This window comes from Armigeres subalbatus, chromosome 3, assembly GCF_024139115.2.
Source record: "Armigeres subalbatus isolate Guangzhou_Male chromosome 3, GZ_Asu_2, whole genome shotgun sequence".
NCBI classification, from domain to species: Eukaryota; Metazoa; Arthropoda; class Insecta; order Diptera; family Culicidae; genus Armigeres; species Armigeres subalbatus.
In genome coordinates this window covers 244,081,109-244,225,287 of record NC_085141.1, presented here as the reverse complement: position 1 = coordinate 244,225,287, position 144,179 = coordinate 244,081,109, and the positions used below count along the sequence as shown (strand labels likewise).

Sequence of the window (144,179 nt, the reverse complement as noted above, 5' to 3'; positions counted from 1 at the left end):
CATTGAGCCTCCGGAGCGACGCTTTGTATGTGAAAGAAATCTTGGAGGCTGTTTTGAGTGTGAGTGTAAGTGAATGACGCACCACAAGATGGTGTTTCGAGGTACCTTGGAGCTATTCCAACCCATAAAACTAGTGAGGACATCGAGCATCTTCATTTTGATCGATTCGAATATTAAGATCTATACTCAAGGACAGTTTGGAGTGTCGTAGATATTAAACGAATTCTGTGGTGTGTCTGTAATTGTGTAACGAAGTCCTGTGGAGCTATTCCAACTCATAAAACTAGTAGGGACATCGAAGATTTTCATGTTGATCGATTCAAATATTAAGATCTATACTCAAGGACAGTTTGGAGTGTCGTAGATATTGAACGAATTTTGTGATGTGTCTGTAATGGTGTTACGAGGTATCGTGGAGCAATTCCATCTCATAAAAATAGTGGAGACATCAAAGATCTTCTTGTTGATCGTTTTGAATATAAGGATCTGAGCTCGAAAACAGTTTGGAGTGTCGTAGAAGTTCAACGAATTCTGTAATGTGTATATAGTTGTGTAATGAAGTCCCGTGGGGCTATTTCACATCATAAAAATAGTTGAGAGATCGAAGATCTTCATGTTGATCGTTTTAAATATTAAAATCTGTACTCAAGGACATTTTGGAATGTCGTAGATTTTTTTGTCGCAGGATTTTGAACATTTTTGCTGTAGAAAGCAAGACTCTACCTCGTAAAACTGATTTTTGACAGCTGATTTTCGTCTTGGGTCATATATGACCCATCCGTATTGAATCGGTTTTAGATTCAAAAAAGCTCGTTGCTATGAACAACGACAACAAAACAAATGTCAATTCTTGTTGTTGATGTCTTTGTTATTGTCTAAAGATGGTCTAGTATATACTTCCTATACTTCAATACCAAATTTTCTAAACGACTTATCTGCTTTTGTAAATTTAAAATATCAACGAACGAAAAATCAGTACGTTTTGACAAAAGATATTAGTTACAAGATAAAGATTGTCGCTTCGGTTTATTAGCTTTTTGATATGGGGTCATTCACACTTAATCACGGCTTTCCTGTTCGGTAATTTTTTTTACGGTCTTCGAACCGTAAAACGTAAAAAAAACCGAAAACTCAGTAATTTGACAAAATATTACCCTGACCATCGGTAATATGTTTCTTGAATTACTGAATTCAGTAATGATTAATACCGACTTTACTTTAATACATGATTGTTTACTAGTTGTTTACTGAATTCATTAGGTGGTATAATGAAGTAGGGGGAATGACGGCTTTGGCAGGTTTTGTTCTATTATTGGCAGGGGGGTTTTTTATGACTGACTATGCTCAAATTTGGCCTAAGCATTCTTTGCATATCAAAGAATATTGTGGCCAAATTTCATAAAATTTGGTCGACAAAAACCCCCCTGCCAATAATAGAACAAAACCTGCCAAAGCCGTCTTTCCCCCTATATTAGTATGGACTTAACCACGAGCGTCTTCTTTTCCCACGATTCTTCTTCTTTTCGCTCGAAAAAATGACATCCGCTGCGGGCCGATGAACATTTGAGTGAATTCGAAGCTTTTAGTTCACCGGATGTTCACGTTGATGTTCATTTTTTGTAAACTTTGCCCTCAGATGAGGTTTTCTTCTTACTGAAAATCGACGCGTGACGTCATCGTGGTTTAGTCCATAGGGCACTGCACGGAAAGATCTCTTTCTCTTTCGTTCTTCATAAGTTTTGACGTTTACTGGCCTTGTTGTTTTCTAATTCCTTTGCAGCGAAAAAGAGACAAAGCAGTCCGTGCAGTGCCCTATTTCCGAATATGTTTTTGCCATAACTTTTATGGTTTTGACTACGTCTAAGGGGAAGACTCGGATACAGGGTGACAAATGAAAATTTCCAAACTCGAGACCGTCACGAAATCATGTAAGATTTTGCACTTTAATAGCGCCTTTATCTTCCGATGAATTTTTGAGATTTATATATCAATCGACTTGGAAATTCTCTACCAATATTGAAACTTTGGGTTATGAACGTTAACATAGGGTATCGGATCATTTTGGCAGCACCCTCTTTTCTTGCCCGCAAGAGTCTCGTTTCGGCCGTCGCCGTTCAGTGCGGTTGGCTTTTGGACTCTGCTTTTTGTGCGGTGTTTCGCACAAAAAGTAGAACAATGGAGCCGGACCAGTGACCGCGGTCGAAACAAATGTAACAAAAATGCGTAATGTAAATAGTGCATGCTGTATAAAAAGTGATGCAGATAGGGGCATGTTTGTGCAGGCATGAGACGATCAATTCTCGCGTGGTCGTAAGTCCAAAAAAGAGGCTCTCTTTGAGTACTTTCTTTTTCGATTATTACAAAGCCATACTAACATTCACATTAGATTTTCCTGCACCGATCTGAAGAAAATAGCTTTGTCTAGTGTGCTGAGGTGAAAATATTGCAACAAATTTTAAACTAGCCTAGATATTAGCAAAAGAGAGCGTAATGCAAGAGAGTCTCTCATTTGGACTTACGACGTTTTCAAAAATCACGCGAGAATTGTTATCAATGCCAATGCCCTTGCTAGTAATGCAATCATCGCAATGTAATTGCACAAACATGTTTATATTAAAAAACGACTTTGGAAAAATGTTGCGCATTTTTTTGCAAACTGAAAACTCATAAGGCCGTTACACATATTTATTAAAAATTATGGTCTACGCAAAGTCAAGGGGGAGGGGGTAATCTTCTTCTTCTTCTACTGAATCGAGCGGCGTGAAAATTTGAATGCAGAGGTTTTTGGGGCCGGGGAGGTTCTTAAGATAGTTCGAGACCCCTCTCCTCTTTGAAACCTGGCTCCTATACAAATGAAACACCAATTTCATCATAACTCGAGATCAAGCAAATGGTTCCAAATCTGGCGTGTGGAGGGAAGATATGTTTCTATGATGGTTTGCAACGCCTCCCCCTTCTGGAAAGAGGGGCTCCCATGCAAATAAAAAAAAATCTGCATAACCCGAGAACTAATCAGAGAATAAATCAATTTTAGGCGAAACAAAGTTCGTCGGGTCTGCACGTAAAAAATAAATATCAAAATGGAAAACAAAAATAAAAAAATACTTTTCGGATTTGTTAAAGAATGTTTTGAAAGTTCTCAAAATTTAACGTAATTTTTTTTTTGCCCCTCAAATTGTTATTTTTTAGCAAAACAATACGAAGGGGGGTGGGGGGCGGCGGTAGGCATATTTAAAAAAAACATATTTATATCGGCCTAATAATATTTTGGCCAATTGAATGCGCGTCTAATCAGAAGGATTTAACCACAGACAAACAGACATAACACATTGAACATTCGCTCACCAAATTCATCGTTGTTCAAACACTAACGACATCTGTTGATTTCAGTTAGTTGGGCAAATCACGAACCAGATGGCGGTAGTGAGCAAACGTCAAACTAGAGCAAATCCGACGCACGCGCCACGAGTGATCGATTGGCGAACTAATGATTATTTTAATTGACCAGTAAATCAGTGAACGATGGAGATTTGACGAGTGTTATGTCTGTTTGTCTGTGATTTAACTTTGATTCAGGAAGTGTGAATGCACTTAAGATATTTTTATATTACGTGGGTGCAATCATGCGGTATTTATTGTATACGACAAAAGCTTCGGAACGCATACGTTCATGAAACGGGCTATATGAGTTACAATAGAGCTATCACCTTCTTGCTCCCTGATTCAAAAGTCTTGCAATGATATTAATAACATGGTTGCACGAATATTTTATCCATAGTGACACTCAGTGTTGGTAGAACCATACTCAAATCTGAATCATCGAGGTTTCAGCCACGAGCTAACTCACCTGCGATTCTGTAGGGGAAGCATCGCGCTTGAGTTTCTCGGCCAGAATCGCATCGCTTCGCTCACTCACCGAAAAATGATTTCGTTCTAAAAAGCGTCAAAACGCAATCGAGGCGTATGTTTTGTTTATATGTGCAATTATTAGCCATTTTTTTAGACGAAAAACAGTTAATTCAATGCATTCAACAATGAAGAACACGTAAATATCATGCAATGATGCAAATTGCGATTCGAATCATGAGCAAATCTCTGGCCCATGATTCTGATGGGATTTGACTCACGCATGGTTTGAATCGACGATGAGATTTGAGATTTTGAGATTTTACCAACACTGGTGACACTGTCAGACAGTGGGAGTTAGATTGTAATAACACACACACCCTCTTTTACCGTCCGCAACGTTTACTACTCGCGGTTTTAGTACATGATTGACATTTTATGATTTCTAGTGAAGCACGAAAAACAAGATATGCATATGATTGGAATGTTTCTGAATAATAAATGTTGCAAACGGAAAAGAGGATGCTCCCCTAGGGCTTCTTCTATTGAAATATTTCATCAAATGCTTCAAAACCCAAATACATAACCCTTCTGATTTTTTCGTTACGTACAGCGACAATCGTTGATTACCTCTATTGCCTCATCTAACACAGATATTTTTAATTTGACGCTGGGTTGTTTAGCAGAGAAAAATATGGGATTTTTTATAGTTTAACATAAAGAGCATGCTTTTCTGATCTCCAACATATTTTTATTTTGTTTGTAAACCTTTTATTTACATTTTTGTATAGCAAACAAAAAGCCATTTCAATCGATAGAATGACACTAACATTCATAGAATGACATTTGACCCATGCAGCATAAGAACAAATTTTTAGTCCCATATAAATTTAAAATGCAAATTAAAAATAGTTCCGGGTCTCCAAAAATTCTGAAAAATTGGGGTTAGGCTCAGTTTTCTATGCAGATTCAGAATATGTAAAAACATATATACCCCTAAACAACCCAATTGAAAGCGGTAATTATTATTATTATTATTATTATTATAGAGTTTTGGCACTTCCTCAGCAAGCGTGCTGGGAATTTTCACCTACCCCGGGCAATCTGAATGCCAAAGGGGATTAGGCTCTGTGGATCTCATTCGCCGGTTGACTTAAAATCCTATAATAAACGTTTGCACCGGATGTATTAGTTATGGTGGTTCAGGAATCTTCTTACGATGCTGCAAGTTCCAAGAACCACTGTCTTTTGGATGCTATGGAGGTTATGAGATAGTTCCAGCTCTCCTAAGGATCTCAGAAGAGATTTCGGGACGATTCCGGTTGCTGAGATAACAACCGGAATTATACGCACGTCCTCCAGGTGCCACATCTGCTTCAACTCCTCCGCCAAGTCGTGGTACTTCGTTATCTTGTTGGAGAATGTTGTTTGTACATTATGGTCTAGCGGTACAGCAATGTCGATGAGGGTTACCCGCTTCATCCTTTTGTCGTAGACCACAATATCGGGCCGATTGGCACGAATGAGGACATCCGTTATGATCTCGCGATCCCAGTACAGCTTCACGAAACTATTTTCCAGAACCGGGACAGGCACATATTTGTAATAGGCGACAAACTGGTTAACCAAGTTGTGCTTTAAAGCAAGCTGTTGGTGCACAATCTTGGCTACTTCGTTATGACGACCGAGATAGGCTGAATCAGCTAAGGCTGAACACCCGGACACGATATGTTCGATCGTCTCTCCTACTGAATTGCACTTCCTGCAGCGGTCCTCCACGTTTTCGTGCAATATATAGTGCCGATAGTTCTTCGTCGCAATTACCCGGTCCTGGATGGCTACCATGAATCCTTCTGTTTCCGAGAAGAGTTCACCCCGCACCAGCCACGTATTCGACGCCGCTTTGTCGATATATTCCAGCTCCAGTTGATGGGGGTGCGTCCCATGTAACTCCTTCTGCTTCCACGATGCGATCATCTCGTCGACAGATTTGATGTCGCAATTCAGCTGATAGTCCTCCTGCGCCAGATGCAGGGCACTGAATCCGTGGTCAGCTTCACACACAGCGCGATAGATTTCGTGGCGGTTCTGGCTTTCCACGAAGTATCTTCGCAACTGCTGGATCTGGGAAACACATAGTGTTTGTATATCGGTGACGCCTCTTCCTCCTACTGTACGTGGCAGGGTGACTCTCTCAATGGACGATTTTGGATGGCGCATGCGATGCTTAGTGAACGCCACTCGTACTGCTCGTTCTAACGCCTGCAGTCTTGGTCCACTTCACCACCCCGAAACTGTATGTCAACAAGGGCACAGCAAACGTGTTTATCGCCTTCACCTTGTTGCCGGCCGACAAGAGGCTCTTCAAAATACCGTTGACACGATGCAAGAACTTTTCCTGCAGCTCTTTCTTGATCGTCGTATGGCGAATTCCTTTCAGTTGCAGGAAACCTAGGAACTTGTACGTTTCGCCTTCAACCATGTTTCGAATCTCCTCCTGTTCGTTGACGCGGAAACTGTCGGCATCCACCAGGTGACCCCGGTGTAGATGTATAGATCGACATTTATCGATACCAAACTCCATCCGGATGTCGTTGCTGAATACCGTTACAAGCCGCAGAAATTGGTGAAGCTTCTCCACAGATTCCGCAAACAGCTTCAAGTCGTCCATAAAGAAGGTGTGGGTAATGTTTGTACTCCTTTCCCCACCCTTCAAATGATAGCCATAGTTGTGTTGGTTGAGTGCTCTGCTAAGAGGGTTCATGGCAAGGCAAAACCATAGAGGACTAAAGGTATCGCCTTGGAATATGCCCCTCCTGATGCTGAGAGTCCTGGACCGTAACACCCTTTCTCCGTCGGTAATGTGTAGGGATGTGCTCCACATCCCCATAGCGTGCTGCATTAGCCTGATGACGTTACCGTCTATCTTATACAACTGCAGTACCTTAAGAAGGTACGAGTGAGGTACTGAGTCGTATGCCTTTTTATAGTCGGTATACGCCATGCTCAGGTTTCTTTGCTTGTGGGTGGCCTGCCCAACAACGACTGCATCAATGATGACCTGATCCTTGCAGCCTCGTGTGTTACGTCGACAACCTTTTTGTTCCTCGGTCATCAGGTTGTTGACGTCGCAATGGTTCTGCACCCTCCTCGCTGTTACCGATGACAGCACTTTGTACAGACTCGAAAGCCACGTTATTGGTCTGTACTTGGCTGGGTTCAAAGTGTTCCGATCCTTCGGCAGAAGATAAGTGACACCCCTAGTGATGAATTCCGGTAGCTGCTCGGGGTTAGCTAGTACCGCGTTGAAGCATTCCGCCATCCGCCCGTGGACCGTTGTGAGTTTTTTATACCAGAAATTATGCACAAAATCGGGTCCTGGTGCAGCCCAATTCCTGGTTTACCGAGTAGCCTCACGTATGTCTTGGGCGGTCACGTTGATAGCGGTCATGTCTCCAATTCCACCACAATATTGCTCTTCTTCTGCCATCCACACCCCATCGCCGTTGTGTATGACGGGGTTCTCCCATAGATTGAACCAAAACTGCGTGACTTCTCCAATCTCCGGAAGGCCCTCGCCAAAGTCGGCTTTGTCGTTTCGGATGTGGTTGTAGAACTCCCTTTCGTTGATGTTGAACATTCGATTTTGCTCCTTCCTCTTCGAACATTCTCCATAACGTCGCAGTCGTTTAGCAAGAGCACTCAACCGCTGTACATGGGTGTCGAGGATCTCAGTTATGTTCGCCTCGGTGAGATCACGGAGTTCTGTGGGTTTCACAATTTCAGCAACATTCCGAACTAGCCTGGTTGATCGATTCCCCTGCTTGTACTGTGTTAATCGACCAACCTTTGACCGCAGTGTGGCGATGCGGGTCTCCAGACGTCGCATCCACGCGGGTTTTCGTGCTTTGGGGCGTGCGCGTCCATCACTCTCACCTTGTGGGCGCGTTCGCAATCCCAACGTTCTTACAACAGCCACTGCAGCCGAATACACGATAAATTGCAGCTCCTCAAGGTTCTCCACGGTTTCCAAGTACTGTGGCAAAATATCCTGGTTAAGGATGCTTACTGTACTCGTCAACCGATAGGAGTACTGCAACTTGGGTATCCGGTGTCGGGACATGGGGTCTGTCCCACGGAACTGTGTAACTACTGTGCCCATATGATTAGCTAGTTCGTCCTTCAATTGCTGTCGTTGCAATTCCACTGTTGGTCCTGGAGCGGCGGGTGCAATCGAATCGCGACGGTTACTTGCGATTGATGCATCCAACCCAACAGAACTCCTTCTCGACGTATCGCTCGATCTTGCCTCCTCCTCCTCTCCTAATTCCCTCTGCACTTCCCGCTTGATGTACTCTACGTCTTCTGGAGTCAGCATATTATGTGACATAATAGCTCTCTGGCGTGTGTACAACTTGTTCTGGTCAAGCTGGGGTGCAAACCGAGGGAACCTCTCATTGAACATCTCCAGCATCGCCGATCTGCCGGACATATCCGTCTCCATCCTGGTGCAAACGTAGTAGCAACGGATCACGTACTATTCATCTCCCTTGTCCACATGATCCGTTGCCGTCGGCGGCCCGCTAACGTGAGTGATTGACGTCGATCAACCACAGCAACATCAGCAGGTGCAGCATTGCCTTGGTGATTTCTTCTGCTGCCGTTTCGGTTTTGCCTTGTCGGCACGGGATGAGCCAGATGACTAGAGAGTCGCTGTTGCACCTCTCCTTCCTCTAGCCGCTGGCTGCTCGCTCTGACCCAGCTCCAGTAAGGGCTCCCTCCTCGGGCAATCGCATGGGTGGTATTGTTCTTGAGCGTAACTCCATATTTGGGTGTGCTTTCATTCCCGGAAGCTACGGGTTCTGTAAAGTTATTTAATTCTTTACAGTGCTAAATAGCTAGGTTCAAGCGCCAGTGCTCGCCCGAGGGTGGTTTTTCATTGGTGCTTAGGAATTGGGCCTTCAGCTCCCACCTACTCGAAATGGTGGTTTTTCATGGACGCCCAGGGTATTTCACCTGAGCTCCCACCTATTTATTATTATTATAGAGTTTTGGCACTTCCTCAGCAAGCGTGCTGGGAATTTTCACCTACCCCGGGCAATCTGAATGCCAAAGGGGATTAGGCTCTGTGGATCTCATTCGCCGGTTGACTTAAAATCCTATAATAAACGTTTGCACCGGATGTATTAGTTATGGTGGTTCAGGAATCTTCTTACGATGCTGCAAGTTCCAAGAACCACTGTCTTTTGGATGCTATGGAGGTTATGAGATAGTTCCAGCTCTCCTAAGGATCTCAGAAGAGATTTCAGGACGATTCCGGTTGCTGAGATAACAACCGGAATTATACGCACGTCCTCCAGGTGCCACATCTGCTTCAACTCCTCCGCCAAGTCGTGGTACTTCGTTATCTTGTTGGAGAATGTTGTTTGGACATTATGGTCTAGCGGTACAGCAATATCGATGAGGGTTACCTGCTTCATCCTCTTGTCGTAGACCACAATATCGGGCCGATTGGCACGAATGAGGACATCCGTTATGATCTCGCGATCCCAGTACAGCTTCACGAAACTATTTTCCAGAACCGGGACAGGCACATATTTGTAGTAGGCGACAAACTGATTAACCAAGTTGTGCTTTAAAGCAAGCTGTTGGTGCACAATCTTGGCTACTTCGTTATGACGACCGAGATAGGCTGAATCAGCTAAGGCTGAACACCCGGACACGATATGTTCGATCGTCTCTCCTACTGAATTGCACTTCCTGCAGCGGTCCTCCACGTTTTCGTGCAATATATAGTGCCGATAGTTCTTCGTCGCAATTACCCGGTCCTGGATGGCTACCATGAATCCTTCTGTTTCCGAGAAGAGTTCACCCCGCACCAGCCACGTATTCGACGCCGCTTTGTCGATATATTCCAGCTCCAGTTGGTGGGGGGTGCGTCCCATGTAACTCCTTCTGCTTCCACGATGCGATCATCTCGTCGACAGATTTGATGTCGCAATTCAGCTGATAGTCCTCCTGCGCCAGATGCAGGGCACTGAATCCGTGGTCAGCTTCACACACAGCGCGATAGATTTCGTGGCGGTTCTGGCTTTCCACGAAGTATCTTCGCAACTGCTGGATCTGGGAAACACATAGTGTTTGTATATCGGTGACGCCTCTTCCTCCTACTGTACGTGGCAGGGTGACTCTCTCAATGGACGATTTTGGATGGCGCATGCGATGCTTAGTGAACGCCACTCGTACTGCTCGTTCTAACGCCTCCAAGTCAGTCTTGGTCCACTTCACCACCCCGAAACTGTATGTCAACAAGGGCACAGCAAACGTGTTTATCGCCTTCACCTTGTTGCCGGCCGACAAGAGGCTCTTCAAAATACCGTTGACACGATGCAAGAACTTTTCCTGCAGCTCTTTCTTGATCGTTGTATGGCGAATTCCTTTCAGTTGCAGGAAACCTAGGAACTTGTACGTTTCGCCTTCAACCATGTTTCGAATCTCCTCCTGTTCGTTGACGCGGAAACTGTCGGCATCCACCAGGTGACCCCGGTGTAGATGTATGGATCGACATTTATCGATACCAAACTCCATCCGGATGTCGTTGCTGAATACCGTTACAAGCCGCAGAAATTGGTGCAGCTTCTCCACAGATTCCGCAAACAGCTTCAAGTCGTCCATAAAGAAGGTGTGGGTAATGTTTGTACTCCTTTCCCCACTCTTCAAATGATAGCCATAGTTGTGTTGGTTGAGTGCTCTGCTAAGAGGGTTCATGGCAAGGCAAAACCATAGAGGACTAAAGGTATCGCCTTGGAATATGCCCCTCCTGATGCTGAGAGTCCTGGACCGTAACACCTTTTCTCCGTCGGTAATGTGTAGGGATGTGCTCCACATCCCCATAGCGTGCTGCATTAGCCTGATGACGTTACCGTCTATCTTATACAACTGCAGTACCTTAAGAAGGTACGAGTGAGGTACTGAGTCGTATGCCTTTTTATAGTCGATATACGCCATGCTCAGGTTTCTTTGCTTGTGGGTGGCCTGCCCAACAACGACTGCATCAATGATGACCTGATCCTTGCAGCCTCGTGTGTTACGTCGACAACCTTTTGTTCCTCGGTCATCAGGTTGTTGACGTCGCAATGGTTCTGCACCCTCCTCGCTATTACCGATGACAGCACTTTGTACAGACTCGAAAGGCACGTTATTGGTCTGTACTTGGCTGAGTTCAAAGTGTTCCGATCCTTCGGCAGAAGATAAGTGACACCCCTAGTGATGAATTCCGGTAGCTGCCCGGGGTTATCTAGTACCGTGTTGAAGCATTCCGCCATCCGCCCGTGGACCGTTGTGAGTTTTTTATACCAGAAATTATGCACAAAATCGGGTCCTGGTGCAGCCCAATTCCTGGTATACCGAGTAGCCTCACGTATGTCTTGGGCGGTCACGTTGATAGCGGTCATGTCTCCAATTCCACCACAATATTCCTCTTCTTCTGCCATCCACACCCCATCGCCGTTGTGTATGACGGGGTTCTCCCATAGATTGGACCAAAATTGCGTGACTTCTCCAATCTCCGGAAGGCCCTCGCCAAAGTCGGCTTTGTCATTTCGGATGTGGTTGTAGAACTCCCTTTCGTTGATGTTGAACATTCGATTTTGCTCCTTCCTCTTCGAACATTCTCCATAACGTCGCAGTCGTTTAGCAAGAGCACTCAACCGCTGTACATGGGTGTCGAGGATCTCAGTTATGTTCGCCTCGGTGAGATCACGGAGTTCTGTGGGTTTCACAATTTCAGCAACATTCCGAACTAGCCTGGTTGATCGATTCCCCTGCTTGTACTGTGTTAATCGACCAACCTTTGACCGCAGTATGGCGATGCGGTTCTCCAGACGTCGCATCCACGCGGGTTTTCGTGCTTTGGGGCGTGCGCGTCCATCACTCTCACCTTGTGGGCGCGTTCGCAATCCCAACGTTCTTACAACAGCCACTGCAGCCGAATACACGATAAATTGCAGCTCCTCAAGGTTCTCCACGGTTTCCAAGTACTGTGGCAAAATATCCTGGTTAAGGATGCTTACTGTACTCGTCAACCGATAGGAGTACTGCAACTTGGGTATCCTGTGTCGGGACATGGGGTCTGTCCCACGGAACTGTGTAACTGCTGTGCCCATATGATTAGCTAGTTCGTCCTTCAATTGCTGTCGTTGCAATTCCACTGTTGGTCCTGGAGCGGCGGGTGCAATCGAATCGCGACGGTTACTTGCGATTGATGCATCCAACCCAACAGAACTCCTTCTCGACGTATCGCTCGATCTTGCCTCCTCCTCCTCTCCTAATTCCCTCTGCACTTCCCGCTTGATGTACTCTCTACGTCTTCTGGAGTCAGCATATTATGTGACATAATAGCTCTCTGGCGTGTGTACAATTTGTTCTGGTCAAGCTGGGGTGCAAACCGAGGAACCTCTCATTGAACATCTCCAGCATCGCCGGTCTGCCGGACATATCCGTCTCCATCCTGGTGCAAACGTAGTAGCAACGGATCACGTACTGATTCATCTCCCTTGTCCACATGATCCGTTGCCGTCGGCGGCCCGCTAACGTGAGTGATTGACGTCGATCAACCACAGCAACATCAGCAGGTGCAGCATTGCCTTGGTGATTTCTTCTGCTGCCGTTTCTGTTTTGCCTTGTCGGCACGGGCTGAGCCCGATGACTAGAGGGTCGCTGTTGCACCTCTCCTTCCTCTAGCTGCTGGCCGCTCGCTCTGTCCCCCGTTCCAGGACCAGCTCCAGTAGGGGCTCCCTCCTCGGGCAATCGCATGGGTGGTATTGTTCTTGAGCGTAACTCCATATTTGGGTGTGCTTTCATTCCCGGAAGCTACGGGTTCTGTAAAGTTATTTAATTCTTTACAGTGCTAAATAGCTAGGTTCAAGCGCCAGTGCTCGCCCGAGGGTGGTTTTTCATTGGTGCTTAGGAATTGGGCCTTCAGCTCCCACCTACTCGAAATGGTGGTTTTTCATGGACGCCCAGGGTATTTCACCTGAGCTCCCACCTATGTTTATTATTATTATGTATATTATATTATTATGTATATTATATATATTATTATTATGTATATATAATAACTAATAACTGCGCTTGTTGCTTTGTACGGTATGAAATAACAAGATTATAGATTTTTTAACGCGGCATTTGATATTGATTTGTTTGTGTACGTTTATTCTTTATAAGTAATTAGCTTTTTTACGTCATATATGCAAAGCAGGAGAGCAAATAAAGCCATCTAGCTAGATTCTTCGATATATTTTTGGTTAAAGAAAGTTTTATGAATGATTTGATACAAAAGTGCGCCAAGTTTTGACCTGCGTCAAATATGGTGCTTTCGCTGGTTAGAACATTTTTTTCTCGGAGTGCGTGATAATGTGCAACATCAGTCATGTTTCACGTCACAATCAAAAATGTAGCAACCGAATGTCACACGCGTCTTTTTTGATAAGGCTGCTGTCATGGATAATCATCGTCATTATTTTGAACAAAAATAAAACTAATAAAAGCAACTGTTTATGAGGAACAATCATACTAATCCTTACGTTTTGTGCGAGTCAATTTTGAAATTTTACAACAATGTCTATGCTATTGCGTAATATCCAGCATCCCAGAGCCGTGCTACACCGCCATATGAGTGTAGTTGCCTCAGTTCTAAGGTACGGTGAATTCGGTGACCCGGCGAAGGTGCTTCAAGTTCAGCAAGAGACCGTCCCCGACCCATCCAATGGAGAGGTGCTTGTTAAAACTCTGGGAGCACCAATCAATCCTGCCGATATCAATACGATTCAAGGTAAGTAGTATAGCGTTATCCTTATTATATATTTAAATTATTATTTTGTATCACAAATAAAGCATTTAGTTAATTAAATATGTTACTTCAATTTATTTAAAGTATTACTACAAATGTTAGTTATAATTATTCAAAACAACGCTAAAATTTGAATCATGCACATTATCATATGCCAAAAAGGATTTTTTTCCCCAGAGATGCATGCTTCAAGGATTATGCAACAGTAATAAATATTCAATCATATTATTTTAATGCGCTTCTATTTCACTTTCAATGAGTCACTGGTCAAAGGTTTTTCAAGTGGAACTGTTAGCATGCAATTGTAGAATATGTAAACGTTTGTCTTAAAACCAGTCGACATTCAAATGTGTATTCAATTTTTTTGACAGTCACTCTGCGCGGAAAGCATTACCTTCAAATGTAAAATTCAAAAGTTATCTGAAAATGTAATCTTTACTCAGCTGTTTGAACTCGGTATATATGTATTAAGTTTCTTGACACAAAACCTATAACTAAAAACAGTTAGATCTGGACAGAAGAGATCTTTTTACAAACATTTACAAGCATTGAAAAGCCTTAAACACAAATTAGTGGAGTGATTTATTCAAATAAACAAGCTAAAGTTTTTTTTTTGTCAAAAGGCTTAACTGATCCTGCTTAGGTAATTGACTGTCATTTATGCATTTTAGGCAAATATCCCGTGAAACCCAAGTTTCCAGCAGTGGGAGGAAATGAGTGCGTCAGCGAAGTGGTCGCAGTCGGTAGCCAAGTTGGCGGATTGAAGGTCGGTGATCGTGTGGTGCCATTTGCCAGCGGACTGGGGACGTGGCGATCATATGCCTTGTACAAGGAATCCAATCTCATGCGGGTGCCAGGTTCGATCGGAATCGCTGAGGCCGCAACAATCACCGTGAACCCTTGCACCGCCTATCGGATGCTAAAGGATTTCGTGTCCCTGAAAGCGGGAGATACTGTGATTCAAAATGGAGCCAATTCGGCTTGTGGTCAAGCGGTTATCCAATTGTGCCGGGCGTGGGGAGTTGACTGTGTGGGGATTGTCCGTGATAGACCAGAGTTTAGCAAACTGCGGGATCACTTGAAGGACATGGGTGCAGCAGAGATCCTTACTGAGGAAGAGCTACGGACTACAAAAATATTCAAGGACGGATTGTTCAAGAAACCGAAGCTAGCACTTAACTGTGTTGGTGGTAAAAATGCTTTGGAGGTGTCGCGTCATTTGGACAATCATGGCATCATGGTTACATACGGTGGAATGTCACGGGAGCCGGTTAGCGTACCGACAGCATCACTTATCTTCAAAGATCTACAATTCAGTGGCTTTTGGATGACGCGTTGGTCTGAAATAAACGCACAAAGTCCGAAGCGGGCGGAAATGTTCACAGAGCTGTTCCAACTGATTGAGAAAGGTGCCCTAAAAGCACCGGCCCATGAGATGATTGCATTTACAGATTACAAGTTGGGAGTGACCAATGCACTTAGTATTCAAGGCTTTGTGGGTAAAAAATATATTTTTACTTTCTAATGATTGTTTATAACATTAATAATTATCTCTTAATTATTGCAATAAAATTGTTAATATAAATAAATAATTCAGATTCATTTAAAGAGAGCACATGTTCTTATATTTAATGTTTCGAGATTGTTTGGCGAAAACGATCTCATAGCACCTCAGTAAAGCTTCCTGTACAGAGCTTAGCCCGTAGTTGGGATACTGAGAATCAAACTGGTTCAGAAAGCGACAATACTCCGGGATTTTACGCAGCGCTGTTTCCATGTCATGCTCACCCAGTCGACTAATTTCGTCATAGTCTATGGGATTCTTTGTTTTGGGTGGCAACTTCGCTTGTGGCAAGTTTAAATACAGTGGATAGTTCTGTATGCAAGCCTCGCATTGACAACGGAATAGGTACTGCCCAAGAAGGCCACTTTGACGATCGTCCAACGAATCCAAGCAGTGATGGTATCTGAAAGCATAATAATTATGGTAGTGTAGTCACATAAAGATGTTCCTTCATATGAATATTTAATGGCAGAAAAAATCTGGGTAATAAATTGTAAGCGCACTTATATTGATTCACATCAGAAAAAAGAATCTCGAGCAAAACTCACCCATAGTTATCAAACAGCTGGCCTCCTTTCTTTATCGGTCGATTTAGCAGAGCGATAACATTTCCATTCGGCAAAGTTATTCGTACGAGATTTGGAGCGCATGAGTGGTTGATTTTGCTCAGAATGGGGAATGAACCGCAGCCCAAGAATAATTGCGAATATTTCTCATTCCCCTGCGGTGTGTACTCCGTAAACATCAATGAATGCATGTTGGCCGGAGAAGTTTGCGCGTGCCGGAAAAGCAACGAGCGGATTAAATCGTGGGATTCATTGTTATCGCATAGTGTTCCAAACTCAGTTTTCCGGAAAAGCATTTCACTCATAATGATAGAATAAACGGACCGCTGAACGATATCACTGGGAGTTCGTAGGTTCTGGTTTGTGGCCAAACAGTGGATAGCACTGTACACCTGTTTCGCCTCCATGGCAGTCCAATCCAATTTCAATGGGTTGAAAGTTCTCTCGTCAATAGATTCGATATGGATTTTAAGTTCCTCGAGATTATAATCAAATGTGCTGATAGCTGTCGTCGTCGTTCGCAATGCCATCAGAATAACTTTGGTGAACATAGATCGCATGTTCTTGATAACGGAACACTCAATTCGGTGGTATTTTTCCATTGCCTTTTGTTGACAATCCGTGGAGCAGAACATCGTAACTGTGCATCCTGTGCATGGTATGAGTATGAGGAACTTATCGTCGTGACAATAATCACAGTTTAAGTATCGTCGATCACTGACTAGTAAGGTAGAAAAGGGTTTCTCTTCAATGATTATGTCTCCGGCATTCAAGTTGCGATTTGTAATCAAGTATTGTCCAAACTGATCGTCCTCCTTTAGCTCGATGCAGTCTGATATGTGAGGAATTTTGGGATTGGGTTTGTAGCTTAGTTTTGGTACACGTCGTTCACTTTCTTCATGTAGTTGTTTACCTTCTGCTTCAGCTACTTGCTTCAAACAGTCCTTTTCTCTGTTATCTAATTTGAAAAGCAAATGTTCAGGGTATGAGTTTTCTCGTGCCAGACGAATATTAACCAGGCAGGCAGCATATTCCTTTAGCTCATAGCAAACAGCCGAACGGTTTGCATAAGCAATAGCCAGAGATTCTGATCCATTTTCGCTCAACGCTATACTTTCATTGTAATAAGAAACTGCCTTCACATACTGCCGAATTTTGGGATGAAATTTTTCATTTCCCAACTTACGACAGTCAACAGCTTTCATTTCATCCTTGCAGTCATTTTCCAGTCCCAAAGCAAGAGGGTCTGTGATACCCTGGTCAATAATCCTACGAACGTAAGCAATGATTTCGCTGTCTGACTTGCAGTCCTTTAGCGTTTCTTTGACATGCTTTTCCTGGCCGCTGATTACGATATATTTCCACAGGCCCGAATAAATATCGTAGGCGTCAATGGGCATTTTGAAGATTCCTAAAATGTTGTCAAGTTTATTATGGTACGATTGATTATTTACCATGCAGTTAGATATATTTACTATAATTTTGTGCTATAATGTTAAATTAATATTGGGCATGCGAATTGATCTATTCAGTTATCGTTTCCTAAATCGACGCTAAGCGTTAAATAAAGATGAGGTAAGTTCATGAGCTTGTTCAATCTATGTAGGTATGTCTAGCATAAAGGAAGATTGCTAAACAAAATCGCTCTCGGACCACTATGCCAAACAAAACATTGAACCCCACCCACATATTTTTTGTTCCGCTCATCAGCTGATTGATAGGAATATACAAATGGAAATATCCGAGCATTGCGCTTGTTCCGATTGCCATGGCCACCGTTGCCATCAACAAACGGTTCTACATCGGTTCGGATTCAACTCCATCGACCGTGTTTTAGTCGAGTGGTCGTCATCTACCGGATAGGCATTCGCTAGGTCAGTGTCTCCGAGATCTGTCCTCGGTTTACCCAAGTAGAAGTTCCGCACTCAAAAACCAAAATCATGACCATTACTAACCTGTTTATAATTCTGAATCTCGGGTGTGAGATGCTGTACGTGATTGATCAGCGTCTGAAGGCTCAGGCAATTCCACTGGATAAATCGGCACAAGGTACGTATCGACTCGACGCAACAAAATAAGTTCCCCTGCCTGGCTAATGCCTGCAAAAGAATATAGAATGAATAGGCAAAGGTATGAAAATTGCCGGTTTGATTGACGGGCGTTTTATAAATTGAAAATAATCGATTAATATGCACCTGAAAATATGTACCACCGCGGGACCAGTTCCTATTTTAGAATAATTGGAAAAAGCAAGGAAAATATCCAAATGGATCATGCAACAATTTGTGAAAACGAAATATTTAGAAAATAAAAACAAAGTGACAGTTCGATAGGGTAAAACACCATATAGTGGATCCCTTAGGGTAAAATCAGCAGTGATTCAAATCGTTCGGGGCTGTCAGTTTGAATATGAATCTGAAACATTCATTTTCCCCTCGGTATTTACTTCTTCAATCAATCGCACTGGCGGTCTCCCTTTGTTTGGTCGCTTTGATCGCCGCAGCAATTCTGTCTCTTCAAATCCCTCGAAGTTCGACTCAGCACTGTCATACTCAAGCGTACTATCCAAAGCAGGGATTTCCACGTCACAGTAAGTTGGGGTTTCGTGGTCTTCCGTAATATCTTCAATTTCCAAAACTGGCTCGATATGTGTAGATTTTAAGTTCGTTCGGCTGACACTAACGGAACTCACAGGTATTACATTGTGGATCGTTTCCTGACCGGTAGTTTCTTCGCAAAACTTTGCATCCCTGCTTATAACCACTGTGTCTGTTTGGGGATTGAGAAAACGGTAAGCTTTCCTGCCCTCAGCATAGCCGACAAAGATCAGTCGTGCACTCTTGTCGTCCAATTTACGACGTCGCTCTTTCGGGACATGTACGTAGGCAGTAGAGTGGGGCGTCATGGTCATTTTTTCAAATAAATGGTTTTTCGAAGCCATTCTGGGTCCTGAACAACTGTGCAGAATTTGGGACCGATTGGTTGCTTCCTCGATTTCCGCATCGCGTTTGAAGTTTGTATGGAAATTAGTATGGGAGAACGTATATTTTTACATTTATACTACTAGAGGTTCCAGTCCAACGTAAACCAGGTGGCACATTGCGTTAAAGTATAACCCAAAGGATGCCGAAAAACTTTGCTGAAGAAGGCACGTTGCTGGAACGTCTACGAAAAAAAGTTATAACGTTTCGAAGATTGAATGTTCAAAACATATGCAAAAAATCGTTTATTCTACCAGCACTGCCGAACTACGTAGACCAATAATTTAACTGAGTGTTATTTCAAAATAATTGTTCTTATTGGGTTTTAGAGCTCATGGGAGCTATCCTGAATCATCTCACAAAGAAAAAAACCGACAAGAAGGAAAATGGGTTTTGCCTTTCGATAACCATAGGTCGTCCGGTAGTGCTGGCAGAAACATTGATTTCTTGCATATGGTTTGAACAATCAATTTTCGAAACGTGATAACATTTTTTGTAGACCTTCCAGCTACGTACCTTCTTCGGCAAAGTCTTCCGGCATCTTTCAGACTATATGCTAACGTATTGAGTCACGTGATTGATGATAAATTGAAGCCGCTAATAGCAAAAATGTGAAAAAGTAAGTTTTCCCATACTAATCTCCATGTAAATTCAAAACACGATGCGGCATGCGAGGTCGCAACCAATCGAGCCCATATTTTGCACAGTTGATAGGGGTCCCAAAACGATTCAGAAAAAACCTAGATCTCACTTGATCGGACGAAGTTTGCGTTTTTCCATACAAATGCTCCATATATACGGCTTACGTCATTAGCACTGAGATGGCAACCAAAGACATATCCTGTCGTGGTGGTATCACATGTTGACTATTTTTGTTTGGTGCCGCGTTACATATCTGGCATTGACGCACTAATTTACGGCATTTGCATGTGATCCAACGGACATCGTGTCTTGGAGCCTTGAATGGTAGTGCAGTCAGACAGAGGCCTTGTCATCAGTGATAATGATGTGAGTTCTCTTCTTTTCGGCAATACTTTTCTGATGCGTTCCCTGTGACGCTGAGTCGTAGCCACGCTTACATTTAGCTAGATAGGCATTTATTGAAAAACAAAGTATTCAAGATATTCGTAGGGAATCGACTGCTGGATTCACTGAGTAGAAGTTTTTCAAAACTAGGAACGTGGTGCCAGTTTTATTTTGTTATGCCTCACTTCGAAGAGCAATAATAAAAAATACCACACATTATAATGATGGTATATGAACAATCTTATAACGGCTTCATTCTCGATAATTTTTACAAACAGATAGGCAATAGGCGTGATGAAGCTTTAGCTTGCCACCGAAAAGTGAATCCTATACCTGACCTTGATTAGAACTTAATAGATAATCACCGTAATTAATCAACGATAAAGCTACTTGTTAACAGTTTAAAGCTTTGGCAACCTTGACAAAAAAAATATAATGGAACAAACTAAGTTCTTTAGCAGTTTCCACTTTTACACAGCAATGACACGAAACAATGACTTAGGTAAACAAAGTGATTTGACGAACGCATATCCTACACTCAGAGCAAACAAAGTCAATTAATTTTCATTCTGCAGAAATAAAAGTTAAAAAATAGAACACTAATTCGCAATATTTTTTTTATATTTTCAATGTGGTCACAAAAAGCTAACACATTAAATAACTTATAATTGTACTATATGACTAAGTGGCCTTCAAACCACATCAGATGCTTCTAAGGCAAAAAAGAAGACATTGCATTTTAAACATTGCTTTTAACTAGAAAAACGTTGTACTAGAAATCTTGAAATTATCATTTTAGCCATTGATCATTGACTAGTTTGCATTCAATTACATTTTGCATTAGTGTCGAGTCGATTCCAAATCCGAACCTCACTTCACCCCATCCTTATCCTACCCCATGGCGTTCAAGTGGTCTGCACGGACTCTTCTGCCATTACCCTCTCTATTATCGGCTTTGGATTGACTTGCGCTCTCATTGCCCCACCAAACGCTGCAAAATGAAAATATTCACGAAAAGTAGAAAAGAACAGCTCTCTCTGCCAACAGCACAAATTTAAAAATTGTCAGCATAATGTGTTTAAATGGGTGTTGATACTTTTTATTCCCGAAAATTCTGAATTACCAAGATCCAGATCGTTTAAAAAACAGAATTGTGTAATAATTAATAATAAAAAAATAATTATTATAATTAGGATTATTCCGTAGTTATAGTTAACCCGGCAGACGTTTTCCTTCATAACTTTTCCATTTAACTTTAGTGACTTTGCATGATAAAAATATTCTATAAAAAAGAGGGCTCTAATATAAACCCGTTTTCAACTATAACGAACGTATCTGCTGAAGGAATGAAGAAAATCCATTCACCCGTTTTCGAGTAATGCGGATACGAACAAAGACCATTTCAGACCAGAAATTACAAACTTTTGCGAATTTCATTTTATTTCTTAACCATTTAGTATTTTACAATTAACTGACCCTGTGACCAACCGCTCAGTGAACCACCGGTTCGAGTGGCGTTCCTCGTATCGTTGAGAAATCCAATTTACTATCTATGCTCTCGTCGAGCTGCCCAATAACGGCCACATTGTCCCCGCGGATGATGTGCAGGCCCAAGACAACCTGTTCGATTCCGGCATTCATCGAGTAGACACGCTCGTGCGATTCGTCCAGGATTATGTTGATGGTTTGGTCGAATCCTTTGAGGGTGCCAACAAAGTTTCGTCCGTCAGCTGTTATGATCGATACGGTGGTGTTTACGTATGACTCCAAGCCGGACATGGTCCTGGAATAAATTAAAAACTTTAGTTAAATTGCTGTAAATTGTATTAATTAGATAAATGCCTATTTTATTATGTTGAATATAACTAATATTCGAATACAAAAAACCGAAAAAGGATTCAGGAGTGAGACTGTTTGTATACAAATTCAAACGTTTGTCCGCGGACCGCGGTTTGTTGATATTTTGACAGACGTTGAATCAGTCGTTTTAGTACAAAATTAAGCACAGCTCTACACGCTTAGATAAGATTACCCTGATGGGACTTGCCAACACGGAGATTTCCGTTTACCCATTAATGGGTACTTTTTTGTGTTATCTCCTCTCTGCAGAAAAAAATTACCCATAATGAGTTATAGAGCTTGCTGACGTTTACTCACCCTTCTCTTTCAATCGCATGGGGAGGATAGGATTTTTGTTCATCGGGAAACGCTTCGGAAGCGTTTCCCGATGAAAACAAATTCTATCTACTCTGTGCGCGTGCAAGAGAAAGATGATTAAACGTCAGCAAGCCTTATGCCGCCGAACTTCAAAAACTGGGTAAATTTTTCTGCAGGCAGAAAGAGATCCCGAATAAAAAATACAGTAGAATAACAATAAATTTTTTTGTAACACTACTATTAATAACATTAAATTGGCAATAGATTATATTGTAAAAGAAACCATAGAAATACATTAGAATGCATTGTTATGAACCATTTACTCAAATGTAAATGAAGTTTTCGCAATAGAATGTACGGGTTGTTAAGTATCTTAACTATACAAAATCTGAGATTTTTCCATACATTTTTTTCGTCACACAATAGAGTGTATGGTTAATATATTGTTGAAATATCCGAACAAAACTTTTCAAAATACAATGGATTGTATTGTATTTGTATAGTAAAACTATACGATTCTTAATTTTTCAGTTGTGACAGCTTTACTGTTCAACAATGCAATTTAAAGAGAAAAAATGCATATTTGGCGCTATGAGGCAAATATTGTTATATAATTTACAGGCAATGTATAGAAACGTTTCAGAAGTTATATTTATGTGTATGAATCTTATGTACGAAAACGTTTCAGAAACAATTGCAAGTATTGTTACATTAGAGAAATATGTGGATGTATTGTATCCTCAGTGTTGATACAAACTGTGCAACCATCAAGAAACAGTGTATCCTATTGTATACCGTACATTGTATGGTAATTCAATTGTTTACACTATTGAACCGATAGTACATTTTTATCCGGGATAGCATACAAAAGTACCCATTAATGGATGAATTGATTTTCTGAATGTAACTTCACCTGCTGCCAGTCAACTGCTGTCACGAATTGCCAGATGCAGCCAGCAGCTTTTTGTGTGAAAGTATTGTTATCCCAAATAAAATATTACGCATTATTTTTGTTTTAAGTAGACTTTAACTTTAACACTTTAAGGCTACCTTGCACCTCGGGAAAATTTTCCGCCGGATTTTGGTCCCCGTGCATTTTAAATGGGGCCGGGATTTTGATTTTCTGTGCCCAAATACCGAATCGCATATGTAAAAATACATGGGGGAAAATTCCGCTGACCAAAATCCCGAGGTGTGAGACTACCTTTAAGGTGGCCTTAATGGCCACCAGATTTCCGCATAAATCCAAACGATAGCTGAACCATTGTTAAAACGTTCCACGTTGTACCATAATAATAATGGTACTGGACCATAATCGTACTGTAGTCTGATAACATTTTGACCATAGTGACTACGGTTTTCGTAGACCGGACTGTATGAGCAACGGGTTGTTAAGAATGTTGACCGTACGAAAAAGCGATTTTCTTCATATAGTTTTGGAGAAAACGTTTTATAGATTTTAGATTATATTGATTATGGTTCGTAGACTGTAAACCTCATTGATTAAGTTTGAGGTAATTGTTTTAGCATATATGTGTATTGTTCGAAGAACTTAATGTTAATGGGTGACGTTCCACCATTCCGAGCATTACGACCAATGTGTTACCTCTCTAACTTTCCAGTTCATGTTCCTCACTAGTGACGGACAACTGAATGTGACGCCGATGATGGACTCCCTGCTTTCTCTGCGAAATGTACTAACGGTACCTTCGTTGCACAATCTGGCGTCCAGCTTCGCCAACGCCTCCAGCAAATTGTAACCACAACAGTTGCTGTGCGGTGTCACAATGATTGTCCTTCTTCGCCACATTTTTTACATAGACCGGATCTGTCCGGGCCTTTGCAGTTTCGCGCCTGGTGGCCAAACGCCGTGTAAAAAAATATTGGGTTTATTTGGGTCCTCAAATTGCAATAATTTATGTGTATGACTAATATCTTCTTCTTCTTCTTCTTGGCATTACATCCCCACACTGGGACAGAGCCGCCTCACAGCTTAGTGTTTATTAAGCACTTCCACAGTTATTAACTGCGAGGTTTCTAAGCCAAGTTACCATTTTTGCATTCGTATATCATGAGGCTAACACGATGATACTTTTATGCCCAGGGAAGTCGAGACAATTTCCAATCCGAAAATTGTCTAGACCGGCACCGGGAATCGAACCCAGCCACCCTCAGCATGGTCTTGCTTTGTAGCCGCGTTTTACCGCACGGCCAAGGAGGACCCCGACTAATATATTCAATATGAAGAATGCGTTTTATTGCACGCTTCTACGCTTAGGCCGTCACTCTTGACTCTCTCCCGAGGAGAACGACGTTTTTCTTTTTTTTTTGTGTGTGAGTGTGTGTGTACACGAAAACCGAAAAACCGAAATGTGTAGGGGTCCAAATCAAGTTGGTTACCCTATTTATAAAAATATTGTAACTGTTTGTTCTGGTTATACTTGATGACCCTAAATCATTTTTTTTGCCATTATCTGCTTTTTTGAATTCTGAGTATCAGACAAGTTTGACTGATCTGATATTTGATTTAATAATTTCTCAACAATTAAATAAATATTTCATCGCCTACATGAACACTTCTCAAGTGTTTTGTATTTGATTATCGATCAAAAAGATGTTAGAAGGTTTATTTGTGTAAGTAATACTCAACAGCATAGATATCTCTATCAATCCTTTTACTAATTTTAACATAAAGTGTCCAGTCTCGGATTATGCAGTACAGTCCCGTATTCAGCCTGCTTGATCCGATTTTCCCGGAAAATGTCCCGCAATACCACATGATAAATCTGTAAATTCTGGATAAGCTATGGAATTCATAAGAAATTGGATTCAAAAAAATGGTCCAGATCCGAAAAACCATCTGAAATCTTGGACACTCTAGAGGGTCTACTGAACTTGGAGAATGGAGGTTTAAATAATTTTGAGAATCTAGGCAATTTCCGTATATGTACTGAAAAATCAACAAAAGTTGAAATAATTTATCAAACTCTGAATAACGGCAGGAATCTAAAGAATCTGAAGCATTTGATTTGCCGGGAGAGTTCAAAGAATGTGGGAATATTATGAATGTGTATGATTTACGGAGTTGAACGTGTCTGAAGATATTCTGTAAAGTTAAAATCATGACAATGATCCAATCGAAGCTCTAAAGAAAATGGGATATCAGAAAATGTGAGAAATCCTTTTGGAGTATCCTTAAATCTGCAAAGATCTACAGTTCTACGAAGTCAGAAAAACGCCTTCAAAATCTGAAGAATGAAAAATTGACAGTGATTGTTCAGACTGAACACTTACATATTTTGTAAGACAACAGATAATTTTGCATATCGAAAAGTTTCCACGATTGGAGCGGGAATCGAACCCCTTGCAAAATTTATGTGTGCCACACATAATGGATATGATTGGATTTTTGTGAGTGTATGCATTCCCACCATTCTTGAAAATTTTTTTTTCGATTTTGAATTTTTTCTCCAAGGGAGGACCCTTGGGAAAAAACAATGATTTCTCAATAATTTTGAAATGCAATGTCCGATCGGGCCAATTTTTACAATAGCAAACAATGTGACCGCATTCCCCGTCGAAAGCAACTTGTTACGAGTAAATCGGGTAATTCTAAGTTCCAAAAAGAGTGTCTACAAAATTTGTACACATACACACATACACATTAGAGTGGGGCGCAATTGTATGGGAAAACACAAACTTCGTCCGATCTATTGAGATCAAGGTTCTTCTGAATCGTTTTGGGACCCCATTCAACTGTGCAAAATATGGGCTCGATTGGTTGCGACCTCGCATGCCGCATCGCGTTTTAATTTTACATGGAGATTAGTATGGGAAAACGTACATTTTTACAATTTTGCTCTAAACGGTTTCAATTTATCATCAATCACGTGACACAATACGTTAGCATATAGTCTGGAAGATGCCGAAAAACTTTGCCGAAGAAGGTACGTAGCTGGAAGGTCTACAAAAAATGTTATTACGTTTCGAAAATTGATTGTTCAAACCATATGCAAGAAATCAATATTTCTGCCAGCACTACCGGACAACCTATGGTTATCGAAGGGCAAAACCCATCTTCCTTCCTGTCGGATGTTTTTCTTTTTGAAATGATTCCGAATAGCTCCCATTAGCTCCAAAGCCCTATAAGATCAATTATTTTGAAATAACACTCTGTAAAATTATTGGTCTACGTAGTTCGGCAGTGTTGGCAGAATAAACGATTTTTTGCATATGGTTTGAACACTCAATCTTCGAAGCGTTATAACTTTTTTCGTGGACGTTCCAGCAACGTGCCGTCTTCAGCAAAGTTTTTCGGCATCCTTTGGGTTATACTTTAACGCAATGTGCCACTTGGTTTACGATGAACTGAAACCTCTAGTAGTAGAAATACAAAAATATACATTCTCCCATACTAATTTCCATACAAACTTCAAACGCGATGCGGAAAGCAAAGAAGCAAGCAATCGGTTCCAAATTCAGCACAGTTGTTCAGGACCCAGAATGGCTTCGAAAAACCACTGATTTGAAAAAATGACCATGACGCCCCACTCTAATACACACACACATACATACGCACATACAGACGTCATCTCGATTCGTCGAACTGAGTCGATCGGTATACAACACTATGAGATCATCACTTTTCAAATCGTAACAGAAAAAGTATCTTTGTTTCTGAATATTATTGCAAAATGTGAAAATCAGAATGTGAAAATTAATTTTGTTGTTTTATTCTACAGTTTTGCGTGAAATCACCGAGGTACTATTGGATCCTAAATTTCTTCATTACATTTCAACTGCCTATCAACACAACATGTTAACGGTACAGCAAACACGGATTCTCCTCACTGACATTGCATGCTGTTCATTGATGCGTCTCGATGTTAATTCTATGGACAAGTTGTGGGATTTGATGATTATGATCTTCAAATGGCAAATGAATCTTACAAATAAAAGTGCACAAATCCTAATGGATCTCACATTTCGTCATCTAGATGGAATTGGTAGACTGATTCCTGAAATGCGCAAACAAATATTGATTGATAATGTCAAAAAATCGCTTATCGAAATGTGGGAACCCTTATGTGAGGATGATCAAACAATTGTTCATCGTCGTGTTTACAAATGGCTGAAACCTTACACTACTAAGATATCAATATTGATCCGAATGGGCCTACAAAAGTCAGATGGTGAGTTTGAAACATCTGTGCAGAATAATATATTCTATAATTATTACATTCATAATATTGGCGAAAACATATACTCAAAAACAGCAAACCTTCAAGACTTGAAAAATCAAATCGAACAAACTGAAAGCGAATGTAAATCAGTAGATTTAGCAGCAAAAAGTAATGAAATAGAAACACTCGTAGAACAACTAAATGTATGCCATACTTGTGGGGAAATAGATGAATCAGAAAACAGCACAGCAAATGCTGAATCAGTAGGACCTTTACATGGAGGTTTGAACGAAATAGTAATTGAGCATAACTCGGATTCTGTTACTGAAAACGAAAAAAATAAAGATGGTAATGAGTTACTAGGTTCATCAAGTGAAGAATCTAATTTGACAAAATTCATGAAAAAAATTAAGATTGAAGACAGTGATTTTGTAGTAAAACAAGTAGTTGAAACAAACCCACACGCGGAATTGCTCAAAATGTTCGATCAGAATATTGATTTGTAAGGTGCTGGGCACTTGGTACATCACCACCGGCAAACCGACGGGCCTGTCTGATTTCAAAATTGGCAAAAAATTTCAACGCCGTTTTACTCGCATTGTAGTAACTCGTTCTGTCACTTTTGACATAATCGTTCATTTCGCAAAAGAAGTCATGATAAGCGGGAAAGGAAAAATGCGCGAGAATCGACCATCTGTTCGGTGTAAACATCATATGCACGTTTTGAGTGATCTACACAGCGATGTAAATAAAAATAAACCTTAATCGAAAATCTCTTCAAAATGCTATAATCGACAGTAAAAACCTCACTATCACCGTAAAAAGTGTTTTTAACAAAACATATTAATCAGATGAACAAATTATAGCATAAACATATTGATACTATTACTGAAAACGAAAACCCGAATGTAAACGGTAAACTCGAACCCGAATGTATAGTTAATTATGATTTGAAAGCTGATGAAATTAATTGAAGAGTGCATGCTCGAGTTTGCCTGCGCACTTTAACACCTGTTGTGTAAACTAATTATAGACACTATAGGTTCCATAGACGACCGGAGGCGAAGGCGTGGGTAGCCAAAACGAACTGTCAGTTACTATAGCCAAACGAGAATGACGTCACGATTGCAATCCAAGCAACGGAGCGTGTGACGTCAAATTCACGTGGTACACTGTGAAAAAGTGGAAAACACACTTAATCGAAATGACCCAACCGTTCTCGCGCTCGTCTATGGAACCTATAGTGTCTATAGTGTAAACCATCGCACAGATCGAGCTTAAAAAATTGCCACGATTTTTTAAGAATTGTATATGAGGAGGCACGTCGGTTTGTCGGTTACGTTACATTACCGTGATACTTTATTCTAGTTGCATATATGTGCAATATATTTTCAATTGAATGGATTCAAGAGTGTTTTAGTGAAGTACAATGTATCATTCGAAATATTAACTAAAAAAAAGATAAATGTGTGTATTTGTATAATCTTTTTTTTTCTATTTTTATTTTTATAAATACTAAATTTTCATAACGACTTATCTGATTCAAACGTCGATTTGACGAATCTGATAGCACTCCGACGCAAACCAATACCATAAATACGTAAGTGAAGGCTTCTGTTACTTGTCGATAATGTCGGTTTGCATGGGATTGTTATCAGATCCGCCGAATCGACGTTTGAATCTTTGTCTACAAAGTAGATTAGTCATTTTGAAAATGTAGTATTGAAGTAATGTGCAATAAAAAAAATATATAAAAAAATATTTGGTGTTTTCTTTCTGGTTTTATTCCCGCATAATAAACTGGTGTTGATATGATTCTCATGAATAAAGTTATATTGTTATAAACCATATTACCATCGGTTTATGTATTCTGATATCATATTTTGATTGGATTGAGATTAAACACAACTTCAAGTTCACGTTATCACATGCGATTGATGTAAAACAGACCTTTTCCGTATAATTTTATGTTCTCCAAAACTGATTTACCTTCATCTTCCAAATTTAGACCTACATGTTCATGATAGAATTAGAGGCGAAAGTATATAATTGATAGTTCCGTTAGGATACGGCAGGCATGAAGAATGTTTTTATAGAAGTCGATTTGAAAGCGAGCGGAGGGCAATATTTGTGATGGCACATATCGCACGACCTTCCTTCTGCCAAGCTCCCGTATGAAGGGGGTGGGAAGAATATCAGTGTGGAAGCTGATATATCTCCACTGGCAAAAGGAAGGGGGTTTGACTTGCTCATATGCCATCGCGTGCGGAAAGATTTTCTATCGACGAGTACTGTCTCCAAATTTCTAATATGACATCAGCATCTACACTGCCAAAAATATCTATATAAGATATATGTGTAGCCGTTATAAATTTTTGCAATAGTAGTGTTTAAGTAGTAAGTAATATTTTTAGTAGTGTAGTCGAATAGGATTTTTTTTATTGCACAGTTCTGTTTTCTCATTGCATCCGTCTCGTCGCAACCAACTTGGCTGCCTCGGAGAGAACAAAGCAGAGAAAGGCACTGCTGCTGTACCGTCGACCAATAACAGCTGAATTGATGGATGCCCCCACCAGGGGTAGTACACTGATTAATGACTACCCCTGGGGGGGCTACAAAGCAAGACCATGCTGACGGTGGCTGGGTTCGATTCCCGGTGCCGGTCTAGGCAATTTTCGAATTGGAAATTTCTCGACTTATCTGGGCATAAAAGTATCATCGTGTTATATAGCCTCAGGAAATATGAATTCAAAAATGGTAATCTGGCTTAGAAACCTCGCAGTTAATAATTGTGGAAGTGTTTAATGAATACTAAGCTGCGAGGCGGCTCTGTTCCAGTGTGGGGATGTAATGCCAATAAGAAGAAGAAGAAGAAGGTACGTACTTAAAATTGATTAAATCTTGTTGTTAGCGACAAAGCAAGCTCGATTTTGTGACAGATAACACCGTGCAGTGCTGCATATTTATATAATTTTTCCTTGTGAATCTCGTCGGAAGTGGGCCCCCGCATAATTACAAACTGTACATGGATATTTTCCCGTGCGGTCGACAACAGTATCCTTTACTGTTGACAACTATAAATGAACAATCTCATATAAAGTTTTAACAGTTTGTGGTACGGTTATTTGACAAATAACAATATGTTGAATGGGTTGTTAAGTTATGTCACCATAAAAAATCGTCTGTTTTCGCGTGCAAAATTTTCGCTCAACAGTATGATAAAATGTTGACATATAATGCAGGAAATAAAGAACATTTTAGAGACAGCATGTTATATATTGACATTTAGTGATGTTGTCGAGCAGTTATGGTTGAATCGATCGAAAAGTATTCGATAACCGCAACGTAAACTGTGAAGCTATATCTTACATCGTAATAATGATTCTGACCATATAACATGTTGTTTTTTATTATGCGGGCCTTGCTGCCAGTTCATCAGCGTCATACAAATAGTTTTGGTCTAAAAGGACAATATACAGTATGAGACAAAAAATTTCGAGAAAGCAAATACAATATTTTATTGTAATATAACTTAGGTGCTTGCATGGTGCAAAACAGTCCGCACCAGAATCCGGATTTAGAAGTGCTCGCGTTTTCAAGGACACACCGCTCAATACGGAAGCAGTGCACAACTGTCATTTTTCGAATTTCTGCTTTGCTGCGTCGCAGCATGTGTGAAATAATAAAAATGACAGTTGTGCGTTGCTTCTGTATTGAGTGGTGTGCCCTTGAAAACGCGAGTACTTTTGAGTTTGGATTCCGTAAGGAGTGTCCTTAACGCTCAAGAAAGAATGGGCGATGAAAAGAGCTTTCTGAATCATTAACCAACGGCAATGTGTCGTCTGTCTCTTTCCGTCCTTCGGAAAATTGTGATTGTGGTAGTGCGACACCGAGAAATAATACACCCACTTATTCAAAAAATACGGATTTATGTAGCGATTTGTTGCCAATTTGTGTTCCTTTCCTCATATTGTAAAATTCCAAATTACCATTTGGCTTACAGATGAAAAAAATAACCTTTCCTACCAAAAATTGTATCTCGTTTTATAGGGCGCTGCCCGGAAAAATCTCTTTCTCATTCGTTGTTCACCAATTTTGACATTTACTGGCCTTGTTATTTTCTAATTTCTTCGCAGCGAGAAAGAGACAAAGCAGCCCGTGCAGTGCCCTATTGTCTCAGTCGATTCTATGACTTTTTAAGGTCAACTTTCCCGAAGATCGATTTCTATCGATCGATTTGATTTTTGTTTAAAATTTTAAAAATACTTACACTTACAAAAATCCAATCATATTCATTATGTGTTGCACACATAAATTTTGACTATAGCATTTCACTTATAACGGCTATGTTAATTCGCATAGCATGTATGTAGAAACACACATAACCTTTATTAACTAATAACCTTCATGTGGGTTCTCCTATAGCAGCTGATTATCAACGCGCGCATTAAATTTATTCTTTAGATTTTTGCCAATAAAAATGTGTGGATTTTTCGAGCCGGTGACAAGCGCGGTGTTATCATCATCAATAGACATAGCCCGCTGTCATCATTGAAACGCAGTATGAAAAAAAAAATTATAGTCCGGGATATCCTGGCTACAATCTGGCGATGGACTAAACAATAGGATGTCAATAGCCTGGGATTTTTATTAGTGTAGGCTCTGTCCCATTTGGAGAATTAAATTTAAAAGTGACAGTCCAAAACTTTAAAAAATCATCCGTTCATAAGAATGGCTAGTGCTACCCAGCAATTCCAATAAGACATCGATGAAAAATGATTCAATAATTATTTAATAAAGTTCGATAATTAATGAAATGTCACTTTCAAGTTTAATTTCAGTTTAATTCTTCATTCTCTCTGCCTTACACCTCGGGAAAATTTTCAAATTTTCACAAATGCGCCCCCCCCCCCCTCTGTCACGCCACACTTAACTCCTTTTACAGTATTCGGTAAATTTTACCGAAATCTCAACAGCAGAACTGTTCGGTAATTTTTTTTACAGATTTTTTGTAATTTTTTCCATTGCTCAACTGTCAAAATCACCAAAAATCAGTCAAATTATTTACCGAACAGTTCTGCTGTTGAGATTTCGGTAAAATTTTACCGAATTCGGCGATTTATTTTAAGTGTGTACTATTTTTTTCACTCGAAATATAATGTGAAAATATTTGTTACAAAGAATACAAAACTCGAACTAAATTTATTTTTATTTTTTACTCAAATAAAAACAATACTTCTCAATATAAGATCTGAAACGAACATAACCACAATCTTCAATGTTTGGCTCCGGCTTCAGTTTGACAACCAAATCGATTCTATTCGCAACACCCACACACTTAACTCATTTCATATATGACCATTGTCCAACTGTCAGAATCACCGAAAATCAGTAAAATTATTTACCGAACAGTTCTGTTGAGATTTCAGTATTTAAAATTTTACCGAATTCGCCGATTTATTTTAAGTGTGCAGGTGTAGAGGTATATGGTTTTGATGGCTGGTACGTTTGTTGCATAGGTAGTGCTTCAAAAGGTATTAAATAATACAAGAAATAGTAATTATACAGTCCACAGCTATGTGGGCTTCAAAATTATATCGGAAACGTTTCAAAAAAAAATGCGGAAAATTTAAAAAGGGAATTAAGCAGCTATTGTCGTCCTGCGAGATGAGCGTGTATGTACTAAATAGCTCACAAACCTATTTTGGCTCAAAGAGGTTTGGCTATTTTTGTTGGACTACCCCGGAGAAGTGTCAAATATTTTCACGCACACCGTTTTACTCTGCTGACACGACTGCAGAAAAAAATCATTCGTTTTCTCTGTTGCGGCGTCCATTAGTCGGTGAGGTTGCTCCTGTGAAAATCGGGAAAAGTGGTTGTTTTATAGAAAGTGTTGTTTGACCTTACACCAAAGTGTGTAAAATTTAAAGTTTAAGGTAAGTTTTCCATATTGATTTGCTAAAAAGTTGCCGTTTTCGCGGATTTGAGCTCGAAAATTTGATGCGATTTTCACCGGGCTTCACCACCTTGGAAACGCGTCAGGTTTTCGGTAATCGGCCATTTTCATTTAGTGAAATTATTTTGCTCGGTATTACAAGAAATAAATTTGAAATTATAGTTGCTTCTAGGCTTATTTTAAATTAGTATAGTTTTCATAGTGAAGAAATAGCTTACAGCTTACAGTGAGAGCCCGAAATAACTAAGACAATTTGCCAACGGAACATGGATAGTTGTCATCGAGAGAAAAAGTAGATAGGTAATTTTTTTTAACAAGTTAAAGACGTGTGGAATATAAACCTAAACATATTTCTATATAGTACAATGCTTTTACATCAAACTATTTTAATTGTTGCATCTATTTCAACATAAATCACATACAGAATTGTTCAATTATTTGCTTTTTTTACCATGCGTGTTAACTGCAGACAACCTAAATTCTAGTAGGGTAAGACACCCAGAAATCGCCCTCCCCCCAGTTTTCGCCCACCTATTTTAAAACCTTCATTTCTCGAAAACTAGTTGTTGGAAACAGTTAAAGTTCAGGTTTTTTCATAATTTACTGATGCTTGTATGGAAAAACTTTAACTGGTACTGTTTTCAACAACTAGTTTACGAGAAATAAAGATTTTAAAATAGGTGGGCGAAAACTGGGGGGAGGGCGATTTCTGGGTGTCTTACCCTACCTAATGACTTTCGGAATTGAAATTACCACTCACTATTTTCCACCTAACTACCATTAAATTTATTGTATTATTTATATGAATCTACTTTTTCTGACAGACAATTAGTCACGTTGGGAACATTGTGTTTCATAGTGTTGTAACTTGTAATTTTGACAATATGCTAATATGTAGGTTTTTGATATGTATATGAGAGCTATGAGATGACGAACCGAAAAGTACTTACATAAAATTGTCATGTTCAAGGGCTCGAAAGCTTAACAAAGAGTTGCATTTTACTTTCACAGAGTAGCTTATCCTTGATCTCATAAATTACGTGGAAGCTACTCAAAAATTATTCTAGAATTAAGAAAAAACACTTTAATAAAGTTTAAACAATTATTCGAAATTCAATTTTTGAATTATTCAAATCGAATATTTCAAATACAAGTTACAACACTTCAAATGTATCACAAACTTGGGCTATACTTATTTGTTTCGAGCATTCCCTGTATTGTCATTGTATGTTTGTGTCCCCTTAGATTGGCCATAGCAAACCCGTGTATCGCCGAAAGAAAACAGTTCCGGAAAGAGTTGACGCGTAGCATATCGCAAAATGCCGGCCTCCGGAACATTCAAACTGTTCATCGGCAACGTCGACGAGAAGACGCAACCCTCCGATTTGCGCCCGCTCTTCGAGAAGTATGGAACCGTAGTCGAGTGCGACGTGGTCAAAAATTACGGTTTCGTGCACATGGAAAACGAGGATCAGGGCCGAGATGCGATTCAGAATCTGGACGGGTACGTGGTCAACGGTAAAGCAATCAAGGTGGAAGCAGCCAGGAACCGTCGCGCGCCGAACGCAAACACGACCAAGATTTTCGTAGGCAATTTGACCGATGTAACCCGCGCTCCGCAAGTTCGCGAACTGTTTCAAAAGTACGGTACCGTCGTCGAGTGTGATATCGTGCGGAACTACGGGTTCGTCCACCTGGATCCCACCGGCGATGTAAACGAAGCGATCCGTGAACTCAACGGTATGATGGTGGACGGACAACCTATGAAAGTACAGGTGTCCACCAGCCGGGTTCGGCCGAAGCCCGGAATGGGCGATCCGGAGATGTGTTACCGCTGTGGCCGCTCGGGTCACTGGTCCAAGGAGTGCCCGCGTCTGCTCTGGTCCGAAAGTAGATTCCGCGATCGACCGATGTACGCAAGAGATCCGTACCCACCGCCGCCGCCGCCACCGTTCCTTCGCGATCGCATTATGGATGGATTTAGGGTAACGCACTTCTGTTCTTACCAATATGCCTCCTTTTTCGAATCTACTTTTTTATCACTTAGCTTGTTTAGCTCGCTGCGGGTAAATTGAATTGGAGATGGATGTCGGATGGTTATAGGTACTATCGATGTTAAAAGCTATTGAAAGTCATCTTAGATATGGGACCTTGATTACCACTAAAGGGAAACGAATTTGATTTCAATTTGTTTACCTCAAAACAATTGTTTTGCAGTTATTTGATAACATGTTTTCGTTAGTATGACTCTTAGATGATTTGAATACCTTCTTTTTCCATTTCCTTGAAATTTCCAGCAGTGCTTGAGTATATTTCATATGCAGGAAATGTTCTTAGTCAATTTATAATAAACCTAAATTTTATCATATGTCAGAGCAAATTCACATGATTTGATTTCCTATACAATTCCGTTAACTTAAAATACGGGCTACCACTTCTGCCTCATACGCAGAAGGCCGTAAACCCACGGCCCGTTCCATTCCTCCTTACTTTGTATCTTTTCATATATTTCTCATGTTCTAGCAATCGCTGGAACTGGAAATGGACTTTCATATCATTTCCATCTTCTATCCTATACCTACAACTTGATTAGTTCTAGCAGGTAACTGTTAGATTTCGAAATGAGCGAAACAGCTCGTCTCGTCATTCAATTAGAATATCTACCCTTTCATTACTATCACATTGGCAACCCGTTAACCAAGACGAACCTCTGCCTCCCACCCTACCCCCAGATTCCAACAAAAAATCCTCATGAACTTGTAGCAAGTGCAGAGGTGTTCTCGGCTTGCAGTGGGCAAGTGACTGCTTCATCCATTGCTTTCATCCCCAATAGACCATTATCGACCATTCAAAATCCCAGAAAATATAATTTTGGCTCAAATGACTTCAATTTCCAATCGATGAAGGTTATTTAGCATGACGATGATAGCAAATATTATAAAGCCACCATTTATACGGCTCAACACAACCATGATAATTTTCAATGAAAATCAATGTTAGCGTTACGTCTTTGGCAACTCCTGATTTCCACCTAATAGACATTTTCAAACGACGACAAAACGTCACATGCCAACAGACCAAAGCAGTTTATTCAGACTACAAAGTTAACCAATCTGGTAACCAAAAGATTTGCAAATCATCTCAAAATTTACAATTACATAATCGACAAGTCACCATCCTAACGAATCCATTTCCAATTCAAATACGTTCCAAATACTTTCGGTTTTTGTTATCGCTTCTATTTATTTGGTGTAACGCGGTATATCGGGGTAAGCAGTGTATGTAAGTAACACACACAGGATTTAATCGTTTCGGCCAAGTTGTACAAAGACAAAAGGAAACTCGTATTTTTTGTCTATTCGTGTGGTGTGTTTTCAATAGTCGGTTCGATATTTTTCATCAACTTTACCATTCTCTGAACTTGGTACAATTTTATTTTCTAATAATCGCTGTTTTATCAGTTCACGTATAGATAGTTTTAATTAAGCAATCGATATTTTCTGTTGCCATTTCCATTCCGTGTTTATTTATTATCGTAATGTAAAAAGATAGAGATAATCAACCATATAGTAGAGGAAGACTGTCGCAGCGCCTCCCTTTATTCTGGTTCCCAAACATATTGGGTACATAACTGTCAAAACGTATTGATTTTCTGTTGACATACAGATCTCGGCCTGTTATTGCCAAAACATATTTCGCCAGTTACCAATATGCGACAGCGTTAAAAACAGCGACAATCTTTAGCTTATTACCTCTATTTTTATTACTTTAATCAGTGGCGTTTCCCTAACCTCAATCTACCTGTGCACTGGATTTAAATTTAAGGTATTGATGTGCGTAAATGCATAGAATAACTAGATTTTGATTAGTTTAAACGACTCTGATGATTTTATTTTCCATTTGAGCAGTCAAAATGGCAAAATATTCATTTTTTGTGTCAGTGCACAGGCAAAAAGTGAGGTTACGAGACGCCACTGACTCCAATTGTACTTCCGATGTTTTCGGGTGCAAGCCTGCTAGCAGGTCACTTTTTAGTGACTTGGCCACTTGACTTAACTCTTGAGCTCAAGTCACTTTTTCTCGCAAAAAGTCACTATTTTCAACTACTTATTTTGAAACTAATTATTTTGCAATAAAACATATTTTGAAACATCTAATGATTCATGTATAAGTCGTAACTGAAATGACGGATCTAAGAAAAATGACCAATTTAGGGCCCCAAAGTTGTTCTTTACTTTTTCCTGACTTGAAACTTGACCAGTCTTGATGTTCTTATTGGTTTTTCAATAGTGATAGGTTCATATGCCTATTGCCACAGTGCTCCCCTAACCGTTATTAACGAACAAATTCTCCGTCAAAACTTATACCTGGAGCTGAATTATGGGGCTAACTGTAACTCTGGATGAAATTTGAAAAAATCGAAGGAGACGTTCGTTTGGCAACTTGACAGCCTTGTAAGAAGTTCACGAGCGAATATCACAGAGAAAAGATCATGTTCACATGTTGACTACTAGCGGTCGCACTTGCGTAACACTTTAGGGGTCGTACATTTGTTAAGTAAACAATTTTTCTGGGTTTTTCGACATCCCCCCCCCCTCTTCCCCCATGTAAGATTTTTTTTTCATACAAATGATTTTTTATTTATATGGAGCGTAAAATATTGACCGATCCCCCCTTCTCCCATAAGTGCTTACGTAATATGTGTACGGCCCCTTATACGAGAAACGTTTTCGCAAGGCAATTATTGCACACTGGGTTGCTGGAGTGGCAACCTACCCTTTTGTGATTGTACAACTCCAGTTTTCCGACCCAAAGTGTGTCGATTTTTCCCTTCCGCAAGCTTCTTTAAATCTCGGGTACTTATTCAAAACGACGTATGTGATTTTGTAAACAAAGATTCAAACGTCGAATTGTCCAATCTGATAGCCCTCCCACGCGAACCATCACCACAGACAGGTAGGGGAAGCCTTCGGCTACCTGTTGGTGGTGTTGGTTTGCGTGGGAGTGCCATCAGATCGGATAAATCGACGTTTCAATCTTTGTTTACAAAAGCACATACGTCCTTTTGAATAAGTACCCGAGAAATATACTCAACCCTTTTTTACGCCACTTTTATATACGTCACTTTGTACTACGAGCCTCTTTTTACGACACGTGACGTAAAAAGAATTTTAAGCATATTGTCATCCAAAAATAAACCTATTAGAAAGCACTCTTAGAAACCCAAAGAACTAAATAGCTGTTTTGCATCTTCAACATTTGTCTACAACAAGTGTTTCAGTTCAGGTCATCCAAGAATTTCGTGGAGTCTACACGCGTAACCAAGATCTTAACAACTACCTACACACATAACCAAAAGGCTGATATCTCTTTTAAAAATTGGCTCATGTCTTATATTTGATCCATACAAATAAATTGGATATGTCTACAATAACGGAGACGAGCCAGCCTCGGGCTGAAAGTCTCTTTAATAAAGACACAAAAAAAAATGTCTACAATAACTGTTCAGCTTCAGGTCACCCAAGAATTTTCTGGAGTATAGGCCTTGAGGTCTACACGCGTAACCAAAGGGCTGATATCTCTTTTTGAAAATGTTTCATGTTCTATTTTATCTATTTAATCAAATTGTATATGCTTTCAATAGCTGTTCCTTTCCAGGTCATCCAAGAATTCCCTGCAGTATAGGCCTTAAGGTCTTCACGCGTTACTAGATGGTTTATATATTTTTGAATGGCCCCTGCTCTGGAGAAGTCTCTGCATAGAAGTCTTCTCCATTCAGCACGATCCATGGCTGCACTTCGCCAACCACGCAGTCTTCGGAGGGTCTGCAAATCGTCCTTCACCTCATCGATCCACCTTGCTCGCTGTGCACCTCGCCTTCTTGTTTCCGTCGGATGGTTGTCGAGAACCATTTTCACCGGATTACTGTCCCACATTCTGGCTACGAGCCCGACCCACCCCAGTTTTCCGATTTTCGCGGTGTGAACGATGGATGGTTCTCCCACAGGGTTTGAATCCAAAGGAGAATGAGAGAATCTCTCACTTATCATGTCTGTATACACTCTCGATAGGTAGCATACCGTGAGAGACGTTTTTCGGTAGCTGTTACGATAATGAACTGATTCGGGGGGCTACAACCCATGATAAAATTCTTTCAATAAGCCCCAATTGCGGGGGGCACCGGTTCTGATGATGCATTTCAACTTGTTTTACACAGCTGTGCGAAAAAAATATGGTCCCCAACATGAAATGGGCGAGAACAAAGCGTTTAATCAAACCTCATCGGTGGGGGCCGCTTATCCGAATCAGTTTTTTTTCCAGCTTGTATACAAGTGCGATAGTTTTGTGTCCATGGCTTGTTATGATTCAAATAGGTTCTTGCCTCTCTTTTATCGTTGTTCGTTATCTATTGAGAGCGATTTCTGCAAACGTTCTCCCAACAGCTGATGCAACTCGTGGTTCGTTCGCCTCCTCCATGTACCGTTCGCCATTTGCACCTCATCATAGATGGTACGCAGCACTTTCTTTTCGAAAACTCCCAGTCCGCGTTAGTCCTCCACGAGCATCGTGTAGGTCTCGTGTCCGTTGAGAACTACCGGTCTAATAAGCGTTTTGTAGATAGCCAGTTTGGTACGGCGATAGTCAGTTCTACTCGCATAATCAGAAGTCTCTAATAACTTAAAACAATGTTAGTGCCCTTGTGATCCATAGAAAAAAATGGATACATCTTCATCTATTGTTGCATCCCAGTTCAACCAAGAATTACGTGAAGTATAGGGTCTCAGCTCCTTGAGAGATGCTCACCTGTTTTGATCGTTTATGCTGATTGCGATCCATACATTCATTTGATAGAGTTACAGTACATCGAGTAAGGAGATCTAAGTTAGCTGCGACTGAGTTTGGACGTGGAAAAAGTTGCTTGTCAGAAAGCTCATTTTGATTTTTTGGTGCGTGCCTACGTAGTGGATGGGTTTCTAACACGTTCCGGCCTGCTATTGTCCCAGGTGGAAGATTTCCTCCACTTACCAGGGGCATGCAGTATGATATTTGATTGGACAAAGAGTTTAAAAGCCTCACAGTTAATTATTGTGAAAATGCTTAATCTGAGTTGCAATGTCCAAGTTGTGAGATGCAGAGTTCGACAAACTTTCGGGAATATCTAAATAATTTCGTCGTATATGGTTACAGAATCCAGGCAGACATAAACAGATTTATTTTATATTATTTCTTTCCATAATTTATTTTTTATTTTTTAGAACTAGCAGACCCGACGAACTTCGTTTCGCCTAAAATTGATATTTTCTCTGATTCGTTCTTGAGTTATGCAGAAATTTCTGTTTCATTTGTATAGGAGCCCCCCTTCCAGAAGGGGGGTCTCGAACCATCTTAAGAACCTTCCCCGACCCCAAAACCCCCTGCATACAAATTTTCACGCCGATCGATTCAGTAGTTTCCGAGTCTATTAGGGTCAGACAGACAGAAATTCATTTTTATGTGTATAGAAGAAGAAGATTAAAAATCCATACAAACTCTCCTTAAAAAATCAATAAACACTTAACAACAAATTCTTCGAAAGCTTTTGAACTCATATGATGTTTATGGTTGTTTATGTAACCCTTTAAAACTTTTTTTAATACTTATTGAGTCTTAAAACTTTTTTTTATTATTCTAGGAAACGTAGTTTACGTTATCGCTGTTTTTATTTTAAAATCTTCTAAAAAGAGTTCGCGTTCACTCATGCAGAACGATTACGCGATCATCATTTTTTCTGCTTTGTACGAGCAAGTAAATTAATTAGCCAGTGAAAGTTTAGTTTGCGTCCGATCGTGATCGTGCAGAAGGATCTCGCGATCATCAAACTATTGTTTGTCATAGGACGAGTATGTACAATTCCATTTAGTTCCACTACTTTATTGTACCTTTGACATATTCGTATTTCGAAATCAACAGTAAGAAATATTTTGTTTTGCATTGTGCGAGTGAGTAAATTTATTAGCATTTAAAAGATTTGTGCGCGGCTGATTGTTTTACGCAGAACGATCGCGCGATCATCGAAATATTTTGTTCTGCGTTGTGCGTGTGAGTAAATTAATTAGTAAGTAAAAGCTTGGTGCACATCTGTTCGTGTTACCTCTGGCACGCAGAACGATCGCGCGATCATCGGTATATTCTGTTCTGCTTTGTGCGGTCGGTAATGTCGAATTCGTTTTTAAAAAGTTCCAACCTAGGTTGGAACCAGTTCCAACCTAAGTGCTGTCAAAGTGTTTTTTTATTCGCTCAGGTTGGAACTAGGTTCGCACTAGTTCCAACCCCAAAGCTGTCGGGTTCGCACTGTGTTGTTTCACGGTTTCGCACCGGGTTCACCAATACAACTGTACTACAACTGTCAAAACCACGTGGGTGGGTGGGACTGGGAGGAATAAACAAGCAGAAGGGAGAAACGAAACTATCTGTTTATTGAAATAGAATGCGCGTTGAAAATCTTTTTTCGAGGAATTTTGTGATATTTGTTATTGTAGTTTAACATGAAATTAATCCGGTACTGTTGTCGAGATTCAGTTTTAAAATAATTGTTAGGGAAGTTATATATTCATAAGTTCATTCAGTTTTCCTCACAGATGGTGTCCTAAATTAGGTCGGTGGATGGAATTATGTTGTTTCGGAATTCCCCTTGAAACCCGTTCGCAAAATCCGCTAAGAATTGTCAGATAAATATATTTGAGGAATACCAAATAAAATTATTTCTTATGCAGAATTTCTCTTTCGTGCGTTTCAGAATTTTCTTCGGGGATTCTGCCAGAAATTCTTTCAATAATTCTTTCTTGAATTTTTGGCGATATCTTCCAGGAATTCCTCCATATTTTTTCCAAGGGATCCTTTCGAGATGAATTCCTTTGAAAATTCCTCTAGGAATATCTTTGAATACTGTTCCAGGATTTTCTCTGAAAGTTGCTCCAGGAACTAATTTGTAAATTCCTACAATATAATTCCTTCAGGAAATCCTTCTAGAATACAGGAACTTACTCGAAGTATCCTTCAGGAATTGCTCCGCAAGTTTCGTACATAAATTCCCCCGGAAGTACCTTGAGCCATCCCTCGGGGAGATTCTTGAAAATTGAAAATGCACGGGGCCCAAAATACGGCGGAAAATTTTCCCGAGGTGTGAGGCTACTTTTATCAGGAGAGGTAGCGAGGAAAAAAATTAGCGAATCCTGGAGAATTTTTATTACATGCTTCTGAGTGTTCTCCGAAAAAAAAAACTTTTGCAGAAATAGATGAATTTACGGAAATATGGAAAATACGGAATTCTTGATATAAAAATGTGCACGGGATTATTGAATATAATTAAATAGGGGAACTGTTTCGGTCTCCATCTCACTGAACATATATTCATCTCAACGGGAAACAAAGAAATGCAGCAACAATTTCGTCACCTCTTTTTGTCAACATTTGTGGTCACTGCTGAGAAAAATCCCAAAAATAATAAAGAATCCAAACTCTTTTCCATTGCTTTGTTTTTGATGGGATGAATATCGGAACCATGAGATGAATTCCAGAAGCAGTTTCCCTGTTCATATCCACCCAAAAGTAAATTCCACTATCCGCAAAAATCAGTTCACGCACTTAAACATATTTATTTATCATGATCTGATTAGTCAACGCCAACGCACTGCCAATGCACTGGATGTCCTGGATCATATGTTTCGAATCAAAACAAACACGATGCTACGCACACCAACATATCAAATGACAGATGGAACTGAAAATGTTTTTTTATTCAGGGTTCGGGTTGGCACTGACCCAGGTTTAAAAACGAATTCGACATAAGTCAATTAGTTAATGTGTGTTCTTGTGTGTTTTTGTTCAACATCGATCAAACTACACGCTACACATGGCATAGGGTAAATGATGTATCTTGGACAAGCGCAGGACATTCATTAGAAAATGTATCGAGATTGAATAGTATAAAACAATTGATTCATCCAAATACAAATACATATGATTAGTCTTGTGTCTCCATTGCCCAATTTTTGAGTAAATTACGTTTACTAGGTGTAAACTGTGATATACTGCGAACTGAAATATTTTCTTTTTGGACATCAAATATATAATTTCGACATGGAAAATGCATATATTTTGGACAGAGTCATTTTCTCCTAATTTAAAAATGGCCACCTACAGATCCCAATGGTATGACCTACCTACACGTATCCACATTCATTTAAATGCATTTATTTGCTAAACTGACATAGATTAAACCAGAAATTAACATTGTTTCGCAATCTTATGGATATCATTGAAAACAGCCTGAAAGTTGGCAATTAACCCTTTATAAGGCAGACGAATCTAAACAATAAATTAACAAAAACAACAATAGGACACAATGTTGACATGGTATTAAACTCAAATGTATGTTTGTTATACATTAAACAGTTCAGAAACATTGAAAAATTGGTGGCAATATAGTTGCCACTGCCCGCGAAGGGACAACATTAGGCAATATAGTTGCCACTGCCCGGCAAGCGGGAAAACAGGCAACAACAAAAATATAAAAAGATTTTTAAAAATTTGGTTTTACGTAGAATTAGTCAAATCAAGGTACGTTACATTTTTTGGTGAAGAGTCCTAGTCAGAAAACGCATTATAAGTGAAAAACAAATTTTTCACGTTTTTTACAATTTCGTCAAAAATCCAAAAACCAAATATACAGAAAGGCAAAGCTTTTTTCACGCTAATCACGTAGTAATCTAACACAGGAGATTCAAAATAATTGATACCAACGGAAAAAATATATCTTTGTCGGTTTTTTAACGAATTATAACTGAAAATCCTTCTTCCACTCGAAACTTACGATATGTTCGTAAAAAAACTGTTCTCAGATTGACATTTCAATTTTTTTATGGCTCAAACTCATCTGGGGTGTTACTAGGAAGCAAATAAAGTCACTACATGTGAAATAATAAGTAGAGCTCTTGTTAATAAATAGAAAAACATATTATTTGTTGATGGCAATATAGTTGCCACTGCCTTATAAAGGGTTAATGGTTCATCCATGTACTGTACATGGGGTGACCAATAAATGTCTGATGCATAAAAACATAACTTCATTTTGGTCACTTCTTTTTCATCCGTCTCAAGTTCATGTTAAGCGATTGGAATATGTTAGTATCTCAATTACAATTAAACTTTGGCCGCAGGACCTCAAGATTGCCGTTTGAACCAATTTAAGGCTTGTGCGCGATAAAATCTGGACACCTTTACACACGTATAACTTTTGAAATACCTTATCAACGAGTGAAATAGTTTGTAGAGTGATGAATATATGTCCATACTTACTGAAAATATATTTCTTATAACTGTTACAAGTACTTAGTGAATTATTGCGTCGAAGAAATTGGAGTTTCGAAAAGCAATTGTGTGCAGCCGCAATAAAAATTCGGGACTCTCAATCCGGAAACTGGCTGAAAACTTTTTGTATTCATAAGAACACTGCTCATAGCGTTTTGAAATTTGTCGATGCTTGTTTGACAATATCTAACACGTCGGAGAGTGGAACAAAAACGGATTTTATGAACCGCCAGCAGGAAGCGAAGGAGAAACGTATTCTATTGAGGATACACGATCTTTCGGCACGTATTATTTCTCGGGAAAATCAAATGTCACCAACTTTCATGCATACATCGAAGCATCGACAATGAATGAAGCCATTTGAAGTGAAAACTGTGCCGGATTAAACCAACTACTGCTTATTTTCATTCCTAAAGATATGTGTCCAGATTTTGGCGCGAACAAGCCTTAAACGTGTTTCAGGTGCATGTTACGAAGAGTCCTATAATGCATGTTCTCCTGCATACTGGCGTCCAGCAGGCACTTTGGTAGAAAGCTTTACATTTTAGATAATTTTAAAGATAAATAATAGTTGATTTGTGAATTCTCATCAGAAGCCGCTAGAGTTGAGGTAAAAGTATGCAATGATCATACTTTCGATAAAAATTTTCCTACACATTATCTAAAATTGATCGAAGAAGCTCAGGCTTGTCCAAAATATGTACATGTCCAAAATATATCATTTACCCTACCGTTTACCAAAGCGAACCCTGCTACACTACCTACCCCATGTATCCAACATCCCAGTGATTTCTCGTGGAAGTGCAGATGACTCGTCGGCTTCCATCCAAGCGAGAATCACGTCAACATTTTCCATTTTTTCGGACACGGCCGGCGTTAGTATTGCTTAATTTTTGGTCATCAGTTCTTACACATTGAAGATAATGCTAGTCCCAAGCATCATCTGTTGGTTCTCTGTGTAATTACAGCTGGCCTGGCAATAACGGAGTAGCAATCGTGGGCGGTCAATCATGCTCATTGCGATCCATACATTCATTTATTTAGTTTACATCTAAACAGATAACACTGAATAGACAATTTGACGCCACAATACACGATTCGAGGTCGCATCTCTCCATCCTCGAATGCGCCCCACGATCGCCAAGTCGTTTGCACCTGGTCTGCCCACCTCGCTCGCTGCGCTCCGGAACGGAAGCGAACGCCATCTTTGCAGGATTGCTGTCCGGCATTCCCGCAACATGGCCTGCGATGGTCCGAAGTACCCGTCTCTCAAATACTCCGAGTGCTTGTAAGTCCTCCTCGAGCATTGTCCATGTTTCATGTCTGTAGAGGACTACCGGTCTTATCACCGAGCGTCTTGACACATTTGGTGCGGTGGTGAATCTTTTTTGACCGCAGTTTCTTCTGGATCCCATAGTCCGCTGACTTCCACAGATGATGCGCCTTCGTATTTCAAGCAAAGCAAATAGATTTTCCGTTACGCGTATTGATTTATTTCTTGGAATTCATGGATAGTCTGGAATGGATCATGTGTTCAATTCATGTTCAATTTGGTTCAAATGATCACTAAGAGCATGTTCCCTGTCCACAGATGATTGGAGTCAACGTTGTGTCTAAGATTTTGTGACAGTGCATATCAGTCCCATACCGTTTTTTCGCATACTGAGATAATAGCCAATGAAGTTCCAAATCGCATCTGCCGTATGAAACTTGAAAAAAATCTAATAAATTGGAATATCTTCGTAGTTTACTTAATTTCCCGAATTAAAAAATAGTAGTTTGTGCAACTAGTTGCAAAAAGATGATTTTTTCAGCACGAGTTGTACGTTTATTCAACGAGGCTTGCCGGGTTGGTTAATTACTATATTTTAAATCTGTACCAAAATGATACAATTATTTTCACTTCACATGATCAATTTTGCCAAGAAATCATGTTTCTGCAGAAAACAAACAGATTTCATGTTATCGTGCCCCATTGTCTGCTCGATAAACCATAAAGCGATAGATAAACCTGTCTTTGGAGAATTTGATGTCATGCCCATAAAATTATTTCAAGCATAATTTTTCATAACGACGTATGTAACAAAAGTAAACAAAACGGGGTTTTTAATACAACGTGACAATCACACGCGGCTTTATATAATACGCATCGATTTTACTGATTTCAGATCTTAAAATTCTTTAATTTAATCTTTTTGCGAATCGACGTATGTAAAAATTTCTATTTTTGAAGTCTCACTGTTACATACGTCGCTTTAACATATGGGAACTACACTCAGTCAAGAAAACTAGTGATAATCATACGAATATCTTATGTTTTTTTGCTATAAGAATTACTTACAAAGTTTGTACGATTTTCTTATGAACCGTGTGTTATTTGACCGAGAATGATTTTCATAAGTTTATCTTATAAAAATATTAAGCTTTGTCAGAGCCCATAACGATATTCATAAGTGAATCTTATGAACATCAATCATTCTTGTCTATGAAGGACATAATATTTTCAACGCGAATTATATACATTGTGCTTTCTCACGAGATCAAAAGAAAGGAAAACACAAATAATGCAACAAATCATTTTAAATATAACATTTTATTTTATTTGTCTCTGATTATTTAATAAGCTAACTAATCATATACACTTTATTATTCGTTTGATTTATTTTTCGTCGAGATGGTATATACCATATATCATTGCACCAGTTGGGAGACTCGAGAGTAGTCTCATCGTCGGTGTTTTCCTCTTCTGCTGATGCGAAATGTTGAATGGTATAGTTTTTCCTGAACTGGTGCCTTGCATCCGAGCTTGCATTGACAAACTTCTGTAAATATAAATTATGATTTTAGATGGATAGAAAGACAGGATAGAAAACCTCAAAAAGAGGAAAAATTTACTTACTTTTCTAATCTTCCACTTCACATCCAACTGCTCTAGCTGATCGATAATATAATTTAAAATAATCCCAATTGATGGTAAATAAGACAGTTTACAATCGCGCATGTCGAAATAAATATATGCCCGCACTCCGCTGGTGTACTCAAGAATAAATTTGCGCTTAATTAATTAATCCACTGCATTGTTCACCATGTTGATTTCTCATTTCATAAGATTTATCTTATGAGTTTTTCACATCAAGAGTAGTAATGAAAATCATAAGACAACTCTTATGTTTCATTTTTTCTTTAGATCACTTTTATAAACTTCATAAGATACAAGAATAACCTTCATAACGAGCCAAGTAATTATCATAAGAGGCTCATGAAAATGAAATTCGATTATTTTTCCACGCTTCATAAGATGAGGCTTATGATGATTATGAGATAGTTTAGTTGAGTGTAAGAGCGACCTATGTAACAAAAAAAACAAAACAAAACAAAACTGCAGATGCGTCAATCGTGCACTATGGAAAACCGACCAATGTACACCGACGTACGTGTAGCATACCGGTGTATGTATAATTTTATCGTTTTTCACAATGAATTTGAATGAACTGAGCTTTACTGTGAAGCACGCTTATTACGTGTCTTGTAATGATGCATGCCAGCGGAAAAAAGTATTGAAAAAAGATTTAGTTTTAAAACAGTTTTAGAAAAAGTTTTGCCAACTTTCAGCAAAGGATTTCTCGAATCCTCATATTTGTTACATACGTCGTTATGAAAAATTATGCTTGATTTCATTTATTACGTGACACAGAGAATACACTATTTGAACACTCACCCAACCCAATTGAGCTAAATGTGGTCATGTAACTATTGTTCTAATGCTGGTTTTCCGTTATAGCACCCAAATGACTGCTATAATGGTTTTTATGCAACCTATTTTAGTTGCATAATGTTCATTAAAGCACCCATGTCAATGGTATGGAAAAGTAGGTCGTTTTATCACCCAAACGCCAACTGTAAACCAGTTATTATGATCAGGAATTGCAAAAAAAAAACTTTTTCGATATTATTTTACAGATAAAAATACTGTTGGCAAGCAATGATAGATCAAAATTATGATGAAGATATTTGTCAAGTAATTTGACTTAAAATTATTTATTCAAATGAACGTGAACTTTTAAAATGGCGAGAAAAATTAGAAAATGATGTGTTTTTTAATAAATGAATGCGAATTCCAAAATTTTCGTTCCACTTCAAACATTTACCGACTGTGTTTTTTATACAAAGCACTTTGTAAACAGTATTTTACAGAATTTAAAAACTAAATATTCCATTTTTTTACACTCCAGGACACCTTTGACTATTACGACCGGTACGATGACCCCAGAGATCTGTTCGAGCGGCGCTACGGAATCCGTGGACGCGACTTTCCCCCCCTGAGAAGCCGCGAGCCAATGCCACCGATTCCGCCGCTGATGCGCCGCAGTGCGGTGGAGAGCAGCCGCAGCAGCAACTACGACTCCATCTTCAGTCGCCGTACACCGCCGCCGCCGAGCCGCAACGGTAGCAGCATCAGTCGTTTCGGAGTATACGAAGACTTCAGCCGGGACTCGTTCGATGATCGGCGACAGGGCTTGCGTGGACCGTCGCCCACGCATCGGTACGCTCCGTACTGAGACGACTTGCATCGCATCGGGAACGCCGGCAGCATTGGGCGATTGTTGCGGTCCAATACATACTATTATGAGACATGCTGAGTAATCCTGAAGAGGGCTTGATACTCGGTACAGGTTTTTAACACAGTTTCATCTGTTAGGACACGAAGCGCGTTTCTACGTTTTGTATTCCCCTATTTAAATATTGTCTTTTAAGTTAACCAACTTAATCACACAAATCACAGCACAGCGCAATATTAATGAAAACATTTTTATTTCTAAAAGTCAAACCAATTGAGACATCGGCACGTAGGTTGTGCAACTATATAAATACTATTAAAAATCATAAAACTAAGTTTTAGATAGTCGAGCTCACGATCACTTTAATGTTCTCTATTGGTGAAATAGTGTTTCACTCAACAAAAAGCGGCATTTTCAGGCAGTCGTGACAAAATTTCGATTGAAACAGTTTAGGAAGATATCAAACCTAATTACAAAAGGTAGAATGCTTGAAATGGTATCCTATATTGACTTTCTATGTACTGATAACAATGAAGAAGGATAATAAATATTGCCAATATAATACGTACATCTATTTAATAGTAATGTTCATTTTAATTCTTCGAAAACCTTTATAATTTGTGACTCGTATATGGATAACACTTTCAGTTGATTTAAGAGGATAATACGAAAAATATATATAAGGTGTTTGCCACATTGATACATAGGGAAAATGGGGGCAATTTGAGCACTGTTAAGGACAATCACGACAGGGTCATAACCCTCACCTGGCGTTTTTCCTCGCACAAATAACAATAGACGATCAGCCAGAAGTGTTGCGTGATCAATTCTTTAACCTGTGCACTAGCACTAGCAATTTAATATTTCGAGAAAAAACACATAAAGGGGAGACTAAAATTCGTTTAATTCTTGATTTTTGTTTGTTACTTTATTCTTAACATTTCAAGTGGTTGGCCACTTGGCCCTTCATCTTTGATTTTGTTTCAATAGTAATGGTTGGTATTCAAATGTAATTTATAAATTTTATCTAATGTATCAGAATGGCCTTAAGGAGGCATTGATTACTTTAGAACAACTCTGTCAGGGCATCCAGGCCTCGTTGGAGTTTTGCCACTAGCGCTTTGATCACTCGACCCGTTGTAGACGATTGAGTTGTCATCTGTGAACAGAGACACAAATGCCGCCTTCTGGAAGTTCTGGCATGTCGGAGGTGAACAGATTGAAAAGCAAGGGCCCGATACTGGCCTGGGGAACGCCTGCGACGATGTGGTGTTCGGCAAACTCAAGTAACCGGCTGTGAATCGCCTTTTCAAACAGCTTAAATAACCCTGAGAGAAGGATGATGGGGCGATAGCTTTTCGGAGAGGAAGGATCCTTCCCAGGCTTCTGGGTGGGGATGACTTGGGGATGATGGGAAGTAGCTGAGACGGAGACACTGATTAAAAGAAAGGCGAAAGGTGCTCGAAGAACGAAGCACTCATATGTTTGAGCTCAAGATTCATGATGCTGTCAAGGGTGGGGCCTTCATGTTTTTCGATGATTTGATATAGGCCGTCAATTCGCCAGCTGCGATCTCCAACTCCTTCGAGGAATCGTTGGGAATAAGATGGATGTTGTTAGCATGCTCTCTAACGCAACGTGCACACCTGACTGGGTCGAGGCTTAGATTTTAGAACGGCTTAGCACAGTATGGGAGAGTGCGGATCTTAATGGAAAAATCACTATTGCTGAGGTCCACCATTCTGGCCTGGATAATTTTGATCATACGATTGCACCGGGTCTTAAGCGAGGGCAGCCCAGTACGTTGGTACTGCCTGCGAGTGACATTTCGCAGACGGATCAAATCCTTGGTGAGTACATCAATGTTTAGGGTGTTGCTCACCTGCTGGGCCTTTGGAACATGGTGTTTGCAGGCTTGCGAGAGCTCCTGGGTGGCGTTCAGTTGCTCGTCGATGTCTTCGGATGACACCGGGTGCCGCTGGCAGTAGTTCTCGTCCACGCACAGTTGAAACCCACTCTAGTCGACTTGATGATAGTTTTACCGTTAGCTTACCGTTTTATAGTTAGCTCGTGCCGTTTTACCGAAGTTCCAACTTCCGCCACCACCGGATAGTAGTCCAAGCTGAGTTCCTGGAAGATGACCGGCTGGGAGACGTCATCGTTCATGTTCGTGATGAAGATGTCGAGCGTTGCATGGGCCCGGACCGTGTCAACCGGGTAGGGCTATCGGAGCTCAGGATGGTGTAGTGGCCCTCTAGCTCGTCGTTGCACCAGATGACTCCGTTCCGGTGTTTCTGCATATTTGGTGCTTTGCTTTCAGGTCTCCGGCGATGGTAAATTGCTTCTGCCACCGAGTGAGCTTGATTATGTCCCTTTGTAGTTCGGCCGACGTGCCGTCGTCGACGGAGGAGTTGACTTCCACTCCATTGGCTTCGATGATTTGTGTAGTAGTTAGATAACGCTTAAAACTCGCTCAGAGATAGTAAAAAACATACATAGAGAAAAAGGGAAAATAGGAGAAATTAGGATATGTAAGAAATAGGAGAAATATACACATGACCAGAAGTTTAGTGACAAGCAACCGAACAAGACGTGTTCATTTATTGAAAAGAAATATCATTTTCCCTCCCACTTTTGATAGTTATTTCAATTTGGAGCTTGAAGTTCGGCAGCAGGCGATGTTGCTCCGCAAGGCGATTACTACTCCTTCCCCTCTGGAGCTTGTTCGATCGAACCTGACCAGCCTAAAACCCAGAATTGTTGCACTTATCTCGGGCTTCAGGGGGGTTTGGTGATGAAAGCCGTGTCAATCTCCTCCTGAAGGAAATCGCTGAGCTCGACGATTTTGCTCTTGAGCGAGCAAGATTTTCGATTTTCCAGACCCAACCTAGAAGCCATTTTCAATGACGAAAAGGCCCAGATTGTAGATCTGGTCAAAACAGGATTTGCAGCTTCGAAGCCGAGCCTCAAGTTGGCTGAATATTGAAGCCAGCTGCTCCGGGGTGTAGAGCGGAGCCTTTATCCTCCGTGGATAAAGCATGCTCATCTTGCTGCCGGAGGAATCCAGGAGGATGGAGCGGGGGACATTCGCTGAAGGATTGGGCCGGTGGTGCTGAAGCTTGAACCGACGCAGCTGCTTCTGCCAGTCGCTTGTGTGGTTGTAATGGTGAGAGGATTGAACTGGAAGCCTTCTTTCAGATTTCCAGGAGCTCCGCTCGCTTTGGGCAGCCTTTGTTGGTGTCCCGATGTTTCTCGCCACAGTTGGCGGACTTGGGATCGGCCACCTCCATCATTTCGCACTGGTCGGTAGCATGCGAGTCGCCAAACCTGTTGCAGCGCGGCTTCATTCGTCAATTCCGGGTGCCATGCCCAAAATTGAAGCAGTTTGTGCACTGCGTGACATCGCGGTGCACTGACCTGTAACTCTCCAGGTCGACGACAGTATAGTTGATAGCGCCGACCAGTTTCAGATCCTTAAACGTGGTGGTGCCGAGCTTCGGATGAATCAGATGAAGCTGGTCTCGATACTTTTTCGTCTTGTTGTGACGAGCGATTTTGTGCACCACGACTGGCTTGAGTTCGCTGCTTCTTAGTTGCTCAATGAGTTCTCGTTCTTCCATGTCGTGGAGTCCTCGCAGAAAAGTCTTCGTGCCGGAGAGTTCATGAGTGTAGAACTCATATTAAATTTTGTGGACCTCAAGGAACTCCACGACCGACTTGTGATGGTCCGTGTTTGTGGGCATCACCTTAAGGCCTTCATTGGATAGCCGGAATGTGCAGTTTAGGTCTTTCGCGATCAATTCCCGGAGCTTTGTTCGCGGTTCCGGCGGGTCGCCTATTATGAAAATCGTCGGGCACTTCTCCCTCCGCACTTGTTGCAGCTGCGACTGCTGCTTCTTGTGCTTGCCGGAGTCGTCAAGTGGCAACGACGAATACACGTTGCTCTACAATAGTTGATTGGAGTGGTTACCTTTCCCGCGACCGAGTCGGCCACCGAGCATCCCATGACGAGTCCGGGAGAAAATACAGCCAACGCGACGAGGCGAAAACGAGAAACGAACTAATGAAGCAAAAAACACACACGAAACACGAAGGGTAAAGACTTAAAGAGCTGAGCAGAATAAATACGATTGCGTAAGTTTTAACAGTTTTTCCATGGGAATTTGGGACCTAGCTTAGAAGTTTTTCCCATGGGAAAACTGTCAACACTTACGCAAACGTATCTATTCTGTTCAGCTCTTTAAGTCTTTACCCTTCGTGTTTCGTATGTCGGCTTCTAAGTTATAAAGGCAAGCTAAGCGACAGCTTGTAAAATCAAAAATTACCATTATGAGAATCGTTATGGTTTCCCATATGACAAATAAGACTTCTATAGAATACTAAGTTTAATAACAGTTCAAATTTAAGTTGGATTGTAGAGCCATAGAATAAGAAGAACTGTAGTACAAGTTCACATTCTACATTCTCAGCAGGCCTACGTTTTGACACTCTGATCAAAAAAGATAAGAAAAACTAATAGTTCGGTAATTCTATCGGTGAAAGAAGAAAAATGAATTTTTTTGTATTGGCCATCCATTTACTACTAACCCTATCCATGCTGCCTCCTGCTGCTGAAGCCCTAAGGAAGCAAAGATCAGACACGGAAACTTCCGCTGAACGCCTACGAGAGCTTGTCCGGCGATTGCGTGATTACCTGGATGCGGTGTCAGAGGAACTTAAAGCATGCGAAGAGCAATTTGCTAAAGCAGCTAGTTCTTCTACGAACGGGTCCCAGCCACCTCACGGGATGGTAGTTGCTTCGGACGAAACGGAGAAGACGACTGTCGAAGAGACCACGCCATCTGTTTCTACGAACCAGCCGGATCAGTGCGAGTGTGAATGCCCAATAACCAAGGAAACGGCAAAAGGACAAGAACGAGCGATGACCGCTCAGACGGTCGACAGCGATAATGTGAAACATATTTTTAATGCCATACGTGAGCTACTGCAAGGGGTGGAATGAGAATAACTGAATATATTTTCTGTGTGTTTTAATGTGACATATAAATAATTATAATTACCTAATACATGCCTATATATTATCTCTTTTCGCCGGACAAATTCCAAAATTAAAAATTATGTGCTACAATAAATAACTGAATTCATCAGGAACTTCGATATTCCAGATCTGTGAAGTTTAACCAGAATACCAAAAAGTAAATTGAATGCTTTCAGAAAATCTCAAATTTCATGGAAAACAAAAAGTAGAAGTTTCACCAAAACTGAAAACGTGGCACTAAGAGCATATTTCGTTCTACCTCTCTTCAAAGTCTTGATACCACACATTGAAGTAATGACACCCACATTTTTTTAAATTGTAATTTATCAGCCTTCATCCTGGTCAACACTGTCCGCCCATGTTGTACAACTTTGACTCCGCCCCCAAGTTAGTCCGACCAATCCAGTTTCTAAAACCGTCTGTCCAACAGTTGTTCCAACCAAAGCAACAACGAACAATAATATCAGCAAACGTCATTTCCCTAGTAACTTTGTGCTTGCGCTGATTGTTTTGTTGCTTCCCCACGGAATATCCGACCATCGACGGATGGACCATTGTGGCCACCGGCTAGTCCCCTGAAAGATCCGGAACATCCGTAGAAATGATCAATTCAAACATTTCATCTTAGAGCGGCGGGATTTTATTTAGAATCATTTCTTGTCGAACCTTATATACGGAATGGATGATTTGAGCAAACATGGACCATTGTGGTCACCAGGTGGTCCTCTGAAAGCTCCGAAACATCCGTAATAATAGTCAAATTGTAAATTTCATCGTAGACCGCACCGATTTTTTTTAAACCCAATGATGTCGAAACTTAAATATGGAACTGTTGTTGTGACTCACGCAAAGACCGTTTTGAACTAATGGCAGATCCGGAACATCCGTGTTCCGTACAAATGTTCTATTCGAGTTCTATTTTCTCGTCGAACCCTGAGTGTGGAATTATTGTGACCCATACACGGACCTTATGTCCTATTCGGCCAAATGAACTTTTCGGCCAAATCAGGCCGGATGGCCGTGGAACCTAGTCAAATTACTTTCGGCCGAATGGGTTTCGGCTAAACGACCCTTCCCCTTTCTGTGAGCAGTGAGAAATGAGAAGTGAGTAGTGAGACAACTCACTACTCACTTCGCGCTTCTAACTTTTTTCAGTGAGAGGTGAGAAATGAGGAGTGAGAAGTGAGACGTCTCATTTCTCAGTGTATTTCTGAGTGAGAAGTGGCAAATAAGTAGTGAGAAGTAAGACGTCTCACTTTTCACACCTCATTTCTCACTTTTAAAATGACATATTCAGCCCAGGGTAGAAATATTTCACAGTCAATGCAGTGAAAAACATGAATCTCAGTATAATCTGCAGTCGCCTTCATCGCCGCCGTGGTGAGTGCGACTGGGTGCAGCCGAAAAATCATTTCCAACACCGACAGTTCAATTTCGCATTCAGCCACTCACAAGTCGCTCTGACAGGCTGCTCAGTTCGCGCCTTACCGCATGACTGTGAGTGGCCCATTTGAACGCGTTATGATTTTTTCAATTTGCTGGGTGAATGTGTACATTTTGCTGTGGTAAATTTCATCTTCGCGGCGCAGTGGGTGATGTGAGTTCTGTTGTTTACTTTTCTGCCTCTCCGGGAATGTGAGGTTGATTTCAAAGCAGGAAGATAATAAAAACATGATATAAAAAAACATCACCTTCATCCAGTACTGCCGAAAACTTACAACCCTGATTCAGCCAAATGTCCTGTTTGGCCAAACGACATATTCGGCAAAATGACCTAATTGGCCGAATGACTTTCGGCCTTCTCACTGTAAACATTGAGAAACGCGAAGTGAGTGGTGAGACAACTCACTACTCACTTCGCGCTTCTAACTTTTTACAGTGAGAGGTGAGAAATGAGGAGTGAGAAGTGAGACGTCTCATTTCTCAGTGTATTTCTGCCATGTGCCTAACAAAAAGCACACACATATTTTGCCAAAATATGCTTCCACAAGCCTAACTTGGCGGTTTATTATGCATCATGTTGTAGTGCATGTTTTATTTTATCACCGGCATTGGTTTGACACTTGTAGTACCGGTACTTTGGCTGCCAGATCAAAGTGATCTAGATGTTAGTCACGCGAATCTAATACCTTTGCATCAACTGTTTTAGCCAACGTTATGGAACCGACTACGACGAGGTGTTCGCGCCGGTGGTCCGTCAAACTACGTTCCGGACCATGACGTCTGTTGCGGCGAAACGAAAAATAATGGTCAAGCAACACGTTTTTCTTTATGGCAACCTTGAGTAGATTTTTATGAGACAGCTCCCTGGATTTGCAGTTGCTGGTATGGAGAGCAAGGTCTGCCGATCGAAGAAAAGCCATTTGGTTTGAAGCAGGATGCCCGCTCGTGGAATCATCGTCTTCAAGAGGTCCTCAAACTAGCTGGTTTTCAATAGTGTGATGCGGATCCTTGCATGTATCAAAAGCAGTTTAGAGGAAGGTGGTGTTACGTTCTCGTTTACTTTAATTGTTTACTGTGATTGTAGCAAGCGAGGATGGCCGGATCATCAAAACCTTGGAAGCAACGCTCAAGCGAAGCTTCGAAATCAGTTGCCTTGGGGATGTCGGACATTACCTGGGCATTTCAGTGGTGCGAGATGAAGCTGGAGACTTTCACCAAAGTCAACGCAAGTACATCGACGAATTGGTGAAATCTGTTGTACTGGAAGATGCTAAACCGTCGAGAATTCCTTTGGACACTGGATATGAACCTTCCATGGGCCCACCCGGTGGCTACAATGGTCCGTGTGTGGATCACAACATCAATTCCACATTCAGGGTTCGACAAGACATGGTTCTAAAGAATCGCGGCGTTACGCGATGAAATTTATGAATTGTTAATTAATACGGATGTTTCGGATCTTCCATAAGACCGGTATGCCAAATTGTCCGTAGTGTGGGTCACAACATCAATTCCATACGATAACAATAGGTTTTAAATTACGATGAAATTTGCCAATAGATTATTTTTACGGATATTCCGGATCTTCGAGAGGACCATCTGGTGGTCATAATGGTCCGTGCGTGTTTCACGACATAAATACCATATTCAGGGTTCAACAAGAACTGGTTCTAAAAAATCCCGGTTCTTTACGCTGACATTTTCGAATGATCATTTTTATGGATGTTCCAGGGGATCACTCGGTGGCCAAAATGGTCCGTGTGTCGGTCACATAATCAATTCGGAGCTCAAGGAACTCAAAGCGCACAAGCCCAAGTCCTGGTGCTAGCTGGGACGCTGAACAGACCTGAAACGACGGCTCCCCGACCAGACGCAGGCCCAATAAGCCGCCTTTAAAAACAATCATTACGAACGACATAGAAGATAATACGACTCGATATAATCGGCAACGACCTAGGCGACGAATAAAGGATCACGATTGGAAGCTTGGATCATGGAACTGCAAGTCGGTAGGCTTCGCAGGTTCCGACTGGTTAATCTACGATGAATTACATCCCTGAAACTTCGCCGTCCTAGCGCTGCAGGGAATCTGCTGGACATGACAGAAAGTGTGGAAAAGCGGGCATCGAGCGGCTACGTTACGTTCTACCAAAGCTGTGGCACCACCAACCAGTTGGGAACCGGCTCATAGTGCTGGGCAAGATGCGCCAACGCGTGATTGGGTGGCAGCCAATCAACGCAAGGATGTGCAAGCTGAGGATAAAAGGCCGTTTCATCAAATATAGCATCATCAACGTGCACAGCCCACACGATGGGAAACCCGACGACGAGAAAGAAACGTTTTATGCACAGCTGGAGCAGACAACGGTGACATGAACGCACAGGTAGGAAGGGAGGGAATGTATAGACCGGTTATAGGACCGGATAGCCTGCATACCGTATCGAACGACAACGGCCAACGATGCATAAACTTCGCAGCCTCCCGCGGAATGCTAGTCCGAAGCACTTTCTTCCCCCACAAGAATATCCACAAGGCCACATGGAAATCACCTAATCAAGTAACGGAAAACCAAATCGACCACGTTCTAATCGACGGTAAATTCTTCTCCGAACGTACGCACTTACCGCAGTGCGAATATTGAATCCGACCAGTGCGAATATTGAATCGTTGCAGTATGTCTGCGCTCAAAACTCCCGATCAGTGTTGTCCTACACTCAGTGCAAAAAATTCTGCTCTTTGATTTTACTCCATCTAAACGTTTTATTGTCTTAACTAAGTAAGTGCAACTAATAGAAGGATATTTGAATTTTCTAAATGTCATGTCAAACTGTCAAAAAATGCACACCAGAGCCACAGGAGCGCGCGCACTAAAAACGGAAGAGGAGCTACTTGCAGCATATCTTGAAGATGACTGGAGAGATATTCGATCCGCCATTGGAAGCACCGCAACCCCTGCACTAGGCACGGTGGTTGCGGATCAGAAAAACCACTGGTATGACGGTGAATGTGACCAGTTAGTTGAGGAGAAGAATACAGCATGGGCGAGATTGCTGGAACACCGCACGAGGGCCAACGAGGCACGTTACAAACGAGCGCGGAACAGATAAAACTCGATTTTCCGGAGGAAAAAGCGCCAGCAGGAAGATCGTGACCGTGAACAGACGGAGGAACTGTACCGCGCTAATAACGCACGAAAGTTCTATGAGAAGTTGAACCGTTCATGTAAGGGCCACGTGCCACAGTCCGATATGTGTAAGGACATAAACGGGAACCCTCTTACAAACGAGCGTGAGGTGATCCAAAGGTGGCGGCAGCACTACGAAGAGCACCTGAATTGCGATATGGCAGACAACGGTGGCGGTATGGTAATGAACCTAGGAGCACGTGCGCAGGACATGCGACTTCCGGCTCCGAATATCCAGGAAATCCAGGAGGAGATCGGCCGGCTGAAAAAGAACAAAGCCCCTGGAGTTGACCAACTACCAGGAGAGCTGTTTAAACACGGTGGTGAGGCACTGGCTAGAGCGCTGCACTGGGTGATTACCAAGGTTTGGGAGGATGAGGTTCTGCCGCAGGAGTGGATGGAAGGTGTCGTGTGTCCCATCTACAAAACGGGCGATAAGCTGGATTGTAGCAACTACCGCGCAATCACATTGCTGAACGCCGTTTACAAGGTACTCTCCCAAATTTTATGCCGTTTACTAGCACCAATTGCAAGGGAATTCGTGGTGCAGTACCAGGCGGGTTTTATGGGCGAACGCTCCACCACGGACCAGGTGTTCGCCATTCGCCAAATACTGCAGAAATGCCGCGAATACAACGTGCCGAGGAATTCGTCTACCTCGGATCCTTGCTAACGGCTGACAACAACGTTAGTCGAGAAATACGAAGGCGCATCATCTGTGGAAGTCGGGCCTACTACGGGCTCCAGAAGAAACTGCGGTCGAAAAAGATTCGCCACCGCACCAAATGTGTCATGTACAAGACGCTTATAAGACCGGTTGTCCTCTACGGACATGAAACATGGACAATGCTCGAGGAGGACTTGCAAGCACTCGGAGTATTCGAGAGACGGGTGCTTAGGACCATCTTTGGCGGTGTGCAAGAAGACGGTGTGTGGCGGCGAAGAATGAACCATGAGCTCGCCCAGCTCTACGGCGAACCCAGTATCCAGAAGGTAGCTAAAGCCGGAAGGGTACGATGGGCAGGACATGTTGCAAGAATGCCGGACAGCAACCCTGCAAAGATGGTGTTCGCTTCCGATCCGGCAGGTACGAGACGGCGTGGAGCGCAGCGAGCGAGATGGGCAGACCAGGTGCAGAACGACTTGGCGAGCGTGGGGCGTATCCGAGGATGGAGAGATGCGGCCTCGAACCGTGTATTGTGGCGTCAAATTGTTGATTCAGTGTTATCTGTTTAGATGTTAACTAAATAAATGAAAAATGAATGAACAACGTGCCCACACATCATCTATTCATCGACTTCAAAGCCGCATATGATACAATCCATCGGGACCAGCTATGGGAGCTAATGCACAAAAACGGATTTCCGGATAAACTGATACGGTTGACCAAGGCGACGATGGATCGGGTGATGTGCATAGTTCGAGTTTCAGGGGCATTCTCGAGTTCCTTTGAAATGCGCAGAGGGTTACGGCAAGGTGAAAGTCTCTCATGTCTGCTATAGAAGGGGTAATACGAAGAGCAGGAATTTACACGAGTGGTACAATTTTCAATAAGTCCGTCCAGCTATTTGGCTTCGCCGACGACATAGATATTATGGCACGTAATTTTGAGAAGATGGAGGAAACCTACATCAGACTGAGGAGGGAAGCTAAGCGGATCGGACTAGTCATCAACACGTCGAAGACGAAGTACATGATATGAAGAGGTGTAAGAGAAGACAATGTGAGCCACCCACCGCGTTTTTGCATCGGTGGTGACGAAATCGAGGTGGTAGGTGAATTTGTGAACATGGGCTCACTGGTGACAGCCGAAAATGATACCAGCAGAGAAATTCGGAGACGTATAGTGGCTGGAAATCGTACGTACTTTGGACTCCGCCAGAGCGCAAGACGCTCCGGTCGAATAGAGTTCGCCGCCGTACCAAACTGACAATCTACAAAACGCTTATTAGACCGGTAGTTCTCTACGGACACGAGACCTGGACGATGCTCGTGGAGGACCAACGTGCATTGGGAGTTTTCGAAAGGAAAGTGCTGCGTACCATCTATGGTGGGGTGCAGATGGCGGACGGTACGTGGAGGAGGCGAATGAACCACGAGTTGCATAAGCTGTTGGGAGAACCATCCATCGTTCACACCGCGAAAATTGGAAGACTGCGGTGGGCCGGGCACGTAGCCAGAATGTGGGACAGTAATCCGGTGAAAATGGTTCTCGACAACGATCCGACGGGATCAAGAAGGCGAGGTGCACAGCGGGCAAGGTGGATCGATCAGGTGGAGGACGATTTGCGGACCCTCCGCAGACTGCGTGATTGGCGACGTGCAGCCATGGACCGAGCTGAATGGAGAAGACTCCCAGGAGAAGACTTTTATGTATTGCACAGGCCACTCCGGCCTTAGTCTGGTAATAATAAAAAAACGAGCAAAGGGTAATGTTTTTAACATAACCGCGAGTAGACGTAGGACTTGTATAAACGTAACGTATTTATATTTAACTTCTAACTTTTGGATTTATGGAGTTTTATTATAAGTATTGATATTGGAAATGACAACTTCCATGCTGTGTAGAATTATTAGCAATTTGTTTATTCAAAAACTCTGGAAATAAAACTAATAATTAAATACATAATTAGAATTGCTTTGTTTTTAACTACTAAGCCCTTATATTTACTCAAGCAAATGTAGGGCATTTATAGATTTCTTATTGATGATAGTATTTGAAGTTTAAAAATTCTATTTATAAAATGTTCAGGCTTAGGCAAAATGTGCTATTTTAGGGGAACTGTCCCGTTTTCCAAACAAAGAAATACAGCACCAATTTCGTTGCTTTTTTTGCTAACATGCGTGCTTACTGCTGAAAAAAATCACAACAATAAGAAACAAATCAAGGAGCAGTAACCCTACTAAAATAGAGGAGGTACTGCTAATACGTCAACGAAAATTTATTTAATGTTTTGATTCCAAACTCCGAGTCGACGTCAAGTTTAATAAATCAATTTCTCAGAAAATGAAAAACAAAGAATAAGATAAAGTTTATTTAAGTATTCTTCTGGAAATTATTTTTTGCGGATTTTTCTAAAACATTTACATGTAATACAGCGAAATTTCCTAATCTAAAATGGATATTAACACTATTGCTGATTGTGTAAAGATGCACAATACCCAATTGCTAATGCCTACTGCAAATAAATGAAATAATTATTTGAAACAAATTTTTATTTTCATCAGTGTAGTTGATTTTTTTGCTGGGTAATCAGAACGGTTATACAGTGACCTGCATATTAAAAAGCCCACTTGCCGTTTTTCATACAAAATGGTCAGCTTTGGAGATCTAGATCTCGATTACGTTTGAACCAATTTTGCTGAAAATTTGACCAGAGCTCAGATATAACTTGAATTTTACCACACCTGAGTTTCGACCATATTGATTCATAGGGTAAAAAATTATCGCGGTAATACCAAAACGATTTTTTTGGCAAAAAATTGATTTTATAATATCTTGAAAACTACAACTCTTAGTGTACAAGTATATTCCGCAAACTTTTTTGTATTGCCAAAATACGTTTTCGTTAGTTAAAATTTTCTGTAATTCCTATTCTGGACCACAGAAAGTTCAAACCTGCTCAAACTATATCAACATATTGCCATGAAGCTCCAAACTAAAGCATTTTTTGCTATTGTCAACTCAAATTTCTCCAAATTTCTCTGCAATTTTTTCCTTCAGGAAACCAATGCTTATTGAAAAAAAATTTGCGGCAGTTCGAAGAATAGCTGAAACATTGTTAATTTTAGGGGAATTTGGAGCAAAATGAGCAGTTTGGTCTGACTAGCACAAAACCCCGCGCAATCGATTCATCACACTTTTTCCCTTTGGGAAACATATGGGTATTTTTTGGAAAACAGCAGCTGGAGTAAATGAATTTACCAGTCTTATGTATCCGATCACAGAAATCCTAATTCAATTAAAGACTATCGACATGCTTTTCGTGTACTAGAATTCTGTTGCGTAAGGTTGCGTTTTTTGGAGCAATATCGAAAAAGCCGTTGCTTTGGGCAGCATGTGGCACACGAATGGAATGAAACGCGAAGCACGTTGTTATGCGCATGCGTTCGAAAAACGTGTTCACTGTTAACTTGACATTAGTTTTCCTCAGAGACATTAATTTCCCTATATATAAGTGCCCTACTGTTGAGTGGAAAACGGTCAGTGCCGTGGAAAGGCTACCACAGTGAAACAGCAGCTGCCGAGAAAATTTAGTTTTTTACAGACAGCAACGCCATTAAGGCGTCTTGCTCCATTCGTAGTGTTGTTGTGTTCCTTGAGCTATTTTCTCATTTAAGTTATTGACTCCTATCCAACTATACAATGGCTCACTTCTAATTTACCTTGAATAAGTCATGGGAGACTAATGAACGTTTGAACAAATCGGAAAATCAATCACGGTGCAAGCGAAAAATTTCAGCGTTGTGAGCATTCAACATCGATCGATTCTATGCTGACCAGGAAGATTGTGAATTATTGTGAGAAAAGGGCATAGCTCCCCGGATTATGAAGGAAATGATGGTGATGAAATTTGTGCAGACTATGATGATTTTACTGGTTTATTTTAATTGTGACGTGATATATTTTAAAAAGAATATCAATAAACATTAAAGTGGAAAGAGCTCTCACAGAGTTCACATAAGCGAAATCAAAACGAAGGAAATAATCAAAATATTGATCTTCAAGTAAGTATAGAATCTATGAACCTTAAAGTACGAAAAGCTGCAGTATTCGTTCAGGGCCATTGATTATGAGTCATCGTTATGCGAAGGAAAAATTCCGTTGGATTTTCCAACGTCAACGAACTTCCACTTGGCTGTGATGACGTGGGCCAATGTAGATTTATTTTCCCATTATCGATTGATGGTTAACGAGGACAAGGCAGACAATATAGCAACATGTTGGGTGAGCTATTTATATCAATTCTAAAAACTAGACAACACCTACCTAATTGAGGAAAGGTTTTACGTCAGTTTCTTATTCCAACATATGTATACATAAGATTTGTGCTATCTCTACAAAATTCTGGTTTAAACATTTTGATTGTCAAATTGAGTGATTTTCATTAAAAAAAACTTAATTCACCGAATAATAAGACTGCCTTTCTCACGGTTAGGCAAGACACCAACCTTATATGGTATTATACGGCTCAATGTACCATTTTCATTATAACTTTTATACGAAATGGTAGATTGTTATCAAATGCAATAGTGATCATCTAGGGTTTCCAAAAAAACCCACCCCCGTCGAATAAAACTTGCGAGAAAATCGGTACAACTCTGTGGTATGAGAAAAGCGAAAAGATTTTTAATATTTATATTTTATGTTTCATTACCATTATCTATTGGGAAAGATCTAGTTAAGAGACAACGAAAAGATTTTTTTTGATAACAGTGGAAATGTTCCACTTGTACCGGTTCAGCTATTATATGTACTTTTTCATAATAAATTAGATGCGAAAGTTTAGGCTGCATAAATATAACCCGTTAAAGCACAAGTACGTTTTTGGAGTGATCCTGCCATAAATGTGCAAAAACTTATCATCACCCTACGTTGCAGATGTAGGTCACGCATTAATTTACGCCTTTCTACGATGAAACTAACAATCACAAGCTTACATTTGGAGATCGTCGTTTGTTCTAGTGAATGTCGTCTGCTGCGCATTTAACAATCCCGTACCCCGTACCTTCGTACTCTTTAACCGCTATTGCAAACGTAAGGGTATTTGATTTTGATTGTGCCATCATCACTCAGATGTGGTTTTGTTTTTTCTTGGTTATAAATACCTTCATCCTATACAAAATGCAATGAAATGAGATCAGCTGTTTCTGCTTGGACATGATGAAATATTTTATTAATCCAATTAGTGGATATTTTGATTTGTAAATAGTGTGACCAAAATAAACAACTACGAAAAATAGAAATTAAAATTTGCATTGATTTTGATAGGACGAATATGGGAGTTATGAGGAACAGTGGCTCTATAATGAAACGAGTTTTTTTAATCGTAAAACCGTTTCTCATTGAATTGATAACCTTTCGGTACAGCCTTATTGTAAAGAGAGGCATATTAAGAGCTGTTCAAAAATAATAATAATACCGCAGATGTTTATGCATGTCTGTTTTCAGACTAAGGCCGAAGTGGCCTGTGCGGTATATAAGAGTTTTCTCCATTCGGCTCGGTCCATGGCTACACGTCGCCAACCACGTAGTCTACGGAGGGTCCGCAAGTAACCTTCCACCTGATCGATCCACCTTGCCCGCTGCGCACCTCGCCTTCTTGTGCCCGTCGGATCGTTGTCGAGAACCATTTTCACCGGGTTATTGTCCGACATTCTGGCTACGTGCCCGGCCCACCGCAGTCGTCCGATTTTTGCGGTGTGAACAATGGATGGTTCTCCCAACAGCTGATGCAACTCGTGGTTCATTCGCCTCCTCCACGTACCGTCCGCCATCTGCACCCCACCATAGATGGTACGCAGCACTTTCCTTTCGAAAACTCCGAGTGCGCGTTGGTCCTCCACGAGCATCGTCCAGGTCTCGTGTCCGTAGAGGACTACCAGTCTAATGAGCGTTTTATAGATTGTCAGTTTGGTACTGCGGCGAACTCTATACGATCGGAGCGTCTTGCGGAGTCCAAAGTATGTACGATTTCCAGCCACTATGCGTCTCCGAATTTCTCTGCTGGTATCATTTTCGGCAGTCACCAGTGAGCCCAAGTACACAAATTCTTCTACCACCTCAATTTCGTCACCACCAATGCCAACTCGCGGTGGGTGGCTCACATTGTCTTCCCTTGAACCTCTTCCTATCATGTACTTCGTCTTCGACGTGTTGATGACTAGTCCGATCCGCTTGGCTTCCCTCTTCGTTTTACCCCTTCCAAAGCGATGTTGAATAGCAGACACGAAAGACCATCACCTTGCCGTAACCCTCTGCGGGTTTTGAAGGGACTCGAGAATGCCCCTGAAACTCGAACTACGCACGTTACCCGATCCATCGTCGCTTTGATCAACCGTGTCAGTTTATCCGGAAATCCGTTTTCGTGCATTAGCTGCCATAGCTGGTCCCGATCGATTGTATCATATGCGGCTTTGAAGTAGATGAATAGATGATGTGTGGGCACGTTGTATTTGCGACATTTCTGCAGTACTTGGCGAATGGCGAACACCTGGTCCGTGGTGGAGCGTTTGCCCATAAAACCCGCCTGGTACTGCCCCACGAACTCCCTTGCAAGTGGTGCTAGTCGACGGCATAAAATTTGGGAGAGTACCTTGTAGGCGGCGTTCAGCAATGTGATTGCGCGGTAGTTGCTACAATCCAGCTTATCGCCTTTTTTGTAGATGGGATACACGACACCTTCCATCCACTCCTGCGGCAAAACTTCCTCCTACCAAATCTTGGTAATGACTTAGTGCAGCGCTCTAGCCAGTGCCTCACCACCGTGTTTAAATAGCTCTCCTGGTAGTTGGTCAACCCCAGGGGCTTTGTTGTTCTTCAGCCGGCCAATCTCCTCCTGGATTTCCTGGAGATCCAGAGCCGGTAGAATTATGTCCTGCGCGCGTTCCCCCAGGCCCATCACCATACCGCCATCTTCGTCTGCCACATCGCCATTCAGGTGCTCTTCGTAGTGCTGCCGCCACCTTTGGATCACCTCACGCTCGTTCGTAAGAAGGTTCCCGTTTATGCCCTTACACATATCAGGCTGTGGCACGTGGCCCTTACGTGAACGGTTCAACTTCTCATAGAACTTTCGTGTGTTATTAGCGCGGTACAGTTGCTCCGTCTCTTCACGGTCTCGATCTTTCTGCTGACGCTTTTTCCTCCGGAAGATCGAGTTTTGTCTGTTCCGCGCCTGTTTATATCGTGTCTCGTTCGCCCTCGTGCGGTGTTGCAGCAATCTCGCCCATGCTGCATTCTTCTCTTCTATCATTTTGGCAATTGTCTCGAACACCTGCATTTCGACGAGAGTTGAAATGTTAATTGGGCAATTAAAATGCATTATTGGGACTTGAACCATAGCTTTCGCTCCGTACACGCGCTGATATGAAAGGTTGGGTATCCTTCCACTCCACGCTTCCTCAGGGGTCATTTAATGCCCACGAGTAGGAGAACGGTTGATGAGATAAACTTGATACGGTGGATACAGCTCATGCACAGAAGCCTTTTGTTAAGTTGTTTTCGAACAATATACATCGTGCCATAAGTTTGATTCGCCTTGAGCTTCTTGCCGCTTCGACACTCCGCCATTCGGTGCTTCTGTTGAATACTGCGAAAACCTAATTTTCTGATTTCGTTTTGAGGAAGTATACGAACAGACGCCTGGTCTTGTCGTTGATGAACGTGATGTAAAATTTGTTTCCTTCCCCCGATTGAGTTCGTCTCCATCGGGCCTGATGTCAGAATGCACCAGTTGCGGAATGTCCGCCGCACGGGAACTTTTCTATGGAAAAGGTAGCTACTACTACTTTCCCATTGGACAGATCCGACAATCTGCACCCTTTTTGTTGTTAAAGGTGATGCCAGTTGCCAAGCTACCAGCAAGTTTCTTGAGATTTCCAACACCGAGATGACCCATATGTTTGTGCGAAAATTCCTGCAGGATTATATGCCAAAGCCTTTTGGATCACCGCCTTGGTAAGCTTGAATTGGTTGTTCCAGTTGCCACCAACTCGCCCTTTGGATTGTGGACTTTGCAGCCATCGTTGCTGGAGTTGCCTCTTGTGCACGATTTTATTCACCGAGAAAAAATTTGCCGTCAATCCGGGAATCAATTGCACTCCACTGACCGTAACGCCATTTTGTTCATCTCTGCTGGATCGGCTGGAGATATGCCGAACCACAGGCAACAATGTTCATCATACCACCATTCGCCGCAATAACTTTTCCGTTTCTTCCTAGAGACCGGCCAGAAGGATCATGCCAATCCACAATTCTGGTAGCTTAAATTCAGCTAAAGAAAAGTTTTTGCTGCAAATTTCCACGACGACCAGTTTGTACGTCCTGCCACCCGGCTTGAAGATCCGCCGGAACTTTATGGTTGATTTCATGCAGCATCTTCTCCGCCACCACTATGCTGGAAATTTTCAGCTTGATCTACCATATTGAGAAACAGAACTTATCTTTTTTTTAACTTTTCCAAAAAATGATAGGCCCATAACCTGTAGAATAGCTAGAGACGTCTGTCTTTACTAAAAGTGATCTTATCTATTTTCTATATTAACAAAAACTATGAATATCAAGAATTGCTATGATATAGGGGAACTGTTCCGATCTCCATCTCACTGTACATATATCCATCGCATCGCCAAACAAAGAAATACGGCACCAAATTCGTCGCTCCTTTTGTCAACATGCGTGCTCACTGCTGAAAAAAATCACAAAAATAATAAACAAACCAAATTCCATTCCATTGCTTTGTTTTTTATGGGATGGAAATAGGAGCTATGAGATGAAGTGACGAATCGTTCCCCTAGTTTAACAAATAAAACGAGCGTCGTTCAGAATCAGTGTTAGTAGATCCTCTTTGCATAACTCTACTATAAGAAACTTTACCTTCTCTTAGTTATGGGGCTGGGTGATAATTATTAACTCGTTAAAACGCATTTTAGTCGATAATAGTTTGATTTTTTGAGTTAGAAATTTAATTTACCTTTAGATTAGCAACACTAAAGTTGAATTATTTTAAATAAAAAAGCATGTGTTGATAAGTAGCCTAACATGTAGTTTTCCAAAATTCCAACCCTACGTATTTAAAAGTTTAAAAGTTTTTAGTATATCACTTCTAAAAACGTTTTAGAAGCATTTTAAAATATACTGCCTATCTTCACCAGTTATTTTACGCACACGCCCGTCTCTGCCAGATGGCAGCAACGCGGCTTCGTCAAAGCGAATCAAAAACTATGGAAAATGCTATTTAATAAAGCCATTGAAGAAGGGGAAGAATATGCTTTAAGTTTATACTTTTTCAATTTAAGTTACTTTCCGCCCATAAAATTAATATGCAACAAAACATACCCTTAAATATCCAACATCCAACATAAAAAGATGGCAAGCCTGACAAGATGTCCGCTGACAATGGCTAATCATCTAACACGCAGTGAACGATGTAGCATGCATTTACTGCGTGTTTAATTGAGAAAAACGTGCGTCACATGAACTGTCTGAAGTGAATTGATTTATCAATTGAAGAGTTAAGGCCACACTCATCTATCTATCTGTTTATTTGGCATTTATAATCCAATTGGGACACTGCCGCTTCGCAGCTTAATATAATATTGGGTAATTTCCAAATTTTAGGAATACTGACAGACTCATTGTAGCGATAATTCTTCTTGGCAGGTTTATTATGTATACAGGTATCTGGAACTCCAATAAAAATTTGGTTTTTTAGGCGAGTATATAAACTCAGGGATTTATTTCATTGGAATTTTCTCGGAAATTCCTTGAGAAATTCGTCTGCAAATGGCTATTTTTCCAGATATTCTTCCGAAAATTTCGTCAAAACTCGTTCGGAATTACCTCCGAAAATTCCCCTTGAAATTCCTCTGGAAACAGTTAGAGCAAATCTGAAGTCAGATACGGATTCAGCGAGCAAAAATCTATTAGGGACACATTATTTGGTGATAGGGACAAAATCTTGTTGAGCTGTGTAATCAACACTGCGAAACTATTAACATTACAATGTCTCGGCAGAACCTAAGAAAATATTTTGTCTCAACCTACACATCTAAAATTACATTAAATCGCAAAATTAAACACTACTTAACCAATCTGTTTTTATTTTTATGCACTATAATACCGTATTTATAGCATTGAGAAAATAAAGAAAAACCTGTTATAGGTATGTGTACTAGTCTACATCGGTTGACGAAATAAATAAATAAATAAATTGGCGGCGGTGTGAGTCAGCATGAATCAATTTTGAGCATTACAAATTTTCCGTAATTTATCCAGATGTTCCTCTAGGAATTCCTCTGGAAGATCCTCCAGGAATTCCTCCGCAAGCTTCTCCAAAAATTCCCACGCAAGTTCCTCCAGGAATCCCTTCTGAAGTTCCTCCGGGTATTCCTCCATAAGTTCCTCCAGGATTTTTTGCGAAAGTTCCTTCAGGAATCCGGAATCTTCCGGAAGTTCCCTCAGGAATTCTTCCGGAATTTTCTTCATATTTTTTTTCCAGTAATTCCAGTAAATCCAGTAAATAAAAAGTTCCGAAAATTTCGTCCCAGAAGATCCTACCGGAATTCTCAAAATTTCTGTGGGTTCTTTCCCTAAAATTTCTACAGAAAATCATCCTAGTTTTTTCAGGAATTTGCCGCAATATCTTGAAACAATAACCCTGGAAATTCTTCTAAAAACTCTCGCACTTTCCCTTCCAGAAGTTTCTCTATGAATTCTACAAAAAATTCCGCCAACAATTTTCCCGGAAATTACTTCAAATGCCTCGAGAAATCCCTTTATAAGTTTTCCTGAAAATTTCTTCAAGAATTACCTGGGAATTTGTTTCGGAATTTCCACGAAAATTTCTCATTCTGCAGAAAATTCCTCTAAGAACGTCTCCGGGAAGTTCCTTTTCAGGAAGTATTTCCGAAGAAATTTTTGTGGGAGTATCCTTAAGAGGAAGTCCTAGAAGAGTATCTGAAACAAATCTAGGAGAAATTCCAAAATAAGATTTTTTTTCAAATGAAGTTCATAAGGAATTTTCAGAGGAAAACAGAGATCAGTTACTCGCTAGGTGCAGTTGTGAGTAGACCACCATCCAATGATTTAGATTAAAAGACTTTATCGGTATGCGGTAAGCCGCGCGGCTACAAAGCAAGACCATGCTGAGGGTGGCTGGGTTCGATTCCCGGTGCCGGTCTAGGCAATTTTCGGATTGGAAATTGACTCGACTTCCCTGGGCATAAAAGTATCATCGTGTTAGCCTCATGATATACGAATGCAAAATGGTAACCTAGCTTAGAAACCTCGCAGTTAATAACTGTGGAAGTGCTTAATGAATACTAAGCTGCGAGGCGGCTCTGTCCCAGTGTGGGGATGTAATGCCAATAAGAAGAAGAAGAAGAAGAAGTTGATCGGTATATGAAAGTCGGCTCTCTGATAGGTCTATCAAAAATTCGTTTTTGAGTGCACAGAGTTACACCTTGGTGTCCGAAAAAGGCATAAACGATTCTAAAGACGAGAAAATTAAAATAGCTTCATAGCTTGAGAAACACTGTTGGTGGCGGTTATACTTAAGCTATCAGCTCTAACTTTGAATTGCTGTTATTACTTAATTTCTCAATTTTAAATTCTAGTTGTATGTTAATTTGTGTTATTGATTGTGTTTGTCTGTGTTCATTCTAGATACTTACGGTGAGGCGTGGAATATAATTGGAAATTCGGCAATTGAATTGGTGATAAATTTAATATCAAGTGAAGATCGATAGTGTAGTTGTAGTTTTTCTAGTACTGCTTTCTACTGTATAGTGCTATTGCTGCTATTTGTGCTGTTGTTGCTGCTGCTGGGTGATCTGCTATCTCATTGTTGATTTATTGGGCGGAAAGTTATCAGGCTGAAAAAAATCTCGAAGCTACTCTAGTACGTCCCTTTGCACACACTTGAGGTACGGTTGTGAAAGGCAAGAGCCTGTCTCACTGTATGCGGCTATGCTCAGATAGCCTGTATGCATATAGAGCTGGTTTTGGTCAGAGAAGCACTGTTTTGGATTATATCGAACGATTGGCTAATCGATCAACGGCTTGACGAAAGTAATATGGTAGTATGAAATCTGATGAGTTGAAAAGGTATCGGAGTCATTCTAGTACGTCACTATTCACTCTTGTGTTTTTATGGTAAGGGCCAGTTTCTTGTGTGCGGCTAAGCTCAAATAGCTTGCATACAAGCAGAGGTGGCTGTGGTCAGAGAAGCAACTGATTCAGTAAAAACCGAATGAAAGTTCACGGATTATCGGCTTGATTTCAAGTAGTGTCATTGGATCCATGGGAGTATGGTTGCCTAGCAGAAGTGCTATACGTGCGATTTTTCATTCAGTTCATAAGTAAACTTATATTTTGCCGTTATTCTCCCAGTGGTATTCAACTTACACCAAATTGAGAGCCTACAATTTTTTTTTTAACCACCAGCATAATATGTTTTGCATGTTCAATACTTTTATCTAGTTCTTCGTACTTTTTTTTCATTCCTGTTATTGTTTAGTTTTGTACTATTTCGCGATATGGATAACGATACCGTTTGCTGCGTCGTGTGCAAGAAGCAGGAACAGAATTCAAGTAAAGTAGTATCCTGTTTGTATTGCTTCTCTGCAGCTCACTATAAATGCAGGAACATCTTAGGTAGCGCTATTACTCGGGTAAAAGCTAACATGTACTTTTGCACACCCAATTGCTCCGAAATATATAAGCGAATCGTAGACATGCAAAACAGCAGATCATCAATGATGAGCCTGCTAGCTTCGGAATTAAAAGAGACTGTTGCTAATGTAGTTGCTGACCAGTTAACTCAAGTGAAATCCGAGGTTCGTTCAGTAACAGCAGCCGTTGAAAAATCGCAAGAATTCTTGTCTACGAAATTTGATGAGATCGTATCAGATTTCAAAGATCTCAAAGCTGAAAATGAAACACTCAGACAGCAACTTTCTGCACTGTCCAAATCTCACAGTGATTTAACCAGTTTTGTCCATCAACTGGAGGCTAACGTCGATCTCTCGGATCGTAGAGCAATTTCGAATAACGCGGTGCTGTTAGGTCTCCCAAACATTGTGAATGAGAATACCATGAGTTTAGTTGAGAAAACGTTTGTTAAAATTGAATCAACTTGCCGCTTAACTCGATTGCTTCGGCGTCCCGACTGTATGTTAGTAAAAATAACGATATTCCGGTTCCAATCCAGATCGCTTTTAGGAATAAAAATGTAAAGCAGCTAGTTCTGAATCGTGCAAGAGAAACAGGCACAATACTTTCAACTAACGTAGATCAATCTCTCGTTATTAACGGGAAAGCTACGCGAATAACTGTGAGGGATGAATTGACTTCATTGTCAATGGAGCTTCTCCGAAAAATGCGCGAGTACCAAGACTCATTCAAAATTAAGTTCGTGTGGCCTGCAAGAGGTGGTGGCGTTCTAGTAAAAAAAGATGAAAATTCTAGTTCAGATTTAATCAAATCTAGGGAGGATCTAAAAATGTTAATTAATCGATACTCTGCAAATCATAAGCAAACACCATCCCCAAAACGTAAAAAGAACGATCAGAATTAAATGTTATTTATAATTTCATTTCGTTTTCATATTTATTCAGCGTGTTGTGAAATATGTTCATGTGTTCCCAAATATATGTAACAATGTATCAAATTCCAAATTACTTTCATAATCACATTGATGATTTTAATTTGTCTTGTGAGAGTATATCTCAGAAAAAACTTCGTATTCTACAATGGAATGTGCGAGGTATCAACGACCTAAACAAATTTGATTATATATTAACTTCGCTTGATCATATCACTGCTCCGATCGATGTTATTGTGGTTGGAGAAACATGGATAAAGGAAGGAAATACATCGTTGTACAATATTAAAGGTTATAAAAGTATATTTTCTAGCAGAGACAGATCATCTGGTGGATTGGTAGTGTATATAAGAGACAACTTTGAATTTAGAATAATTGAAAACGTGTGCATTGAGGGTTTCCATCATATCAATATTGAACTTTTGCTGAAAGGGGAAGTTATTGACATTCATGGTGTATATCGTCCTCCGTCTTACGACTTCAATGCATTTCACGACCGGTTGGAAAATTGGCTCAATAGACGCTAATCGTGCTCATTCTTGGAGACATGAATGTTCCTGTGAATTTGTTAAATAATAACGTTGTGTTGAAATATAAGTATCTTTTGGAGTCATACAGTTTTATGTGCACAAATACATGTGTTACACGACCTACCAGTGCAAATATCTTGGATCATGTTATATGTAAAATGTCAGATGCTCATCGGCTAAGCAACCACACTATTTTTCATGAGTTGAGCGATCATTGTATGGTTTTATCCGAATTAAAAATAAAGTTTGGTTCGCACCGCGTAGAATTATTCAAAACGATTATCAATCATCATAAGTTAGATGCTGAATTCAAAAGATATATTGATACCTTTGGGCCTGTTCAGGATGTGAACATATGTTTTCAAACAATTTCATCTAAATACGATGCAATATTGAAAGATTGCACAAAAACGATAAGGAAGTGTGTGAATATTAAAGGAACCAAATGCCCTTGGATGAGCTTGGATTTATGGACACTTATAAAAATCAAAAATAATTATTTAAAGAAATCACGTCGAGACCCGAATAACATGCGGCTAGCAGAACTGCTTCAGCATGTATCAAAAAAACTTGATGTCGCAAAGAAACAAGCTAAAAAAAGATACTTTGAAAACTTGATGAGCAATAGTTCCCATTCAAAATTATGGAAAAATATAAATTGGATACTTGGCAAACCAGTAAACAAACAAAAGCTTGAACTAAAAGTCAATGGAGAATGTATAGCAGATAATAAACTTATATGTGAAACTTTCAATGAACATTTCTCCTCAGTGGGTTTAAAGTTAGCGTCTAATATTAATCAAACCAATTCAAATCTGGATAGCCATATGGAACCGATTTCGAATTCTATTTTCCTACAACCTGCATCTGTAAATGAAGTTGTATTGATCATACACGAATTAAAAAATGGGAAAAGTCCTGGTCCCGATCATATCCCAGTGAAGGCAGTAAAAAATAATGTAATATCTTTTTCCCGCATCCTGTCTGATGCATTTAACCTTATGATCCAAACAGGGATTTATCCGGATTGCTTGAAAGTTGCCAAAGTCATCCCCATTTTTAAATCATATCGGCCCACATCGACTCTCTCAGTTTTCACTAAAATTTTAGAAAAGTTATTGATCACTCGTATCGTAAACTTTCTAGAACGTTATAACATACTTTACAGTATGCAATACGGGTTTCGCAACGGAAGCAGCACAACTATAGCTATAACGGAACTTGTTGATAAAGTTCTGGAAGAGACAGATTCTAAGAAATATGTAGGGGCATTATTCTTAGACTTAAAAAAAGCCTTCGATACCTTGAACCATAACATATTATTGCGTAAGCTAGAATGTTATGGAATTAGGGGGGTTGCGAATAGTATAATCCGGAGTTACCTCGAAAACAGAACTCAATTCGTGTCATATGAAGGTCAGACAAGTGCTCTTAAACAAATAACTACTGGTGTTATCGTATATATTAATGATATAACGAAAATTGGACTTATGGGTACTCCCAGGCTCTTTGCAGACGACACCGCTTTTTCTATTCGAATGTTGATCCAAGATCAATCATTTCAAGTACTTTTCTTACAACCTGTTTTCGCTTAACTTACAGAAAACCAAATACATGATTTTTCGGTCTCCTAGAAAATCACTTCCAATTCTACCTGACTTATTGAGGGGGATGCTACAATTGAAAATGTAGATACATTTAATTGGGATCCTCCTTGATTGTACCTTATCCTGGGATCATCATATCAAAAATGTTGCTGGAAGAGATTCGACCATGTGTGGAGTTCTAAAACGTATTAGCAGTTTCGTCCCGCGAAAAGTTTTGCTTATGCTCTATTTTGCTCACATTCATTCTCATTTGAATTATTTGATAATAGTTTGGGGTAGAGCCAGTAAATCTAAACTAAAAAAGCTACAAACACTACAAAATCGTTGTATTAAAATAATTTATAATTTACCTCTGCTATACTCATCCATTGGACTTTACAATGATTTTCCTCATAAAATACTGCCGATACAAGGTATGTGCGAGGAGCAAACATTACTCATGGTTCATAACATACTACATAACCCAACTAGTATCCATAATATAACTTTAGATGTGGTATCTGGACATCGTATTACAAGACAGAACAGTCATTTAGCTAGGCCTCGTGCATATTCAAGCTTTGGTCAGAAACGGTTTACTTTTATAGGTCCTGCAAAGTACAACAACTTACCCAGAGATTTACGATTGATTAACAATCGTTTAACCTTTAAATCCAACATAAAATGTCTCTTAAGAAGTAGTTTACACCAACTCATAATATGATTACTATTAAACCTTTATATATATTTTTTTGTATCCGTCACCAACATTAAACCTTAAAGATTAAATATTTATAGTTTCTAATTTAAGTTAATATTTTGTTTATTTGCTTTCAATTTGTGCTTCTTTAAAAGGATGCTTAATCCACTAGAAGCACTTGTTTTGATTTATGTAGTCATTGTTCTCTCTTTTTTGCATTAATTTTGTATTAAAAAAAAAAAAAAAAAAAAATAACTAAGAAAGTTGTCTCTTGTTTCCATCTTTGAAATCAGTCTTCTTGTTATCTACTCATCTTAGTGTTACGTACTCATACAATTACGAAGTTTATTAAAGGTTCCTCCAAATCAACGCGATGCAACGATGCAAGCTACTGCCAGTTTTGGTAAGCAAGCGTCAATGGAAACAATAGAGTCATAACGGGAGTGACAGTTCGGTTATTTCGCTCCGGATTTATCACAAACTCATTTTTTCCCACAATTTTTGCCTTTCTCGTACAACAAAGTTGTACCGAAAGGCTATCATTTCACTCCGAAAACGAACTTTTTATAGAAGCCACGGAGACCCATAGTGTTATATACCAATCGACTCAGCTCGACGAACTGAGCACATGTCTGTCTGTCCGTGTGTATGTATGTGTGTATGTGTGTGTGTATGTGTGTGTGTATGTGTGTGCACAAAAGCTAAGTAAAACATTAGACAACTTTTCATATAGTAATCCTTAACCGATTTTCTCGCAACAAGTTGCATTCGAAAGGTGGTAAGCCCTTGTAGATCACTATTGAATTTTGTGACGATCGGCCGTTGCGTTCAAAAGTTATTAAGAAAATGGTTCATTGAACCCTCGATTGAACCATATAAGGTTGGTGTCTTGGCTAAATGCGAGAAAGGCAGTATCACTTTTCGGTGAATTAAGTTGTTTTTTTTTATTATGAACAGAGGAAACGCATATCCTATCCAGTCGCCTCTCCACATATCGATATTGAAGGGACTATTGAGATAGAGAGAGATCGACGAATGGAAGGAAAATTGAAATGGGTACTAGATCCAAAAAAGCTCGTTGCTATGAAAAACGAGAAACAAAAATCGTTTCCTGTTGTTGATGTGTTTATTATTGTCCAAAGATGGTCTAGTAGCCCAAAAATTTGAACATATCGACATAAGAACAGTGAATCCTGAACAAAATATAATCAAAACACATCGAGTTAGGGAGGTTATCGAGATGTAGAAAGCCCAGATGTACCTATGTAAATTGAAGGGACTGAGGAAACCATCAACATATAGGGAGAGATGAGGAAAGTCGACTGTAAATTAATTCAAACACATATATGAACTAGTGGCATCTAACCCCCTAAAGTGTGATTTCGACCTTTCTTTTGCGATTTATTAACACATTTTATAAAGAACGAGAAAGGGATCACCAACGTTATGTGGATTAGTTATTATCATCATCAGTTTGTTATCATTTTTGAAGTGAATGACCCATAGTGAACCTAAAACTTACTATCCTTTATAGCCTGTATCTTTTACCTTTGCAAATTGGAATATATTTCAAAGTAATAGTAGGTTAGTGAATAATTTTGCATATCACTTTCATTAAGAAGTTTTCAGTTTTGTTAAATTCGTTCAACTTTCAGATAGCAATTGAATGACAATGAATTTAGCTTAGCAGTATGCGTCCGGAAGCTTCTTCAATGTCACTTACCAATCACCAGTTGGCGATCCGTATAGAAATACGAATGAAATCATTGCGACATAAAAGTCCATTGATGTCGAGACTCTCTAATTTAAAAATTGCGCTGGTATGAAGGTCGCTGATAAGTCAGTTGTTATGGTGAGCTACGTAAGATTGCGCTCGATTTGGTCATAGTTTCCGTTTCGCATGATGTGAGAACCATACCGTAAACAGGCCAGCTGATCGTCACATGCATCAACCTACACTTTTGCTTAAAGTTCGCTAAACTTTGGAAATTTATTGCTTGATTTATTGATACTTATTGACTTTGTTGACCTTGTTATATGCATGAGTGACATTAAGGTGAAACACGCAGGAATACAATTGAAAAATTACCTCAAAATTTTCAGAAGCACAAATTTTTGTCTTAAGCAAAATGTAACAGCAGAAATCATAACTCACGTTTTTATCATTGTAGCATGTATTGAAAATATAATTCTAGGACGTGGTGATCGACTTATTTGATATTGAAATTAATTGCTATTAAAATCCGATGTACGATTTACGTCGATCAAGTTCTGATGCGTTTGTTCTTAAGCGAGAAATTATGACAAGCTGATTGTGATTACGTAGTTTCTATTTTTGTTAGGGGATACTAAAATTTTCCAAAATATAAACGCCATTTAGTTAACGTACTCATTAGATTGAAACATTTCTGAATTATTTTTTTAAATGATTGGCTAATCAGTAAAACCTTCTTACTAAAACTTCATGACCAATTGAAATTTACTCTGTAAATCTTTTGAATAGGACTTGTCATGGTGATGTCACCACTTAGGACGTGAGGCATGCCTAAATTGTTTTGATCAACAAATCATGTGGCCCAGCTTAAAATATGATTCAGCACTGCTCATTGATATCGATACAAGTTAAATATTTGTTAGCGTTTCATGTTTTTGCCTTTCTCGTATACTAAGTATACGTAAAGGCTATAATTTCACTCCAAAACCAAACTTTTGATAGAAGGCTCGGAGACCCATAGTGTTATATACCAATCGACTCAGCTCGACGAATTGAGGTGATGTCTGTTTGTGTGTATGTATGTATGTGTGTGTGTGTGTATGTGTGTATGTGTACAAAATTTGTAGACACACTTTTTGGAACTTAGCATTACCCGATTTACTCGCAACAAGTTGCATTCGACGGGGAATGCGGTCCCATTGTTTGCTATTGAAAATTGGCCTGATCGGACATTGCATTTCGGAATTATTGAAAAATCATTGTTTTTTCCCAAGGGTCCCCCCTTGGAAAAAAAAATTTCAAAATCGAAAAATTTTTTTTTTCAAAAATGGTGGAAATGCATAGTAATTAATGCAAAAACATGCAAAATGATAGAAAATATGCGATCTATCCCCCTAAAGTGCTTTTTTGACCTTTCCTATGTGATTTTTTCAGTACATTTTACGATGCATGAGAAAGGCATCATCGCCGCTAGGTGGATTAATCTGGGTTTTTTTTTATTGGTTCTAGTTCACCATAAGAACCATAACAACTCTTTTGGACAGCTACAGTTGTATGATTGCTTGTTTAGTAATCATCAATTGATCTGCCATTCCAACACAGTGAAATCCCTGCGAAAGGTGTCCCGTATATGGTCAATTCATTCTGACCGAAACGTTGTCCTTTCGCAGACCTCAAATTGCTTGTTCCTAAGGTGCTTCCTGGATATGCTGTTGTAGAGTTTAGTTGAAGCAACTTGTACAGCTGGTGGAGATGATCATTCCATCTGGGACAACGATGTGATAGATCTTCAATAGACGTTTCGGATATGGGGAGGAATGGCACAACTTTGTACGAGTCATTTTTGCCTTTTTTGTACAAATAAATTCCACTAAAAAAATAGAAGCCATGGAGACCCGTAGTGTTATACAGTCGCCTCTTCACTTCTCGATATTGAAGAGATTATCGAGACAGGGAGAGATCGAGGAATGTAATGAAAATTTAAATGAGTACTAGATCTAGAGAAACTAGTTGCTATGAAAAACGACGACAAAATAAATGACATATCTCGTTCTTGAAGTATTTATAATAGCCTATGGGGCCCTCCTTAGCCGTGCGGTAAGACGCGCGGTTACAAAGCAAGACCATGCTGAGGGTGGCTAGGTTCGATTCCCGGTGCCGGTCTAGGCAATTTTCGGATTGGAAATTGTCTCGACTTCCCTGGCCATAAAAGTATCATCGTACTAGCCTCATACGAATGTAAAAATGGTAATCTGGTTTAGAAACCTCGCAGTTAATAACTGTGGAAGTGCTTAATGTACACTGAGCTGCGAGGCGGCTTTGTCACAGTGGGGGGATGTAATGCCAAGAAGAAGAAGAAGATAATAGCCTAAAAATTTAAATATTTCATAGGGAGAGAGAATCCTGAACAAAATATGACCAGAACACATCGATTTAGAGAGATATCGAGATAGGGAGGTTATCGAGATGCAGAAAGCCCAAATGTATGTAGATTGAAGGGACCGAGAAAACCGAACGAAATAGGGAGAGATATCGAGATGTAGAAAGTCAACTGTATACCAATCGACTGAGATCGACGATCTGAGAAAATGTCTCTCTGCCCGAGCAGGAGCGTCGACCTCGATAACAGAAATTGGTATGAACTAGCCTTGCATAAGAGGTAAAATACCAAAAATTAATATGCAAAATACTTTAGGCATAACATGCTTAGGTATTTCAATACCAATCGCATCACAAATTATTATTCGTTTGGTATTGAAATACCTAAGCATGTTATGCCTCAAGTATTGTGCATAATAATTTTTGGCATTATTTTTTTTTTGTATTTTACCTTTTGTATGCAAGGCTAGTTTATAACAGAGTATCGTATCAATAACAGAATGAGATATTATTGAGGTAATTTCTCCTGCTCGGGTGTCCATGTGTATTCGATAGTTGGCAGATCCTACGATCTGCCGTTGCGCTTAAAAGTTATGCAGACAATGATGTATCGAATCATATAAGATTGGTATCTAGGCTAAATGCTAGAAAAGAAAGACAGTAGCACTCCACGGTGAATTTAGTTAGTTCTTATTTTAATAATATAAGCAGTACTTGTGGGCTTAATTTGATATACCTAATAAAAACATTTTATGAATATTGGTAAACTTTTTTTTTTGTAAAATAAGTTAATTTATTTTTCGTTGAATATTAAAACCCTTTTTGTGTATTAAATTTACAAAATTACTTAAAAATCTGATATAATAAGCGTCAATAAGTGGAATCTGATAACACACCCACGCAAAACCAGCCCGTCAGCAGATAAAAGAAGCATGCCTCTATCTATCCAATGTTGCTGGTTTGCGTGGGTGTGTTATCAGATTCTACAAATTGACGTTTGAATCTTTATTGGGGGTCCAGTGCCAATTCGAATAGCCACGACTATATTACCAATATGTACTTTGTTCAATTTCCGACATATTTTATACGATTCGATATAGCTTTTTTTCTCTTTATACTCTAATGCGCTTGCACACCGAATGGCTTACGGTCTACTATTTTTAACGTCGACGTTTTATGTCTGTAAAGGGCTACATAAGAAATTATGTTTTCTGAATTCAGAACAATTTGCGTATTGCGAGTCTTTAGTTTACTTCATTCACGGTAAATGTAATTGTCACACTTTAAAAGTGTTCTAAGGTTGACAAAATGGAAAACACTCATAAGATCGGTAGTCCTCTTCGACCATGAAACATGGACCATGCTCGAGAAGGACTTGCAAGCACTCTGACTATTCGTGAGACAGGTCCAAATTATGTCCAAAATGCAGGCCTAAGTTTGTTGGTTTATGCTCATCGGGTATACTGACCAACCCACCTTCAACTTGGCCTTATCCAGCAACTTCTTGACATCACCCAAGGGTACTTGGAATGTAGCAACCTGCATTTCCGCTCGACCCTTCTTTAACCGGTTCGCGGTATCCTGGATTTCGACGCAACCCTGATCTCTCAGTGCAGCCACCAGGTCTCCGGCTTCAGTTATTTCATCCAGACCGCGACACTTGACTACTTCTACTGGGCATAGGGTCCTCACATGCACTCCATGACCCAGCACGTCTTTTGTCAACTCTTCGGCGCAGTACCATTTCAGGACGAGAATCATCTCACCCTTATGCGTTCTGCGAATACAGTTGACATCTTCACCCATGCCAGCGAGTTCTTTATCGCTTCTCATTGCCTTCAATAAATCGTGGAACGTGGGACGTCATATTGTCAGTTTCAGTATTAAACTAAGCCAGGGACAGGCGATACAGTCACAAGGAGAGCAGAGGCCAGAAAATGGACAACGGTGGGAAGTACAGCAAGGACCTTAAGAAGTCCGTACTGACCCTCTGCAACATGAATGTAGAGACAAAGCAGGAGTGGAAGTCCGACGGGAGCCAGTTCCTTCTTCTACGAGGCCTACTGAAGTTCACCGGGAGGAATGCCTGTCCTGGAGGGAAGTTGAACCCAAAAAAGGCTAAGAAGGAGCGAAAAGCGGCAGGCCAAAAAGGGGAGTGACTGTAGAGGAAAGGGCACACCTTTCAACGGTCATGGCAAGAAGGACAGAGGCGAAGCAATTATCGTCAAGGCTCATGGTAAGAGCTATGATGACGTTATGAAGCCTTTGCGGAGTGATAAAAAGCTCACTGGCCTAGGGGATGATGTTAACTGCATCCGTAGAATGCAAAAGGGCGAGATGATCCTCTTCCTGAAGCGGGATGCTGCGCGGAAGAGTTCCGCGTGTAAAAAGTTGTCAGAAGTGGTGCTGGGTGATACGGTTCAGGTGAGAGCCCTATGCCCAGTAGAGGTAATCCAATGCCGAGGCCTGGACGAAATTACCGAAGCCGGTGAGCTGGTAGCTGCACTGAGAGATCAGTGTGGCGTTGAAATCCAGGATACCGCGATTCGGTTGCGGAAAGGTTTTGCTTGAACGCACGTTGCCTCATTCCAGGTACCTGTGGCTGACGCCAAGAAGGTCCTGATCGGAGTCGGCTTTGTCGGAGGTGTGAAGCTGAAGGTCACAAGGCTCACGCCTGCCAGACCGCACCGAGGTGTTTGATCTGTGGTCCTGGTACAGACAACAAACACCCATCCGGTGGGCAGGCCTGTCCGGCCTCCATACGAGATCGATCATGCAAGTAGCTCAGCTAAATCTCAACCACTGCGAAGCAGCGCAAGCGCTGCTACAACAGTCGGAACACGAAAATAAGATTGATGTTGCCTTGCTGTCCTACCCTACTAAACACATAGCAGTAGAGTTGCGGATAAGTCCAGAATAGTAACGGGAGGTACCCCATTCATGAGATAGTGTCATCTCCTGATGATGAAGGTTTTGTTATATCTGCTACTGTCTTCCTAGAGTGAGCAAAGAGCAGTATAATAGGATGCTAGATAATCTTGTAGCGACACTTTTTTTTTTCTTCCTAAGCAATGGAGGGGGAATCTGCTCAACAGACATCCTGGGTTGTCCAGGAAGTGCGGGGTTAGGGACCACCTCCAACAGCAAACGAGGGAGGCAGGACTACATCCTCGACCCGCTAAACCGTTTCCATTGCCGCCAAGCCCATAGTCCTTTCGATACAACCAGAAAGTAATGCTTCAAAGGGGGGGCAGTGCACAACGCACCCTCGAGGTTAGCTGCGTGTCCTTGCAGCACCGAACATCGTGACTCGCTTTTTAGAAGAACACCATGGTATCGTGCCAGCGCATTGCCGGCTTTCCAGGTGGCCTTACCACGCCCTATGTCCTCGGAAGGGCGGAATGTTCTCGTGTTCCGCCGTTTCCTCTAAACCTGTGCACACCAAACACTAGGGCGAGACTGAGCAAGTCAGCTGCGTTACCTGCACTGTGATTTTGCAGCACGCTTAAACGCCGGGCACATCGAACCCCCCATGGGGTGCTTGCTGTTCACAGCTGGGAGGGTTCGTGCAGCATTGTGCCTTATATCCCTCCAATCCGCAGCGTCGGCAGAGATTGCTTCTGTCAGGGCCTTTGCAGTCCCATTGCTTGTGCCCCGGTTCCAGGCACTTGAAGCAAACTTCGGGTTGCTCGTATATGCCCACAGGGCATACCGACCATCCCACCTTGACGCTGCGTCCGCTGCAAATAGCCGAACCAATGCTACCTGCGTCCATGCCGGATCTTTCCGTAGCCGAACGGCTGCGGTGGGCGTCTCCACTTCACACTGTCGCCGCAGTGCCGTGACGAGCTCTTCGACTTCGGTAATCTCGTCCAGGTCTTTAACCCTTAGATTCACCTCCGTCGTGAGTGCCCTCACCTTGACCGTCTCGCCTACCCAGTAAACCACAGATCGTATATGAAAGTATATATTTGATCGCATATATTGCAGTTTTCTATCGCACTCGTAAATGATTACTTATAAAAACAGCCCAAATATGATTACTATCGTATGTAATACTTGCATATGGAATATTTACGATTATGTTTTAAAAAATCGTAAAATGATATAAACAATATCCGGTTAATCTAGTTGAATCGCAAATATCATATCCACGTACGTGTTGTCATAAAAATCGTATACGGTTGTGCGTTGAACGTAAATAGTTTTTACACCTGCGCGTATCTAAGCGATAACATAAATTTCATTTCTACTTACTTCAGTCTATCCGATGCGATTTAATTCCATTGCATAAATGCTGTTCTGTTATCTAATTCCGTTTTATAAATCCTGCCGATTTGTGCTCCGTTCCACTGCCAAACATTGACAAAAACTAAACTTCCAACAAATGAAAATAACTCAGTACTAGTGGTAAACATGGCGAACTGTTGATGTTGACATTTCATCATCGTTTGTATGTGGGCAGAATCGCTTGGAATGCTGCGTAATCGTTTTATGTATGAACATTATCGGAACAATTACAAACAGTTTCCATATAAGACTCAAGCTACATTTGTACGTACAACAACATAGTACTTGAATCGTATAAATGTGATAGACATCGTATACTGTAATATCGTGGTCAACACTAGAGTTCAATCCAGATTATGATTGTCAAAAAATTGCTGCTTTTCAACAGTTGCTGTTTAGCACATCGGTAGAGCATTAGCCTTTAGGTCCAAAGGTCAAATGTTCGAAACATGGTTGTTTACTTTTTTTGTGTGTTTACTAGATCGTAATAATGCTTACGAAAACTCAAGAAAGTCGTTGTATAGTACGTATATGGCCTCCACTTTAGTAGGTATATAGCGATTCAGTGCATTATATACAAGTTTGCTTGCTTGTATACGACAACTTATAGCAAAAGCTATACGTATCAAATGTTAGCTGGGTAGGACTTCCTCCGCCAACTTCTTGTAGGCGGCGCCCTTTTGCGAGACGCCCCGCTTCAGCTCGAGGATCATCTCGCCCATCCGGGTACGTCTTATTCGACGTACGTCGGCGCCGAGTTCACCGAGCTTGACGTCACTTCTCATCGCCTTCAAGACGTCCGAGTACTTAGCCTCGTCCGTTTTGATGACTAGGGCATCATTCATTCGCCTGGGCCTTCTTTTCGGCCCTTAACGTCTTCGGTTTCCTCTTGTTCTTGACCAGGGTCCAGGAGGCGTCATCCCCCTCTATTTCCCTGGTTTGGTGCGGCTGAGAGCTCTCAGCCTGCCGTAACCCCTTACCACCGTCTTTCCTGGGTGGACGGACCTTTCCAGGTCCTTCTTCCCCCGGTTTTGGAGGTACCTGGCCGGGGTTCAGCTTCCCAGCCCCACTACCCTTGTTCGGGGTAGTAACCCTCCGCGTTTTGGAGCGGCCCCCAGGGAGCTCATCCCCTGGAGACTGTCTCCTCCGTTTTTGTGTCTGCTCCGTTGGAGCAGTCACCCCCGACCCCCGAGAGCAGGCACCACCATCTTCGCTGGCACGCCCTCGGTCGATTCGACCTCGCCCGAGTCCGCGAATCCTTGGGCCTTAGTCTGGGTAGACCTCGACTCCACGGATTTCACGGGTTTACACTTGGCCCTCCCGACCGCCCTCTTCAGCTTGGCGTCCAGCATCAACTTTCGAAGTTTCAGCAAGCTCCTCTTGAGTTCCTTACTGATATTATGCTTCGATGACGCAAAGTCGATGATGGCGTCCAGCTGTTCCGTCGCCACCTCGAAGGCCGAAAGCCCATCGCGTTTGCGGTTCATCGCCTTCACAAGCCATGGGCCGTCTATAACCTCTACCGGCGGAGTCTGGGAGATGGTTAAGTGACCCACGCTGGTGCTGCTCACTGAGCTGCCGACTATTGCCTCTGGCCTCCTAGGCGGAGACCTGAACAACCCACCTCTGTCGCCTACACTACTACCACTAATTGAAGAATTGACTTGGTTTTCCATTTTGGTCCCACGAGTTGCTCGGGAAAAGAGGTCCACCACGCCAGAGCCCAGCATGACGCGGTAAGGGACAATTACTGTGGAGGGTGCGCAGGTACCCCACAGGCTCCGTTAAAGGCCTAGCTCATTATTTCACCCCCTGGCTATGCATCCCCTCGGCACGGGTCGCTTAACGCCTTGGGATTAGGGGTTAGGGATTATGGTCCCGTTGGTCGCACCCACTCTTTCTAGCTGATGTCAGAAGGACAACAGTGCCCAGGCTGCACTACCAGCTAAGTACGCAACCCTTAGCTGGCGGTCAATTGTCATCGGAAGACCCGTGGAAGCGTGAGATTGGAACTTGTGAGGACCAGAGCTGTGTAGGTCGCTCCTTCCCAGATGTCAACTCACCATTTCGCAGCCCGACACTAACTGGTCTTAAACCATTAGTTGTATCAGGTGACATCAATGCGTGGGCAGTGGATTGGTCCTCTCGGTTCACTAACGCTAGAGGTCATATCCTGCTAGAGTCTCGCCGGGTGCTCCAAACAGCGAGCAGAGCTCTGAAAGTTACGAAATCAAATGTAGTAAGAGAGCCTACTTTGAAGAGCTGTGTAGGATGAGCAATAATACTCCATGGGGGGATGCATACAGGATAGTGATGGCTAGGACCAACAGCAGATCTCCTGAAAAATACCCGGAGATGTTAAACAGGATCGTTGATGGTTTGTGTTCGAAGCATGACTCATCGGTTTGGCCCCCACACCGTACGAGTCAGTGAACGTGACGTTGTACCGCTAGTGACGAACGACGCCGTTGCAAGAAAACTTAAGCTAAATAAGCCACCAGGTCCGGATTGTATTCCTATCCTGGTCCTTAAGCACGCGATTCTTGCCACTTCAGATATGTTCAGGAGCTGCCTCCAACGATTTGGGAAGTTTCCTTCGTCCAGGCAACGGTAGAAGTTGGTGCTATTGCCTAAGCCTAGGAAATCCCTGGGAGAGCCTTCGGCATACAGACCAATTCGCCTACTCGACACAACTGGTAAGTTGTTAGAGAGGGCGATCCTGAATAGATTGACGGGCTATAAGGAGTGTGCTGGTGGCTTATCAAGCAACCGGTATGGGTTCCACAAAGGCCGTTCTACCATCGAAGCAATTCGGTCGGTAACGGAAACGGCTAAGATAGCGCGTAGTTTAAATAGGAGAGGTATTAGGTACTGTGCGTTCATTACACTAGATGTAAAGAACAACTTTTTTTGGAAAAAATGTTTTAATTTTGATACACACAGTTAAGTTTGCCATTTTAGGGTGTTTTTATGAGATATGACGAAAAAATATTTGGCTGCCGGTGGGACTTGAACCCACACTATTCCATTAAGTACACTGACGTATTACCAATTATACAACAGCTGCATGACAGATTTTTACGCCGGTGTAAAAACAGAAGGCTTTGCGGATGATGTAATGCTATAGGTCACAGGCGACACTCTCGACGAAGTTGAATTGAAAGCTGCATACGCGATTGGCAGAGTCGAAGAATGGCTCAACTCAATGAGGTTGGCGTTAGCACATCACAAGACTGAGGTAGTTGAGGTTTAGAATTTGGCAGATTCCCCGAGTACAACGAACAAATGGGCACAATATTTTTTTTCCTATTTATCAATTTTCTCAAATACTTCGCGGCTCACAGGAAAGGGCCGTATGCGGCCCGCGTATCATTGATTTAAAATAATTATTTAAATAGGAACTTGACTTAACACTATTCAAAATTTGTGTATTTATAAGAGTTTATTTTTGTTACAGATATAGTACGCAATTATCCTGATTCCTATTACCAATGATTAAAACAAACAATTCAAGGTAACCAAAGATCAAAATATCCGCAGTATCAACAATGTTGTCATACCCAGTGGAATTAATGCGTGATCTGTTATTATACAAAACAGACATGGAAAGTATATTCGGCATCTCTTTGATTGAGCGGAATTAGCAAGATAAGCAAGAGTGGTATTTACGCAATGGTGGAAAATAACGATTCCACGGATAAGGTGAATGTTTCCTAGCAACTGGAACAAACAACTTTGCTGTGTGTAGATAGGTATCGAGATCAATTTATGAATTCCAGTGCGTCATATGGCGATAAAGGTGACGAAGACATGATGGGTACTAATAACGGAACTGCAGCTTCGCGTACCTGTGTATCGCTTTTTTTATTTGGTATTGAGTTCCTCGTAATGTGCGATGTGGGCTTGTTTACATTTCACACTGACCACCAAGGTGTTAACACGTTTTCTTATTTTCTTTGTAGATCTTCAACGAATACACTGTCAGCGAAAGGGCGCGTGATCGGGCCTTCCCTTGCTTGAACCAAATCATATCGAAAGGGACAAATTCTGAAGGCAGAACAATCGATCGACCAACAGGATTATCTGATCTTACAGCATCCGGGGTTCGAGTGCTTTGGTTACACTTTGCACTTTCGTTACACGCTACGTGTTTGTTGGTATACATACGATCAACCTAAGGAACTAGTGAGGCGCGCGATAAGGCCCGAGAGGGCAAAGGTGTGCGCGAGTGAGTGTGTGTGTGTGTGTGGGAAGGGGGCGCGGACGTGCGGACTATTATTGTTCGACCTACGAGGCGAACTCTATATAAGTTGTGGAGGCCTCCGACGTACACTCAAGTTGGACAAAGCAGTCGCGCTCAAGCGATTGGACAGATCAGATCGTCTTGTTAGTGACTTCGCCGCCTAGATAGTGTGTAAGTGCAGTTGAGTGAGGCGCAGCAGCAGCAGCAGTGAATAAAAATAGTTACATTATTTGCCTACACTCGTTAGGAAACGGTTGTGTAGATGAACTATAAACACTTAGTGAATTGTGCCAGACAGTTTTAAGTTACTCGATTTGTTTTCATTTGACTTGGTCCCATCTCTGGTGAATATTTTCTTGAGCGGAACGAGAAAAACAACTTTTTAAAAAGGGGCGCAAAACAATTTTTCTTCTTGTGGCTTAGGCCGTTGTATGGGTAAGTATTCTATTGTGAATATCTAATTGCGTTGAACAATATCCTATGGCATAAGCAATCATAGTCATCAGAATGAATAGCAAACCTTAAGGAAGGTGTATTCAACTTTCAATTTATACAACTGTACCTACTTGTTGCTTTTTGTAGCATTTACCTGGCTTTATTATGTTCCCTTAGATGAATCAAGAAACAAATACGTTCGAAATAGGTACTTTAATTTGATCCTCCCGATGATTTAGCACAATGTAGGAAACGATCAATTTACTATTTTTCTTTTTCACGTGACGCATTATTACTCAAAACTGTGCGTGAGTCATTCTATTCGAGTGCGATGGCGCTTTGGCTCCAGCGGCAATAGTGGAGTTTTAGGCAATGACGTAACCAAGGGTGATTAATTCCCTCGCTCGTTTGAGCATCTGTTTATCGTTGTGATGAAAAGCCGTTTACGTCACGACATGTAGATAAAACCTGACCGCCTTTGGAATGGCAGGTCTGTTTTTATTCTCCTGAATTATGGCAGTTGATGGGGAAGCTCCAGATGTTGTATTAATAAACAAGTCTGCTAGTGCTGTACGTAGGTATCTCCCCTTCTTGCACTTCATTTGATTGAAAATAACATACGTCGGATAGTAACGGAGATCGAAAGTAGAAAGCTGAGTTGAGTGGTTCGCTATTTATTTTTCTAAACACATGTCAACTACCTTTGAAATTTGAGTGCAAACAAATTAAATTTGATTGACATATATGATTAAATAAATAGCCAGTAGTAGGATTCTATGCAGTACATTGTAACTTTTGGTTCAAATTGCCTTTGTTGGAATTCGAAAATATTTAAAAAATTATAGGTAATTGATTGTGAATGTATATTTGTTATATATCTCTAAAATTTAGTTATCAATATTAGGAACTTGTTGCTCAAAAAATAGTTGTCGGAAATCGAGGGCACGGCAGGAAACAAAAGCAAATGTTCAACAACTCAATAATAGTGGCTCCTTCAGTCAGTGGCGCGATTGAAAGCAAATTGTTCAGCTGATAACGAGACGACGACGCTAGAGTAGATATGTGTAGCATTCACGTGGCACACGAACCCAAGCCAGTTTAGCTAGTGCAAAGAGCGTAAAATCATCATTCGTAGGGGAATCGGCTCTTGTGTTGAAGCTCGTGTATCCATTCTAGTTAAAAACAGAGGATTGGAGGACAGTTTTGTTTTGTTTTTGCATTTTCCAGCAGTGAGCATGCATGATGATAGGAAATAGTTCGAATCAACTATTTGCGAAGTCATATTGTGAGACGAATAATGGGGCAAAAACCCTCTTCATGAACTGTTTGTGATTTATCACGCGGCAAGCCATATACTGATCACGTGACTAATAACTTCTAAGCGTAGTCGCTTTGTCAGTACTAAGGCACTTAGGCTATAAACACGACTATCTATAGATTTTTGTGATCGCTGCTTGCTGGCTTCAATAAGGTGACAGTCAAGGTTATGACCACCTAAATGTAATGCTATTTTTCATCGATTGAATTTGGTTTAATAAAAAAAAAAACATATTGGGCTGCATAGCAACTTCAACCGGAATTTATCAAGGCCAATCCATTTCAGAGTGAATTCACATACACTGGTGAGAATAGCCTTTTCCATAGAAAATGGTCATATTTGCGAAACAGATCTTCGTTTCATAGTTAATTATTGCTAGTTGAGAATGAAAAATTGAAAATGTCAGGTTGAATTAAAGATCTTAGTAAAATTTCAGCTTAATCAAATAACTATGAATTAAATTTTCGATCCCCAAACTATTATGAAAATATTTGAAAATTCAACTAGCCTATATTCGGTAGAATTTAAATCGAAATAATACTATGAGGTGAATGACTGCAACCATAGTAGTTAATACCTCTATAAAAACATGAAGGAGAGAAGATAAATAATACTATGGTGTCAATGTTGAATTTATTTCCAAAGGACTAGTAGGTATTTAATTTTATCATGAATAAATATGGCGATTTATCTGTGACATCAAATTCATTTGTGACATGACAAACAATTGAATCTATTCTATCTGATGTTATATAATTTATGAGCAGCGCCTTATGACGCAGCGAATGATTTATTTGATCGAATGAGGTTTGTTATTACCTGTTTATGACATTATGATTGTTATGATTTTTTGGGACAAGTGCTGGGTAGTTTGACGGCGTCAATGACCCAGCCAAGGTTATCAATTACATGGCAGCTGCTGAGAAAATTGATTAAGGTTATTCTTTTCGTGTCGCAAGTCAGTCCTATATGCATATGTCCGCGAATCGCAAGTCAGTCCTATATGCATTTTATTCATTTTTGATTTAGAACCGTGATTTACTTTCTGTTTGTTCTAAAAAAATGAAAATCCGTTCTAAGTCAAAGAAAATGTAGCATACGATAAATTACAATAAGACATTTTAATTTATTCCACTGCTTCTCTAGGAACAACAATGGTTGATGACATCGAGTTTAAAAACGATTTTGTTATTAGCATTTTTAAAGTTTTTCTTATGTCGTCATAAGACGAGTTTTTTTAGTACTATAATCAAGCATACATGGGACTGTTATGAATTCATTAGCAGTATTCCTATTAATACCACTATGCTGCGTTGCAGCCTATACAGATACATCTTTCGATCTCAACAGTAAGTCCATCTTCAGCGTCTCGTACTCGACTCCACTTGTTGAGGCCGAAATACGTATCTGTAAAGATTACAACATGGTGAAATGAAATGTAGATTTACTGTTGTGGCAAATTTCTTCAGTATGAATTTCTGTCGTTTTTGACGAGCGGCAAAATAACTTTCAGAAAAGAAGCTTTCTTTTCTTCAGATATTCCTTTGGGGCAGCCTGTCGTGTCTTGCTAAAGCAATCCGTCACTTTAAATCTGTTTAATATTTTTTCGTAAATGCACAGAATTCTGCTTTTGGACATCTTCTATATACATATAGAATCGGAAACTTCTGAACCGATCGGGTTAAAACTTGTATACAGAGATTTTTGGGGCAGGGGAAGACAAGCCTTCCCGATTCCAATTTCTCTCGGTTAAACTGTCAATCGTTAACCTCGCACTCTAGATTGATTCTAGTTCGAGCTTGATAGCTTTCTTGGGTCACTAACTCACTCACTTATGTATCCTGAGCCAACGTAAAAGATCTCTATCCTGGGCTCGACTGCTCGCTTTAGTCTTGATCTGGGCCCAGGTCAGATTCCTGTCGACTTTCTTTATTTCTCTATTCAGGCTAGGTTGGCACGAAATCACTGGGTCTGCCTCTGTAGCGATGTCCTGCCGGATTCGCGACCAGCGCTTGATTTCAGATTTCGTCTCCCTCTTTCGTAATGGGTGGCTGACCTCCATTTATCGGTCTCTGATGGCATAGTCCAGCGGTTCTCAACCTTTTTCTTGAGAGGTACCCCTTCAAACTTAGGCTTTCATTGAGAAACCTATTTTATTTTCTCTGTAAATTAAAATAAGCCTATTACAATGGATATATTAAAAGCAAACCACAAAACTAACATGATATATGACACCCTAGAAAAATTGTCTGAAGTTGTCGTTATTCCGTGAAACTGTCTGATTCAAATTAATTTCTTACATCAAGCTTTCCACAAGACTTTCCAAGCCTCCTGAGTAGGATTACGACTTACGAGCCTCTGATAAGGAGCTTCCAAGTCTCTAGAAGGGAGGCTTCCAAGCGTCTTGAGAAGATTTTAAGCATCTTGAAAGAAGCCCTCTTGAAAAAATTCCGAGCCTCTTGAAGGGATGTTTCCGACCCTCTTGAAAGGAGGCTTCCGACCCTCTTGAAAGGAGGCTTCCGAGCCTTTTGATAGGAGGCTTCCGAGCCTCTTGAAAGGAGGCTTCCGTGGCTCTTGAAAGGAGGCTTCCGTGCCTCTTGAAAGGAGGCTTCCGTGCCTCTTGAAAGGAGGCTTCCGAGCCTCTTGAAAGGAGGCCTCCGAGCCTCTTGAAAGGAGGCCTCCGAGCCTCTTGAAAGGAGGCTTCCGAGCCTCTTGAAAGGAGGCTTCCGAGCCTCTTGAAAGGAGGCTTCCGAGCCTCTTGAAAGGAGGCTTCCGAGCCTCTAGAAAGGAGGCTTCCGAGCCTCTAGAAAGGAGGCTTCCAGGCCTCTTGAAAGGAGGCTTCCTGAGCCTCTTGAAAGGAGGCTTCTGAGCCTCTTGAAAGGAGGCTTCCTGAGCCTCTTGAAAGGAGGCTTCCTGAGCCTCTTGAAAGGAGGCTTCTGAGCCTTTTGAAAGAAGGCTTCTGAGCCTCTTGAAAGGAGGCTTCTGAGCCTCTTGAAAGGAGGCTTCTGAGCCTTGAAAGGAGGCTTCCTGAGCCTCTTGAAAGGAGGCTTCCAGGCCTCTTGAAAGGAGGCTTGAGCCTCTTGAAAGGAGGCTTCCGGAGCCTCTTGAAAGGAGGCTTGAGCCTCTTGAAAGGAGGCTTCCGAGCCTCTTGAAAGGAGGCTTCCGAGCCTCTTGAAAGGAGGCTTCCGAGCCTCTTGAAAGGAGGCTTCCGAGCCTCTTGAAAGGAGGCTTCCGAGCCTCTTGAAAGGAGAATTCCGAGCCTCTTGAAAGGAGGCTTCCGAGCCTCTTGAAAGGAGAATTCCGAGCCTCTTGAAAGGAGGCTTCCGAGCCTCTTGAAGGAGGCTTCCGAGCCTCTTGAAAGGAGGCTTCCGAGCCTCTTGAAAGGAGGCTTCCGAGCATCTTTAAAGAAGGCTTCTGAGCACTTGAAGGCTTCTAAGCCTCTTGAAAAATTCCTAGCCTCTTGAAAAGAAGCTTCCGACCCCCTTAAAAGGAGGCTTCGGAACTTTGTGAAAGCAGGCCACTGAGCCTTTTGAAAAAAAAAAAAACACTTCCGAGTGTCTTGAAAAGAGGTTTCCGAGCTTTTTGAAACTAGGCTTCCGAGCCTTTTTAAAAAAGAGGCTTCCAAGCCCCTTGGAAGATGTTTTCCGAAGAATTCTTGAAACGAGGTATCCGAGCATCTTGAGCGAAGACTTTCAAGCGTCTTGAAAGCAGGCTTTCGAGCCTCTTGAGACAAGGCTTCCGAGCAGGAGCTTTCCAAGCCTACGGAGGCGTCCGAGCTTCTTTAAAGGAGGTTTACGAGTCGTAAGGAGACTTTTGAAAGGAGGCTTCCAAACTTCTTACAGTGAAGCTTTTCGGAAAAAGGCCTTCATGTCTCTCATCTGGAGGCTTCTGAACCTTTAGATTCTTGATTTTAGCTCGGAAGCATATTATTCAATATTTTGTCTGGATCAGGTAGATTTTATTGAAGCTTTTTTTAAATTTGTTAATTCGACGTTTTGCCCCAATGATCTTTTGTCCCACAGCCCTTCATACATAGCTCTGCTTGGGGTGGACAGGATTCAAAAGTCTTCGATTTTTTGATCGCCATGCATATTATGTACAATAGAAAGTTTTGAAATTAGAAATTTTAAAATTTTATCAATAAGTTTTTGTTGGAATTGTAATACATCCGCCATTACGCATTTTTGTTCGAGGTACCCCCTGGAGCCAGCAAAGGTACCCCCAGGGGTACATGTACCCCAGGTTGAGAACCGCTGGCATAGTCGATGGAGCTCAGCATTCGAGATCAAGTTGGGGGGTCATTATAAAACGTAGACATCGGTTAATGAATACTTGGAGTTTCTGCGCGATCTCTGCTGATACACACCAAGTCTCAATAGCGTATGACAACACATATTGCGAGTTTAATATTTGGAATTTGATGCGTTAACTGTTCCATATGTTCCGTAAACTCGCAAATGCAGTTCTACCCTTTTAAATCCGTGTTCTTTTGCCAATCTTGGCTCCGCATTACGACGCTCACTGGCTGACAAGAAATTGGAAGTTTTCGAGCTTTTCCACTATGATCTCGTTGATTACGATGAGCAACATTAGCGGAGATGGAATACATCCTTGCCTTACTCCAGCAACTACCCGAATAAGGTCAGACAAAGCTCCGTTGTGCAAAACTCTGCACGTAAAAGCTTCGTGCTGCGTTTTGGATGACGCCGATGATTTTGTTCGAAACTCTCGTGTGTGTAAGGGCGCCCTCAAATTTTCGTGGTTCAGATGATCGAAAGCTTTTTCGTAGTTAATGAATATCAAATAAAGGGACTCTTCGAATTTGTTGGCTTGCTACAAGATAAAACAGAGCGGTACAATAATACTGTCCACGTATGATCTTCCGTATGGAATCCTGCCTGGTGCCGGCGAAGAGTCGTGTCAGATCCACTTTATTTTGGGACCTTCACTTCACAAGACACCCTGCTTCCAGTCGGCTGGAAAAGTCGTGCTTGGCTGCTTCGGATGGCTGCTTCAATCTCCTGCAGTGATGGAGCATTCTAGGCAGCTCCTTCCGAGATGTTGATGGTTGGTCGAGCGATGAAACTTGAAGTTGCTAGAATTGCTCGCACCAACGTTTCAACTAGCATAATCGCTAGCCATGGAGTCCATCCACGCTCGAGTCGAATACTGTTGACGGGACTCGTGTTTGGCTACTCTGGTTCTTGCCCGCTCTATCGCGGCGTTTGCTTCTATACGCTCCTCAATCTTCCGCCAGAACGCATCAGTAATCCACTCTTTCCGCTGGGTGCGCAGCTTAGGGAAGATCCATTAATTACGTAACGCAAAAATTGAACTTTTTCAACCCCCTCCCCCCTATGTCACACTTTTTGTATGAAGCTTCTGAAAATTTTGTATGGATCGTCACACTTTACTCAACCCCCCTCCCCCCTCCAAGCGTTACGTAATTTGTGGACGTTCCCTTACCCAGGTTGTTGTCGCTTGTTTCGATAATGGCATTTTTAATGCTCGTCCACTGCTCTTCTAAGCTGCCAATTTCCGGTATATCCGTTGTCCGAGCTCCAAGGTCTTCAACTAACGATCTTATCACAGCTGGATCTTCTAGTCAGCGTATGTTGAATTGCCGTCCGATTCTCTTCTCCCGCCGCTGATTCCGAACAATGCGTAATCGAGCCTCGTCAATTAGAAGGTGATGGTTAGAAGCGATGTCAGCGCTGCGTTTATTTTGGACATTAAGTCGACGACATTCAGTTAACTGCAAAAAATCTGCTTGTCCTGCAACTTGACAGTATCGGTCGGCGCATAACATTGGATTATCGTGAGATTCGCTCTAAATCTGACAATGATTATTCTTTCATTGATTGGTTACTAAGCATCAGCCGGGGAGTTATGTTCCCTCGAATACCGGAATATAACAATACCTGCCACCGGTAGTTTGTGCACGTTTGTGTTCTCCAAAGTTTGGTAAACGGACTTCACTCAGTTCCAAGACTTCATGCGCCGCGCCTGAGCTAACTCTAGAACATTCCATGTTCCAATTCGAGTCCTTCGTTTCATGACAAACGTCGTGGCCGTTACTGGAGATTACGATCTCTCATTGTTGGTTTCTCGTATTGTTTTTTGAGTTACGAGAACAGAAGGTTGTTGGCCCAAGGACCCGATCCACCGGGATGAGGTTAACATCTTAGATATACTGCCGTTCTACGCTTAATTGTCCCATGTTACCTTCGATGAAAAAATCCAAACTCGAGTTAATTTGGTTCTTAGTTCTTAAAATTTAACAAATATTTTTGGAATGTTATGAGCGTAGGCAGCACTTTTCCAGGACATAAAACGAATCACTACTTATTCAAACGGGTTTCAGTCTCTATTATCATCAAGCAACAACTTCATTCTTTCAATGAGACAAATTGACTCGAGTTTAAGATTATTCATCAAAGGTAACATGAGACAATTGTGCGTAGAACGGCAGTATAGCTTCCGGGGAATAGCATTTCATACTCAGCCGCTGAATACCAGTACAGACGCTGCTTTAGCCGGACCTCTTTGGTGGATAGACCTTCGATTAGTCGGATCAGATTTGTTTAGAGTCCCACTCCACATCAGGACTCAAACAGAATCGAAAGTCAGTAACACTCGAATTACTTTTTTTTGATGGCCTGCACCTTCGAAACCAGTGGACGAGACTACCGCTTCCTGACATGTGTGTTCATGTTCACCAAGTACTTTATTACTATTTGGCAGGTTGCCGACCTTCTTTGAACGCGTACAATTCTGAACGAAGTTGCTTCACTGTTTTTACCATCACGGTTAGAGTTCGAGAGTTCGACTGATAGAATAGAGCTGTCAAATTTTGTCTACTGACTCATGGATTACTATGATTAATGCCGTATGAGTAGTTTCGTCAGTGCGAGTGGAGGTAAACCCATGAAAATCGGCCATTTTTGAAATTTTGGATGTAAGTTTTAATGGAAGCGTTAGCTGAGAAACATACAAAATTTTTGCAAGCTGTTTTTTGCTTTTAGAAATGGGACTAACATACGATTCACAGCAGTTCAATGATTAAAAGAAATCTAGATTTTTCCACGTCATTTTGAAGATTGCTAAGGTATATGGCTCAAATCCTGGTCTATGCGGTTGAGCAAATTTATCGTTTTAATTATCCACCAGATAGAGTATCTGTTTCATTATTAACATTCTCCTATATCAGCTGTTCCCAACCTTTTTCTTGAGAGGTACCCCTTTATGTGTTTTTATTCATTGAGGTACCCCCTATTTCAATAACCGTAACTCATAAGATTATCTTAAAGAGTGCTTTCAAACCTATTGAAAAGAGACTTTTGAGCTTCTTGAAATGAAGTTGCTGACCCTTTTGAAAGAATAATTCCGAGCCCCTCAAAAGGGAGTTTCCGAGGCTTTCAAAAGGAGGCTTCCAAGCCACATGAAAGGGATCATTCGAGCCTTTTGAAAGGAGGCTTTGAGGATCTTGAAATGACATTGCTGAGCCGTTTGAAAGTTGACTTCTTGAAAGAAGAATTCCGAGCCACTCGAAAGGAAAATTCCGAGACACTTGAAAGGGAGTTTCTGAGCATCTTGAAACTAAGCTTCCGACCCCTTTGAAAAGCGGCTTCCGAGCCACTCGTGATGGTTGGCTAAAAGGATTCCAAGCCCCTCGAATGCAGGATTCTATGCCCCTTAAAAGGAGGTTTCCGAGCTACTAAAAAAGGGTCTTTCCAGCCTCTTGAAATTAGGCTTTGGGCATCTTGAAATGACATTTCTGAGCCTTTTCAATGCAGGCTTCTGAGCTTCTCGAAGGAAAAATTCCGAGCCCCTCTAAAGGAAGTTTTCGAGCCACTTGAAAGGCTTCCGACTCTTTCATAACCATTTCAACCAACCTTTCAAACCATCTGGAAAAAGGGGGATTGTGACCCTCTTAAAAAAGGGCATCTGAGCCTCTTGAATGAGGGCTTCCTATCTATTTTGAAAGGGGGCTTCCGAAAAGAGGCTTCCGAACCACTTCAAAGGGGGCTGACTGAAAGAAGAATTCGGTTTTCGAGTCGCTTGAAAGGAGGCATTGAGCATCTTAAAATAACGTTGCTTAGCCTTAGGCTTCCAAGCTTCTCCAAGGAAGAACTCCGAGCCCTTCGAAAGGAAGTTTACGAACCACTTGAAAGGGGGTTTCCGAGTCTCTTGAAAGTGGGCTTCTGAGCCCCTTGAAAAAGGGGCTTCTGAGCCTCCTGAAACTGGGTTTCCGACCATTTTGAAAATAGGCCTCTGAACCACTTGTGGGCTTCTCCAAGGAAGAATTCCGAGCCCTTCTAAAGGAAGTTTCCGAACCACTTGAAAGGAGGTTTCCGAGTCTTTTGAAAGTGGGCTTCTGAGCCCCTTGAAAAAGGGGCTTCTGAGCCTCTTGAAACTGGGTTTTCGACCATTTTGGAAATAGGCCTCCAAACCACTTGTGGGGATTGGCTGAAAGAATTTGGAGCCCCTCTTAAAAGGAGGTTTCCGAGCCTAATGAAAGGGAAATTTCGAGCCTTTTGAAATGACGATGCTGAGCCTTTTAAAAATAGGCTTCCAAGCTTCTCGAAGATAGAATTCGGACCCCCTTTAAAAGAAGTTTCCGAGCAACTTGAAAGGGTGCTTCCGACCCTTTCGAAAAGAGGATTCCGAACCACCTGAAGGGGGGCTGGCTGAAAGAAGAATTCTGAGCCCCTCAAAAGGAGGTTTCCAAGTCTCTTGAAAGGGTCTTGCAATGAGGCTTTTGAACCGCGTAGAAGAAGGCTTCCATTTTTTTTTTTATAAAAGCCTTAACCCTAAACTTCAAATTTGATATTTCAATTATTTTGCTTCGAAGGATGCTTTCGAACCGCGTAGATGAGGATAAGCTACCAAGATTTCTTTTTGAAAAAAAGCCTTATGCCTCAAGGCTTTTGAACCTTCAAATTTAATATTTTAGTTAGGAAGTATATAAGTAGATTGTTTTTGAAGATATCTTTGATCTTTTGTCCCACGGTCCTTCATACACTGTGTTGGTTGTGGTGGACATGGTTCGATATGTTTTAATTTACTAATTGCTATGCAAATTATGTTCAATTCAAAGTCTTGGAATATAAATTTATACAATTATTAAAATTTTACCAATAGTTTTTTTTAATTAGAATTGTAGTTCGTCCGCCATTACGCAATTTCGTCCGAGGTACCCCCTGGGGTCAGCGAAGGTACCCCCGGGGGTACATGTACCCCAGGTTGAGAACCGCTGTCCTATATCAATAACATTCGCAAAAGAGGCTATTTAGGCTCAATTTATGTCCTGTTTTGTTGTTATCCGAGGTGCTCGCTGCTGAAAAAAATCACAAAAATGAGAAATGTTTTCGAATGGTATTGATTTGGATACAGATGGCTTGTTTACTTTTGATTTTTACGCCAAGTAGTCAAAAACAACGATAATTATCCACGATCTCTTGTTTAAGCCATCAAAGGTCTTGTGCAAAATGGATGAAATATTGGCAAATTTTCCAAAACTTGGCCCTCTAGTGGATGCTTTTTCAGCCCATCTGGGACAAAAGATTCGAAAACTATTTTAAGCGTTTAGTGGAATGTATTTACTTGTCATAAAGACGAGTTTGTACTATTTCATTTAATTCCACTACTTTATTGTAGCTTTGACAGATACGTATTTCGACCTCAACAGTAAGGCCGTCTTCAGTGTCTCGTACTTATGACAAGCAGGGGACAAAAGATTGTTGATTTCGAACATACGAACATACGAAAGATGGGTAGCTGTTTTGATCAAACGCAATTTTACTTTTACCAACTATATTTTGATTCACACCTTTTGATTTGTAATAAATTGATTCTAAAAATATCGTCTTAGTATTGTGATAAACACATGTTTAAAATTGATAATTTGTGTACCTCAAAATGATAATTTCTAGGAATCTTGAGTTTATTAGATAAACTAGAAACTAAACCTATTTGAAAGCGCAAGAGCTGTTTTCCATTTTGTTCTTGGTAAATGCCGCAGCAACATGTTCTACCCTTTCTGGATAACTAAATGAATAATAAAACATTGTCAGTTAATTCCAGTTGCAGCTAGACGCTATTCCATAAAAAGTAAAGCCAACAATAAACATAGCCATTGCTCGTCGCAATTTGTCTTATTTGCATTTACCGTACAAAGTGGCTTTCGACTTGTTCAACGGCATTTGGCGGTGTTACAACAATGGCTGACAGTTGTTTATTTTGATGAAACCCAAGTAGATAATAAAACACAGCTGCAACCGCTATAAACTTGTTTATTTGTCCCGAAACTTTGACTCAAGTGTAATATGTTTTGCACTGCTATGGCGTTTCGACCTTTTAAAAACTTCAACATCATACAATGTTAAAATGTAAATGGATTCTTCTAATTTATGGTGCCCCCACCACTAGTTTAAAAGTTGTCGTAAGCACACAAAAGAACCCGTAATGCGAAACGAGCTGATTGTAAAACAACTTAAACATCCATTCAAAGAATTAAAAGGAATTCCATGAGTCATTTCCTTTGTTAATAAGAAACATTTGTTTTGGAATGCATAACAGGAAAATATGATATCTATGTGTATACTTGCAATACACTCTCAGCGACAATGCATGAATCTGACTAGAAGTTAGTTCGAGGACACACGCTCACATAAGAACAAAACAGATGTTTTATATATTATTGAGAGAAAGTATTTTGTTCATTGAGTAAACCTATCGTTTTAAAGCAACTGGTCTCTCTTTGTCCCAAATGCATTTCACACTTTGACTGACAATTACTCAGCGTGCAGCACTCTCAAGAGGCGTCTACAATGCTCACTCTCTTGAAATCCATTCACACTGTACTGACTATGGTTGCAAATGCCTCTACGTGAAGGTATCCCACCGTTGGCGGTATCATACCGCAGTTCGTGCTAATCGTATTCTTCCCAATTCGCAGAGCGTGAAAAATCAACAACATCAAAAGGGGACGAACCGGGCCTGACCGGCAAAGTGCAGGGCCGGAACGATCTTAACGGTGCGAACACCATTTCATTCACTAGCGTCGAACGTCAGGATGGCGCCTACGTACCAACCGTTGGCCGCTGGGGTAACGAATGGCCAAGTTGACTCGCCGTCATCGACAGCGAGCTTCCCTCGGTCCTACCGTTGGACCGCGGGCTCGGTCAACCCACCAGCCGATTGACCGACCCGGAAAGTCACAGATACTATGTGACGGAAACGGAATCGGGCCTTGCCCTCGGTGCCGCTGACCTCGGATGGACGCTCGACGAGGACAGCTACAACCTGGCCAAGTTTGATCAGATCGACGGAGCGTGGCCGATTAAATCGCCGCTACCGCTACCGAAATGGTCCAACAAACCGGCCAAACCGTACATCATCAACAAGGTGTGGCAGTACGAAGATTTGATAGGCCTGATTGAAACTAAACTACAGCGGATGTTGGAGGAGACTCATTACAATACAGCGAACAACTTTGTGGATTTTCACAAGGCATACCGCGGCGCTCACAGTGCCGACCCGGATCTTAGAACCCATTTCCAGAACTACACCATACCGATCAACCGTCGGCATCACATGTGTGTCAGTTTAGCAATGGAGATAGTTTCAAGGTAGGTTCAGCAAAAGAAAGCAAAACTTTCTTCCCAACAACACTAATCATTCTTTCTCTATTCTAAATTTTCAGGATTGCAGAACAACACCCGCATATTGCCGAACACTTCTACCTGGTCTCGTGCGAAGAAGCAGTTGAAGAATCGGAAGCTTACATCAACCACTGCACCGAGAAAGACATTGAGCACGCCGGACCAGGTCTGGAGAAGGAGCATGCTCTGGTCGCGATGCAAATCGTGGTCGGGGGACGCGAAGGTGTGCTAATCCTTGATCCGGGTTACCACGTGGCACGCGCTGTTACCGTAATGAAAGATCAATGTTATCCACACTCCGGCTGGTTTACGCAATCGAATGAGCCTCACTGCAAACGCGAGTACTGCTACGTATTGAGTCACCATGATTCGAACTTTATCACCTGGACAGAACGCGTCACACGCGGCAGCAAGCAGCAGTACGAGATGTCTTTGATCTACATCGAGCGGCCCTACCGAACAGCGATTGATGTCACCGTTCGTAGGAACCTCGTGTACAATTTCCGCTCGTTGCTGTCTCGCGACGCCAAAGGCCGTGTCTGCGCCGGACTTTACTTCCCGGTCGTTCTCAGCCCAGCGGATGCACAGGTGACTCTCTTCTACGATAGTGTCAACGATACACAAGTAAAACAAAAATTCAAGTTCTCGTCGTTTAAAGATCCCAAAACCGTATGTACACTGAGAAGTTTTAATTAAACAGTATTCTAACACTCCTTTGCAAATTCCAGATTCCTGATAATATTATGGCTCATTTGAAAAATCTAGCTCCGCAACTGCGGATGGAACTGACGGACCTAATCGTACTGATGGTTGATCTAGCGGCGTCTACACAGGACGCAGAGTTCGTGAAACAGTTGCTGGACATCAATAACTGTATTACCGAGATGTCAGCAGATAATTAATCAAAGCATTACTTCTATCTACTTTCCACAACAGCACATCTTTCAATTCTTTCAATGTTCTTAATGTAAGAGAAACAACATGCGTTTTTACCTTTCTTACCACAATTCCAGTGAATATATTTCAATATTTAATTTGGTTAGTTTAATCCACACGTGACTGAACCGATTTACAACATCTACAGGACAGATGATCGAAACACCTATCAAAATGTATCTAATCGCGTATCTAATATTATGAGCATAAACACAATTCAAATATCGGTAGTCAAACACTTTAATCTTTTAGGCAACTTATAAACAGACAAGAACACACACACACGTACTACACACAAGCTAGATATGTTTCCGATACCAACCCTAGGTATCAGTTTCCATTTATTATCAAATCTTTTAAGGGATGGGTCTTTAGACAGCAGGATAGAATTGGGTTACTTTATTTTACCACACCATATAAAAGCATACATATTTGTGACACTAGAATAGTAGACAGAACCATGAACGATGATTCGGTTACACTTTTCGTAATAATTGTCTAATAATGAATAAAAAGTTCCCATTCGGGATGACGTAATAACTAAAACATGTTTTATTAACTGAAAGAAAACCTCAAACACATTATAATACCATCGAATCGAAGCACTATTATTAAGTATTCAGTGTTCTGACTTGTTGTAATCCCGGCGGCCGATCTATCATGGGGACCGATAGGGAGTTCCTCGGTGGCGGAAGATCCCCCGATACCAATCTGTGGAAGGCTATTGCATAACCAACACTACGCTTTCACGTGGTCAACATATTCGATTAGCTCAAGTTCTACGCACTTTCTCACTTCAACGGGTGACCGGACGGATGCCGAAGACAGATCAAAGATTGCGGGTGAAGATAGCTTCCGGTTCAGCGGTACCACGACGACCCGACGTCGGTGCATTCGGGTAGGCCGAATTACAAAAGGCCGAAAGCAAAAAAGGCCGAATGCACAAAAGGCCGAAACCACAAAAGGCCGAAAGCACATAAGGCCGAATCACAAAAGGCCAAATGGCCGAGTTCAGTTCAGAGCAAACAAATAATTCGTTCTTTTTTTATTCAAATACCTAATATAATTTAGAATATTCGTATTATTTTGTGATTTGTTCAAGGAATGTAATTGTCGCTGAAAAATGCAAAAAACAAGCGACAAAAGAGAATAGCGATAACTCTTTGTCCCCATCTGCAGAGGATAAAGACATTGTTGCGTTCCATTTTATTTGCAACAAACATGGAGAGGTAATTGTTGTGAACTTTTCAAACTGCGATAACTTGTATATTTCAGAAGTAAAACGCAAATCATGTCAACAGATGGTTAAGTTTATGTCTAATCTATGATAACTGATACTAATTTAACCAAAAACATCATCGGAAACCGACTACTTCTCAAAATGCGTGGCAGGCGATCATTGTCCTATTCTGTTGCAGTTTGGGACAAACGCTTATTGAGAGTTGAGTTTGTCCCACCATTTACAAGAGAGGATAATGTTGTTGTCATTGGCAATGTTGTTATTTTACATTCCTTGAATTTGTTGCCAAAAATCAGTTTCTCTTAAATTTTGAGAAAATGAAATACACTTGGGAACCGTGAGCTATAAAGCTTTCAGCTAAAAAACATAATAATCGAAAAAGTCGATTTGTATAGCTTCTGATGTCGCAACTAGATCGTGAGTAGTGCGCACCATTGGCACAGCCATGCGTCATGAAGCGCGCCACTCGTACATTGATGCAAATCGGCGAATCGATTCTTTGACACATGAATCAGGGCTCTTGGATCAGTTTCTTTTAAATTTTTTTAATTTGAATTTTCCAAATACCTACTACTGATGATAATGTTGAAGAAAAAATGGGAACTTTAAGACTACTCCGTTATTTTAAAGTGCTAGCCTTATACCTACTTATTTGTGTACAGTGTTTAGTTATATTCATCCTTTAATTACTGTAATGAAGATTGATTTATTATGCAATATATAAGGATTCAAATTGACCCAGTAAACAGCGTCATACATCTTCTTTGAATTGAAAGATTGAACTTCGACGATGAACTCACGTTAAATACCTCAACTAAATATGATTGATTAAATCGCTGCTACTAATTGCAAAACACGTCTACAAGTTTTTATTTATGGGACAACAATAGTAAACGTAAATTTATAAAGCCCCAAACGCAATACAACAGAACGGCGATGGAAACGGAAAATTTGACAGTTAGCCCATATATTTTCTGTCAAATTTGCCGTTTCCGTCACCGTTCCGATGTATTGCGTTTGGGGCTTAATTATTCCAAGTTCTCTTTATTGGAAGATTGACACTCTTGTAATGATTCGGCCTTTTGAGATTCGGCCTTTTGTGTCATTCGGCCTTCTGGGTTTTCGGGCTTTTGTGGTATGCTAGAACATTTTCGGCCTTTTGTGATTCGGCCTTTTGTACTGATCCCGTGCATTCGCGCATACGATCTACTCAAATGATCCCCGGCGCTGGACCTTGCCTACTCTGATTAACCGATTCCTCATGCACTGAGCCATTCAGTTTTCTTACTTAGCCGTTGAGCCATCCAGCTCCTGCCTTGGCCTCGAACTACTCGGATAGTCCCCGGCGGTGGATCAATACTACTCCGACGGGGAGTTCCCCGACGTCGGAAGCTCCCCCGTAACCGACGACTCGTCTCAACGGGTGACCGGACGAATGCCGAAGTCGATCCAAAGATTCCGGGTGGAGATAACTTCCGGTTCAATGGTGCTTCGAAGACCCGAAGCTGCACCGGCACGGTCTACTCAGTTGGTCTCCGGCGGTGGCCCTAGCCTATTCCGGTGCCATTGATCCATTCAGCTCCCACCTTATTCGTTGAGCCATTTAGCTCCCGCGATCGCGAACGACTCGGATAGTCTCCGACAGCGGATCTAATCAACTCCGGCGAGAAGTTCACCGAAACAAACATCGCTAAAGTTGTTTTTCACTAGTGTTGTACAAAATATATTTTTCAGTAAGCCTAGTGAGCAAAGGCGTAGGATTGCCAATCCGAACCATTATCGACTGCAGATCAAAAATTCGTTAGGAATACGCAGAGATACGGCCATTTCCGTGAAAACGGTTCGAGATTTGGCCATACATCCTGAACCAATGTTTCTTGCGCAGAACAACCGAAACCTGTTACAAATCGTTCTGTGAGTCTTGCAGTCCCCAAAATGTATCTTCAAAATAGATTCATGCCTTGTTTTCTGTTCCAAAACCGATCCCTCCACGAATGTCTTTGGAATTGTCTCGTAAAGCATCAAGTGAGATAACCATATCCACATTATTCCGATCTGTTATTGTTATCTATCATAATTCCGGAACCGTTTTTTTCCGGAAATGTCAATTTCCTTGCATATTCCTAACGGATTCTCAATCTGCAGTCAGCATTGGTTGAAAGATTAGTTCTAGTTTCTGGGGAAAGCATAAAACTTGATGAAAGTAAAGGTCACATAAGCTTACTACAATATTCCTATAATTGGTCACAGTGGTCTTAATGGCTCTACAAGCAAAAAAAAAACTTTACATAAAATGACAAGCAGAAAAAGAATGCATTTTTAATATAACCTTGGAAACCCGGAACAGACGTGACGGAACAAAAAGAAGCCCTGGAGGATAACGGACTAAAGCCTTGAAGCATCGACACAATCGCTCGACAATCGCGAATCGTTTTTTCCGATTTGGTTATTAATCCGGGAGGTCCGGAACATCCATAGGACCACTTGATGGCCAATAAGGTTTAATTTGCAATGATTTTGCTCTCGCAAAGCTACAATAAGGGATCTTCGTAGTCGTAGTTTTCTAGGACGAAATGAGAGACTCTCTTTTATTACGCTCTCTTTCACTAATATCGAAGCTAGTTTTGCATTTGTTACAATCAGGGAATAAATATTCGAGCAACGCCCAACAATATACCCTTTGTCGTCAACAGAATTTGTTACTGACAAACGCACCTCGCAACAAGCCTTTGTCAGAACCCAAACCCAATATGACAAGAATCATTTGGCCTGCATGCTCTGATATTTCCAAGAATGCGATGATAATTTTGTAATCAAAGTTAGATTCTCCAATATTTCCATAAAAGCAGAAACTATGATAGCTTGAAACCGAGATTTGTTGTAGAGATAATGCAAAATAACGGGATGAAAAGTTAGCAATAAAATTTATTTTATTTTATTTTATTGATGTATAAGGGGGCCTGGTGGGCTGCGAAATGGAAGGGAAGGGGCGCCTAACATAGCTCTGGTCCTCATAAGTTCCAATACTCACGCTTCCACGGGTCTTCCGATGACAATTGACCGCCAGCTAAGGGTTTTGTACTTTAGCTGGTAGTGCAGCCTGGGCACTGTTGTCCTTCTGACATCAGCTAGAGTGAAAGGGTGCGTCCTGTGGGGTCTGCCTAGGATGTGGTGGGGTTCGACAGTGGGCTCTGTTGAACTTCTATAAAAAGCTGCATGTGTCCCCAAGCAGGCCCTATCAAAGCGACCGTGTGCCGCTCAAAGCGCACTAGCCTAGTCCTGGTGTTGGGTGGGACTTTAAACAAATTTGACCCGACTGATCGAGCGTCTGTCAACCAAGGAGGTGCGGCTCCAACAGCGTCTGTTCTGGCATCCAGCGGCTGAGTATGAAATGCTATTCCCCGGAAGCTATACCTAAGATGGCAGCCCCATCTCGGTGGATAGGGAACCTTGGGCCAACAACCTACTGTTCCCGAAACATCAATTTGTTTGAGAATCCGATAATGAAAGAATACGGACTGATTTTACGGCGACGACGGCGACGGCGCGAAACAACGGACACGAATATGAACATGGAACGTTTTAACCCTAGCCCAGCAGGGTAAATTGGCACAACTTGCCAATGAGGCACGCCGCATGAAGCTTGAGATCCTGGGACTGAGTGAAGTCCGTTGGCCAAACTTTGGAGAACACAGAACGCCGTCGGGACAAGTTCTGCTATACTCTGGTTTACGAGGTGAACACGCTCCCCGGTATCGCGGAGTTGGCTTCCTACTAAGCGCTCAGGCACACTCTGCGCTTAAGAAGTGGGAACCTATAAGTGAAAGGATAATCGTTGCCATATTTAGACCACGGGTCCGAAACCTTACTATAATCCAATGTTATGCGCCAACCGATGCACAGTGTTCGATTTCGTCGATTTCACGATCAAAATTGAATAACTTTTAAACCGTTGGATTTAGATATTTGGTGTCTTCTAGAAAGTTTTTGGGCGTGAAAAGACACATCTTTTGATGTAATGAGTTTAATGATCAATCCTCCTAAAAGTGAGATGAAAATTTACTTTTCGTCAGAAAAATAAATAGAGAATTGGTTTCTTCAGCAAACTTGTAGAGTAAGGCATTACGAGAAACTTTGTAGAACATTCCGAAGCTCTATCTATTGAAGGTAATGAAATATGAGCGTTATCTGAGGATGACCCTCTCAAAAACAGTTTTTTAAATATAACTTTTTAACGTGATTTTTCACATTTTCACGATCTTCTACAAAGTTATTCGGGCCAACAAAATACGCATTTTGATTACGATAGAAAGTTTCTATCTCTTAAGATAACAAAGTTATTCACGATTTTCCATTTTTTCTTGGTGAACTTTCACCTTAAGTAACTTTCTCCGGCGCAAAATGGCGCAGTCAGTTCAGGTGGTATCTGAAAGTCATAGCCTTCTGCTACAACTGACATGTGAAACTTCTTGTAGGCAAGAGTAGGCAAGGTATGTTACATTCAGAAGAAGTGTCCAATATAACATCAACAAAAAGGCAAATAACGCAGCTCGCAACCTACACGGAGAAAAGTGAAAAAGATAATTAGCTTTCTATTTAATCCTTTCTGAGATTTTTCAAATTTTATTCTTTCCAATGATTAAAATATATGCCCTATTTTAAGCATTGAAATGTTTTTGTGAAATATATTCACTAAATTGATTTTTATATCCTCAATAATATTCTTGAAACTTGTCAAAAATATTAACTCCTTTTGCCTCAAGTTCTGCGAGCTAATAATAAATAATTTTTTTCATCGCGGTTTTTAACAATAAAATAAAAAAAAAGTTTATTGTGGTGTTTATTCATGGCGTTACACATGGTTTGTGATAATATGGGCTCATTACCAAGATGCTTCCTCGGATGCTTCATATATGAAAACAGCAAATCGTTGGCGGTCACGCCGGTTTTCGTGTTCTGCCATGCATTCTGTGATTGATAGGTAGTTTTTTTTACCAGACTTGTTTCGATATTGAAATTTTGTTTAATAACCTCCTCCGCAGGCTATAATTCGTCATATCGGTCCTGGTTGAGATCCGTTTAAGCAACGAGAGTCATAATGAACAGCATATTGGTAGCTTCCTGATCATTCTTCCGGGAACTGCAACCCCAGCTGGTAACTGGCGATGTCCGCGGTAGCGGAACTTTCGAAGCGGATCCTTGGAATAATATTTACCAAATCACGGATGATATAAACTATTATAAGGGAGTGCTACCATGCTGCCCTTTCCATCGTACGGTAATATTAATCGCAATATATTGATTTGAATGGTTTGAATAAAAATTCTTTAAAATAATGTGGCTTCTGAGTTTCTTGTTGATGCCACAATGATTGAATTGAAACATTGTTTTTATTTTGTTTTGGAATAGAACGCTTTACAGAATAAAACGCATTTATTCTTCATTCGATTATACATTGAGTAATCATTTTCAATGATTATATTTGGATTAATCATCAAAAGGTTATTTTCATTTTAAGCATTGCAATGAGTGGATAGATCGAATATGGTTTTAGATTAAATTTTAATCTATTTAGCTTTTAATATTTATCCGTGTACTGTTGATGCTTTAAATGCATTTTCATTCCATAAAATTATAAGGAGAACTACTGTAAGCCCAAAGAGAAGCACTGGTTTTATTTGGTTCATCAAACACAATTAAATATTATCAGTATTGCTTTTATATTGAATTGAATTGACTGAATCGCAAATAAACAAAGATTCTGAAAATTCAATCAAAGTTCATTGCCTGCTTTCCGGATATTGGCCACCCGGAGTGGAAATTAATTATCATGTTTTAAAACTCAATTTGTGCATATGCACAACATGTGAAAGATTTAGTTTGAAAAATGAATTGGAGGTAACCACTTCCTTTGGTGGTGGTTGAACCCATGACGAACTTTGACAGATCCTATAGACATTTTCGGCTTGGAAAAACTCATGCCTCGTTTTTTCACTTCCACTGGTTCGTCCCTTTCCGTTTCCTCATAAATTATCTTCCATCAGTTCATGTGAAGAGCTTCGTATTTGTATATCTATTTCAATTGAAACTATGTACTACCAGACAGCGTTTTTTAGTTTTTTTTATGATCTTTTCGTTGATTGGTTGAATTGCGAGAGTTCGGCGGGCCATGTGCCATAGCCATAGTGTTGGGAATTCGGGCTTATCAGTACCCGCGAAGCTGCAAAAGATGACGGAAGTCCTTCATGGCTTAGTAGGGAAAGCATCTGTATAGCATACTGGGGTCGTGGGTTGATACCGCACCGAAGGAAGTGGTTACCTCAAATACATTTTTCAAACTAAATCGTTCACATGTTGTGCATATGCACAAATTGAGTTTAAAAACATAATAATTAATTTCCACTCTGGGTGGCCAATATCCGGAAAGAAGGCAATGAACTTTGATTGAATTTTCAGAATCTATGTTTATTTGCGTTTCAGTCAATTCTTACTGTAAAAGCAATACTGATAATATTTTATTGTGTTTAATGAACCAAAAAAAAACCAGTGCTTCTCTATGGGCTTACAGTAGTTCTCCTTATAATTTTATGGAATGAAAATGCATTTAAAGCATCAAATGTAGGTTGCGAGCTGCGTTATTTGCCTTTTTGTTGGTTTTATATTGGACACTTCTTCCACAGACAAACTTCTTCTGAATGTAACATACCTTGCCTACTCTTGCCTACAAGGAGTTTCACATGTCAGTTGTAGCAGAAAGCTAGGACTTTCGGATACCACCTGAACTGACTGCGCCATTTTGCGCCGGAGAAAGTTACTTAAGGTGAAAGTTCACCAAGAAAAAATGGAAAATCGTGAATAACTTTGTTATCTTAAGAGATAGAAACTTTCTATCGTAATCAAAATGCGTATTTTGTTGGCCCGAATAACTTTGTAGAAAATCATGAAAATGTAAAAAATCGCGTTAAAAAGTTATATCGAAAAAAACTGTTTTTGTGGGGTCATCCTCAGATAACGCTCATATTTCATTACCTTTAATAGATAGAGCTTCGGAATGTTCTACAAAGTTTCTCGTAATGCCTAACTCTACAACTTTGCTGAAGAAACCAATTCTCTATTTATTTTTCTGACGATAAGAAAATTTTCATCTCACTTCTAGGAGGATTGATCATCAAACTCATTACCTCAGAAGATGCGTCTTTTCACGCCCAAAAACTTTCTACAAGACACCAAACATCTAAATCTAACGGTTTAAAAGTTATTCAATTTTGATCGTGAAATCGACGAAATCGAACACTGTGCGATGCTGCCGATCTGCAAGACAAAGAGAACTTCTACAGTCAACTCAATGCCGTCGTAGATAGAATTCCGAAGGGTGATATCAAGATCTGTTTGGGCGACTTCAATGCGAAGATCGGATCCGACAACTCGAACCATGACCTTATGGGACGCCACCCAAGTAACCAAAAGTTCCTTTAAGAGTACATTTTTCGCTTAATCAGCTTCACTGAGCTGCTTAAGCGAAAAACGTACTCTTAAAGGAACTTTTGGTTACTTGGGCATGGTCTCGGAGAAATGAGCGAAAACGGAGAGCTGTTCGCAGAATTTTGTGGTAATAACGACATGGTGATCGGGGGATCGCTCTTCCCTCATCGACCGGTTCACAAGGTCACGTGGGTCTCCCGTGACGGCTTTACAGAAAATCGAATCGACCACATCTGCATCAGCCGAAAATGGAAACGGAGACTTCTTGATGTACGGAATAAACGTAGTGCCGATATCGCGTCTGATCATCACCTCCTCATCGGCGAAATACGCCTGCGCATTGCGCGGATTCGTCGGCAGGAGGAAAGAGTTGGACAACGATTCAACACACGCCGACTGGAAGATGCCACGGTGAAACGGTCCTTCGTTGAAGAACTGGAGACGCGTGCTGCAGATATTCCGGAAGGTGGCAGCGTGGAAGATCAATGGAAAGCCATCAAGAAAGGCTTCATCGCCACCAGCGAAAACAATCTGGGCGAACAACGCACCCAGAGAAAACAACGGATCACCGATGAGACCTGGAGGAAGATAGAGGAGCGAAGAGAAGCCAAAGCCGTGATAGAGCGATCGAGAACCAGAGGAGCCAAAGTCGTAGCCCGTCAACAATACGCGGCTCTTGAGAAGGAAGTAAAACGCTCATGTCGACGGGACAAGCGAGCGTGGGCAGACTCTTTGGCCGACGAAGGAGAGAGCCGCCGCAACCAGGGACATTCGCCTCCTCTACGATGTCTCATCAGATTCCGTGCCGGAAGATCCTGTGTGGACCATATTGTCACGCTCCGCATAATTCTGGAGCAGGTCAACGAATTCCAAGAGTCCCTTTACTTGGTATTCATTGACTACGAAAAAGCTTTCGACCGTCTCAATCACGAGAATATGTGGGGCGCCCTGAGAGGCAAGGGGGTTCCTGAGAAAATCATCGGCCTCATCGAAGCACAGTACGAGGCCTTTTCGTGTAGAGTGCTGCACAATGGGGTCCTGTCCGACCCTGTCCGGGTCGGGTGTGAGGCAAGGATGTATTCTATCACCGTTACTGTTCCTCATCGTAATCGAGAGATTCTGGTAGATGCGATTGACCGTGAACCAAACCGCGGGCTGTTATGGCAGCCTGTAACCATGGAGCACCTAAATGATTTCGAATTGGCGGATGACGTTGCACTCCTCGCGCAACGGCGCTCTGATATGCAGAGTAAGCTCAGCGACCTTGTCGAGCGCTCCTCCTCGGCAGGTTTAGTCATCAACGTCAACAAAACCAAATCGTTAGATGTATACACAGTGACTCCTTCCAGTTTCACAGTAGCCGGGCAACCAGTGGAGAATGTTGAAAGCTTCCAATATCTTGGTAGTCAAATGGCGTCAGACGGCGGTACCAAGATCGACATAGGCACACGGATCAAGAAAGCAAGGGCTGCCTAAGAAATATCTGGAAAAACAGGCAGATAAGTGAACGCACCAAAATACGAATTTTCAACTCTAACGTGAAATCTGTGCTGTTCTACGCTAGCGAAACATGGTGTGTATCAGTGGAGAACACTCAACGGCTGCAGGTGTTCATTAACAGATAATTCGGGCCTGGTGGCCTCACAACTGGATCTCAAACAACGAGCTCCATCGTCGTTGTCACCAGAGGCCGATAGCAACAGAAATTCGGGATCGGAAGTAGGGCTGGGTCGGCCACACTCTACGTAGGAGCAGAAACGAAATCTGTAAACAAGCATTAGATTGGAACCCAGCGGGACATCGCAGCAGAGACAGACCCAGAAGCTCATGGCGGCGAAGCCTCAATAAAGAAATAAAAGAAGTCGACCGAAATCTAACCTGGCAACAGGTTAAAGCGATAGCCGGGCAACGCTCAGGATGGAGATCTTTCAAGTCGGCCCTTTGCACCACCGGAGGTGTATAGGATCCTTAAGTAAAAGTAAGTAAGTTTCTGTTCCGCCGACATTGTATTTGGGGCTTCCAACTATTGGAACGTCCATTTAATATGCAGTGTCTAAGGAGTTAAAGTTCTTGAATTTCATGCAGTCATATGGTCTTCCCCTCGCCATATCAACTGCCATACAAACCTGAAACGACCTGTGCACGGTAAGCCCCTATTCAAACCGACCGAAACCAGCGAACGACACCCAAAATATGAAACATAATCGACTGAGCGTGGCGGAGCAAAATCAGTTTTGAATCACTCTTTTTTTTTTTTTTAACTAATTTTAGTTGCTAATTATCTAATACATGCATTCATCTCTTAGACTAGGTGTTCCGTGTTTTCTTAACACTATCATCCTTATTTGCTATGTCATATTTTAGTTATTATTAATACATTTCAATTGCCTCTGGCAGTTAAAATTTTTTTCCTCTGGTTGAATTGAACCATGTAGGAATTACAATGTTTTCAACTTAAACTAAACTTAACCTATTTTATACTAAGGGTACAAGGAGTTAATCGTTGCAATAGAAGATTGCAACGATTTTTGTCTAAAATTGGAAATTATTTTGTTGGACATTTGTTGCAATGTCTCAATATTAGAAATTCTATGAAGTTCATTGGTACTATACCACGGAGGCAACTTCAGAATCATTTTCAAAATTTTATTTTGAATCCTCTGGAGTGCCTTCTTTCTGGTATTGCAGCAACTAGTCCATATTGGCACAGCATACAACATGGCAGGTCTAAAATTTGTTTGTAAATCAAAAGTTTGTTCTTAAGACAAAGTTTTGATTTTCTGTTTATAAGTGGATATAGACACTTAATATATTTGTTACATTTGGCTTGAAGGCCTTCAATGTGATTTTTAAAAGTTAATTTTTGATCTAGCAGAAGTCCTAAATATTTAGCTTCGCTAGACCAATTAATTGGAACCCCATTCATAGTGACAATATGTCTGCTAGAAGGTTTCAAATAAGAAGCTCTCGGCTTATGTGGGAAAATTATAAGCTGAGTTTTGGAAGCATTCGGGGAAATTTTCCAATTTTGCAAGTAAGTGGAGAAAATATCCAAACTTTTTTGCAATCTACTGCAAATGACACGAAGGCTTCGCCCTTTGGCTGAAAGGCCCGTGTCATCTGCAAACAAAGATTTTTGACACCCTGGTGGTAAATCAGGTAAGTCAGAAGTAAAAATGTTATACAATATGGGCCCCAGTATGCTGCCTTGGGGGACACCAGCCCTTACAGGTAATCTATCAGATTTAGAATTCTGATAGTTTACCTGCAGTGACCGATCTGATAAATAATTTTGGATCAGTTTAATAATGTACAGAGGAAAATTAAAATTCATCAATTTTACAATCAAACCTTCATGCCAAACACTGTCAAATGCTTTCTCTATATCAAGAAGAGCAACTCCAGTCGAATATCCTTCAGATTTGTTGAGCCGAATTAAGTTCGTAACTCTTAATAACTGATGGGTGGTTGAATGCCCATGGCGAAAACCAAATTGCTCATCAGCAAAAATAGAATTGTCATTAATATGAACCATCATTCTATTCAAAATAATCTTTTCAAATAGTTTGCTTATTGAAGAAAGCAAACTGATTGGGCGACAACTAGAAGCCTCAGCTGGATTTTTGTCCGGCTTCAAAAATTGGAACAACTTTGGCGTTTTTCCATTTATCTGGGAAGTATGCCAATTGAAAACATTTGTTAAATAAATTAACCAAAAAGGATAAAGAGCTCTCAGGAAGTTTTTTGATAAGTATGTAGAAAATACCATCATCACCCGGGGCTTTCATATTTTTAAACTTTCTAGTAATAGATCTCACTTCATCCAAATTAGTTCCCAACGAAGGGTCAAAAATATTCTCTTGATTGAGAATGTCTTCGAAGCTCCGTGTAACCTGATCCTCAATTGGACTAGTGAGACCTAGACTAAAATTATGGGCACTCTCGAACTGCTGAGCAAGTTTTTGAGCCTTTTCGCCATTTGTTAATAAAATTTTATTTCCCTCTTAAAGCGCTGGAATTGGCTTTTGAGGTTTTTTAAGAATTTTCGTTAATTTCCAAAAGGGTTTCGAACTGGGATCCAACTTCGAGACATTATTCTCAAAGTTGGTATTTCTCAGAATAGCGAAACGTTTTTTAATTTCATTTTGCAAATCTCGCCAAATAACTTTCAACGCGGGATCGCGAGTTCTTTAGTATTGCCTTCGCCTTACATTTGAAGACGGATCAGTAGCTGAAGATCGTCGTCAATAATAATGGAGTTGAATTTAATTTCACATTTAGGAATTGCAATGCCTCTGGCTTCGACAATTAAATTTGTCAAAGATACGAGCGCATTGTCAATATCACTTTTGGTATCCAAAGGAATATTAACATCAAAATTCCTATCGATATATGTTTTATATAAATCCCAATCAGCTCTATGATAATTCAAAGTAGAGCTGATTGGATTATAAGTGGCTTCTTGTGAGATTTCAAAGGTCACAGGAAGGTGATCAGAGTAAAAGTCAGCATGAGTTACCAATTGGCCTTGGATCCGTTAAAACCAAATCAATTGTCGAAGGATTTCGAGTGGATGAAAAACAAGTTGGGCCATTGGGATATTGAATAGTATAATATCCCGCAGAACAATCTTCAAATAAAATTTTACCATTGAAATTGCTTTGAGCATTATTCCATGAACGGTGTTTGGCATTGAAGTCACCAATTACGAAGAATTTTGATTTGTTGCGAGTCAGAATTTGAAGATCAGCTTTCAACAAATTCTTTTGTTGCCCATTGCATTGAAAAGGCAAGTAGGCTGCAATGAAGGAAAATTGTCCAAAATTTGTTTCAACAGAAACTTCCAAGGTTTCAAAAACTTTGGTTTCGAACGAAGAAAATAATTTATGTTTGATACGTCTATTGATGACAATGGCGACCCCACCACAGGCGCTGTCAAGACGATCATTTCTGTAGATAAAATAATTTGGATCTCTTTTAATGGAGAGTCCTGGTTTTAAATAAGTTTCTGTTATAATGGCAATATGCACATTATGAACTGTTAGGAAGTTGAATAATTCATCTTCCTTACCCTTTAGAGAGCGGGCATTCCAATTTAGAACTTTCACACAATTATTTGGATCCATTGAAACGGAGTCCGATAACAATTTTGTGTGTGTACTTTATACCAACCTGAACAGCTTCTGGTATGGTATTTGCTTTGAACATTGCATCAATCATGTGATGCAATTGTTCAGTTAAAAAATCAAAATCGGAAGCAGTCATGCTACCTGAATCGGTAACATGACCATTATTTTCCGTTGGGACATGGGTATAAACCTCATTTTGAGAAGAGAAAATTTGGCTACCAGCAGCGATGTTTGCATACGTAGGTACATTGGAAAAATTGGAATTTACTGAAGTGCTTGCTACCCGTTGACGAGCGGCAAAATTTGTTTGTGAATTGTGGTGGGTATCAATTGCTCGACCGGTAACCGGTTTCGAAATTTGAGCGTTGAAAAATTTCTACCCGTCGAATCTGGGATCCGATTGGAATTTCCCGTCATCAATTTTGCACGGGAATCCAAAACTTTTTTGCGTGGAGGGCATTCCCAGAAATTGGATTTATGATTGCCCCCACAATTTGCGCACTTAAATTTATTGGAATCTTCTCTCACAGGACATGCGTCCTTGGCGTGAGAGGTTCCACCACAAATCATGCATTTAGCATCCATGTGGCAATGTTTAGTTCCGTGACCCCACTTTTGGCACTTACGGCACTGAGTGGGGTTTTGGAAATTTCCCCCAGGCCTGCGGAAATGTTCCCATGTAACACGGACATGAGACATAATACAGGCCTTTTCCAAACTTTTCATATTATTTAGTTCACTTTTGTTAAAATGAACTAAATAAAATTCTTGAGAAATGCCCCTCTGGGAAGTATCAGAATGGGATTTCTTCTTCATCTTAGTTACTTGGACTGGTGAAAATCCAAGTAATTGAGAAATTTCAATTTTAATCTCATCCAGTGATTTGTCATCACTGGGGAGACCTTTCAAGACGGCTTTGAACAATCGTTCAGTTTTGTCGTCATATGTGAAGAATTTATGGCGCTTCTCAGTTAAATAGTGAAGAAGACGTTTGCGATCGTCAAAGGATCCCGGCAAAACGCGGCAGTCACCCTTCCTAGCAATCTGAAATGAAACCTTGATCCCCTGAAGGTTACTCAAAATCTCATTCCGGAAGCCAGAAAACTCGGCAACAGATACCACAATTGGCGGAATCCTTTGCTTTTTCGCATGAATCGAATCACCTGGGCTAGAGGTAGATTCGATTTGCTCAATTTCATCATTAATCAAATCGAACTGATTGCTCAGTTCGATTGGAGAAGAATTATTTCCGATATTAGAGTTAGAAGGAATATCTGAATTCTCCAGCTTCCTTCTATTTTTCCGCGCTTGGGCAGGACGGTCTTGAAACCTTGTTTCTTTGAAGGAAGTGGAGAATTCAGAGACTCTTCCTCTTGTTTTATTAATACTCATTGCTGAGCGTGGAGACGTGACCTTCTAAGAGGTTTTTTCCCAGAACGGTGTCCCTGCAGGATTACCACCGCTTGTCGGAATTTTACTTCCGCAAACGGGTCCAACGTAAAACGAAGGCACGGGTCCTTGCAAAGATCGTAACGGGATCAGTGGGTACAAATAGCGCTAAGAAGCACCGTTGAAATTAAAATAGCTTCGGGTAGTATTAAAAACTTCCTTCCGCAAAGAGAGAAAGAACCGCACAGCACGAAAGCACGATGCGGTCTGTGAGTTTTGAATCACTCTGTTTATTAGTTTGCTGCTATCGGTACCGGTGTTTACATTCGCTCCGCGATCAGTTTTTTATCGTTTTCTTCGGGTAAAAATTGCAGTTTATATTAAGTTTTCGCTTCGAACAAGTGACTTAATCCAAAAAGTGAAGTTTAATTTGCATTCCATCAACATTTCGGGCTGCTCATGTGCGGAGAAGTGTGTAAAAAAAAAGATTTTTCAATGCTCTTTGAGAAGAAGTGGAGTGCAGTGATAAACCCACAAAACCGCGGAAGGCTGTTAAATTGGCACGAAACTGCTGGTTTATGCCATATATCGAGCCGAAATTCATAGGACTCTTTAAAGAAACATGTTAATTATCACGGGATGTACATAAATATACTGTGAACAGGTTATTAATCTGAATATTAAACTTTTGTTCGATGTTGTTCGATGCATTCGAATGTTGGTGGGAGAGGAGTGCGGGAGGAGGTGTGGAGTTGACCCGTGGAAGGTCCGGTGCTATATTGACTGCCATCGTGGTACTCTTCCAACTATGTCCTTTTAAGGCACGACGCATCAACTGAAACCATCGTAAATATGATAAATCTAATTAAAAACCCCACTACCTCCACTAGGGGTACGGTTTCCCTAGCAATTTATTCATTAAAATTTCTTCAAAAAAAAAACAAAATCCGCGCGAAACCCTGATATCATTATGTAAATCCGCGTAAACCGGGAAATTCGCGATAATCGTGCAATCCGCGTAGTAGTTACAACCCTGCAACTGTTGCCCATCTTCGCGCGAACTCGGCTGCGCGGATGTAAAACCCGTGTCGACCAAATCTTCACTCTTGGCATGTTCATTATAAAATATGGCTGCGAGGGCGGGCCTGGTCAACTGGGATGCTTCCTCGCCCAAGAGCAAAGCTATTGAGCTAAAGAATTTCCTTGAGGAAAAGGAAATATACGTGGCGTTCATCACCGAAACGCACCTTAAACGAGAGGTGAGCGTCTACAACCCGGACTTTTGCATCGTGCGACTCGACTGGCAGACCAATCGACAGCAGCCATTGGTCTTCGCTGCTGTCGTCTGCTGCCAAGCTTCCAGCAGAGTGTCATCGAGGCCACCGGTGTTGAAGGTACCACCTCTGTCAGCACAATCGCGCTCAATGCGGTGTACTGCCCAACTCAAGCCAAAGCCGGCGATGGTTCATAGGCCGCCCTGCGAAGGGACATCATCAAGCTAACTCGGAGGCAAGGTCAGTACATCATTGCCGGCGATCTGAATTCCAAACATCAAGCCTGGGGCAACAGTCACGGCAACCATCTGGAACAACAATATAGAGGAAGGCCACTACACAATCCTGAGTCCGGATTCCCCCACTCGGCTGAGTCGGTCCGGAGTGCATGCTACAATAGACCTGCTCATCACAAATATGCACGACCACATTTTGCAGCCGGTTGCCTACCAGGAGCTCAGTTCGGACCACTATTCGGTGGTGGCGGAAGTGGGTCAATGGGCATCAGCAGTCCCGGCGAAATTACAAGCAGGTCTTGGATTCCAACATCAACTACGAGGCGGCTCTCGAAACTTCGGAAGACATCGACTTGCAGCTGCGCTCCATCGAACAGGCGATTTAGGTGGCCCGGAAACAGGATGTACGAACAGTCTGTCAGGTAAGGTGGTTCCTCCAGGGATTCCTACGGTAGATTCTCAAGGAATTCCTCCGGAAGTTCCTCCAGGAATTCCTCCGGAAGTTCCTCCGGAATCCTCCGGAATTTACAATGTTGTGAAATCTCATGGGCTGCGAAATGGTGAGTTGACATCCGGGAAGGGGCGCCTAACATAGCTCTGGTGCTCACAAGTTCCAATACTCACGCTTCCACGGGTCTTCCGATGACAATTGACCGCCAGCTAAGGGTTTTGCGTCCTGTGGGGTCTGCCTAGGATGTGGTGGGGTTCGACAGTGGGCTCTGGAAGGCAGCGTGGAAGACCAATCGACCGCCATCAAGAATGCCTTTATCGCCACCAGCGAGAACAATCTGGGCGAACTACGCGCCCAGAGAAAACAACGGATCACCCTTGGGATCACCGATGAGACCTGGAGGAAGATAGAGGAGCGAAGAAAAGCCATAGCCGTGATAGAGCGATCGAAAACCAGAGGAGCCAAAGTCGTAGCCCGTCAACAATACGCGGCTTTTGAGAAGGAAGAAGGCTTTTGAGCGTGGGCAGACTCTCTGGCCAACGAAGGAGAGAGAGCCGCCGCAACCGGGGACATTCGCCTCCTCTACGATGTCTCACCGGATTCCGTGCCGGAAGATCCTGTGTGGACCATATTGTCACGCTCCGCATCATTCTGGAGCAGGTCAACGAATTCCAAGAGTCCCTTTACTTGGTATTCATTGACTACGAAAAAGCTTTCGACCGTCTCAATCACGAGAATATGTGGGGCGAAAATCATCGGCCTCATCGAAGCACAGTACAAGGCCTTTTCGTGTAGAGTGCTGCACAATGGGGTCCTGTCCGACCCTATCCGGGTCGTAGCTGGTGTGAGGCAAGGATGTATTCTATCACCGTTACTGTTCCTCATCGTAATCGATGAGATTCTGTTCGATGCGATTGATTGTGAACCAAACCGCGGGCTGTTATGGCAGCCTATAACCATGGAGCACCTAAACGACTTCGAACTGGCTGATGACGTTGCACTCCTCGCGCAACGGCGCTCTGATATGCAGAGTAAGCTCAACGACCTTGTCGAGCGCTCCTCCTCGGCAGGTTTAGTCATCAACGTCAACAAAACCAAATCGTTAGATGTATACACAGTGACTCCTTCCAGTTTCACAGTAGCCGGGCAACCAGTGGAGAATGTTGAAAGCTTCCAATATCTTGGTAGTCAAATGGCGTCAGACGGCGGTACCAAGATCGACATAGGCACACGGATCAAGAAAGCAAGGGCTGCCTTTGCGAGTTTAAGAAATATCTGGAAAAACAGGCAGATAAGTGAACGCACCAAAATGCGAATTTTCAACTCTAACGTGAAATCTATGCTGTTATACGCTAGCGAAACATGGTGTGTATCAGTGGAGAACACTCAACGGCTGCAGGTGTTCATTATCAGATGCCTGCGGTATATAATGCGGGCCTGGTGGCTTCACAACTGGATCTCAAACAACGAGCTCCATCGTCGTTGTCACCAGAGGCCGATAGCAACAGAAATTCGGGATCGGAAGTGGGGCTGGGTCGGTCACACTCTATGTAGGGGCGGAAACGAAATCTGTAAACAAGCATTAGACTGGAACCCAGCGGGACATCGCAGCAGAGACAAACCCACAGGCTCATGGCGGCGAAGCCTCAATAAAGAAATAAAATAAGTCGGCCGAAATCTAACCTGGCAACAGGTTAAAGCGATATGTCCGGCGCTCAGGATGGAGATCTTTCAAGTCGGCCCTTTGCAACACCGGAGGTGTACAGGATCCATAAGTAAGTAAGTAAGTGAAATCTCATATGTGAATATGTACATTATGTGGAAGATATTGATTTGGAAAATTTATTGGAGGTAATCACTTTTCCTTCGATGGGACTCGTGCCCATGACCCTACAGTACGTTAGACTGGTGCTTCTAACCAACTAAGCTACGAAGGACCTCCGTCGGCCTTCGTAACCTAGCGGCTACTGAACGAGCTCGAGATTCCCAAATTGGACGCATAGTCAAATCACTCGCAATCCATTTCTCAAGCCAACACTTCCACATGTGTATAGTACACGTGCACATTAGAGGAGCGTGAGTATTTAGAATGTCTGGCGGCTATACACATTCTTCATCAGCAACTGTACTGATCAAGTTTATTTACGTTTATTTTTTTATAAGTAATATACAATCTTGTGAAATGTGTTCTATACACATGTGAAAGTGTTGGATTGAGAAATGGATTTCGAGTGATTTGACTATGCTCGTTCAGTAACCGCTAGGTTGCGAATGCCGACGGAGGTCCTTCGTAGCTTAGTTGGTTAAAAGCACCAGTCTAGCGTACTGTAGGGTCATGGGTTCGAGTCCCATCGAAGGAAAAGTGGTTACCTCCAATACATTTTCCAAATCAATATCTTCCACATAATGTACATATTCACATATGAGTTTTCATAACAATGTAAATTAATGTCCAAGTTGGGTGGTTTAATCCCCGGAAATAGGCTATTAACTTTGATTGAACTTCAAAATGAGTTTTTGGAAGCGTGATTTCAGATTTCAGTTATTGCATGAATATGAAAATAATAACTGAATGACTCATTAGAAATGTTTGTACATGTTCATGCAGGTCATAATTTAAAAAAAATCTGTCTCAAATTTGAATGTCTGGCATTTTGGGTGGTTTCTCTTTTTGCTGCCAAAAAGTCTGACAGTGCCAGATATATCTGGCATAATGGCAACCCTGTCCATCCACTGGCTCATCTCACCCCGCATGATTTCAAAATCAATTTTATGTGGGTGCTTTTTAAAAATCAAATTTCTGTACAATAAAATGTTAAATTAGATAACTGTCATCGGTAGTCAGTAGCAAATAAGCTGTTCTTCAGTTTGCGCTGGTGAAAACTGGCTGAGCTGGTAGTTTTCATTGATAAAAAAAGCATTTTCCTTAACGTGGGCGTCCTACCCCCAGTTCCTCTAATCGTTCGATATCGAACCAGATCGTAACACGATACCTAGACACTGGTCGTAAAGAATCAACGTGCGACAGAAGTCTTTGATGGAAATTACACCAGCTGTTGGGAGTTTCAACGCACATATCGCGAAAATCGGATGACTACGAGCAGTGTTGGTAAATGTTCAAATTCTCAAATCTCATCTACGATTCAAATCAAGCGCGAGGCAAACCCCACCCGACTCATGACCCAGAGAATCGTCCATGATTCGACTTGAGATTTGCATCATTGCATGATTTTGGCGTGTTCTACTTCGTTAAATTCATCGGAATAACATTTTTTACTTAAAACTTAGAACAATGGATAATAAATCCATGTGAAACATAAAATACGCTTCAATTGGGTTTTGACACTTTTTGGAGCGAAATCATATTTCAACGAATGAGCGAAACGATGCGATTCTGCGTGAAAAACTCATGCGCGATTCTCTCCATGCAGAATCGCAAGCGAGTCAGCTCGCGCATGAGGCTTCGGTGAGTGATATTTGAGCATGATTCTACCAACACTGACTATGATGGGAATGGCACGACCCTAGAATGTCGTAAATGGTGACAATGAATCCGGCTAGAGATCCACCATATACAAGAAGGCGAGGTGTGGTAGATGATTTCCGAAATTTTGTGCTCGTACGACGTGCAGCTATGAAATGGGCAAAATGGAGGTAACCTTTACGTCTGGGACATGGATTGTAGGACATACGACAGGGAGATTTCTTTCATAATAACCGCCCACTTCTATAATCTATTCATTTATTATTATACCTTTTCAAATGATAACGATATCTCCATATTGTGAATTAAATTATTTCGTAAATTATTTCATTAGAATCGACGCTTCAGTACATAATCAAATGGAACGATCAAACTTTTTTCCGAAGAAGAATATCTTCTCCTACACGATATGAGCATATGAAAAAATATAAGGAAAATGCCTTCCCAGCGTGCACAGGAGGGAACATACATAGACACAATAAAGTTAAAGAGTCATTATAATTAATGTAAACTGAATGCATTCTAGATGTGAAGTGAACTCCACCAGCAGGGAACGCGTCTTACAAAACTAATCATCGTCCTTAAGAGCGAGTGTACTTGCCCCAGATGTGCAGCATGAATACGGACGCGATGAACAGCAGAGACATCACTAGGACTGGCACTGGACCACTGGAAACACATAGAGAGAATAACGAGAATATAGACAACGTTCGGGCTTAGATGATGATTGTTATTAGATTCAACAAGGGTTGTGAATCTTTTTAGTCATGTCATACTGTTATATTCATTAACATGGAAATTGGTATAAATAGCCTTAAGATGGATCACACCAGAATTCAATTTCAATATTACTTCAGAAATTCAGAAGCTTCAATCTCAACAAAAATACACCAAACAACATGATTATTTTTATAGGTACCACTGCGTAAAAAATTGATATTCAGTTTATTAACCAACTATCGTGATGTGCCCTATTTTCGCGCGCGCCCTAACTTCGCGCATTATAAAATCATTTTTTTTTTCAATAGGGCAAAGACAAAGGTGCTGTTTGAACGAGATGGCGCCACAACATTTAAAGTAAAATGAATTTCCTTGTATGGACAAATCATCCGTTCTCATCAACTACGCAACGCATCAATATGAAAGCTAGGTAAAAAAGCAACAAATAATATTCAGATTTTTTGTACCCACGACTTGTTTTACAGTTCTAAACAATAAAAGAGATTTCATTGTCCCTCCATACTAAATTCTAGCTTTATACTTTCAATTTCTTCAAGACTGTTCTCCACCTCGTGTGTGTGGAAGGAACATTGAAAGCTTACGGTATCGAACAGCAGATGTCACTAGTGTATATGCAATATTACATTGATACAAACACGCAGCTACACCACCTGTCGCCTGATAATGGAAATATTGCAATTATACCATCAGGTGTAGCGGCTGTTGTTAAAATATTTAGGAAGGGCCTCAAGCGGAATTTTTGCTAGAATGCAACTGACGATCTCCTATTTTTAGGTGCCAGTCAAAATTGAAAAATCTGGAGGATTACAAAATATCATTGTTGTTGAATGTTTTTCACAAAAAAATTTGAAAAACAAACTTGGTTTAGTACACCAAATAAAATTATTTCAATTTGATCCTCCCATCGACCGCCATATTTGCTTGTGCTTAGCATTAGCACAGCGACGAAGAACATGACCCAAGTAAACAAATGATTTTACTGTACAAAACTGGCTACTTTTTGGAAACATTTGTATCCATTATGCTCTGTTAGATATGTTTATTCGTCATTACTATTGAAAAGTGTAAAATTTTATGTATTTTATGTGTATTTAGACTTTCGCTTTGTGTGCGAAATTAGGTATATGAGAGTAATAAGGCAAAGACAAAGGTGCTGTTTGAACGAGATGGCGCCTCAACATTTAAAGTAAAATGAATTTCCTTGTATGGACAAATCATCCGTTCTCATTAACTACGCATCGCATCAATATGAAACCTAGGTCAAAAAGCAACTAATAATTTTTAGATTTTTTGTACCCACGACTTGTTTTACAGTTCTAAACATTAAAAGAGAATTCATTGTACCTCCATACTAAATAGGCGGATTCGAGAAGGATCCAGTGGTAGAGTGCGCTGCGAGAGTTTGGGAGAAAAGTCGTCAGAAACGATTATTTACATTCAAAATCAAATTTTCTCCATCAAATTTACTTCACTTTTTGGTATATAGTCTCATGTTTTCCACTGGCAATGGCTTCTTAAAGTCTTTAAGCAGCTGTTGAAAACAAATCCCACCCAAGTAAGCCGCGAATTAAAAATCCGGGAATTCATAACCAAGATTGTGCGGTGGAGGCACTGCAAGAGATGTGCTGTTTAATCGGAAAAATCATATGTGAACACACACCGGATGGAAGCTCATCCCAAAGAAAACAAAATTTTCTTCCAATTTGCGACTATTTCAGCTTTCATAAATGATTGGATTAATCAGAAAACGCGAAAACCGTACTCCCTCCGTATACTGCCAATGCACTTTTTTGGCCAACGACACTTTTTTCGTGGTTCTTGTGACGACCACCAGATGTCGAAATGATCGATGAGCTTTACTCAAATTCGCCTATTCTAGCTGTATACTTTCAATTTCTTCAAGACTGTTCTCCACCTCGTGTGTGTGGAAGCAACATTGAAAGCTTACGATATCGAACAGCAGATGTCACTAGTGTATATGCAATATTACATTGATACAAACACACAGCAACACCACCTGTCGCCTGATAATAGAAATATTGCAATTATACCATCAGGTGTAGTGGCTGTTGTTAAAATATTTAGGAAGGGCCTCAAGCGGAATTTTTGCTAGAATGCAACTGACGATCTCCTGGTGCCTAATTTCGTTTATAGTTGTTGCGTAGTTTCATTTGCAACATTCTAATGAAACAAAAGCAATATAATACACAGGACAGGTTTACATTGAATAGAACCCGAAGAGTTCATTCCCATACGCTTTTTTATCTTATTTTCAGGAGGATAACCAGTGGTTATTAACCACCGACATCGACTAATATTGACTTGAAAAATCTTATAGATCAGTGCCTGCAATAGCTATCAAACCCGATGTGTAAAATGATGGTAAAATGTGCGATGTGTAAAATGATGCTAAACTTAAGATAAAACTACAGCAGCTTTTTCGATAATGTATATAATATTGAAGATGTCTGTAATAGATAGCAGAATTTAGGACTTTCTTTCATGACATCTCGAAAATTTAAACTTTTTGTATACACCAGCTAAACATTGCTCATACAATGCCTTTTTTCTTAAAATATGGTTTATACTTCAGAAGAAAACGATATTTTAGGAATTATTACTTGTGTCAACTAAAATTCATGAAGTAAAATCTAAGCAAACCTCCAGGATCGAAATACGACTATCGACTAAAAAATGGTTCACTGACGGCTGTCTGATACCGTTATCTGCATATTTTGAACAATGGATGCATGCTTCTATTGGTTAATTGATTATATTTCATCAAACCAATAACGATATTCCATTCCAAACATGAGCGAAGTTAGGAACAGTTTTGCGCGAAATAAGGAGCATACAACGGTCTCGGATTCATACCCCATTTTTTTTAAATAGCTGCAAAATTTGCAAGTAACATTTTTTTGTGAACCTAGAATCCTTCTACTACGTGATGCAGTAGCAAATGTTTCCAAACAGCCACTACATGTTTTTAATGAACGTTTTAACTTTGTCAAATCTTAAGTGCGCGAAATTAGGGTGCTTCACGGTACCTTTCTCACTTTCAATTGTTCTCTCGATCTGAATGGTTGTACGTCCAACAGGTTTATATGGGCATGCGTTTTCAATAGATTGTGAAAATGGAGAGAACTAATATTGTCAAGTTATCCAATGGAAATTTTATGACAACTGGCAACTTGTCCGCGAAGGATTTTGGAAGTATGTCGTTCCTGGTGCAAAGACTGCGTTGGCTGCTGATCGGTGGAAATTGGCGGATGTTGACGGTGACTGGTTTATATCCGGACTACTACAACTGCCAAAGTCGAGTGAGATAGTCTCATGAAGCAGCAAGAAAAAAAATCGTGAGCTTCAAAAGTGCATCTTCTAAAGCAAATTTGTGATTTGAAATATGATGGGTGATCTGGTGATGACATTGAAGAGCATTTGATGAAGTTTGAAGAGTTATTTGGAAAACTTTTGAATGCTGGTACGAAAAATGGATCAAGATTTACAAGTAATTTTAGTCTTCAGAAGCCTACCAAGTTCCTTTGATGCTCTTAACCCTTAAAGGCGCAAGGCGATTTTTTTAGAAATCGTCGAAAGTATTTATAGCGTAAACTACCATTAAAATTATTAACATTAAACGTATTTTCGGTTTGTTGTTTTAAAACAACATTGCGCATTTAAGGGTTAAACAACCCTGGAGAACCGATGAGAATATTACTTTAGAACTTGGCAAGGATAAACTTCTTAACGAGGTTTAAAAGCGAAGCGGTGCTAAAAGCAGAGGGCATCGTATGTCATTATTGTCAGAAAGTAGGACGCATGAAAAGGAACTTCAAGATGTGGCTAAAGGAACAACCAGAAGTGCTAGGAGTTTGAAGCTGGAAGATAAATGAGGGACAACAAACTAAAGCAATACCAGCGAAGTCCGAAGAAGAGACATTTGCATTCACCGTCAAAGAAACTGTTGCGATAAAATGGATTGTGGACTAAGGAGCAAGTTCCCAGATGTGTACAAATAGTAGTATAAAGTGTTTCGTAACCCTGAGGGATTTTTGTTTCCTTACAACACGCTTCGACACACCACGCTTTGTGACGATAACCGATAGAAAGAAGGCCATAGTGAAAGGTGTAGAAAATGCAAGATCAACTGTTATGCAAGTAACGCCGAGGAAAAAGAAATCATTCTAAGCGACTTGCTGTTTGCTTCAGATCTTGACATGAAACTCGGCAGTTTGGTCCAAAAAGGTGCTGGGATGGTTGTCGATGAGACGAGAATGGCGGTAAAATAATGGACGGACAATGTATTGCAGCTGTTCCATCTACGCTTGGTGGAAAGAACGAGCACTGTATCAGAAGAATGGGAACTGAAAAACTGCATCCAGGAGTGGCATCGGAAGCGTCGTGAATTAACAAATAGTCATTCAATGGCACCCACAGGCCACAGTAGAGGAAGATGTACGTCTGTCAAATAATTAAGAAAACGCGTACGCGGGGTACTTGAATTATGATTTCAAGCAAGGGGTCGTACACTAATTACATAAGTACTTATGGGGGGAGGGGGTCTGCCATTTTCTTACGCTCCATATAAATAAAAAAAATATTTATGTGGGAAAAATCTTACATAGGGTAGGGGGTTGAAAAATCTACAAAAATTGCTTACATAATTAGTGTACGGACCACAAGCCGCGTCAGATTTTTTCTGCATTTACGGAGGCAGAAGACAAGGAGATGTAGACGACATGCTGCTGGTGACAACGGACGCTAAAGTTTATCATGAAGTTCTTTTTAAATTAGGAGCATAGTTTCAACTGACGGAACTTACGGATGCAAAGCACTTCTTGAGTATTCAATTATAGTAGACTGTAAGTGGATACTGTTTGTGCCAAAAAGTTAGGGTAAAATGCCCAATAGTGAACCCCCTAGTAGCGGAATTTTGCTCTTCCTGCCATAAGGAGTAGAAATTTTCAACATAATAATTCCGCTTGATATCCAATAACAAGCACTGCATCTGCTCTTCACGACACATACATAAAACACTCAAATATACGACGTTATTCGTTGAAATAAGCATTTTAAAATCTGACTGAATTCGCCCTATAGTAGACCCCCTGGGGGTCCATAATGGGAAACTGCTTCCCTATAGTTGACACTTTATTTGACTTTCATGTTCCGTTTCGGGACGTCCTGCTTCCCTATTATGGACCTCCCAAAATTCTCCTATAATGGACACTCTTGTGTTTACTTCTTTCTTACAAAATTGTAAAAAATCATCTAATTTTACTTTCCATGGCATTTTCAATGCACGTTATCAAATCCTAGGACTGTAAGGTAGGTTCTCCGGATGGAATTTCATAGCAAAATGTGTACATTATGTTGTAATAATGCAAAAATGGCTGAAGGTTCCACTATTGGGCAGTTTACCCTATATAGACAAATTATTAAACACATTTGGCTTAGCGGATGCTAAGAATTTAAAATGCCAATGGCTCCCAAATAAGGATCAATGCCGTAAATACCAGATTCGTCAATCCTTGGAAGAAATGTCAGTCAACCAAGTGCTGCTGAATGTATCGAAGCTAAATGACTATTGAGAGCGATACCCTGTTTGACATAATGGCCATTTGGCATAACTTGTATGCTGTGTCAAATTGAGGGCCGTTTGGCATAATGGTCATTTGGTGTAATTTACATACAGTTATAAATTAATTACTGTTTGGCATAGCTCGGCCATTCGCCATAACTCACATGAGATACCGAATAATAGGTTCTTTGGTATAATAAACACACTCTACAGCACACCCCTCTAATACTGAAAAAGTTTGATTTCAACTAATGATTCTATCTTTGGTTTTTGAGCCTGTGCCATTACCCTATGTTGATATTTCCTCAAAATACTGCTTAATTCCAGTAGAACAGGACTATTGATGCCTACAAACGAATGATTTTACAATTTTGTTTGGCTTCCAATCTTTTCATATAGTAAGTCATTGAGAGCCGCTGGAAATAGTAATATAGTAAAAACTAGAGTTGACAATGATTTTGACATAATCGCAAAATCAAATAAATTTCAACTGAGTTCTTTGGTGATTTCCGATAGTAACGAAGCCTAATGAAGTTATTCGAAGCGATATCTTAATTAGCAATACGAGATGCTAAGATAGATAGTTTTCGTATTCCCTATTAAATATTGAAAGAAAAAAGTATTTAGTATTTACTCACACTTTGATTCCGGGAGAATCGTCGGTGTAGAAGCGCCACATACCACCGGATCCCGTTCCGGTGGTGCGATTCCGGGCAGCGGTGGTCGTGGTAGTTGTCTTCCGTTGCTTCAGATTGCTGGAACCTCCGGCGCTGGCTCGGGGTGCCGACGTGGGCTTTGTGGGGGATCGGCTTCCGCTTCCCACGGACGTTGAACTGGCTGGAGCAGGCTGAAATAATGAGAAATCAATTCATTAGGCTGTCGCATCTCTAATTAGCTTTCGAAAATGAAACCAAAATAGTAGAACTAAATTAACTTATTTTAAGAAATCAGATAACCATTTCCGGCTAAAATAACGTACCATTTTGTTCGATTTGTGTGGTTATTAAATTATCCACCGAAGCACTAAATATCAGTATTCCGCAACGCTCGAAAAACACTCTGTACTGGGTCAGAGATGGATGCGATTTGCTACCGTTCCAACTCACTCTTCAATCGCCAAATAACCTGTGCTGCTCGCTGGCCACTCGAGGAACACTTTCTGCTGCTTTCGGAATCCACGTATCGAAGAAACCACTACACGTCGCAAGCAAACGTCAGCAAAGCGGTTTCCAGCTTTGACAGAACGTTTTGACAGTTCGTTTAGCGATCAATGACGAATATTGAGGTGGAGATAAAAGATCAAGGTTTTGTTCATGTATGAGTCAGAAAATGTAAACAAAATATGGTGACGCATTTATCAACGGTGTGCATATACACGTCCTTTTCTGTAGTGGTGACCAAAGCAATGTAATCCGTTATGTCATCACTCGAGTGTCACGCACACAAATTATCGATTGCTACCTCTATGAGGATCATTGGTTAGCGAATGTCACGATGAGAGCTTTTATCTTCCTGTTTTCTGGCACAGACCTGTTGGTATGAAGCTTTTATCGCTTTATCCTGCAGCTTTTATCACTTCTATCCCTGATTATCCTGAAGTCACACATCTAGAATAAACTTTGCTTTACTGTAGTCTGGCGGATAGAATAAAGAGTAATCTGTACTTCGTTGAATCTGGCGTTATTCTAATTTGATGAAATCCAGATCCTAAATCTATGATTGAAATTTGAAAATATAGTTTTATTTTCAAGAGAATCAATCAAATCATCACTAACAGGTAAAAGGTAATTATCTCTAACAGTATTCATGTTCATTTTTCTATAATCTTACATAATCTCAAATCATTATCTTTTTTTGGAATAATCTAATTTCATTTTTCAACAGCTCCTGATTTTTGCCATCTACTTTATTGTTTTGATCAAATGGTAATCTGCCCCTATTCGCATAAGAGTCCCATGTCCGTTTTTTGCAACTTGAGTAAATTGCCGTTGAATTTTTTAAACTCCATTTCCATGGGGAATTATAAAAAGAATATAATCAAGGTAGGACAACACAAATGGGGTTTTATTTTCAAATTTCTAGAACGAAGCCTATTATTATATCATTTTTTTAAAAATAATACTTGTTTTTTGAAACATTCTAAAATTCAGATATGGCTCCTATATTTTGAAAACAAATTTTGGTATGTACCTATCTGAACCGATATTACAAACTGTTTTGAATTTTTTTGTTCAAGCTCGATGAATTTAAAGGTCAAGGTATGATCCATTTCATAAATTTGCATTCCATTTTGAATGAACATTCGAATTTCAGGACGCATGATTACATCTCTTCCGATTATGGTATCGAAAAGACCCATGTGCTTGTCAGTAATAACACGAAATTCAATTCTGAAATTATTGTTTTGAATAATAATAACATCGCAAAAAAAAGCCTAATATTTTGAGTCTATTTCCACTAATACCGCGATATTTTGTACTATCATCATATTTAAATAACATAGCGTTTGGAACTGAACTGCTAATGAAATTGAATTCTTTGGATATTTGTGTCATATAATTCTTTGGATATTTCGTTTTCATCAGAAAAACTAAAGTCTATCACACTGACGTCCATCTCCAATAACGTCATTTTTTACAGCATCCATCATAAATTTGGGTGTTGGGACTTCTCTTCTAATGGTGTTCTCTCGTCGATCTCTGCACAGCGCAGCGTCACGTTTCATCCAACAAAATGCTGCAATGTGTGAGAAGCTCTGACTATGGCTGCATCAGTTTTAAAATTTGAAAATCTGGCTTGGTTTTTCAACAGCGGATCTTGAATTCCTTCAACAATATACACTCTAATAGTTCCGGCTCAGACATCTGTAGTTTTTGAGCAAGATTTGTTTTGGCCTGACCAGTGGCGTAGCCACGGGGGTGGTTTTGGGCATAAAACCCCCCCCAAAGACAAAATTTTTGGAAGAAAATTTTTTTTTCGAAAAAAAAATTGTTCAGAAAACCCCCCCCAGACCAATTTTCTGGCTACGCCACTGGGCCTGACAATAATCAGTGAACGTTTCAACAGAGCCTAACTAAGTCTTTTTTTCAAACGCTTTCGTAACTCAAATCTACTTGAAGGAAAATCGAAAAATTCTTGAAAACCTCTTGTAATTTCGTTGTAACTTTTGAGCATGTAACCAGGATTGAGCTTCCCCTTTCAAGTTTCGGATGATAACTAACTTCATTATAGAGCTGTCCAATGAACAGCTCGAAGTAGCTCGAAGTTGTTCCCGTACTGCTCGTTCTTTTTTGTCAACAAATGGACATGAAAGGGATGGCAATAACTTCGAACTACTTCGAGCTGCTCATTGGACAGCATTTATGTAATCGCTCACGCCACGATTGTTTCGAGTTTTTCAACACAGCTACCAAATATCATACATCTTCTTTAGAATGTCCACAAAACGACGGCAACATCTTCCACCGAACTGACAATAAACAGGACTACAGCTCCTCGAATTTTGCAACAGAGCGGAATTTCCGATAACTTCGAGGGTGCCTACTTGCACAGAAAATAGTCCTTGACCATCAGCACGACCAAACCGTTTCCATTGCCGCCAGGCCCATCGTCCCTTCAGTACAACCAGAAAGTAATGCTTCAAAGGGGGGCCAGTGCACAACGCACCCTCGAGGTTAGCTGCGTGTCCTTGCAGCATCGAACATCGTGACTCGCTTTTTTAGAAGAACACCATGGTATCGTGCCAGCGCATTGGCGGCTTTCCAGGTGGCCTTACCACGCCCTATGCCCTCGGAAGGTGGGAAGGGTCGACTTCGCGCTTGCTTCCTTCTGCACGACTGGTATCAAGAATGATGATGCCGTGTGCACCCAAAATTGACCTCTCTGCGATAGGGCCTATTCGCCAACACACAGAGGGACTTGCCGACGTGGTACCTACGCCTGCCCCAGCCTTGACGAGGACCCCTTTCCGTCCTCGGGCTCGGAACCCGCCCGGTTGATCGACGCCGCGAAAGTGACGATACCATGTTGTTCTTCGCGTGGCCACTTGTTCGATAAAGGGATCGAGTATGACCCATGAAGCCGAACCCTTGGACCACCTCTTATTTGCGCCTGAACTAGCCATTCCTCGAGTCCACGCGCCACCTTCTGTGTAGCTCCGAGACGATTTGGACGATAGCCGATAAAACGGCGTTCCAGCCAACTTTATCTTTACCCATGCTTCGGACTAGGTTGTCCGGGGTAGTGTCCAGACCACATGTGGCAAGCATGTGGTCACGAATTGCGCGAAAACGTGGGCACACGAAAAACACGTGTTCCGCCATTTCCTCTAAACCTGCGCACACCTCGGACGAGACCGAGTGTCCGAACCGGTGTAGATACTGTCTGAAGCAAGCATGGCCTGTAAGGACCTGGGTCAGGTGGCAAGTGATTTCACCATGGCGCCTCTTGACCCACGTACCTATCTCCGGAATCAACCTATGCAGATGGAACGGTCCCACGCACGCTGCCATTTGACCATTGAGGCCAACCTGACAGTCCTACGGATGCCTCTCGTGCCGCGCATTTCGAAGCACTCTATGTCTTCACCGATAACGATGTCAATAGGCATCATACCGGTGATGACGCGAAGTGCATCGTGCGACACGGTTGGAGAGTCTGGAAGTAGCTTCCGAGAACCTTGTACAGATACTCGGGAATTCAGAGACGCAGGAGCGTATCTGCAATAGCTGCCCAACTGGCACTATTGAATGCATTCCTCACATCGAGAGTCACTACTGCACAATAGCGAACTCCCCTCCTCTTACGCTGGATAGCTATCTCCGCGGATTTGGTAACCGACAAGATAGCGTCTACGGTCGACTTACCCTTTCGGAAGCCGAATTGGTTACTCAATAGACCATCCGCATCCCCCGTGCGTATCAACAACCTGTTGAGGATGATCTTTTCGAGCACCTTCCCCCCCGTATCAAGCAGGCATATTGGTCTATATGCCGACGGATCCCCCGGTGGTTTTCCCGCCTTTGGCAATAGGGGAAGATTCCCTCGTCCAGGCATCTCTGCATGACAGATCTGAACATCTCGGGAGCCTCAGGAATGGCCGCTTTGATGGCCAGGTTCGGAATACCATCCGGTTCTGGCGCCTTACCTACACTAAGGGACTGTGCAATCCCCGCAAGTTCCGCCACAGTTACTCTTCCCTCGTCGGCCACCCTGGCCCCTGGCAGCTCCACAAAGTGAGGCCAGGGACTTGGGTCATGACGAGGGAAGAGCCCCGCGATGATCCTCTCCAGCATCTCTGGAGACCGCTCTGTAGGGGCCATCGCCCCACGTGTCTTGGCCATTACGACCCTATAGGCGTCACCCCATGGATTCGCGTTGGCACTTTGACACAGGCTTTTTTGCTTGATCTAATCTCAGTCTTCAGAGCGGCTCTAGCAGCTACGAACGCCACCCGTCGTTCAACACGCTCCTCTTCTGTACGTGCTCGTAGGCAGGCGCGGCGAAGGTTCGCAATTGCTTGAGTCCACTATCAGGTCCGATCTATACCTTTCCTCCCTGCCTACCGCGTTCATGTCGCCGATGACGATTTTGACGTCCTGCATTGGGCATCAATCGTATGTCTGCTCCAGCTGTGCATAGAACTCTTCTTTCTCGTCGTCGGGTCTCCCTTCGTGTGGACAGTGTACGTTGATGATGCTATAGTTGAAGAAACGGCCTTTTATCCTCAGCTTGAAAACCCTTCCGTTGATTAGCTGCCACTCAATCACGCGTTGGCGCATCATAAAGCCAATTCCCAGCTCGTTGGTTGTACCACAGCTTTGGTAGAAGGTAGCCGCTGTAACGTTCCTTCCCTGGTGGACCACCAATAAATTTCCAATCAACAAGGCGAGCCGCGAATTCAGATTACTCCGTTGTTCAAAGTTTTACTTAAGCGCCAATCAAGCTAATGCTTGATGCAAAACTTCACGTTACAAAAAGTTTGCCCGGTTCAAGCTCTGTGGAAAATCGTGGGAACGCACAGAAAAATCATGGGAGCCAATCACAACTCAGCGACGTGACTAAAATTCATTGAGCCCTTGGACATAGTACCTGCTCTGTCCCTGCTGTGTGGTGGCATAAGAGAGAGCCATTCTTGAAAGTCCCTCCCTGCTGAAGTATTGCTAGGTTACGAACCGGTGGGATCAGGACTAGGATTTTGTTTTTAGTGGGTTGGGTAGGAACAGAACAGTTATGACAACTCATCACCACACTACCTAAGCTTTCTTCTCAGGTGTTTATTTGCAGACTCCCGTTGACTCTCAGGTAAACTTGCTTACGATTTTTGAGAAGTTGTGTGGAAGGAGTTTGCTGCAGCACTAAAAATGAAGGCTAACCAATGATGATAATAATTAAGAAATGATTCAATTTGTATTTTCGTAGAAATGGTTATATATGTCCTTATTCATTATCAGAATTCCGAAGTATGAATTGAAAAGGGGTTCTATACCCGAAATGGGGATTTACAATGTTGTCGAAAAATAGTTCAACAGTTGCTGAATAAATAGCATCCCAGGAAGCAAAATACATGCATCAGTGTTATCAATTATAAAAGACGCAAAGGTTGGCGATCGCCGGGATTATCTCATTCGAATGTGGAGCACACTAAACAATCAGTCTTGGTTAAGAGTTTGATTTTGACGGTTCCAATTTAAAATACTGGTGCTATTAAATACTAATAAAATGTTCATATTTGTGGTAATTTAGGTTACTTTCTATAAATATGATTTTATAACACAGAATGTTCTCTAATTACAGGCGGGATTATCCTTAGCCACAGTGCTACTGGCAATTGCAAATGCTGATGTTGGGATGAACATCAATATCAAACAACCAAACGCACAAGTGTATCATCAGCAATCTCCGCGTAATGGTAATATTGTCGATACTGAATACATCGTATAATATCTATAGAGACAATTTCGTACTTTTGAATGCGTAGATCAGTTTACTTACGGTTACCATGTGGACACTGTTAGCAATCAGTTCCAGCATAAAGTTAAAGGTCCGGATGACGTAACTTATGGATGCTATGGATATGTGGATCCAGCGAATAAGAAACATCTTGTGTACTATGTTGCTGATCGAATGGGATATAGAATTATTTTTCCCAACAGACCAACCAAGATCTTCACTGAAAGACTATCCGACAGTTTGTAAGCATTAAGCAGAATTGATGCACCGGAAAATTAACAAGATTTGAATTCTAGGAATAAACTAGATGGTTCAGTGAAAAGCAAGGACTACGATGAGAAAGTTGTGGCCTGGAATGATCTCTACTTACCTGACGCATGTTTTCGGTTGGATGAAATTTTATCCACGGCGGCTTCCAATGTGTATCAACAAACCGTGCAGCCGGTTAAAGTTCCGACGACAACTCCAAGGATTCAACCGATCTATGTGCAACCTGAACTTCCGACTCCAACACAATACACTGTTCCTACAACGTCTGTTCCAAGATATGTGCATGCAAACCAGCATGGTGGTCGGTATACCGGGTCTAATCATCAAGAGGAAGAATTTACAAGCGGTTAGTATCAAATCTAGGATTTATTGACCTAATTTAAAACATTTTTTCCATGGAAGGTCGGGACTCTTATCAGCAAGGAGGCGTTGATAACAACTTGGAAGTTCAACAGGTGACACAAACGGTACCGGGGTGGTCTGGTTCCCTCCCGGACATTAACCCGGCGAATATAAACCTGGACCAGTTCAATATCCACACGACGAGCGAAGATTCGGCAAGCTCCGCAACCACTACCCACTTTAACAACCAACAGCAGTACAGCTTGAACATCACTCAGCTGTTGGCGCAAATCGAGGCTGTGAACTCGCAAGTTATTACCCTCAACATGTTGCTGGCGGGTATGGCCAACAACCCAACGGCATTTGGGAATGCCAACGAGGGAAGCTGCAAAACGGTGGTGCAGCTTCTTCGAAATCAAAGAACAACCCCCCAGCTGGTGTACGTTCCCATCCTAATTCCGTATGTCGAAGGCCAGTACAATGTGAATCAACCGTTTGGAAATACGGCTGCACGTTATCAGCAACAGAAACCGTGTCATCGCTGTCAGTGATTGGGACTTATGTTTACGCAAAATGAAATGAAATGTGATGAAGAATGAAGTACACGGGAACTTTCGAAAGGCATCTTAACGGTTGTATTTATTCTTATCTATATTTAAAATAGCCCTAGAAATCACTCACTGTTATTTTGCCCATGCGTATACTGCCGTACTCTGGAAAATTGACGTTTGCGACAAATTACAACCTGCATTTTTTAATGTTTCTGTTGAAAAGCTCGATGACTACTCATTAAAACCATTTTTTTTTTGAAAAATAGTGCACGTCACTTTTTTAGATTACGTTAGTATAGGAATAAAGGATAGGAGCGATGGTTCCCAAACATACCTGATTGTACTACAGAGAGCATGTACCATATTTGAAACCAGAAAAGTAATCTTCAGTTACGCGTGTATATTTAAAGGCCTTACTCCAGGGATTTCTTGGATGACCTAGAACATATGCTGTAAACGCATTCTGTTCTTTGTACTACAGACAGCATGTACCATATTTGAAACCGGAAAACTGATCTTCAGTTACGCCTGTAGATCGAAAGGCCTTATACTCCAGAGATTTCTTGAATGACCAAGAACATATGCTAAGAACACATTCTGTTCTTTGTACTACAGAGAGCATGTACCATATTTGAAACCGGAAAAGTGATCTTCAGTTACGCGTGTAGATTGAAAGGCCTTACTCTAGGAATTTCTTGGATGACCAAGAACATATGCTGTGAACGCATTCTGTTCTTTATACTACAGAGAGCATGTACTATATTTGAAACCGGAAAATTGATCTTTAGTTACGCGTGTAGATTGAAAGGCCTTACTCCAGGGATTTCTTGGGTGACCAAGAACATTTGCATTAGAACACATTCTGTTCTTTGTACTACAGAGAGCATGTACCATATTTGAAACCGTAAAATTGATCTTCAGTTACGCGTGTAGACCAAAATGCTTACTCCAGGGATTTCTTGAATGACCAAGAACATATGCTAAGAACACATTCTGTTCTTTGTACTACAGAGAGCATGTACCATATTTGAAACCGGAAAAGTAATCTTCAGTTACGCGTGTAGATTGAAAGGCCTTACTCTAGGGATTTCTTGGATGACCAAGAACATATGCTGTGAACGCATTCTGTTCTTTGTACTCCAGACAGCATGTACCATATTTGAAACCGGAAAACTGATCTTCAGTTACGCCTGTAGATCGAAAGGCTTTACTCCAGAGATTTCTTGGATGACCAAGTACATATGCTGTGAACGCATTCTGTACTTTGTGCTACAGAGAACATGTAACATATTTGAAACCGGAAAATTGATCATCTCCGTATCCTTTCTCTGTACCACAAGGAGCATGTACCATACTTAAAACAGGACTGCAAATCTTTGTTCCTGAGCTCAAGCCATTTCTTGGATAACTGGATGACTTATCTGTGACTTCATGCAGAATAACTATCATTTCGGTCAATTTTGAAAGTCAAATTTGAAAGTTTATTTCGGTTCCAGTTAACAAAAATTTCCTAGTGCAATCCCATTTCTACCGCATAAAAATGGTTTTGAATGTGCTGCCATTCAGTTAAATGCCTCAGTCTGTCAAACAACTAACACACATGCTTAACATTAGGGTCTCGCCGACATTTCTCACCAACACGAACGCAGGTTCGTGGTTGCAAACAATCCCATTTGATTTTGCCGTGACAGCTGCTCGTGGTTGCAAACAAGCCGAGTAAAAGTGTGAGTGAAACGTGCGTGTACGTATACGATCGCTGAAAGCCTAATGTACATGGGTAGTGCTGCCAACAATTTTCTATTATGAAATTATTTCTCCTGTTTCAAACTTTTGGAATAGTGGAAAATTTTAGTATGAATGGCGAGTGTGTATGGAAAATATTTATTTGGAAGACTTTACTTTTATTACGCTAGCGAAAAATAATTGAAAAACCTACTTTTATTGACTGCATGATGTATTATCAGATGTGTAACATAAGATTATTTCAGTTCAAACCGCCAGTTTGGCAACGCGTTTTTCGACTATAAACAAGGCGACGAAGAAAATAAATTTCAAACGCTCTAAAGTTTGAAAAAAACAGATCATTTGAACGCCTTCCGGTAGATATTTTACAATAATTTTTCACTTGAGTAATAATAATAAACATTGCTTTCATTTAGTGCGCAGTGAGAAATTTATGTGAAAAAGTGCGGTGAAAATCAGTGAATTACGTTGATTTTGATGACGGTGTTGCGCGTCTTCTACAGCAGTGAACGAACTGGATTTTCCTTCGTCGCACGGGTAACGTAGGAAATTGTGCAAAAAGTCACAGTCGCAAAGTTAAATTTAACTGTATTTCAAGTAAGTAACACCGGAATGTAATTTAAATGAATGCAGATCGTAGTGTACACTTTTTTCTATCTCGCCAGATGATTAGTTTATTATGTTAGTTTACGATTCGCGAGTATTTAGTGATTTAGAATTTGATATGACGGATACTAGCGCAATGGACGAATTAGCGTATAACCCTATTTCTCGGGTACTTATTCAAAAGGACGTATGTGATTTTGTAAATAAAGATTCAAACGGTTTTTTCTACAATCTGATAGCACTCCCACGCAAACCTTCGCCACAGACAGGTACGGGGAGGCTTCGGCTACCTGTTCATTGTGTTGGTTTGCATGGGAGTGCCGAGCCGGTGACAAGCGCGGTGTCATCATCATCAATAGACATAGCCCGCTGTCATCATTGAAACGCAGTATGAAAAAAAAATATAGCCCGGGACATCCTGGCTACGATCTGGCGATGGGCTAAGCAATAGGATGTCAATAGCCTGGGGAGTGCCATCAAAATGGACAAATCGACGTTTGAATCTTTGTTTACAAAATCACATACGTCCTTTTGAATAAGTACCCGAGATTTATATAAAAAGAAAATAACGCTTGCAGCTAACACTAATTGTTTTCACCATATCTCCACAGATGTTCTCCAATAGCGTTCCGATGACCTTAGGAACAATTCTAGTCCAGACAATCCACAATCGAAAGACTAACAACATATAAGTCTTCTATTGTCTTGTTGTTGGATTATTATTGGAAATTATTGCAAATGTTGATGTGAATGATCATTTGCGTTGTTTCTGTAGAATATGAAGCGTTTGAGGTTGAAAGAATTATGCATGTTATTTTTTTTACACCGTATATGTCCCGATTTTTTAAAATAAAAGCTTATGATATGTTATGTAACCGCTGCTTAATTAAGCGTGAACTTATAGGACATTGGTTTATAATAATTAGATGTGTATCAACAGTGATTTTGAATCTGAAGAGGGTGGTTCAAATCATGTATGTACGTAAATTGTTCAGATAAGCACCCATGACCATAGCGCAAACTATAAACGGCGAGTTTGCGATGGGCAGATGAGTGTACGATGGAAAAACAATAGGAATCAGGCGAATTAGGAATTAGGCGATCTAGAAATTGTTGAAAACTTGACACTTTCTTATTTGAAGAGCGCAATTCCGAATAAGTGATTGGGATTCATCGAGACTACGACGTAGGTCCTGTACTTTTGATTTCATATTTGGCTGAAAGCCTAATGTACATGGGTAGTGCTGCCAACAATTTTCTATTATGAAATTATTTCTCCTGTTTCAAACTTTTGGAATAGTGGAAAATTTTAGTATGAATGGCGAGTGTGTATGGAAAATATTTATTTGGAAGACATTACTTTTATTACGCTAGCGAAAAATAATTGAAAAACCTACTTTTATTGACTGCATGATGTATTATCAGATGTGTAACATAAGATTATTTCAGTTCAAACCGCCAGTTTGGCAACGCGTTTTTCGACTATAAACAAGGCGACGAAGAAAATAAATTTCAAACGCTCTAAAGTTTGAAAAAAACAGATCATTTGAACGCCTTCCGGTAGATATTTTACAATAATTTTTCACTTGAGTAATAATAATAAACATTGCTTTCATTTAGTGCGCAGTGAGAAATTTATGTGAAAAAGTGCGGTGAAAATCAGTGAATTACGTTGATTTTGATGACGGTGTTGCGCGTCTTCTACAGCAGTGAACGAACTGGATTTTCCTTCGTCGCACGGGTAACGTAGGAAATTGTGCAAAAAGTCACAGTCGCAAAGTTAAATTTAACTGTATTTCAAGTAAGTAACACCGGAATGTAATTTAAATGAATGCAGATCGTAGTGTACACTTTTTTCTATCTCGCCAGATGATTAGTTTATTATGTTAGTTTACGATTCGCGAGTATTTAGTGATTTAGAATTTGATATGACGGATACTAGCGCAATGGACGAATTAGCGTATAACCCTATTTCTCGGGTACTTATTCAAAAGGACGTATGTGATTTTGTGAATAAAGATTCAAACGGTTTTTTCTACAATCTGATAGCACTCCCACGCAAACCATTGCCGCAGACAGGTATGGGGAGGCTTCGGCTACCTGTTCATTGTGTTAGTTTGCGTGGGAGTGCCATCAAAATGGACAAATCGACGTTTGAATTTTTGTTTACAAAATCACATACGTCCTTTTGAATAAGTACCCGAGATTTATATAAAAAGAAAATAACGCTTGCAGCTAACACTAATTGTTTTCACCATATCTCCACAGATGTTCTCCAATAGCGTTCCGATGACCTTAGGAACAATTCTAGTCCAGACAATCCACAATCGAAAGACTAACAACATATAAGTCTTCTATTGTCTTGTTGTTGGATTATTATTGGAAATTATTGCAAATGTTGATGTGAATGATCATTTGCGTTGTTTCTGTAGAATATGAAGCGTTTGAGGTTGAAAGAATTATGCATGTTATTTTTTTTACACCGTATATGTCCCGATTTTTTAAAATAAAAGCTTATGATATGTTATGTAACCGCTGCTTAATTAAGCGTGAACTTATAGGACATTGGTTTATAATAATTAGATGTGTATCAACAGTGATTTTGAATCTGAAGAGGGTGGTTCAAATCATGTATGTACGTAAATTGTTCAGATAAGCACCCAATAGCGCAAACTATAAACGGCGAGTTTGCGATGGGCAGATGAGTGTACGATGGAAAAACAATAGGAATCAGGCGAATTAGGAATTAGGCGATCTAGAAATTGTTGAAAACTTGACACTTTCTTATTTGAAGAGCGCAATTCCGAATAAGTGATTGGGATTCATCGAGACTACGACGTAGGTCCTGTACTTTTGATTTCATATTTTGATTTTTGGAAGAGAAAGGTATTGGTGATGCCATCGGGAAGCACACTGAGGATACTGGTCGTAAGAACATCATACGTTTCTCCTTTGAAATTTCGCCACAAGAAAATGTATTGATTTTCATACGATTCTCTAATAGAATGCATTTCATACGACAATCTTATGAAATATTTTCAGTTTGTTAAAAAAAGTGTAACCCGGGTTCGAACCATGGGCGTCGTGATTAGGAGGCGTGCGTTCACACCATACGCCCACCGACGCTTCGAGAAACTGTCTCGTTGGATATTCAATAAAGAGTTAGAATTGATCGAAAAAAGAACCTACGATTTTCATAGTTCAATTCGTATGAAACATTCTCATAAGTTTGGTCGTATGAAAATCTTACGGCCAGTATCCTCAGTGCAAGAGTACCGACAGACGAAATCTTTGCCCGCCTGCTTCCACAGTACCAGGTCTCCACCATTGTCAAACGGACAAATTCTCCTCCATCGTCTATTTACGCCGTCGGGTCTATTTCTCGCCTTCACCAATGCTATCCGATCAAACCTCCACCATTCTACTAAGCTCAACAAGACCACTGCGAAATCCAGTGTTTGCTATTCGCCATGTGCCGACCTCATACGAGTTGTAGTTTTTGAAGTCTCCTCAGGTCTACTGCCCACGGTGGTAACTCCCGTGGTACATCATCTCCGCCGATTACGAATTCTCCTTTTTTTTCGCCACTATCTAACGCCTTTAGCGTCACCAGCAAACTCGCTAAGCGCCATGCCCGGAAGCGCCAATTTGCAACGACTACATAAGCTATCGCCTTCAAAAACCACCCACCCCAAAAACTGCGTTCGATGGGCAAATCGTCCGCCTTCCACCTAAAACATACACTACTAAAAATCCACACATATTTATTGGCAAAAATCCATATATTTAACTTATGATGTATATCAGCGCACACATAACCATTCTCCACGCGAACTACTAATAAAATATATATCCAAATAAACTTTATGTGTGGTCTCGAAT

At 41.0% G+C, this 144,179-nt stretch overlaps 8 protein-coding genes and 1 long non-coding RNA gene across 10 annotated transcripts; 6 read left to right on the top strand and 3 right to left on the bottom strand.

The window, feature by feature from the left end:
* The first annotated feature begins 13,249 nt into the window (after positions 1 to 13,249).
* Positions 13,250 to 15,308, top strand: LOC134221935 (enoyl-[acyl-carrier-protein] reductase, mitochondrial). Its single transcript, XM_062701100.1, has 2 exons — positions 13,250 to 13,678; positions 14,368 to 15,308. Exons 1-2 carry the CDS (start codon positions 13,465 to 13,467, stop codon positions 15,219 to 15,221), a joined length of 1,068 nt encoding a protein of 355 aa, XP_062557084.1. The 5' UTR covers positions 13,250 to 13,464; the 3' UTR covers positions 15,222 to 15,308.
* Positions 15,189 to 18,176, bottom strand: LOC134221934 (SET and MYND domain-containing protein 4). The gene is made up of 4 exons (XM_062701098.1): positions 18,022 to 18,176; positions 17,782 to 17,925; positions 15,809 to 17,237; positions 15,189 to 15,663 (listed from the first exon to the last, which is right to left on the bottom strand). The coding sequence occupies exons 3-4, from the start codon at positions 17,224 to 17,226 to the stop codon at positions 15,300 to 15,302; spliced, it is 1,782 nt and encodes a 593-aa protein (XP_062557082.1). The 5' UTR covers positions 17,227 to 17,237; positions 17,782 to 17,925; positions 18,022 to 18,176; the 3' UTR covers positions 15,189 to 15,299.
* Positions 17,250 to 28,697, top strand: LOC134221936 (protein OSCP1). Of its 2 annotated transcripts, XM_062701102.1 has the most exons (3): positions 17,250 to 17,875; positions 26,733 to 27,182; positions 27,267 to 28,697. In XM_062701102.1, exons 1-3 carry the CDS (start codon positions 17,767 to 17,769, stop codon positions 27,677 to 27,679), a joined length of 972 nt encoding a protein of 323 aa, XP_062557086.1. In that variant the 5' UTR covers positions 17,250 to 17,766; the 3' UTR covers positions 27,680 to 28,697. The 2 variants fall into 2 exon arrangements, with proteins under 2 accessions (XP_062557086.1, XP_062557085.1); XM_062701101.1 differs by having other exon boundaries at positions 26,733 to 28,697.
* On the bottom strand, positions 21,248 to 21,809 carry LOC134221937 (U6 snRNA-associated Sm-like protein LSm8). Its single transcript, XM_062701103.1, has 2 exons — positions 21,676 to 21,809; positions 21,248 to 21,616 (listed from the first exon to the last, which is right to left on the bottom strand). The coding sequence occupies exon 2, from the start codon at positions 21,610 to 21,612 to the stop codon at positions 21,325 to 21,327; it is 288 nt and encodes a 95-aa protein (XP_062557087.1). The 5' UTR covers positions 21,613 to 21,616; positions 21,676 to 21,809; the 3' UTR covers positions 21,248 to 21,324.
* Positions 28,698 to 32,943: 4,246 nt separating the features above from the next.
* On the top strand, positions 32,944 to 49,605 carry LOC134221930 (RNA-binding protein lark). The gene is made up of 3 exons (XM_062701095.1): positions 32,944 to 33,109; positions 34,375 to 35,114; positions 48,711 to 49,605. Exons 2-3 carry the CDS (start codon positions 34,449 to 34,451, stop codon positions 49,035 to 49,037), a joined length of 993 nt encoding a protein of 330 aa, XP_062557079.1. The 5' UTR covers positions 32,944 to 33,109; positions 34,375 to 34,448; the 3' UTR covers positions 49,038 to 49,605.
* Positions 49,606 to 62,918: 13,313 nt separating this feature from the next.
* On the top strand, positions 62,919 to 101,238 carry LOC134221913 (uncharacterized). Its single transcript, XR_009982386.1, has 3 exons — positions 62,919 to 63,431; positions 88,192 to 88,907; positions 101,186 to 101,238. It is a non-coding gene; the product is annotated as an uncharacterized LOC134221913 (long non-coding RNA).
* Positions 101,239 to 101,361: 123 nt separating this feature from the next.
* LOC134221912 (uncharacterized) lies at positions 101,362 to 103,373 on the top strand. Its single transcript, XM_062701078.1, has 3 exons — positions 101,362 to 101,858; positions 101,933 to 102,560; positions 102,620 to 103,373. The coding sequence occupies exons 1-3, from the start codon at positions 101,686 to 101,688 to the stop codon at positions 102,791 to 102,793; spliced, it is 975 nt and encodes a 324-aa protein (XP_062557062.1). The 5' UTR covers positions 101,362 to 101,685; the 3' UTR covers positions 102,794 to 103,373.
* A 20,380-nt stretch (positions 103,374 to 123,753) lies between these two features.
* Positions 123,754 to 131,063, bottom strand: LOC134227567 (protein transport protein Sec61 subunit beta). Its single transcript, XM_062709156.1, has 3 exons — positions 130,814 to 131,063; positions 130,473 to 130,681; positions 123,754 to 124,181 (listed from the first exon to the last, which is right to left on the bottom strand). The coding sequence occupies exons 1-3, from the start codon at positions 130,814 to 130,816 to the stop codon at positions 124,094 to 124,096; spliced, it is 300 nt and encodes a 99-aa protein (XP_062565140.1). The 5' UTR covers positions 130,817 to 131,063; the 3' UTR covers positions 123,754 to 124,093.
* A 5,347-nt stretch (positions 131,064 to 136,410) lies between these two features.
* On the top strand, positions 136,411 to 138,021 carry LOC134227566 (uncharacterized). The gene is made up of 5 exons (XM_062709155.1): positions 136,411 to 136,569; positions 136,630 to 136,744; positions 136,814 to 137,027; positions 137,082 to 137,401; positions 137,458 to 138,021. The coding sequence occupies exons 1-5, from the start codon at positions 136,555 to 136,557 to the stop codon at positions 137,946 to 137,948; spliced, it is 1,155 nt and encodes a 384-aa protein (XP_062565139.1). The 5' UTR covers positions 136,411 to 136,554; the 3' UTR covers positions 137,949 to 138,021.
* The last annotated feature ends 6,158 nt before the right edge of the window (positions 138,022 to 144,179 follow it).

Excerpts from the sequence above, each read along its gene's own strand:
- LOC134221935 (XM_062701100.1), top strand. The coding sequence starts at position 13,465 with ATGTCTATGCTATTGCGTAATATCCAGCATCCCAGAGCCGTGCTACAC. Across the intron at positions 13,679-14,367 it reads CGATATCAATACGATTCAAG|GCAAATATCCCGTGAAACCC; the intron begins GTAAGTAGTATA and ends TATGCATTTTAG.
- LOC134221934 (XM_062701098.1), bottom strand. The coding sequence starts at position 17,226 with ATGCCCATTGACGCCTACGATATTTATTCGGGCCTGTGGAAATATATC. Across the intron at positions 15,664-15,808 it reads CAGCTGTTTGATAACTATGG|ATACCATCACTGCTTGGATT; the intron begins GTGAGTTTTGCT and ends TTATGCTTTCAG.
- LOC134221936 (XM_062701101.1), top strand. The coding sequence starts at position 17,767 with ATGACCATTACTAACCTGTTTATAATTCTGAATCTCGGGTGTGAGATG. Across the intron at positions 17,876-26,732 it reads ACTGGATAAATCGGCACAAG|TTTTGCGTGAAATCACCGAG; the intron begins GTACGTATCGAC and ends TTTATTCTACAG.
- LOC134221937 (XM_062701103.1), bottom strand. The coding sequence starts at position 21,612 with ATGTCCGGCTTGGAGTCATACGTAAACACCACCGTATCGATCATAACA.
- LOC134221930 (XM_062701095.1), top strand. The coding sequence starts at position 34,449 with ATGCCGGCCTCCGGAACATTCAAACTGTTCATCGGCAACGTCGACGAG. Across the intron at positions 35,115-48,710 it reads GCATTATGGATGGATTTAGG|GACACCTTTGACTATTACGA; the intron begins GTAACGCACTTC and ends TTTACACTCCAG.
- LOC134221912 (XM_062701078.1), top strand. The coding sequence starts at position 101,686 with ATGTTGGAGGAGACTCATTACAATACAGCGAACAACTTTGTGGATTTT. Across the intron at positions 101,859-101,932 it reads GCAATGGAGATAGTTTCAAG|GATTGCAGAACAACACCCGC; the intron begins GTAGGTTCAGCA and ends CTAAATTTTCAG. Across the intron at positions 102,561-102,619 it reads CGTTTAAAGATCCCAAAACC|ATTCCTGATAATATTATGGC; the intron begins GTATGTACACTG and ends TGCAAATTCCAG.
- LOC134227567 (XM_062709156.1), bottom strand. Across the intron at positions 124,182-130,472 it reads GATTCTCCCGGAATCAAAGT|TGGTCCAGTGCCAGTCCTAG; the intron begins GTGAGTAAATAC and ends ATGTGTTTCCAG.
- LOC134227566 (XM_062709155.1), top strand. Across the intron at positions 136,745-136,813 it reads TCAGCAATCTCCGCGTAATG|ATCAGTTTACTTACGGTTAC; the intron begins GTAATATTGTCG and ends TTGAATGCGTAG. Across the intron at positions 137,028-137,081 it reads GAAAGACTATCCGACAGTTT|GAATAAACTAGATGGTTCAG; the intron begins GTAAGCATTAAG and ends TTTGAATTCTAG.